The sequence below is a fragment of the Mandrillus leucophaeus genome, unplaced genomic scaffold (assembly GCF_000951045.1).
Source record: "Mandrillus leucophaeus isolate KB7577 unplaced genomic scaffold, Mleu.le_1.0 Scaffold273, whole genome shotgun sequence".
NCBI classification, from domain to species: domain Eukaryota; kingdom Metazoa; phylum Chordata; class Mammalia; order Primates; family Cercopithecidae; genus Mandrillus; species Mandrillus leucophaeus.
This window is the reverse complement of record NW_012102843.1, coordinates 2,164,025-2,307,952: the sequence shown is the minus strand read 5'-3', so window position 1 is coordinate 2,307,952 and position 143,928 is coordinate 2,164,025. Positions and strand designations below refer to the sequence as shown.

General features: G+C 35.8%; 1 protein-coding gene across 1 annotated transcript; it reads right to left on the bottom strand.

Moving 5' to 3' along the window:
* Nucleotides 1–24,090: 24,090 nt before the first annotated feature.
* On the bottom strand, nt 24,091–143,681 carry CWF19L2 (CWF19-like 2, cell cycle control (S. pombe)). Its single transcript, XM_011984756.1, has 18 exons — nt 143,534–143,681; nt 141,815–141,925; nt 140,612–140,731; nt 129,357–129,467; nt 127,977–128,096; nt 125,593–125,686; nt 119,752–119,867; nt 114,595–115,247; nt 102,975–103,068; nt 100,993–101,082; nt 80,568–80,684; nt 77,843–77,980; nt 52,063–52,275; nt 47,476–47,592; nt 35,320–35,475; nt 32,583–32,663; nt 27,659–27,760; nt 24,091–24,788 (listed from the first exon to the last, which is right to left on the bottom strand). Exons 1-18 carry the CDS (start codon nt 143,636–143,638, stop codon nt 24,645–24,647), a joined length of 2,682 nt encoding a protein of 893 aa, XP_011840146.1. The 5' UTR covers nt 143,639–143,681; the 3' UTR covers nt 24,091–24,644.
* Nucleotides 143,682–143,928: the final 247 nt, after the last annotated feature.

Here is a 143,928-nt window from a genome sequence, read left to right as displayed (position 1 = left end):
AAATACCTAATGTAAATGACGAGTTGATGGGTGCAGCAAACCAACATGGCACATGTATACATAGGTATCAAACCTGCACGTTGTGCACATGTACCCTAAAACTTAAAGTATACTTTAAAAAAAAAGAAAAAAAAGAAAATTAGAGACGATAGTACCTTCATATTGCATTTTTGTGACACCAGCTTCAATAATGATCAATATACGGCCAATCTTGCTTCATGGAACACCATCTACTTTCTTAACCTCAGATTATTTTGCAACGAATTCTAGACATCAAATTATTTTATCTGTCAAAGTTTAGTATATATCTCTGAAAGGGAAGGGCTATTTTTTAAAACATAGCCACAAAACCATTATCATGGCTTTAAAAACAACAATCATAATTTAATATCTTTAAATATAGCATCTGTGTTTGCATTTCTTTCACTGTCTTAATTTTGTAAAAATTTTCTTGAATCAGGACCCAGATAATGTTCATATGTTGTGATTAGTTATATATGTCAAGTTATTATTTGCATATTCCCTATATAGGTTTTTTTGTTTTGTTTTTGTTTTGTTTTTTTGCTCCTGTGTTGAATAAACTAGGTCATTTGCTCTGTAGAATCTACTCATTACAGATTTTTGGTCACATCTCCTTGGGGCTCATTGGCAAGTTCCTCCATCTCTTGTTATTTCCTTTAAATTAGTAGTTAGGACTATTGATTGATCAGTTTCAGGGTTTCCTTTTGTTTTTGCAAGACTACCTCATAGGTGATGTTTATTTTAATCAGGAACTGTTTACCCTTTGCTTGATCCTATTTTTTATGGTTTCAATCAATGATGATATTTGCTGAAATCTATCAGTTCATTAGGAGTTACAAAACGTTGATATTCTATCATTCTTTGTTTATTTCTTAGCTGAAATTCTTCTGTAAATAAAAACTTAAGCTTCATCAACTATTTGACTACTTTGAGATATAATTCACATGAGAAACACTTACTTTTATTTATTTACCAGTTTTCAAAATAACGATTCCATTATTTAGCATCCTCCAAAGGTGATGATAAAGTTATTGCTGGATATTTTTATACCTGTATGAACTCATGGATTTAAACATACAGTTATGTGTCACTTAATAATATTCTAAGAAATGTGTCACTAGACAATTTCATCATCATGAGAACTTCATAGAGTGTATTCACACAAATGTAGATGCTATATAGCCTTCTATACATCTAGATTATAAGGTATGGCCTATTTCTCCTTGCTACAAATCTGGACAGCTTGTTACCACACTGAATACATTACTCAACTGTGACACAATGGCAAGTATTTGTGTATCTAACACAGAGAAGGTACAGTAAAAATATGATATAAAAGGTTAAAAATGGTACACCCATATAGGGCACTTACCATGAAAGGAGCTTGCAGGACTGGAAGTCGTTCTGGGTGAGTCAATGAGTGAATGGTGAGAGAATGTAAAGACCTAGGATATTACTGTACACTACATAGATTTTAACTAGTACATTATATACTTAGGCTATACTAAGTTTATTTAAGAATATTTCTGGCTGGGCATGGTGGCTCACGCCTGTAATCCCAGCACTTTGGGAGGCCAAGACGGGTGGATCACAAGGTTTGGAGTTTGAGACCAGCCTGGCCAACATGGTGAAAACCTGTCTCTACTAAGAATACAAAAATTAGCCAGGCATGGTGGCACACGACTGTATTCCCAGCTGCTGGAGAGGCTGAGGCAGAAGAATCACTTGAACCCAGGAGGTAAAGATTGCAATGAGCCGAGATCACACCACTGCACTCCAGCCTGGGCAACAGAGCAAGACTCCATCTCAAAAAAAAAAAAAAAATCTTCAATAATAAATTAACCAAAACTGACTGTAACTTTTTTACTTTATAAACTTTTTAATCTTTTTAAATTTTTGACTCTTTTATAATAACAGCTTAAAATATAAATGCATTGTACAGCTGTACAAAAATATTTTCTTCCTTTACATCCTTATAAGCTTTTTCTATTTTTAATTTTTAATTTTTAAGTTTTTACACTTTTTTGTCAAAAAAACAAAGACGCACACACATTAATCTAGGCCTACAAAGGATTGGGACCATCGATATCACTGTCTTCCACCTCGACATCTTGTCTCACTAGAAGGCCTCAGAGCTGTCATCTTCTACAGTAACAATGCCTTCTTCTAGAATACTTCCTGAAGGACCTGCCTGAGACTGTTTACAGTTAACTTTTTAATATATAAGCAGAAGGAATACACTCTAAAATAACAAATAAATTTACAGTATGGCAAATGCTAGGCAATAAAAACATTCAGCTCCATTATAATCTTATGAAACCACCGACCAGTCGTTATGCAGTGCATGATTATATATGAAGTACTTAATTCCATAGTTGTTATTATTACTGATGCTCAAATTGTCCCAGATTTGTTTAGTGGGAACTTAATCAGGTCAGAGTCTGTGTTTTTTTGAAACAACTCTAAGTCTTTAATAGCACCCCTCCTTTCTGATAGGACAAACTCTTTTGGGCTCAACTTGTACATCTCCTGTCCTATGCCTTGCCCTGGGTATTTATCCAAAAAGCCAGTTCTAAATCCAGACGTTAGTCACAATATGGCAACTAAGGGCGTTCATTACTCCTAAGTAGCCATTTCTCCTATATCTTTTCAGTGGACAGACTAGGAATTATATGTATATACATGTACATATTTACTTAATTTGTTATTTCCTGTAAATTAGTAGTAGAGTATTGCTTGATCAGATTCAGGGTTTGGTTTTGTTACTGCAAAACTCCTCACAGATGGTATTTTTACCAGTAACTACATATATACAGTTTCCGTATTTCCTATATACTGTTGATTCTAATTATTCACAGTAGACATGTTCTATAAAGTTACAGAGTACAACTGAATTAGAGAATACTGAAACATTGCTCCTAGGAGAAATGCAGAATTAGATACCTGCAAGCCTCTGGTTACATTTTTTGTCAACCAATCATTATATAACCTGTTGTATGTGTGCTTCTGTATAAAGATACTTTATTTAATATACATTGTTGATTCATTAACATTGAACTTACAGGTAACACTATGACTCACGCTTGAGTCAAGCACAGACTGCAGAAAGGACACTTGCTTAAAGTATGACAGCTCGCTTAGTGCAGTAGCTCACACCTGTAGTCCCAGCACTTTGGGAGGTTGAGGCGGGCGGATCACTTGAGGCCAGGAGTTCAAGACCAGCCTGGACAAGATGGCAAAAACTTGTATCTACTAAAAATACAAAAATTATCTGGGCATGGTTGCATGTGCCTGTAGTTCCAGCTACTTGAGAGGCTAAGGTTGGAGGATCGCTTGAGCCCAGGAGGTGGAAGCTGCAGTGAGCAGTGATCATACCACTGTACTCCAACTTGGGTGACGGAATGAAACCCTGTCTCAATCAATCAACATGAGAGCTGGAACAAAAAAGGAAAGTGTTGCTTTATCGACCTCAAACTGGGAAGCTATGTGTCTGGTGACTCAAATATTTTGCCACTCTGAATACATCCATGGATGACCACAAAAGTGTCATGAATATTGATTTTTTTGAATTACAAATAAATTTTAGCAAGTAAGAGGATTCACAAATACAAATCATAAAGAGAATCAACTGTATATGTATGTAAATATATGTACATATATAGTGATAGTTACAGTGATATAGCTATCGTTATATATTTTTAAGATAAAAAGCATCAGAATTTATATTTTAAATTCAGGACAATGGAGTTTTTACTAAATCTTCTGAGTCTTACATCTGTATCTCCTTTCTCCCATGCTGAAAATCTTGGTTCTTAATGACACTAACATAATTCCAAGCCAGGATCAATGACAAACACAAAACCAATTTGAAACCACAACAGGATCTGCATTATTGACTTTTCCTTTTGCCTCAGGCTCCAATATGACACAGCATGGTACTGGCACTGCTCCTGCCTTTATCTAAAATTTTTATTTTTTTGCATTTTTATTTTTTAAAAAATATTGCTCTATATATGTGTGTGTGTGTGTGTGTGTGTGTGTGTATTTGAGATAGGTTTATACAACTGAATTAGAGAATACTGAAACATTGCTCCTAGGAGAAATGCATTATATATTAAATAAAGTATCTTTATACAGAAACACACATACAACAGGTTATATAATGATTGGTTGACAAAAAATATAACCAGAGGCTTGCAGGAATCTAATTCTGCATTTCTTCGAGGAGCAATGCTTCAGTATTCTCTAACTCAGTTGTATAACTCCGTCTCAAATATATGTGTATATATATACACACACAGAAACACATATATATATATATTTGAGACAGGGTCTAGCTCTGCTGCCCAAGTGGGAGTGCAGTGATGCAATCACAGCTCATTACTGTATTTGTTTTGAGTCCCTTATATTTTGTGTCTGAGGCAAATGACTTCTTCCCTCACTCTAGTCCTGGCCCTGAATAATTCCTCACTTAATTTATTCAGGAAGAACATTCACCAGTCTCAGAAAACAAAAACAAAAAAACTCCACAGCTATCAGTAATTACAGGAAACAGTTTAAGGTCTTGTTGTGGTTACTTTTATCCTTAGTATATATCACACCAAGATACACAAATTACTGGGTTTTAAAAAAACTTAAAACACTCTGCTTAGCTCAGTGGGGATGGGGGCACTTCTCAGGGCACTTAGGGTCTCAGAGCCACTTCTCTCAGGCTTGAGGCCTGACGTTCAATGTGAAAAGCAAGAAAAAGAAAAAAAAGACAAATAAATAAATAAATAGCTCTGAATGGTTTCTGAATACAGCAGTTAGGTTCATTTTTCATTTTATTCTGATTTTTAGAAAATTCATTTTAAAACTCAAAAGCAAAATAAATTAAGAGAACATGAAATTGTAAATAAGAACATCGATATAACACACTGTAAATGTATACACTTGGTCTCTCTTTTCTTAGCTTTTTTAAAAGATGTAATATTATATAATGTAATTATAATGATATTCTGTTGTATTTGTAACATATGATGTAATATGTGTAACAACAATAGCACAAAAACAGAAAGCAAAAATACGGCTATATAGAATAACATTTCTATATCTCACTAAACATAAGCATAATTCTGAAGTAGACTGTGATACATTAGTATGTGTTTGGGAAGTCCTACAGCAACCACTAGTAGAATAAATGTTTATAATACAGTGAAAAAGATGAGATAAATTAAAAAATCACACTAAAAATTATTCATTTTTCTATAAAAGACAGCTGAAAAGAAAGAATAAAAATGCATAATATAGAAAACAGATGTGAAATGGTAGACATAAATCCAACTATAATAATAGTATTAAATATGAATGAATTAATCCAATCAAAAAGCATAGATTACCAGGCTCGATTTAAAAAATAAATTCTAGCTATGTTCTGTCTGCAGGAGATACACTTTAGATTCAGATACAATTAGATTGAAAGTAAAAGAGTGACAAAAGATACATCATGCAAAAAGCGACTATGAGAAAGCTAAAGTGGCGATAGTAATATCAGACAAAGTAGACTTTACAACAAAAATGTTATTAGAGAATAAGAAATGTTTTATAATGATAAAAGGAATAATCCATCAGGAAGATAAAACATTTATAAAGATATATGAACTTAACAACTGAGCCATAAAACACGTCGAATAAAAACTAATAAAAATGAAAAAGGAAATAGACAATTGGACAATAATTGGAGACTCCAATACCCCACTTTCAATAATGACTCCATTACCCTACTTTCAATTAAAAAAACAACACTAGGCAGAATATCAAAAAGTAAACAGAAGATGTGAACAACACTACAAATCGCCTGAATCTAACAGAAATCTATAGAACACTCTATCCTACAGTAGCAGAATACACGTTTTTCTCAAGTGCTCATGGAACACACTCTAGGATAAAGTATATGCTAGACCACAAAACAAGCCTTAATAAATATACAGGTATTGGAATTAAATTCCAACCACAAAGGAATAGAATTTCAGATCAAAAATGGAAATAAATTTGGAAAGTTCATAAATATGTGGAAGTTAATCATATTCCTAAATTACTAAAGGGTAAAATCACAAGGGAAATTAAAAAAATATTTTGAGATGCATGAACCGAAGACTAATATACCAAAACTTATGAGATACAGATACAGCAGTGCTTAGAGGGAAATTATAGCTATAAATACCTATATTAAAAAAGAAGAAAGACTGCAAATCAATAACCTAAACTTCCACCTTAAGACAATGGAAGAGGAGCAAACGAAACCTAAAGCAAGCAGGGGAAGAAATAATAGAAATGAAAGTGGAGATAATTAATATAGATAATGGAAAAACAATAAAGAAAAACAAAATTGGCTGGACGTGGTGGCTCACGCCTGTAATCCCAGCACTTTGGGAGGCCAAGGCAGGTGGATCACGAAGTCAGGAGATCGAGACCATCCTGGCTAACACAGTGAAACCCTGTCTCCACTAAAAACACAAAAAACTTAGCGGGGCGTGGTGCGGGCGCCTGTAGTCCCAGCTACTCGGGAGGCTGAGGCAGGAGAATGGCGTGAACCTGGGACGTGGAGGTTGTAGTGAGCCGAGATCGTGCACCTGCACTCCAGCCTGGGTGAGACAGCAAGACTCCGTCTCAAAAAAAAAAAAAAAAAAATCAAAAATTGCTTCTTTGAAAAAAGATATAAAAGTTGATAAAACTTTTAATTAGACTAACCAAGAAAAAAGAGAGAAGACTCATATTATCAAGACCAGGAATGAAAGAAGATGAAAGAAGATATGTGAGATATATGTGAATTGTGGGGAGCTAGTGAACAGACTGTAGTGGTTGAATAGTACCCCCAATACCCCCAAAAGATGTCTGTGCCCTAATCCTCAGAACTGTGGATGGCACCTTATTTGGAAGAAAGGTCTTTGTAGATGTAATTAAGTAAAGAATCTTGAAATAAGATCAATCTGGAATATTCGGGTATGCCTTAAATCCAATGGCAGGTGTCCTTAAGAGAGACAGAAAAGGAGCAGACATAGAGAGAATAAGGCTATGTGAAGATGGAGGCAGAGATTAGATTTTGTTTTCACAAGCCAAGGAAGCACAGGAATTCTGATAGCCACCAGAAGATGGAAGAGGAAAGGAAGAATTCTTCCCTAGACCCTCCAGATGGAGTGTGGCCCTGCTAATTCCTTGATTTCAGACTTCTGGCCCCCAGAAATGAGACAATAATGTACTGTTTTATGCCACCAAATTTATAGCATTTTGTTATAGCATCCCTGGGAAATTACTAGAGAAGGAATGTTCCTCAACCTGATAAAAAGTATTTATGAAAACCATAGCTAACATCATACTTAATGGTGAGACACAATGCTTCTCTCTTACAATCAAGAAAATCAATGTCCAATTTTTCAGCTTCTAGTCAACACTGTACTGTGGATTCTAGAAAAGGAATTAGGCAAGAAAATTAAATAAAACGAATCCATATGGAAAAAGTAAAACAGTCTCTCTTCACAAATGACATGATTGTGTGTATGTAACCCCCTAAGGAATCCACAAAAGCAAATAATCAAGACTGTGTGATACTAATATAAGGACAGACATACATCAATGAAATATAATTGAGAGTCCAGAAACCCATCCTTAGACTTACGGTCAATTGATTTTTGGTAAGTTTGCCAAACAAATTCAATGACAGAAAACAATAGTCTTATCAAAATACAGTGCTGTGACTATTGTGTGTGTGAAGAAATGGGTATAATTCCTCTTTTATTGTCTTTCTAAACTGAAACAAGTTACAGCAAAATACTACATAATATGGAGCAGCAGCCTAGTGACCTAGTGTTCTAGCTAACATTGAGGTAATGTTATTCTAACTTTTCACTTCTCCTTCATATATATATACACATATATATGATGAATATATATACACACACACATATATATGATGATTTTTTTTAAGTCACCAATAATCCCACTTGAAAAAAGTTCTCTGTCTTTCCATCCACACTGATCTTTATATAATTCATTTTTAAAATTTATTTTTAGTTTTATATATTTACTTTTTGGAGACAGGGTCTTGCTCTGGTGCCCAGGCTGGGGTGCAGTGGTGCAATCATAGCTCACTGCAGCCTCAAACTCCTGGGCTCAAGCAATCCTCTCGCCTTAGTGTCCGGAGTAGCTAGTACTGCTGGTGTGTGCCGCCACGTCCAGCTAATTTATATTTTTATTTTTTGTAGAGACAGGTCTCATTATATCCCAGGCTGGTCTCTAATTCCTGGCCTCAAGCAATCCTTCTGCCTCAGCCTCCCAAAGTGCTAGGATTATAGGCATAAGCCACCGCACCTAGCCTATATAATTTTTTACACAAAACTCAGTGTTCTCTTTTTAAACTTAACACTATGATAACATGCAAAAAACTGTTTTCACAGTTGTCATTTTAATGACAGCATTTATTTTATTAAATTCTTTTAAGGAACAGTAAGTAGTTGTAACAATAGGCAACTCAATGGCCAAATATGAATTATCAAAGCTATACTATATAAATGAATGAACTGGTATCATATATGATCTCTACATATCTTACAAATAAAGATAATTCATGTCCAAAGCAGAGAATACAAGCAAATTCAGAAGCCGAGCTCTGTTTACCTTTACATTACAAGGGCTATCCACAGGTTAATCAAGGACCTGGCTATTAAAAACAAATGTCTGCACTTGAAAGCACAGATTGCTCCTCCTCTGTGTTATGAAGTGTGACAATATGAAACTTAAGCTTACCTGTAAAAACTAAAATACATCTTTATTATAATGGAACTAATTTTAACTTTTCTTCCCAACCACATACCTTAAAGATTTCTACCCAATGCTACATACCTTAAAGGTTTTTTGTTCAGAAACCTCCACTTTTCAAGGTACCAATTTCTATATAGGCTCAGGCAACATCAACTGCAATGAAAATTTAAAAATTAAATGTATAATGGCTCTAAAAGTAGAGTATTTTACTTATTGCTCTGACAAAGTCCAAAATATATTACTGATGGATTGGCAACATTCCTCCACCTGGTGATTCAGGAATCTAGGCTCTTTTCATCTTGCGGCTCCACCATCGTCAAAATGTGGCTTCCAAAGTCACCATACATGTTTGCACCATGGCACGGAAGGGGAAATGCAGAATTGTGTGTCTTTTCTGAGGTGAAAGGCTTCCATTCACATTCCACTAGCTAGAACCCAGTCACTCGGCCATTACAAGGAAGGCTTAAAACATCATTTACGAACCATCTGTCCTGGAAGAAGAGGAAATTCTGGCCAGTCTAGTCAGTCTCTGCTACACTTTGTCAGCAGCTGTTTTTGTTTAATAAGCTCTTTAATTCTCTTATTATTCAAATAAGAGAATTTTATCCTTTTAATTAGTCTAGAAAAAATTAGATTTTTAACTAATTAAAGTTGGTCTTGGATCAATACACATGAATGTACATTTGGTAATGTTCCATTAAAATGCCAGGAACATTATTTTTAATCTTTGCAAACAAAAGAACAAAAAAGCAAAGGAGCTAAAAGGAGTGAGAATGTAAATAATGTGAGATCTAATGCCTTTCAAGCTACAATCCATTTTTAATTACTTACATGTATGGCAAATTTTACTCCTCAGTTTTTTTTGTATATAACCAAGAGTTGATGGGAAGTTTTACTTCTCAGTTGTGTTTTATGTATATGAACAAGAGTTGATTTTATATACTTAAACTCTACACTTATCATGAAAGAAACTTCTCACACTAATCAATTCACATAATACTCCTGAGTTTAGACAATGCCATTTAAAATTCTTTATTTGAGACAAAATGGACAAGAAAATAAGGGTTTTATTCAAAGCCACAAAGGGAAGCAGCATGTGATTCCCAGTACTATACTCACAACAAATTTTCCTTCTAGAAAGGAACCAACTGAATTCTTTATGTTTTTTATATTGGTAGAAATGCAGTAGAAAATGGAAATTAAAATAAGTGAGGGAAATACACACAATAGTATCTTAAAATCAGTATACAAAATTATAAAACCGGAACACAATCAGTTTTAGACATGCATGATTTTCTTTCAAACAGTAATATTCTCATGTAAAATTACTGAATAATAAAGTATTCATGTGTGAACAGTCATTTTCATTTTCTAGTATCTTGCACAAGTATAACTATACATTTTAAAAATCTATATTGAAGTGTACAATCTAGGATGTTCACTAATACAAAGGTGTTAAACTCACATCATAAAATGTCATGTAATAAAACATTCTTCACAATATTTGTTCTAAAAAGTGGTTAAAGCCCATGTCCAAATACCTATATAGAGAGCTCTTAACTGAGTTAACTTTAGAAAATAAAGAGCAGAAATATAAATATACTGTGTGTTTTATAATTAATATTAAACTTGATGCTGTTTCATATTTTGATAAGAATACCAGTATGCTAAAGTGCATAAGAGAATGAACAATTTTTACTTTAAAAAAATTAAGGTAGCCATCTCAATCACACTTGCTTCAAAAGTACAAGAATACCAGCAGAAGTTTCTTTAAGATCATGTGAATGGTTCTCAGGACATTTCTGTGTCCTCTGGCACCTGAAGACATTGCCTGAATTTCATCAAATGTTTCTTGATTTCAATTTTCCTTTGGTAATTCATCTCTTAGTTCCATTATAACTTCTTTGACTGCTTGTTTGTGTTTCTAGATGCAGAATTATTTTGTCAGGGAAAAGTAAGTTGATGTGTAACTTGCAGAAACTTCCAGAAGACTCTGATCAATAATACTATTTGAAGTTCTTCCCGATGATGCCAATGGTAAAGCCCTGAATCAGGAGGCAAAAGCAAGCCTTGGAAAGCTATCTTATTTTTCAAAATGTCAGTAAGGTAAGCCTAGTATATTTCAGGTGCCAGTCCTACAAATTTACATGAGGGGAAACATGTAAACAAATTTTAAAATGTGTAATAGGTGCTACATTAGAATGCTGTACCTAGTACAATTGAGGAACAAGGAAGAATCTGACCAATTCTACCCATTGTGTCAATAATGATTCCATAAAGAAGGTTAACATCAGGGCTGAACAGTGTCTTCAAAATTAGTAGGTATCCCCCAAGTGCATGTTGTGGAATGGAGTGGGCTGAGTAAAAACAGCATGAACAAAGGTAAAGAGGCTTAACCAGCACAACATGTTAGTGGAATTAAAGTAGTTTAGTATGATTTTCATTGAATGGGGGGCTGAGATGGGCATGATATGAAAGAAACAATAGAAAGGCAGGATAAAGTCGTTACAAAAAACATTTCTCTCATGCTATGGAGTTTGGATTTCTTCCTATAGGCGATGAAGAACCACTGAGAAGGAGTGATTGGCATGATCTTCCTGAGAAATAATTCTGACAGTTATATGGAAGAAACAGCAAAACTGAAGGTGTTACAATTGTTAGGCTGTTACAGTGATCCAGAAGAGAGCTAAGGAAGCAGTCCGAAGAGAGGCCATACCAAAGAGGATAGAGAGGATAGCAGAGATGTTAAGAAAGTATATGGCTCAGGGCATGATTGCTTATTCAATGTGAGAGATGCAAAATGGGAGGTGTAAAAAAGATGACTCTCAAGTTTCTGGTTTGATTACTGGATTGTTTATGGCTTCATTCACCAGAACTTGAATTGCTGGAGAAAGAAAAGATTTGGAGATGAGTATAATATGTTTCCTTTTAGATATGTTGATTCTGAAGTGCCTTATGGGATATTTAGATAGAGAACTCATTTAATGAGTGTACAAAACAAACAAACAAACAGCAAGTATACCATAAGCAACAATTAGAGAGGCATAAGAAAACAGATAGGACCACCAAAAAAGTAAACAGAGTTTCACATAACGGGCAACAATGTTCTGTTCTGCAGGGAAGGTAATTAAGATGAAGACTGAAGAAAGTCTTTTTGGTTAATTTGATTTGGATTGGGCAATTTGATCAACAGTTTCATTATGACTTCCAACAATAAATAGTTACTGGAGGTTTCAATGAGGTAGATTTAAGAGTGAATAGGAGAGGACTTCACGGTAGTAAAATGAAATGGCAGCTACCTACATCCGTCATAAACAATACAGAACAACAAGAAGAACAAAAAAATCTACACAAAATACACCCTAAGCCTAACAAGAAAAATAATATAGCCAAATGTCAAATAATTATAAGTAAAAAAATTAAAAGCACCAAATCCAAGTGAGTGATCTTTCACATTTCTACCATAAGCCTTTGTAGCAAGCAAGGGCAGTCCAAAGAAGAACATACACAATAAAGAAAAACGGATCTAGTGGCAGGCCTAAAATTAGTCTAAAATCACAAGCAGAGATATAAATTCTATCCTAGGTGCAAAAATATAAAGTATCTCAGTATCACAACACTTATTACAGGATAGCTTCAGGCAGTGGAGAAAGGCAAAAAGAATAGGCAAGTTGCCTTTTGGCAACTGGATGGTGAAGGGGAAAAGAAGCAACAGGAGAAATTCAGGGTCCTGTAAGACAAAAACAAAACAAAAAGAACTGGAACACACATAATCCCTCCCTCTATTACGAAGTTAAAAAAAAACACTCACTAAAGAAACTGTACTTTTCTATGCTGACGGAGAGAGTGCTTGTGAACTAGCAATCTTATAACCCCTCAAATTCAAATAAACAAACGGAAGGAAATGGAATAAATCTATATAATGGTAGTATGAGAAATCAGCAAACAATAATTAACATGCACTGGCTGATGAAAATTCTCTACCAATAGCAACCATTAAAGCAGAAGAAAATTGTAACACAATATATCAAACTGAATAAAATCCTCAAATAAGCATTTGGGGATATGAAAAAGCACCATGAATTGGAAATTCAAAATATGAAAAACAGAAATAGATAAAAAAAAAAAAAAGGACTAAATTGAAAGACTATTGAATTCAAGAAAGAAATGGAAGGGGGGAATTATAAATGAAGACTAAATTACAAGGTGCCCAAAGGAAAAGAGACTAATGAAAACTTAGGCACTGGATAGATGCAAAATAAATAAATATGATACAGAAAAAAAGAAAAAAGGGTCAGAAAGAGAGTGAAAGTTGAACAAAAGATAAATAACTCACGTATAACTGGAGTCCCTGAAGAAGAAATAAAAATCAATGGAACAGAACTAATATTTAAAATTATAATCCATGAAAAATTATCAGAAATGAAAAGGATCTGAATCTACATTTTGAAATGAATTTCCAGTTAACTGGAAAAGTAAACTTTGAATGTTAACTCCAAGACATATCTCAGTAAAACTATTTAAACTTGAAAAAAATATTTTAATCCTTGAGGATTCAGGGATATGTGACCAAATAATTTACAAGGGCAAAATAATTAAACTGATATCAGATTTCTCAAAAAATTTATGCAAAGGAAGACAACAAATTTTCAAAAAACTGAAAGTGTGAACCAAGATTTTATATTCAGTCAAGTTGCCCTTCAGTACACAACACTGTAATAGAAAAACAGCTTCAAACATATAATTTAGATAATTATGTACCCATGAACCATTCATGAAGATCTACTAATGAATGAGCTTCACTCAACAAGAGATGACTGAAAAACTTCAGCAAAATAAAATTATGATATTTACTATATTTAATAGTAGCTTTCAGACTAAACCAACTGTAGAAACGAGAGTGCAAAACCAATACACAAACATTATATGTTGCAATCAGGTAGAAATAAAGCAACGAAAAAATGGGAGCAGAAGTTACATTAAAATAATTGATTGCTGTATAGACAATAAGCGTTAATTAAGGGCATTAAAACCTGACAAACTAGAGAGTAAATATTAATAAGAAAATGGAGAATAAAGTATAAATACAAAGGTAACAACTAGAATAAAAATTCTTAAGTATCAGCAAAAAATTTTCATAAAACTACAAATAGTACACATTGCACAGAAAATAAACATAGCAAATATAATAATAAAATTTTACATCAGGCTTCAAACCAAACATTCAGTCATATGAATGATGAGTGGGCTTGACTCACCTATTTAGCTTATTTCAACTTGGCTTACAAAGCTAGAACCAGCAGTATACTGTATACAAGAAACAGAGTGATGTAAGCAGACTAAAAATAACGGGATGGACAATGAAATATAGGGGAAATGAAAACAGTAAGAAAATAGGGGAGATGATCGTGATATTAGGCAAAGTAGAATCCAAGCCAACAAAATATAAATATGACCCCAAATCTCCTTTTTTTTTTTTTTGAGACAGAGTTTCGTTCTTGTTGTCCAGGCTGGAGTGCAATGGGGTGATCTCAGCTTACTGCAACCTCAGTCTCCCAGGTTCAAGTGATTCTCCTGCCTTAGCCTCCTGAGTAGCTGGGATTATGGCGCCCGCCACCACACTCAGTTAATTTTTTGTATTTTTTTTTTTTGGTAGAGACGGGGTTTCACCATGCTAGCCAGGCTGGTCTCAAACTCCTGACTTCAGGTGATCTGCCCACCTTGGCCTCCCGAAGTATTGGGATTACAGGCATGAGTCACTGTGCCCAGCCCAAATTTCCTTTTTAATTCTAAAATCTGTTATTCACAATAAAGACCTAACATGAATATGCATGGTACCAAATAACACTGCAAACATCGTTATGAAGCAAAAGCTGCAGGGGATGCAGGAAGACAAAGATAGAAATGCATCAATAATGGGAGATAATAACAAGCCACTCTCACTGTAAGACAAAATAAGTGGACCTTTTATTACCAATACATTCTCATTACTCGTTAATGGTCTGATCAAATTTTTCATTTCTTTAGTCATATGGAAGAAAGAGCAAAACTGAAGGAGATACAATTGTTAGGCTGTTATAGTGATCCAGAAGAGAGATAAGGAGGCAGTCTGAAGAGAGGCCATACCAAAGAGGATAGGGAAGATGGCAGAGATGTTAAGACAGTATGTGGCTCATACAGATTCTATGGTTTTAGGAATTCATCCATTTCTTCTAGGTTATCCAGTTTGTTAGCATATAATTGTTCATGGCAATCTCTTATGATCCTTGGTATACCTGTAGTATCATTTGTAACATCTCTACTTTATTTTCTAATTTTATTTTAGCCTTTCCTCATTTCTTAGTCTAGATCAAGGTCTGTTAATTTTATCTTAAAAACCGTTACTTTTGTGGTTCTTTTCTGTTGTTTTTCGTTTGTGTTTCATTTATTTCTGCTCTGATCTATATTGTTTCCTTCCTCCTACTAACTTTGGCCTTAATTTATTCTTCTTTTTCTAGTTCCCTAAGATGTAAAGTTAGATTGTTCACATTCTTTCTTCTTTTTCAATATAGGTGTTTATTGCTATTAACTTCCTCTTGGGACTGCTTTGGTTGCTACCCATAAGTTTTGGCATGTGGTGTTTCCATTTTCATTTGTCTCAAGACAATTTTTAATTTCCCTTTTACTTTCTTCTTTGACCCACTGGTTGTAAGGAGCATTTGGTTTAATTCTACATATTGTGAATTTTCTGACATTTATCCTATTATTAATTCCTAATTTCATACCACTGTGGTTGAAAAAGATACTGGATATGACTTTAATCTGCTTACATTTGTTAAGTTTTGTTTTGTGGCTTAATGTATGATCTATTCTGGAGAAAGTGTGTGCTTGAAAAGAATGTGTATTCTGTTGCTGTTGGATGAAATGTTCTGTGTATATATCTATTAGATCCATTTGTCTTAAGTGTGGCTAAACTCCAACATTTCCATATTGATTTTCTGTCTGCATGATCTGTACATTGTTGAAAGTGGGTATTGAAGTCCCCTACCATTATTGTATTGCAGTTTATCTCTTCAGATCTTTATATCTTTGCTTTATATATTTAGGTGCTCTGATGTTGAGTGCATATATAATTGTTATATCCTCTTGAATTGATCCCTTTATCATTATACAATGACCTTTGTTTCCTTGTATACTTTACTTAAAATCTGTTTTACCTAAGTATAGCTATCCCAGTTCTTTTGGTTTCCATTTGCATGGGATACATTTTCCATTCCTTTACCTTCGAACTGTGTCTTTTTTTTTTTTTTTTTTTTGAGATGGAGTCTCATTCTGTCACCAGGCTGGAGTGCACTGGTGCGATCTTGGCTCACTGCAACCTCCAGCTCCTCTGCCTCAGCCTCCTGAGTAGCTGGGACAACAGGCGTGTGCCAACACACCCAGCTAATTTTTGTATTTTTAGTAGAGATGAGGTTTCACCATGTTGGCCAGGATGGTCTCGATCTCTTGACCTCATGATCCACCCGCCTTGGCCTTCCAAAGTGCTGGGATTAAAGGCATGAGCCACCAAACCCGGCCCAATCTATGTGTCTTTAAAGGTGAAATGAGTGTCTTGTATTCAGCATAAAATCAGGTCCTTAAAAAATCCATTCAGTCCTTCAAAAGAATAGTGATGTCTTTAGTTTGGAGAATTTAATCCAATGATATTCAAGGTGATTGCTGATAGGTAAGAATTTACTACTGCCATTTTGTTGTTTACCAGTTGTTTTGATAAATCCTTCATTCCCTTCTCATCTCTTGCTGTTCTCCTTTGTGATTAGATTTTTTTTTTTTGAGTGATGTGCTTTGATTCCTTTTTTTTTTAAATCATTTGTGTATCTACTATAGGTTTTTGCTTTGTGGTTACCATGGGACTTACATAAAATTCCAGCAATGACAGGCTATATTTCAAGCTAATAACTAAACTTGATCATATAGAAACACAATTTTATGTAGTTTTATGTTTTTGATGTCACAATTTAAATCTCTTTATATTGTATATTACTTAGAAAGTATTGGGGCTATTATAATAAAAGTTTTGTCAGCCGGGCTCAGTGGCTCACGCCTGTAATCCCAGCACTTTGGGAGGCCGAGACAGGCAGATCACGAGGTTAGATCGAGACCATCCTGGCTAACACGGTGAAACCCCATCTCTACTAAAAATACAAAAAACTAGCTGGGTGTGGTGATGGGTGCCTGTAGTCACAGCTACTCGGGAGGCTGAGGCAGGAGAATGGCGTGAACCCGGGAGGCGGAGCTTGCAGTGAGCCGAGATCGTGCCACTGCACTGCACTCCATCCAGCCTGGGACTTCGTCTCAAAAAAAAAAAAAAAAAAAAAGTTTTGTCTTTTAATCTTCTTACTAAAGAGACGTGATTTACACACCACCATTACAATATCTGAGTATTCTGAATTTATCTATGTAATGCTTTTACCAGTGAGTTTTATACTTTCATATGTTTTCATGTACTAATTAGTGTAACTAGTGTACTAATTAGTGTAACTAATTAGTTACTTCAGCTTGAATAACTCCCTTTAGCATATATTAGTTTCAGGCAGGTCTAGTGGTAATAAACTCCCTCGGCTTTTGTTTGTCTGAGAAAATCTTTCTCTTTCATTTCTGAAAGACAGCTTTGCCAGGTGAAATATTCCTGTTTGGCAGTTGTTTTTCTTCAGCACGTTGAATATATCATCCCACTTTTCCCTGGTCTGTAAGGTCTATCCTGGGAAATCTGCTGATAGTCTTATTGATATTGTCCTTAATATAACATGCTTCTTTGCTCTTGCTGTTTCCAGAATCCTGTCTTTATTATAACATGCTTCTTTGCTCTTGCTGTTTCCAGAATCCTGTCTTTAAGTTTGATTATATGTCTTCATATAATCTTATTTAGATTGAATCTTACTGGAGACCTTTGACCTTCTCATAATAGTATGTATTTATATGTTTCCCCAGATTTGGGAGGCTTTCAGCTATTATTTTTTTCAAATCAGGTTTTGAAAAACCCTCATCCTTATTTCTATAATACATTTGTTAGCTCTTTTGATGATGTCTCATAAATCCTGTAGGCTTTCTTCATTCCTTTTCATTCTTTTTTTCCCTCCTTTGACCATATATTTTGAAATAATCTATCGAGTTCACACATTTTTTTCTCCCACTTGATCAGTTTTGCTATTTTCTTTATTGCATTTTTCATTTCATTCATTGTATTCTTTAGCTCCAAAATTTGTTTCTTTTAATGATTTCAACCTGTTAAATTTATCATTTTGTTGATTTATTGTTTTCCTGATTTCATATAATTGATTCTATTTTCTTGAAGTTCACTGAGATTCCTTAAAACAATTTAAATTATCTGTTAGGCAGTTTATAGTCTCTATTTGCAGCTTTTAGGAAATTATTGTTCTTTTAGTGGCGATGTCTCCTTGATTTTTCATGTTTCTTGCTGCCTTATGTTGATGTCTGTGCACTTGATGGGGGTAGTCATCTCTTTCAGATTTTATGCACTGGTTTCAGTGGGGAAAGCCTTTCCCCTATGAGAGGGTGCTAGGCCCCTGGCTGGGTGAGGTGCAGTGGTTCTGGTTCCAGACAGGACACAGCAGTATAGTCTCCATGGAGTTCTGTTAGCTGAGGTCAGTGTGACAAAGATTTCAGTGATCCTCAGCAGCTGGTACCATGAATGTCCACAACAGTGGTGAGGGCTCTTGGGATTGTCAGTGGCAATGGCTGCTAGTTTCTCCCAATCTCTTATTCTCCCACCAATGAATCTTTGGACAATGGGATCTCTTTTGGCACAAGGTCTGGCTTGTGTGCCTGCTCACAGTGGCAGTGGTACAGCTGTCTGATGAGTGGCATGTAAAGCAGCCATGGAGCCAAGTCTTGAAGTATGAGTATGCAGAGGGACTATGGCTCTGGGATCCAAGGCATTAATGGCACTAGTGCTGGGATGAAGGCACCCCCACTTCCATGTTGGTACTTATGAAGTAATGGGTAAGCCATGGAACCTGGGACAGGACTGTGGGCATGAATAGAGCTACAGTGGCTCCAGGGTTAGGGGTGCCAGCTAGCTCTCTACGGCAGCTAAGTTTGTGCCCAGAGCACAGGCATGCACAGAGACACCTTGGCTCTGGGGCCCACACATGATCTCGCTTGCTATGGTTCTGGTGTATGAGACATGCGTACACACAGTAAACCCTCAGAGTAGGGGTCAGCAATGTGGGCATCTGTGCAACAGCCACAGCTCAGAGGTTGGGGGCATGCACAGGGATGGGAAATGTGGTAGCTCCAGTCCCAGAACAGCACAAGAGCACTTGATTCTTAGGGGTTATGGGAGTGTGCAGCCACCTCTCCCTCTATGGGTTCCTGGACACGAATGGCTGTTGGTTACCTCTGTTGCAAAAGATGCCACTGTCCTCTGCAGAGCAGGCTGCTGGGAGCCACAGCAATTTACCTGTACAGCTTATACCAATATCCTCTGCATTTCTTCATTCCTAATCATCTCCTGGTGCCTCAAGTATGCCAATTTCAACAGCAATCCTTTCTGTGAATATTACTCTTCTTCTTTTTTTCCTCCAGTATGTTGCTGCAGATTCTTAAATAGATCCTTGAGCACTCTCAGGGCTATTCTGGTTTGTGAATGGCTATTTTTTTTTATGGGGAGATTAAGGCTTGTAGATCTACTACTCTGACATATTAGTGACATCACTCCCAGGACTTTCTTAAAATGCCAGTGAATAGATTCTTAAAGTGGCCTCCATTATGTTCTAATCTCAGTTTTCACATCTTTGTATGACTCCATCCCCTTAAGTGTGAGGAGGACCTGTGACTTGCTTCTAAGCAATACAGTAGTGCCCTCTTATGTCTGGGGGATATGTTCCAAGACCCCAGTGGATCCCTGAAACCACAGACAGTACTGAACCCAATTGCCATTAATTGGAACACATTTCTGTTCATGTCTTCCACCCACAAATTTAATGCTTTTCCAGTCTTAACCAAGCACTTGTGACTGTAACTTTTGCAGTTTGAGGTGTGACAGCAAAACTAGCACAAATTTCTTTTTCCTTCTTCACAATTTCACAAATGATTTGTTCTTATAGATCTTAGCAATCTCAGCATATAATTTATTTTCTTTCATTACTAAGCCAAGAACTTTCACCTTTTCACTTAAAGGGGACATTTTATAACTTCTCTTTGGCATATCTAAATTGCCAGCTCTTGTGCTTTGTGGCCATTATTAAAATAAGGGTTACTTGAACACAAGCACTGAAATAACACAATCGATCTGATAATGAAGATGACTACTGAGTGACTAATGGGCACATAGTGCAGACTACTGGATATATCTTTATTCCTATATACGTTTTTTAGCTTTGTTCTGGAATTCAGTCAAGTGGCTTGGAAACAGTTTGATCCTTTTGTCTGTTATATTTAAGATTTGTTTATTAAGACTACTAGATTAATACTCAGTCTCTGAAAAATTATTCTGTATTACTGTGACAATTATTCTATACTACTACTACCACTATGTGTACTCTATCCAATTCCCAATCATGACATTTTCCATTCTAGCTTGTGGAAAATGTCACCTCTAACTCTTTTAGCGTAGGTCAGTCTTGGCCTAGCCTCAAGTAGTTTCCTCAAGGCATGCACTAATCAGTGCACAGATGCTCAAAGGTGACCCTCTGCATACCTCTAGTGTTTTCTCTCTGTAAGGCAATCCTTCCTTCCTCTAGTAATCTGTTTTTCTGACTTGGTCTATCTGGGCTCACAGCTCCATTTCCTCAACTTGGATAGTCAACAAGCTGTTTCCCAATCTTGGACTACCGCTTGGAAACTCTCTCAAAGCATTAAGAGGGGACAACTGTAGGACTCATCTCATTTGTTTCCCATCTCACAGGGATCACTGTACCTTGTTGTATGATGTCCCATGTCTTGAAATCATTGTTTCATATGCAGTTTGTTGGTTGTTTGTTTTAGGCAGCAAGGTAATGGGGCCACTATCTTGTCTGGAAGCGTAATACTTGAGCTATTTCTTCTGAAAAAGAAAGGCTGACTCGGCGTTAAAACAAGAGCACAGAGGACAGAGCAAAGAGCCACAGAATTTTCTCTGAAGCAGGACAGATGACCTAATCAAGAAATTGTCAATATATGCTTAATTTTAAAATTTCTAGTGAACAGTGACTGCTATAGTCCTCCTATTTTCTTACTTTTCCATCAGTGTGCCTACTGCACTTAATGCATGCTTCTCTTACTATTGTGTTTGGTGAGTGAGTGTGTGGAGGGGGTGCAGATCTTATGTCTCTTAAGTTCACAAATCTTCAGACTGAGTGGAAGTACACCTGAGTAGTTTCATCTCCATCTGGGTCTGCTTCAGAAGAGACCTAAATCTCAAGCCTAAGCCTAATGACTGACTGGGATGAAATTTTCTTGAGAGGATCTGAATATATTTTCATGTGGGAGAAATATAAATTTGTGGCCAGAGGGTAAACTGGTGTTTACACTCCTTCTCTCAAGAGGTAGAATTATGACCTCACTTCTTGAAAATACATGGGCTCTGTGACAACTCTGACACACAGAAAAAAATGACACTGTGACACTATCTGGGCCCAGGCCCCAAGATGGCACCTTCTACCTCTTATGTCTTGGAACTGTCCTTTGGAATGGTTGTTCTGGCAGAAGCCAAAGCCATATAGCAAGTCCAACAGCCATGAAATTGCTCTATATGGAGAAAATCATACTAGCTAGTCCCTAGCTGCTCCAGTAATTCTAGCCCAGGCACCAGACATGTGAGTGAAGGAGCCATGTTGAATATTCTACACCAGCATATACCTTATGGAGAACAGAGGCCCTAGACATATAGCTTCAGTCATCTCCAGATGTTTAAACCACTCTAGCTGAGGCCCCAGACACCATGAAGCAGAGGCATATCATCCAGCTGAGCCCTTATCAAATGCCTCACCTATAAAACACTATATATAATAAAATGGCTATTACCATAAGCCACTAAGGCAGGGAATTTTTATTCACTAATGTATCCCTTACATGCAGAACAGTGACTGGCATATTAAAGACACTGAAGTATTTGTTGTAAGCCAACTTAAAAATGGTATTTCTAGATCACCTAGAAAGTGAGTGCAATGGATAAAAAAATAAGGTTTGAAAGTAGGCATTTCAACATTTAGAGGCTGAGGAGATGAAGAGGAACCAGCAAAGGAGACTGAGAGAATACAACTAGTAAGAAAGAAGAATAAATAAGAAAGTATTCTAGAATCAAAGTAAAGAAAGTGTTTCATAAAGGGGAAATGATCAAGTATGTCACGGATATGCTGATAGATAAAGACGAACACTGAGCATTAATTCTGGATTTGCTAGTGTGGAAAGTCACCAATGACCTTGACCTGAAGAGTTTAGTAGAATAATGAGGATGAAGTTCGACTTCATCCTCACTGCACTGAGAACAGAATTAGAATGGAGGAAGATAAAACAGACTTTTAAAAAATGAGTTTCCTGCCAACTGCAGAAAGGACTAGAGGGGAGATGCAATGCCAAGATTTGCTGTTGATATATTGTAAAAATATTTTTGCAAGCTAATAAGAATAATCCTGCAAAGAAGAGAAAAAAATAATAATACAGAGAGAAGAGGCAATTTAGTTGTTGAGAAGGGATAAAATCCAGCACATAAATGAGTGTATTGGTCCTAGATAAGAACAACAAAAAAAATTTATCTGGAATTAGGAAGAGAAAAAGTAGAGTTCATAGGTATGCATGCAGGTATACTGACAAGACGTGCTACAAATTTCCTTCTATTTGCTTCTATTTTCGCAGTAAAATAGGAAGCATGGTCATAATCTCAGAATGAAGAGAGGGGAGATGTGAAATAGTCCTTTAGCACTGCACTCAAATATACTTGGCACATATCTCACTTGAGAACTTATCACATTGTGCTGTAATTATTTACGTACATATCTCTTTTTCCACTACATTATAAAATAATTTAAGGTATAGGAAGTACTTTTCATTTTTGCATTACCAGCACACAACACAGTGCTCTACAAACAAATGTTTGTTAATTTGTTGATTGAATAAATTAGTGTTACTGATTCAAGATTTGGGAGCAAAGTCGAGTTCTAAAATAGCAATCAATAAAATACTGTCAAACATCTACTTGATATATATGCCTAAGTGTACGTTGCAAATATTCAAAAACTGAAAACATTAAACTTCAACTTATTTATGAAATTTAAAAAAAAAACTACAGACAGAACACAAACTTTTTTTTTTTAACATATTAAGGAAGTAATGAGATACTAACATAAAACGTAGAGACATGGATGAAGCCGGAAACCATCATTCTCAGCAAACTATCACAAGAACAGAATATCACACAACACATGTTCTCACTAATAAGGTGGAGCTGAACAAGGAGAACACATGGACACAGGGAAGGGAACATCACACACCGGGGCCCGTCAGGGGGTGGGGGGGCTAGGGGAGGCATAGCATTAGGCGAAATACCTCATGTAGATGACGGGTTGATGGGTGCAGCAAACGACCATGGCACGTGTACACCTATTTAACAAAACTGCACATTCTGCACATGTACCCCAGAACTTAAAATATAATTTTAAAAAGAGAAAAAACAATGTGTAGAGCTGTAAGTTACACTGGAGTATACCTCACACTGAATCTAGGTATCCAACATTTCATACAAAAAGGTTCAGCTTCCAAAAAGCCAATAGCTGAAAAAAAAGTTACTACAACAATAATTTCCATTAAAAAAAAAAAAAGTAGGAGCACTCAAAACATAAAAACCCTATACTTACAAAAAATGACTATGGTGTGAGTTGAGAACAAATAAAAATTACGTTCCTTGGATCAAGTAAGGGACAACAGAATGCCCCATACTCTCATCCAGGCATTTCACACCTGCAATCCCAGCACTTTGGGAAGCTGAAACAGGAGGATAGCTTGAGACTAGGAGTTCAAGGCTACAGTGAGCTATGATTGGGCCACTGCACTCCAGCATGGGTGACAAAGGCAGACTCTGTCTCAATAAATAAAAACAAAACAAAAAGATAAAAACTCTCATTACTTAAGATTTTAAGACAATCAGTACAACTCAAAACCAATGATTTAGCTACAAATTTTAACTTTCATGCAAACCCCAAACAACCCTAAAATGTGTTATTTGGAAGTTACTTTTAGAACCATCAAAATTCAAAGATACTATTTAAAAATCCAGAAATAAAAACAAATTTGAATCATACATATTTTCAGTATCATTTAATTCTTTAATACTTTGGGGACATTTCCTTTTCCTTTAACAAAAAGAATAGAAGTGATACTATATACTGCTAGTAGAAAATTAAGAGCTTTTCTATAAAATCCTATGAAATTAAAATTAAATCAAGTCTTATTTTTAAAAATGCAAAAGAAGCCAGATAATAGACTTAACGACCATGAAGCAGACCCACTTCCCTCTGAACCAAGGATTTCCTATGCTTTCTAGATATCCCTTCAGAAAAGGCCTTCTCTAAATTAACTGAACAATTTGGAATATCAAGAAGTAGGTAGAGAGCAGGAATGTGAGCAGATCATCGAATACATGTTTTTACTCCATGATGACTAAAATGAAGTCCACAGAAGCAGGTGAGGAAAAAAATAACACAATCTCCTGATGTGCAGCTGTCACAGACCCAGAGCAGTCTGCTGCTGTGACTCTCTGCCTGCGACCTGAGGGTCAGTTGCTTCATTAGATGCAGTGGAAATAAAACTGAACGGGATCTGCAGAGAAATTTTAAAATGGAAGGTACACCTCAACAGCTTTTACTTTTGGTGAAGTCATATGGCTTCCACCATTGAGCAAACTGCAGTGCTTTTTTCCTCTGATCCTCAAAGCTTTCTCGGATGCCTTTCCTCCAAAGTCTTGGTTCTATATCCAGCATCCCACCTATGATTTCCTTTTAAAGAAAGAGAAAAGCACAAACACAAGCATGTATAAATAATGAAAACATAAACTACTTCTGTTTATTCTGCTATAAAATATAACAAGTAGTTCTCCATGACAATGTTCAAGCATAAATACTAGTTGAAGTTAAAAAAAATGTTTTCAATTAATTCTAACTATGCAAACCGTGTGATTCTAAGAGTCCAAGATAGCCGCACCTCCTATCAAGCAATTTGTCCATTTTGTTGCTTATTAGCACATCTACTAGATGGTAACAAAGGGGAGGCAGAAAAAGTGAAATTTAATTAATTTGATCTCCATTAGAGGCTCCGGTAAACAATTCTGCAAAAATGTTAATCAACTTGTAGCAATTATTAACTTTATTGCTCAACTGCAGGTGAAACCCAGGCTAATGTTCTCTCTCTGCTACCAAGTATATTTATAAATTAGTTTCTTCCACTATTAGCAGGAAATCTTTTTTTCAGGAAACAAAATCCTATTGTAATACTAGTCTAAGTAAACCTATCAATAGAATTAAAAATTATATATTACTTTCATGTAAAAAATCACATTCTCAAGTCCTGTAATAAATGGCTTTTTGGTTATCTGCGTATAATTTTTGATTTCCTTCATGATCCTCTTCCTGTGCTGTTAGCTATAGAAATAAATCAAATTTAGTCATGTGAGTATCCATGTAAGAAAGACATGGGGGAGACTCCTAATGCTTACATGCTTAGAGGGAGGGCAGTATGGTAACAAAGAAAAAAAAAACACAAAAAACAAAACAACAACAACAAAAAACAGACTAAGGATCAAATTCTGCGTAGTCAGTCTAGCTCCACTGGACTGTGTGGTGAGATCCTGCACAAAGCACATAATCTTTCAGATGCAGGTTCTTCATCTTACTTGGGGACCTACTATGCAGAAGCAAATGGCATTTATGTTGTAGGGGATACAGAGATAACACACTGTTGTCTTCAGACAGAATAGAATCTGGAGCTGTGGTGGGAGCCGTAATAATCCAGCTTTGCAACAGACTGTCTCATAAAGTAGAAGGTAAGTGCCAAAGCAGACCATTTGGAGACTCAAAAACAAAACAAAACAAAACTCTAGTTGTTGGATAGACCAAGAGATGTTTCATGGAAAAGGGAATCTCCTATCATCAGGGAAGGGAAATAAAGGGGTCAACAGAGATAGTAGAAAAGAGAAATGGGGCAAATTTAGATTTAGTTCGAGAGCTTCTCAGCATTGGTCCAAATAAACAATGTAGTTTAAGAAAGCCTAGCTTATAAAAGTTTACCTAAAATTGTCTATAAAATACCAAGGTTTGTCTTATCTGTACCATATAAGCTTGACTCTTGTTCTGTTATCAAAGCAGCTGTTAATGGAAAGGCTGCCCCCCTAATCTCTTCCAGCTCTCTGAACAAGTGCTTCAGCAGCAGACAGCAGGGAGGTCTCGAGCCCACAGGCTATTTCTTAAAAAGCAAATTTTGAGGAAAATGGCTCAGTGACACAATGCTGACAGAGAAAATTTACTTTTAACTCCAAAACTGTATCATATAAACCAGAATGCATGAATAATATGTGAAGAGAGGGCAATCTCCCAGTTTAATATATACAACTTTTAAAAACTGGATATTTTAACTTTCTTGTTTCTTGGACCAAGTTTTTTTGTTTGTTTGTCTTGTTTTTGTTTTTAATAAATCCAGCCATAGAGTTTCTAGTTATAAAGCTCTATTGAGTAACAACAGGATTTTCCAGAACAGTGGGAAAACATTTCCTTCTAGTTAAAAAACAATTCTGAACACCTCTCAAACAACTTTCTGTAATACGTTGCAACAGTTCAAAGATGCATGTAACTTTGTTACGCTGGTTAAACCATTAAGATCAAGAGCATTAAAAAGTGTTGAGTCAAACCTCTGGAGTTGAGATTCCTCTTGAGACATTTCTACTCATTGCAGAAGATGGTCCGCTGCAGGAGATGAAAGTGGGGAGCAGGGTGGAACACAGGGAATCCCAAGCAGAGCTCATTAAGGCCCCTCTTTTTTAGAGGGCCTGACTACATAGGGATAAATACGAGTGGAAAGGCCTGATCTACACTAGATGAAAGGCTCACTTCTAAAACTATCATTGCCCAGATTACTTTTAACTGTTTCAGTTACTGCATTAACTTTACTCCACTTCCTGATAGCAAGTAATAAAATTCTGAGATACTTTGTATACTTTAATTTAAAGACTATACACCACAGAATATAAGAAGGCATCTGTGGCAGTGGATCAAAAGATCTGTATGCTAATATCTGCCCAGAAACTATCAGCATAAAATGAGTCATGTGTTCTTCTTGGACTACACCTTGCTTAATTATAAACAAAGACGAGAAAATTTGTTCTCTAGTTCAACCTTGACTATATGCACCCCTAGTTCTGTCACTTACGAGCGCATTACCCTGGGCAAGTTACCTAATCTCTCTGTAGCTCAGTTTCTTCATTTATAAAGTGAAATTTATAGTAATATCCACACAATAGGATTATTGTGAGCATTAAATGAACGCTTAGCTCAGTAGCTGGCACAGTGTAAGCCCTTAATAAGTTTTAGCAATTATCATCATTCTCAACACAAGCCTGGCTGCCTCCAAAAACAACCATTATAGTAATTGTTGACACTGTCAAGAAATGTTTGGTTCCAAAGTAACATTCCTGGCTCTGTTATATACATTCCGGGATATTTTTATTTATAGTTGCTAGGTATTCTCTCTCTAAAAACTGGGTGGAGCAGTACTCACCAACTTCTTTGTATACTGTGCCCAAAGTTTTTATTTCCCTTCAAAAGAAAAATGTTACCAAATTGCTAACTCTGGGATTTTATCAAATTTGTGAGCATACCTTTCCAAAGTAATGAGGGAATTTGTGCTGATCTTCAATGACATGGGCAAACCCTCCGTGAAGGCCAAAATCCACAGAGAAGTAAGGTAACCCTCTGGGTACCTAAATAAACAGACAAATCACAAATGGAATGTAGTATGAAACCAGAAAGTTATATTTAATCCCTCCCTTCTTTGGAAGGACAGTAATCTTAAGCATTCCTCAAAACAAATGTATAAAACGAATTTCCAATTCTAGAGATATTTAAACAATGACCTAACTTTCTGAGTAAAATATCTCATTTTGGTAGCCTTTCAGCCAGATAGTTCATCATTATCTATGAATTATAATCAAATCCAACTATTTTGCTGTACTTGGGGAAAACCAAGGGAGAAAACTACACTTTAAAAAAATGCAAATGCAGAATAACTTCCCTTAGACTACACAAATAGAGAAGAAGTATATGCCTTCTTGTATTCTACTCACAATGCAGAACAGCAAGAGGGACCTGGCCACATACTTATAGCTCTCCCTGAATCTTTACAGTTACATATTTATCAAAGATAAATTATATAAAAACAATCATAATTTTTTATGAGCTAGTGAAGTGGATACAGCAACACTTAGTTTACCAGTCTTATTTCAAAATATCTCCAGGATTAAATCCCTACTGTCTTTTTCTCTCCCTTCCTTACTCCTTCCTTCCCTCCCTCTCTTTCTCTCTCTCTCTACACACACACACACACACACACACACACACACATTTTAAACTATCTCATGACTAGGAAAAGCCATAAATTCTTGTTTTCTCTATCAAGTAAGTAAATTCCGTGTCCTTGCAAGTTTTGCTTCAAAGCCTAAACTTTGCCACTAGAAATTATCCAAGTAGGTCAATTTATAGGAACATTTCTCCTCTCTAATCCCCTCATATAGTCTGCACTTACTTATTTGAGCACTGAATCACACGGTCCTACTTAACTATACAAATTGCATATTGTGTCCTTTAAAAGGTACAACGTGGGAGGGCACAGTATGGTATAGTGGAGAGTGGTCACCTTGAAATCTAAGGCAACTAAAATTAGGGCTTATAAAGTTGTTCATGTTATTTAAAAAGCACAAGTAAAAATCTGTTCACGAAATAGTATATAACATTAAATACAGAGAAATGGGTTACCATTTGTGGCTTTAATTTTTCTATATTTCCACATATTTAAATATAATAATGATGTTATGACCTTGACTATTAGGAAAAAGCAAAATAAATGAGACAGACAAGGCTCCAATTGCAACTCTGATTCTTGTAAGTGTGTTATCCCAGACAAGTTAATTAACATCTCTGAGTCTCATGAAAAACATGAAGAAATGCCCTAGTCCCCAATTTGCCAAGAATATACTGCCTTAGGTGACAAAAGGGACTTTGCAGATATTATTAAGGATCTTGAAATGAGGGGATTTTCCTGGGTTTTCCAAATAGGCCCAATGTAATCATAAGGACACTAAAAAGAGAGAGATAGGAAGGTCAGAATCAGAGAAAGATGGAAGATACTACACTCTTGGCTTTGAAGAGGAAGGAAGGGGCCATAAGCCATGGAATGCATGTGGCTTCTAAGAGCTAGAAAAGGCAAATGAAAGGATTCTTTTCAGAGCCTCCAGAAGGAATGCAGGCCTGCTGACACCTTGATTTTAGCCCAAAGAAACCCACTTTGCACTTGGATTCACCAGATTTTTAAGATAAATCTGTGGTGTTTTAGGCCAATATGTTTGTGGTAATTTCTTACAGCAGCAATAGGAAACCAATATACATGCCAAAGCTCAACAACCTATGGCATATATGCCAAGATAGCACAATGAACACACTACTACTTTCACACAAAAGGCAACTGCTGCCACAAGGTTCTCTATTCTCTTCCTGCAGGCTGCAAAAGGTACAACGTGCTGCTTGCTAGAAGAGTTGTTAGCAGGCATTGCAAAGGCTCTAGTATCAAAGCGTATGTACATTTAGCACTTTTTCTGCACTGGCCAGTCAGAGGAAATGCATTTGGAACTCTGGCACCACTCTTTAAAGGCACTGACAGAATTAAAGCAAAACTTTTTATTTATGGTAGAAAAATAGAAGTATTTGGATTTTTCACTTTTATTCCAGATGTTACTCCTGACTTCTTATAAGTATCCTTGAGTTTGAAGGCCTCTGGTAAACCCACATTTTTGTGAGAAGTGCTTTCCTTAGTTTACAACATCAATTTCTAAATGTTGGATGTTTTTTCTATTGCTATAGTTATCGCAAAATTAAACTTAAAATACCATTTTTTAAAGTTCAGAAAGAATTCTCATGCAATCTCACTAAAACAGCCTTGTGAAAAATGACTGCTTTTCTTGACAGTTACTTATTATCATGCAATTCCTCTGCATTGAACACTCAGACCTGTTTTTCCTGTTTATTTCCATGAACTTCACATTAGACTGAAAAGAAAGCAAATGGGCCAGAGAAAATGAACAAAATGGGCAGATAAAGAGAAGCTTACCTTCATATAGCAAAGAAAAACATAAATTTGTAAAAATCAGAATGGATTACATATACATGAATCTCTATTATAAGCCAAGAATTTACACAGTGAAAAAAAATCACCCCACCCTCAAAGATGCAGGCAAAATATTTCATGAAATTATTAAGGACGTAAAGTTTTCAAAAAAAGTACAATAAGTTTCTTTCAGAAGTAATAATAATGTTAAAATAATTCAGTATTGTTCACTTCGTGTTCAAAAATATTTTCATTAATTTTTGAAAAGATAATGGAAAGTTTATTAACTAAAAAGTGACCTCCTTTGGAATAATTCTTATATACTCTTCTCATTCTCACTTCCATCCATATAATTATAAAATCTTAAAGCTAAAGGGGGCTGGGCACAGTGGCTCACACCTGTATTCCCGGCACTTTGGGAGGGGGAGGCGGGCAGATCACGAGGTCAGGAGTTCGAATTCAGCCTGACCAACATGGTGAAACCCCATCTCTACGAAAAATACAGAAATTAGCCAGGCGTGGTGGTGCACACCTGTACTCCCAGCTACTCGGGAGGCAGAGGCAAGAGAATCGTTTGAACCCAGGAGGTGGAGTGATCATCACTGGGCGACAGAGTGAGACTCCATCTAAAAAAAAAAAAGGTAAAAGGGCTCTCAAGAGGTTATCTGGTTCATCCTTCATTGACAGTGAACCTCAGCTAGTCTCAGATATAATACTAAGTGATGCCTTAATAAAGGCAATTGCTGCTATCTTTGAAATGCTTTAAAGTTGAATATACAACTGCCATTTTTACAGGATCTGTGTTTCCTATGTTTCATAATGTTAAGTTAAAATATTAAGACCTCCTGGCTACTTAATACAGGCACTCACTGAGCTTTTACAAAAGAAACAAGTAATAAGTTACTAGATAGTTCACCAGTAAGAAAATGTATATACAATATAGAAAATGAGGACTAATACATCAAATTTTTTCTCCTTTGAAATATTTTCAACCGTCATTAAAATTGTGTTGTGAAAGAATACTTAACAGCAAGAGAAATTATAACATGAGAAGTGAAAAACCTAGCACAAAAGATGTATGTACATTAAATGCCTTTTTCTATAGGCACATAAAGGAGGGAAGTAAACAGTACATTTAGAGTTTCTGTTTTGTTCTACGTTGTTTTTTAATATGTTGTCTGGCCCAATTCACCAGCAGAGAAGAGAAAATGATTATAGACAATGTTTTACCTCTAAAATAAAACCATGTATCTTGAATAATGTAATAAAATGGAATCTTTTGACTGGAATATAATAAGTGTAATAAGGAATCCTATTAGTTATGTGACATGTAACAGGAGTCTGGCTTTCCAAAAGAAGAAATGGGGGAGAAGTATTCCAGAGACACCTATTAGAATAGGGACTGGCAAACTTTTTCTGAAAAGGACCACATAATAAAATATTTTAGGCTTTGCAGGTCATACGTTCTTTGCAGGGACTACTCAAATCTGCCCTTGTACCATGAAAGCAGCCATAAGCAATACATAAGCAAATGAGTGTGGTTGTGTTCCAATAAAAGTGCATTTACACAAACAGGCAGAAGACTGGGTTTAGAGTGCAGGGCTTGAGTTGCCAACCCCAGGACTAGACTATAAGCTCCATTAAGTCTGGAATCTTTCTGTTTTGTTCCACTATGTACCAAAAGCATCTTGAACAGTGCCTGGTAAATATTAGGCACACAATAAATATTTGTAGAATAAACTACTTTTTGAACAGAAAAACAAAAAGGAACTACACTTCTATTAAATCTCTATTCCATTTAATTTGTATTTCTAGAAAAGAGAAAAAATCATTACCAGACATGCTCAACTTATGTGTAACTTATACATAAAAGTTGATCTACAAATAAAGATTAAACTATGAGGTATGATTAGGCAAGTCTCCAAAAGAACCCACAATCTAACTCAGCTACTATTTTATAGTTTTATAGGAACATAATAGTGAACCTTTGTATAAGAAAAAGAAAATGAGTTCCAAATTTAAAATGGAACCTCTAGGAAAATTTTTCTCTCAGTATAATTGCAGAACACTATATTCCAAGAAGGCCCTTCTCACCACTTGTCCCACAGGGGCTAGGAAGCTCATCACAGGAGTTCTCAATGGCAGATTCTAATAGCTGCCATAGCCAATTACAGGGACTACAGTGGCAGAAGGCCAAAGGAATGTTTCAGGAAGAAACATTCATGTGAACAAATAAAAACCCTCTACAAACAAATAAGCATTTTCTAGACCAGGTAGGATAAAAATAACTTCTTCATTTGTGGAATTAGTAATTTTGCCTTCAGTCACTCAACCAAATGGTCCCTTTCTCAACCAAGACATGGAAATTAATAAACATCCTGAGCACTAGGGTAATTTCTTTTACCAGGAAAAAAAATGATACTTACAGACTTTCTGATATCTTTGGAAGAGAGATCTATCAACTTCTTGTTCATGGACCACTCTTCATCAGATTCCATTATGGCTTTCTAAGAAATATCCATTTGTTAAGTGAAAAAAGAACATGTAAGTAAATAAAAAGAGACAGTTTATAACAAGTAATATAACAAATTAATTATGGGGTATATTATACATAGTAGGCCATTATTCTGAACTGATTAAGGCTTTAATTTTAGATATTTAAAATACGAACTTCTTAAATTTTTAAAATCCTACCGTTAGCCAAAGATAATACTCTTTTACTCATTAACTGTTGTACTAACGAGCTCAACTTTACATGACAATCCTTAATAAGACCAATCAATTTAATATGAAACATAATTTGTGACCATAAATTTCAATCTATAGCACTGCATTCATAAAGATTACTAAATAAATTCATTTAGTTTTACTGCTCTTCTTCCAAAAGGCAACAGAGTAATTTACATGCTTTCTGGCAACCAAGGACTTGAACTATTTCTGCTCATATAATGAAGAAGTAAAAATACAGGAAAAAATGTGCTCTAGAAAATAAAGCCAATTTTTTAAAAGTGCAGGAAGCATAAGTCTATTTCAAACAGATAGCAACTTAACTTTGATTGCATGCAACTCAACGCTTTTATTTACCCCTCACACATTTTAAGTTTTTGATGTCAGAATTTATATAACTACAATTTGTCAATTTGTAATTTAAAAAACAAGAATTTTTTTAAATGCAGGGAGAAAATACATATACATGGAATAAGACTTCCTATGCTAAGCAATGTAACTACTATTTATGGTAAATAAATATTTAAAAGAAAAGCCAGAGTGATAAATATAAAATAACCTCATGTTTTTACAGTACTGTTATTAACAAAGCAAATTTTAAAGATAAAATAATAATAAGTTCAATTTAAATAGAACAGATACAGTGTTATTCCCTATTTAAAAGGTACCAGTTGCTTGGCTTGACACTGTAATATATAGCACTTCAATATAAAAGTGTCTTCAATGATCACATAAAAGATTTAGTGTAGGCCAGGTGTGGTAGCTCATGCCTGTAATCCCAGCACTTTGGGAGGCTGAGGCGGGCAGATCACGAGATCAAGAGATCGAGATCATCCTGGCCAACACGGTGAAACCCCATCTCTACTAAAAATACAAAAATTAGTTGGGCGTAGTGGCGCATGCCTGTAGTCCCAGCTACCCAGGAGACTGAGGCAGGAGACTCGCTTGAACCCGGGAGGCAGAAGTTGCAGTGAGCAAAGACCGGCCACTGCACTCCATCCTGGAGACACAGCGAGACTCTGTCTCAAAAAAAAAAAAAAGGTTTAGTGTGGTAAAGTGATACACCATTCTAAGAGATGACATTTCTGTCATCCCATATGAGCAAAAGTGGCTGCTCTATGTTAGGTCACATTCCTCAAATGACTCTAGTCACAATCATCTAGGACTCTACTGAGGAAGTACAAAATTAAGCACTCTGAAAAAAAAAGTATAATAATCTCTTTTCAACTAAGTTTGGTCAACACAGGACTGGCATGGGTCTTTGGGATTATCTGGCTTATTCTCTTATACTTTAATAGCATAATTTTTCACATCAAATAATCAGGTTGTCTTTAAAGATTTCTAGAAAGAAAGTAGAATTTTACCAATTCATAAATCTTAACAGATTTTATAATTCTTTTTCTTGGAACTTACAGTTCATATTAATAAATTTTATCATTCCATGCTGTCTAAACATTTTATATGCAATCTTCTTATACCAGCTCACAAAACACTACTTTCCTTTATCTTTGGACATGTTGCTATTTCATATATGGTTCTACATTTACACATCTATATTAGTCTATAAATTACAATGTATTCAGGTCAGGATCAAACACATGCTATTTTATAAAAGCTCTCTGAATACCGTAAAGGACACTTCGTTGGTTATGAACTCTAGCCATTATCGTATGTCCAAAATTGCATATCATGGTTAGAAATTTTCCTTTTTACAAATAGCATGAAATATTAAATGCTAAAACTTACAGCAATAACTTGCCTCAGCATTGTAATGTGTACTATTTGTTGTTGTTATCTTTGGCTCTAGTGTATTTCAGTAATCAGTTTTCTAGAGTTGTGACTATAATTTTGACTTGAAAGTACCTCAAAGTAAAATAATGATTTCATCTGAGAAATGGGAAATTATTATAAGTTACCATTTGACAGTATATTCATACGCCTAAATAAGCATGCTTTTAAAAAGGTCAAAATCAAAAATTTCTTCTGAGAGAAATTTATACAGCAGAGTATTTTGTGCTTCCATTTCTTTCTTTCTTTCTTTTTTTTTTGAGACAGGGTCTCGCTCTGTCGCCCAGGTTGGAGCGCAGTGGTGCGATCACAGCTTACTGCAGACTCCGCCTCCCAGGTTGAAGTGATTCTCCTGCCTCGGCCTCCCGAGTAGCCGGGATTACAGGTGCCCACCACCATGCCCAGTTAATTTTTGTATTTTTAGTGGAGATGGGGTTTTACCATGTTGGCCAGGCTGGTCTTGAACTCCTGACCACAGGTGATCTGCCCACCTCGGCTTCCCAAGTGAGGCACTGTGCCTGGCCTTTTTCTTTATATAAATTTTGATGTAAGTATATAGGAGAAAAATACATTAATCAAGACAACAATATTTGTAAAATAGCACTGTAGCAAAAAATAAGCATATATGCAAAGACTACTTACAAATACCTTAAAATAGATGGGAGCCATGTCGCCCACTTCCTTGGGGAGAGGAATGCATTCATAAACCATGTGGTACTGTTTCTTCATGCCCATATTAGTTTCCAAAAAGATGCAGTCTAATCCTTTATCTTCAAACATCTTTACCAATGATTTTCTGAACATCTGAAACAAAAGAACTACGTAAAGAAAACACTCAAAGGTGATTCAAAATAACGCATTTTCAAGAGATTTGAAATATGAAAACTTTAATAAAAAAGTACAAATCCCTTTAAAATGAAAAATAAATAAATAGTAATATCTGAACTCTGCAATGTTATAGTTGCTTTACTTTCTATATCTACTATATAATTTCATATGTTTAAGCAAGATTCTTTTAAAAAACTGAAACCCACTATGTATATATTAGAAATAGTTTCAGTAAAATGAGAGAAAGAAGAGATAAAAATCAAATTTAGGTGGTAAAATATGAAGAACTGCCAGAACAATCATAGGAAAACATCCATAAGCCAAAAGAGGTACTCTGAGCAGATGGGCATCCTTAAACTCAGAAATACATGAGAATTCACTCCCAATTGTTTTCCTATGCTCATAGCATCTGCATTTGTTGGTTCCCTATTTCTGCTGACCCATCACTAATAACCTTGCATATTCAGGTAGTCCTCTATTTTCACATATAATGCAGTCCTATAAAGTATATGAAAGCCAAATACACTAAAGTTGAAACTAGGGTTTTCTCTTCCCAAGGAACTAACCATTATTATACAACTATATACAACTATACATACACATATAATCAGTTGTCTTTGTGTGTGTTGTGTGTGTGTGTATTTCACACTCCTAGGCCTAAGGGGCAGCTGTTTGTAGAGGGTGGCTGAACGGAGCTGAGTGGTCCAGGATGTCTGCATGCATTCACATGATACCCCTTATAATACAGGATGGAGCTAGGGATTGAAAGAAAGGGGAGCAGGCTGAAGGCTGGATGCCAGAGCCCAGTTCTGTCCACATCACCATGTCTTACTGTGAACCCCTCAAGGTGTCTAAGAATTCTGGATGGGCGCGGTGGGTAATCCCAGCACTTTGGGAGACCGAGGTGGGTAGGTCACCTGAGATCAGGAGTTCAAGATCAAGGTGTCTAAGAATTCTAAGCTAAAGTTGGCCTTGTAAGATGTTATGAAAGTATATTCAAGTAGGAAGACAAAATGTATTTTATTTAGATTCGTCAGCTTGATTTATAACTTTTTAATATTTTGTTTAAACATTTTGTTTCGAGGTAACTACAGATCACATGTAGTTAAAAGAAATAATACAGAGAGATTCCATGTACCCTTTACTCAGTTTCCCCAAAGGTAACATCTTATAAAACTGTACTATAATATCACAACCAGGATATTGGCACTGATACAGTCAACACTGAGAGCAATTCCAACACTGTCCATAAAGATCTTGCCTGTTACCCTTTTATTTCCTCTTCTTCTTTTATTTTTACAGATGTGGTTATGCTGTGTTGCCCAGGCTGAAGTACCAGTGCTATTCACAGGTGCAATCATAGCATACTACAACCTCATAATCAGGCTCAAGCAGTCGCCCCCCATTAGCCACCTGAGTAGCTGGGACTAAAGATGCGTGCCATCATGGCCAGCTCCTGTTACCCTTTTACAGTCACAGTCATTCCACACCCTACCCAGTCCCCATTCCCCCTTCTTCTGCCTTCACCCTTAATGTGTTCCTGGTTTCTTTAATTCTGACATTTCAAGAATGTTACATAAATAGAACCATGTAATCTTTTGAGGTAGGCTTTTTTTTTTCTTCAACTGTTAAATTTTAAGTTCAATGACACATGTGCAGGATGTGCATGTTTGTTACATAGGTAAACGTGTGCCATGGTGGTCTGCTGCACAGATCATCCCATTACCTAGGTATTAAGCCTAGTAACCATCAGCTATTCTTCCTAATGCTCTCCCTCCTCTCACCTCCCACCCACCGACAGGCTCCAGTGTGTGTTGTTCCTCATCACCATGTGTCCAGGTGTTCTCATCATTTAGCTCCCGTTTATAAGTGAGAACATGTGGTGTGTGGTTTTCTGTTCTGGCATAAGCTTGCTGAGGATAATGGCTTCCAACTCCATCCATGTCCCTGCAAAGGACATGATCTCATTCCTTTTTATGGCTGCATACTATTCCATGGTGTATATGTACCACATTTTTTTATCCAATCTATCATTTATGGGCATTTAGGTTGTTCCATGTGTTTGCTATTGTGAATAGTGCTGCAATGAACATACGTGTGCATGTATCTTTATAACAGAATGAATTATATTCCTCTGGGTATACACCCAGTAATGGAATTGCTGGGTCAAATGGTATTTCTGCCTCTTTGAGGAACTGTCACACTGTTTTCCACAATGGTTGAACAAATTTACACTCCCACAAATAGTGTATAAGCATTCCTTTTTCTCTACAACCTCACCAGCATCTGTTGTTTTTTGACTTTTTAATAGTAGCCATCAGGCTTTTTTCAATCAGCATATTCTCTGGAGATCTACCCAGGTTGTTTCATGTATCAATTCATTCTTTTTCATTGCTGAGTGTATTCCTGAAATGGATGTACCCAGTATGTTTAACCATTCACCTTTACAGAATATCTGGGATATTTCCAGTTTTTAGTTATTACAAATAAAGCTGCTATGAATATTTGTGCACAGGTTTTTGGGGAAATATAACTCCATTTCTCTGGAATAAATGCTAAGAAGTGCAAGAGTTCAGTCCTATGATAGTTGCATATTTCATATTTTAAAAAACTGCCAAACTGTTTTCCAAAGTGGTCAGACTATTTTACATTTTTACCAACAACAGAAGAGCAATTCTGTTTCTCCATATCCTGGCCAGCATCTGGGGTTGTCAATGTGTTTTATTTGACATTTTGATAGGTCTAATCTATCACTGTGATTTTAATTTGTATTTTCCTAACAGCATTTTTATATGCTTATTTGCCATCTATTAATATATATCCTCTTCGGCAAAATGTTTCTTCATGTCATTTATCCTTTTTTTTTTTCTGAGACGGAGTCTCGCTCTGTCACCCAGGTTGGAGTGCAGTGGTGCGATCTCAACTCACTGCAGACTTTGCCTCCCAGGTTCAGGTGATTCTCTCACCTTGGCCCCCCGAATAGCTGGGATTACAGGCGTGCACCACCACACCCGGCTAATTTTTGTACTTTCAGTAGAGTCGAGGTTTCGCCATGTTGGCCAGGCTGGTCTCCATCTGCTGACCTGAGGTGATCCACCCGCCTCGAATTCCCAAAGTGCTGGGACTACAGGTGTGAGGCACCGTGCTCGGCCAATTTTCTAACTGGACTGTTTGTTTTCACTGTTTTGACATTCTAGATATAAAAATATTCTTTACATATTCTATATACAAATCCATTATCAGGTATGTGGTTTGCAAATATTTTCTCCTAGTCTATAATTTGTCTTTTCATCTTCATATCAGAGTATTTTGCAGAACAAAAGTTTTTAATTTGACAAAGCTCAATTTATCAATTTTTGTTTCCATGGATTATACTTTTGGTGTCAAGTCAAAGAACTCTGTGTACCCAAGATCTTGACAATTTTATCTTGTTTTTTCCCCAAAAGTTTTATAGTTTTGCACTTTACACTGGAGTGCTGTGCTTCACTATACAACGGAGGGTTGTGTTCCGTTTTGAGTTAATATTTATATAAGGTATGAGGTTTAAGCTGATACTCAGTTTTTGCTATGCATGTCCAATTGCTCCAGCACCATTTACTGAAAAGGCTATCTCTTTTCCACTGAATTGCTTTTGCACCTTTGTCAAATTCAGTTAAGAATATTTGGTTGTGTCTATTTCTGGGTTCTCTATTTGGTTTAATTAATCTATATATGTCTATCCCTCCACCAGTATCACATAATCTTGATTACTGTAGATATGTAATAATCTTGCTTATTATATATCTCCAGTAATCAGGTAAGGCTGATTCTTGCAACTTTATTCTTCTTGTTCAAAATCGTTTTCACTATTTTGATTCCTTTGCCTTTCCATATAAAGTTTACAATAATTCTATCTATACCTACAAAAAATCTTGCTGAGATTTTGATAAAAATTGTGTTAAACTAATATATTAATTTGAGAAAGACTGTCATCTTTACTATGTTGACTCTCCTAATCCATAAACATGGTATATCTACATTTACTTTATTTTTGAAATTTCTCTTATCAGTGTTTTGTAGTTTGTAGCATACAAAACATGGACATGTTTTGTTAGATTTGTACCTTAGTCCATCCTCAGTACTTGCGGATTCCATATTTACAAATTTGCCTTCCAAATCAATTCTCATGTCATTTTTGAGATTTTTCACAGGCAACTGCAGAGTGGTGAAACAGTTGAGTCACCTGACATACACATTCCCAACCAAAGTTGAACAAAGCAATGGTCTGCCCTGTTTCAATTCTCAACGTAAACACATGTGCTCTTCAGGGTCTATTTAGTGCCATATTTCCACATATTTGTGCTTTTTGTTGTTGATTTCTCTATTCAAACTGGACCCTAAGCACATTACTGAAGTACCATTTGGTGTTCCTTAACACAACACTGTGATGTGATGCGCCTTATGGAGAGAATAAGCTTTAGATAAGCTTCCTTCAGGCAGTGTTTAATCTTTGATTCTGAGAGTTTTTATCATAAATGAGTAGGAATTTCATCAAATGCTGCTTCTTCTTCACTGATTGATATGAACATGGTGGATTATAATGATTTATTACCTAATATTGAACCAGTCTTGCATATGTGGTATAAGCCCCACTTGGACATAGTGTGTTATTGTTTTTATATATTGCCAAACTCTATTTGCTAATATTTTGTTAATAATTTTTACACCTCTATTCACAAAGGATATTGAGCTGTAGTTATTTTATTTAACTGTCTTGTGCTATGAGGATAACACTAACTCATGGTATCAGGATAATACAAACTCCCAATATGAATGAATTGGAAAGTGTTCTTTCCTCAAGAAATTATATAAAATTGGTGTCAATTCTTTAAAAGTTTCATAAAATTCTCCAATGAAACCATCTGGGTTTGGAGATCTAATTTTTTAGAAGTTTTACATTATGAAGTCCACTCTCTTATTAGTTAAAACATTGTTCAAATTGTCCATTTCATATTGAGTGTGTTGTAACCGTTTGCATTTCAAGGAAATGATCCATTACATCCAGAGTTGTTCATATTATTCCCTTATTATCTTTTTGATGAAAATCTATACTAATACTGTTTTATTTCTGATATTGGTAACTTGTTTTTTCTCAATTTTTTTTCTTTGTTGGTCTTGCTGGAAGTTTATTATCTTTTTTAAAACCCCAACTTTCATTTCATTGATTTTCTCTATGATTTTTCTATTTTCAATTTCATTGATTTCTGCTCTTATCTTTATTATTTCTGTCCTTTTGCTTGCTTTGGATATACTTTGCTCTCCTTTTTCCAGGTTCTTGAGGTGAAGGTTTTTCCTCTTTTCTATAAGTACTTAGTGCTATCAATTTCTATCTTGGCACTCACTTAGCTGTGCCTCATAAATCTTAACATGTTGTAATTTCACTGTAATTCAATTCGATTATTATTTTTTTAAATTTCTCCTGAAACTTCTTTTTAAGCTTTATTGAAATGTATTATTTAATTTCCAAGTGTTTGGAAAATTTTCTATTATCATTCTGTTATTAATTTCTAGTTTGATTCCACTGTGGTTAGAGAATGCACTCTGTATGATTTCAATTGTTTTAAATTTGTTGAGGTTAGTTTTGTGGCAAGATAAGAGTCTATGCTCTGAAAAAAATGTTTTCTAATATTGTTGAGTGGAGTGTTATACAAATATTGATTAAATCCTGCTGACTGATGGTTATAGTAGGCTGACTAATGGCCCCCAAAGATATCCAGGTCCTATTTCCAAGAACCTAACAACATTACCATATAAGGCATAAGAGATTTTTCAGATACAATTAAGAATCTTGAGACAGGAAGATTATCCTGGATTGCCTGGGTATATCTTAAATGTAATTAAAAGTTTCTTTATAAGAGGGAGGCAGAGCAAGTTGTGACTAAAGAAGAGGAGAAGGCAATATGATGACAGAAGCAGAGACTGAAATGATGCAGCCACAAGCCAAGAAATGCTGCCATCCCCTAGAAACTAGAAGAGGTAAGGAATAGATTCTCTTCCAGAGTCTCCAGAAGGAACCAGTCTAGTCGATACCTTGATTTTAGCCCCGTAAGACTCATTTGGAAACTGACCTCCAGAACCATAAGAAAATACACTTCTATAGTTTTAAGGCACTAACTCTGTGGTAATTTGTTACAGCAACAACAGGAAACTCATGCAATGGCATTTTTAAGTTCTTTTATATCCTTGATGATTTTCAGTCTGGTTGTTGCATCAATTGTTAAAATGGGGGGAGGTGCTGAAGTCTCTAACAATAATTATGAATTTGTCCATTTTTTCTTTCAGTTGATTCAGTTTTGTTTTACACATTTTGTGCCTCAGTGTTGGCGTATGCACATTTAGGACTGCTATGTCTTCTTGGTGGATTGACCCTTTCACCATTATGTAATGTCTCTCTCTTCTTTGGTAATTTCCTCTGCTCTAAAGTCTACTCTATCTGGCATAAATGCTTTGTTTTCATTAATGGCTGCATAATATATATATTTCCATTCTTTTATATTATTCTACTTGTGGTATTATTACATTTGAAACGAGTTCTTGCAGACAGCATATAGTTGAGCTATGAAATCCCCTCTACCAAACTATCTTTTAACTGATATACTGTTTATTGATATAGTAGAGATATTCTACTTTTATTTTTTTGTTTTCTGTTTGTTCTTTCTATTGTTTTTCTGGTTCCTTTCTCCTGCCTTCTGATGGTTACTTGAACATTTTTAGAATTCCATTTTGATTTATCAGTAGTGTTTCACAGTCTGTCAATTTGTACAGTTTTTAAAGTGGTTCTAAGAGTTGCTTTAAGGCATTACATATACATACATATATATTTAATTGCAGTCTACTGGGGCCACTTTACCAATGCAAATAAAATATAGACACCTTACTTCCCTTTATGTCCCTTTACTCTCCCTCAGTTAGAATTGTCTTAAATACTTTCTCTACATACATTTGAAAACACATGAGACACCAGGCGCCGTGGTTCACGCTTGTAATCCCAGCAGTTTGCGAGGCCGAGGCAGGCTTATCACCTGAGGTCAGGAGTTCAAGACCAGCCTGGACAACATGGTGAAACCCCGTCTCTACAAAAAATACAAAAATTAGCCAGGTGTGGTGATGCATGCCTGTAGTGCCAGCTACTCAGGAAGCTGAGGCACAAGAATCACTTGAACCCAGAAGGCAGAGGTTGCAGTGAGCCAAGATCATGCCACTGCCCTCCAGCTTGGGTGAGAGTAAGACTCCATCTCAAAAAAAGTTTCTGGGGGCTGCCAGCATTTCTTGGCTAGTGGCTGCAACATTTCAGTCTCTGCTTCTATCATATTAGCTTCTCCTCTTCTTTAGTCAAAACTTCTTTCCTCCTTCCTGATTTTCCAGCATTTTTTCTTTCATCATTTCCTCTCAGATTAAAGAACTTCCTTTAGCTATTCTTTTAGGATAGCTCTGCTGATGACAATTTCTCTTTCCATCACCTAACAATGTCTTGATTTTCTCCCATATTCCTGACGGATATTTTCACTAGAAACAGAATTCTTGCTTGACAGTTATTTTCTTTCAGCACTTGAGAAATGTGTTACTTCCTTCTGGCCTCCATGGTTTCTAGTGAGAAATATGCTGTCATTCAAATCGTATTTTCCTTATAGCGTTTGTTGTATTTTCCTAATTGCTTGTTGAAGCATTTTTATGAGGGCTGCTTTAAAATCTTTGTCAGATAATTAGGATGTCTCTGTTATCTTGGTGTTGGTGTCTACTGATTACCTTTTCCATCCTAGTTGAGATTGTCTCTATAAGTAATTTTCAATTGAAATCTGAACATTTTGAGAATTAAGAGACTGGATCTTGTTTAAATTTTCCATTTTATACGGCTTTTCCTAATACTGCTCCATCAGAAGAAAGAGAGATACTACCTCATTACTGCCATATGGGGATGGAAGTTCAGGTTCCCAACTTGGCCTCTGTTGACACTCAAAAATGGCAGAGGCGACTCATTACTGCTGGGTAGCAGATGTGAGTTCTAGGTTCCCATTGGGCTTCCACTGATACTATCCTGACTGGGAAGAGGAGGCATGCCTTGTGTCTCCTCCCCACATGGTTTCCACTCATCGAAACCTTCACATGCCTAGTGTTACTTGCACACAAAAAAACTAAAAAACAGAATCAAATAGGAAAAAATACAAATTTGGTATTATGACAGCTTTTCAGATTGTCTCTATTTTGTTACTTGTTACTATGCTTACAAACTTTTATTTATTAAAAAAACTTTATGGTTACTTATTTCAATATCTAGTCCTAGAGTGAGAAGATAACCTTATATACTAGAAAAAGGAAAATTGTTAACAGAGTGGAACTATATATTTGTAACCCAAACTTTTTCAAAGAAAAGATGTACATAGAAAGCAACAGCAATAATAATACATGTTTAAATAATCCAAAAATTACCTCACAAACATCCTTACTTCATGTTTGTTCATACTCCCTTTCTGGCTTAATTATTGGATGCCTGTTCTAGATTTATCTGGAGAACAGCGAAGAAGGCAGACTCAAAATGTCATGAATTATAAACAAATACTGAAAAAATACTAAATTAGCGTTGCAAGAATGGTTCTGTATTATAAAATATATAAACCTCATACGAATAGCTCCAAGGAGGATACACACACATTTAAGTACTTCTCCTCTCTCTCTCTCTCTATACACATACATATATATAGAACATTTTAATTTACAAATACGAGTTTAATGGAATAATTTGAGTTTGATCAACTCTACCAAAAGCATGATGTTCTCCATACTCAATAAGAAATACGCTATACAAAAATATTCATTTTTTAAAAAGTTATGTAACAACTAAACAATGGGGAATTTTTTGTAGTTCCATATCATAAGATAAATCAACTGTTTTATATTTAAGAGAGACATAGAGTTTCCATGTTATGGAGATGACATGAAACTCCCATATTCCTAGCAAAAAACACTTCATTCTTTGGGTAACCACTACTTTCCACATTTCTAACCTACCATTATTCATCTAATTGCCCATTCCTCATTTAGTCAATGCATCCAGACTACAATTTCTTATAATCAGTTTAAGGAAACTATACTGCAGAATGTTGCAGGTCCTTTTGTATCACCACAGTATAAAAAAAATCAAGTACGTATGAATACATACTTTTGACATTAAAATTAAAGTACTCCTTAAAACTATTAATGTTATGTAGGACTGATTTTGGAATATTAATGCTACAATTTAAAGTATAACATGTTTAAATATAAAGTTATCAAGTTATCCCAAGGTAAATGTTATCCGATAGAACAGAACTCATTTATTACTCTCTCCACAGAGTAATACCTCAAAAATGAATTTAAACAATTGTTTAAAAGGCATAAGCTACTTGAACAAAGGAAATGAGAGAAAACGCAATGACAAATCAGATCACTCCATAAGAACTGACTTAAATGCTAGAAAGTTGGCTCATATCTTGGGGAGGAGAAAGAAGGTTAGCAGGGACAGCAAAGAAGAAACCCATGCGACACTGCAGAACCTTCAACAGGCTCAGGAGTTGGCAGCACCAAGTACTTATGGAAGTGGAGGTGAAGGTATGGCTAAAAACAGATGACTTAGAGGAAAGCCTATTAAAAAAGCAATCAACATGCCAGATCCCCTCATCATCATCAGAATGCTACAGGATTATCCTCTGGAAAAAGTAAAACAAAGTAGCTGAGCTAGAAAACCAGACACAGCTGAGAGTTTACAGTCTGAAAACAAGGGTGTTATCAGAAAGATTACTTAATGTCCATACATGTTCAACACTGCCACCTCCAGTCTTCTTCCCCAATTCAGCTCCCAGAACACTGGCAAGCAGGCTTAGATGGCAGGAGATTGAGAGTCTTTTCTGAAGATCTGGCTATAGCCCCAAGAAAAAGATCTAAAGGTACTAACATTGGCTGTTTCCTAATGAAATGGCCCCACATATCACTCCACATTGAAGTTCACTGTATGTAAGCATCAGTGATCCTCCTTTATCCTCACCTACCAATTTGGGATATTTTTAAATGGGCTTACAGTGTTTGATTACAGCATATGTTCAAGAAAATTTGTAAAAATTGTAACAATAAATTTAGAGGGAACCAAGTTTCATTATATATTTAACAAAACCAGCAATTTGGATCTTATTTAAAATGTGTGATTAGCCAAGTACGCTACGCTGAAACATCTCTGCATTTTATATTAAATAGGAAGTCTAAAATTACATTTAAATATTACTAGATACTAGTGATTTTTAAAACCACTTGAAAGAAGTGGCTCCTGCATTACAACATTTGGCAACAACATTTTGTGCTAAGTCAAATTTTTTTTTAATATATCCAATAAAAGAGGTAAATAATCAAAGATATTCACTAGAGTAGAATTAATTTGAGTTGTACATATTTTGAAAGTAAAATAACAACAACAACAACAACAGCAAACTGTACTTCTTCAAGCTAGGATTCAAATATTTCATTAGTTCACTAGCCTACAATAATTTATAACTTCTAACAATTATTTTCCTTTCTCATACAAAAGGAGTTATGATACCATTATCTGCATAAAACAATTTGGCTTTTCCTCTTTCCCAGTTTTCCATAATATATTTGGCTTCCAAAATCTGCTAAACTATAATGTAAACTATACTAGAAACACACCATATATTTTGGCAGAATTAATGAACTACTTGATCTCTTCATTTCTTACAGCACCTAAAATATGATATTCATGTACTCAATATCTGTTAAATTGAATAAAAATCTTCATCCACTTAAATTATTTTCATCAAGCAGCTTGATTTCTTATAGAAATATAAAACATACACACTGTATTCCTAATTTCTTAAAATATTTTTGGTACTGCACTTTGCTCTAAGTTACATCAGTTTTATATGTATGCATTTTTAAAAGGCATCCTGGAAATGTTCTAAAATAATTCTAAGAACTGAATGCCCATACTTTCCACCTTAAATTACCTACTGGCACTGGCATCCACTGCTAGGAAAACCCAAACTTTCACATCAAAAATACTTATATTCCTACTTTGGCCTGGTTGCAGATGCAATAAAACAATCTACCCTTTTAACTTTCACAGCATAAACTTTAAAATTACAAGGTATACAAGACTAAATTTCATCAAATGCCATCAAAACATCTCTTCTTTTGACATACTTATCAGCATGCTGCAAAGACCAGTCAGTCGTCTCTTGTGCAGCGCTGACTTACAATTTTCACATTTTCTAATTAAGGCTCCCTGTAGCCCCTATTCAGTTGTCTGGCATTAAAAAAACAAAGTGTTTTCTTCCTTTCTTTCCTGGTCATTATCAGGTCTTGAAATAATTCAGCAACAATTTCACCCATGTTGTGCCTTTCACTCTCTTAAAGCATCAGCCACAAAAACAAATCCGTGAATCCAAAAGCTGGGCCAGATTATGAAGGAAAAAGAGCAGAAATTAAGGCTAGTAACAAAATTACCACAAAAACACAGCAGCAGAGAAGGCCAATTCTATCACAGGAAAATACGGCAACTGCTAAATATAAACCTCTGACTCCTCAAATTTATTTTCGTTATCTGAAAATGTCTTTCCTTTTAGCTGCAATTTATTGGCTTACTGTGGTAAGAATGACTCTTTCATGCTACAAAAGAGGTGTTGAAATCTTAGGCTGATTTTTTAAGTAAAAATAATTACTACTTTGTCCCAGTTTATTTCGAAGATAAAAGGTCTCAAAATCTGGAGCACGCAAGGAAATAAAATGATGGAAACACCATGATCCACAGATGGATACAACTATGAAAACACACGTGTTTAAGTTTAGAAACTAAAATCATTAAATGAAGGTATAAAACCTATTGGAATGTATCACAATAATTTACAAAAATTGCTCATGAGTTTTAAAATGATAATGAACATTTATCATGCTGACCTGGACCTCCTCCCAGATGTCTTCATCCAATAAAGTAGCTGCTCTATGGTGCTGCAAAGGGACTATCAGGCAGTGTCCCTCAGTAAGAGACCGTACGTTGGGTAAACATAAATAAACCTATGGGGGAGAAGTACAAAAGGCGAAATGTTACTGCTATTTATTCTCAGTTGTAACAGATGAACCCTCAGTAGAAAAAAAAAAGATGAATATTTAATGAAGAATACTTAAGAATTGCTTTTGTAAATGTTAATATTTTTTAAGATATTTAATATTTTTAAAGGCATCAGGATGGTTTTTAATAAACTGAAAATTTAGAGCACAGATCTTATACATCAGACAAGGATTAAGATTAGGCAAAGAAGAGCAGAATGAATGACACAATATCCTTAATCTGAAGGAGCTAGATACTTGAAAATCCTTGAAACAACACAATTTTCACAAAAACAAAGACACATGGCCTGGTAATGGTCTAACTGATGCCTGTTTATCATGCCTTCCTTCTCTGATTAGCTGAGAAAAGAGAATAAACTGAGCTAAAAGGAAGAGAATATGACCTTGGAATGACCTTACTGCTATTTATTTACAAACATCTATAACCTAAAAACTAGTGCTATTTTTCCATTATATACAAACTGTCTTTTTTTTTTAAAAAAAAAAAAAAAAAAAAAAGGTTAATCGGTATGTATACAGAGAACAAAAGCATTACAAAGGGCTTGATCTTATTCTTATTTCTGTTATATTTGGCTAGGTTTTAGCTAGAAATATTTTGCAAAGCAGACATTGTTTATTTAATAGAATAACTCAAATGTTTAAAACTTTGCTGAGAACAAAGTACGAGTGCACATGGACATCTACCTAAAATTACAGTAACCTCACAAACATGTTCATGAAAAAAAAAGAAAAAGAAATAAAGATTAAGGGCCATGGATATGTCTGTAGACAACTTACAAGATTTAGAAAATAAAATATTTAAAGAAATGACTGAATTTTCTACATAATCACTGAGATAAAGAGCCAGGTCCAAGTGTCAACGATAGGTCAAATGAGCTGTAATAAAATTCATTTTTAAATGCATTATACACATAAAAATCACCTAAATTGGTATCAAAATCAGTTTTTCAAAACAATAATAGAAACATAAAAGAGAAAATAAAATAACACCTAAATAAATTAGAACACACAAAAAGCAATACTTTTTTTATCTGACAGAGACAACAGAGCTACGATGGACTGATCAATAATTACTGAGGGCCAATTACATGCCAGGTAGTGTTCTACATGCTAGGGAATCAACAATGAGCAGGGACACAAATCCCTACCCATAAGGAGCTTATGGGGTGCTACAGATTGAATGTCTGTGTGCCTCCAAAATGTATACGTTAAACCTTAACACCCAAGGTGATAATATTTGGAGGTAGGGGACTTTGGAAGGTGATTAGGTCATGAGGACAGAGTCCTCATGAATGGGATTAATTCCCTTATAAAGAGGCCCCAGGGAACGTGCTTGCCACTTCCACCACATAATGATACAGCAATAAGATGGCTGTCTGTGAACCAGGATGTGGGACCTCACCAGACACTGAACCTGCTAGCACCTTGATCTTGGACTTCCCAGCCTCCAAAACTGGCTTCAATAAATTTCTGTTGCTGATAAGCCATCCAGTCTATGGAATTTTTTTATAGTAGCCCAAACTAAGACATGAAAGAAGAAAGACAAACAATGAAAATGTAAAGTAAAATGTGTAATATGTCAGATGGTGATAAGGGGTACTAAAAAAATAAAGCAGAAAAAGGTACAGATCGTGTCTAGGGAGAAGTTAGGAAGCCCCCCTTTAAAGTTACCTACTAGGGTAACATTTGAGAAGGTATGTGAAGGAAGGAAGAGTAGACACAGGAAGAAACCCCCAGTCAAAGGGAAAAGCATATGAGGAGGATGCATACCAAGTGTGTTCTCCAGATTGTCAGACAGCCAGTGTGGCTAAGCTGAGAGGATGAGAGGAAGGCTGACAGACAGTGAGGTGACACAAAGAATTGGGCCTGCAGGCCTCATAGGCGACAATAAGGATTCTGGCTTTGGTCTGAAAACCAGATCTGACTAATGTTGACTTAAAGTCAAAAAGACCACTTGCTACTGCATAGAGAAAGGGCAAAGGAAAGAGGCAAAAAGACCCATTAGGAAACTATTACAGGAGTCCAGTAATAAATGATGACGACTTTAGTCAGGGTGGTAGAAATAAAGATTATGAAATGTGGTCAGAACAGGAATGTATTTTGAAATACAGCCAACAGAATTTAGAAATGGACAGTAAGGAGTGAGGGAAAGTAAAGGACTCAGTATTACTTCAAGGTCTAATGCAAGCAACTGGAGGATGAAAGTGACATTTACTAAAAAGAGGAAGACTATGGGAAGGTTAGTGTTAGCTAAAGGTAAAGGTGGAGACAGGTATTAGAATTTCACCTAAGTTTGAGATGCTTATTAGATATCCAAGTGCAAAAGTAGGTTGGATACATGCACCTAGAATTGTAGGAGATATTTGGGTTAAAATGTGAATTTGCTAGTGGTCTAAAAACAGTAGTCATGAAATGAACAGAACATTTCAGACAAAGACATCTCTATTATAGCATTTTTAAGAGAGTGTAAGCAAAAATTCTGAAAGTCTTCTGTAGTAGATTGCACAAATGCATCCAGTTATTCACTACTTCATATAACCCTTCAGGATGTTACTCTGTAGCTCCTCCTATCAAGAGGTGGAGTTACAAACTGGCCTTATGACTCATGAAGGACATCACAGAACATGGTAGAAATGATGGTGGTCAGTTCCAAGTCTATGCCTCAAGAGGCCTTGTGTACTTCTGCTAATTCTGTTGGAACGAGCCTAGCTCCCATGTGAAGAAGCCTATGTTAGCCTACTGGAAGACGACAGACCATACAAAACAGAGTGATTTAAACGCTGTCTCAAGCCACTAAATTTTGGTGTAGTTTGTTTATGTATGAATGCTAGTATATCTCCTCTTCCCCCACTTAAAGGTATAAATGGAAGACTAGATAATTCTCAGGTCTGATGTACAAAGTCTTTACACTCCTGAGGTCTGAGATCCAGTAAGGGTAATACCCACTTCAGACAGCTTGCAGTTCCCAGAATGAACCATGTGGTTGTGCACCTCAGTGTCTTTGCTTGTGTTGTCCTGTATTTCCTAAATACTGCAATGTATCCTATTCCACCATTAAAACGTAGCACAAGACATACTTCTTCCAGAAAGTCTTCCTTGATAACTCTGCAGTAACTTAAATATTCCTCCTTCGTGTTCTCATGACACTCCTGCATTTATATCACTGCATTAAAATTGATCTGGTTATGTCTGCCTGCTCCCCATAAAGCTGTAAGCAACCTGAGGAGGTTGTAGGCATATTTATATTTCTAGTACCTAGTACTAGAGGCTGACAAACACTAGATACTCAGTAAATACCTGGTAAATGAATGAATTACCTAGCAGTTTTTTTGTTTCTTTTTCTAAATCAAATTAAAAGTAGATGACTAGAATCAGGCAAAAATATTAAAGAATGAACATAACTCTGATTTAAGTTATAACCATGTCTTTTACGTGAAAGTTGGGAAAGGAACTTAGAAAAATAAATATAAGTAATTAGTTAAGATGGATTTTTAAAAATTATTTAATTTTGAATGGGATTTTGACATTTATCTTTCTGTTAAGTATAAAGGAAAAGAGAAGAAAAAAAAGAAAATAAATCAAAAGCAGCCAGAATGGACACTGATTAATTAACCATCTCAACAACCTAAAGATATTAAAGACTAGGGGTATGTGTATATACGTGTATGTATACAGTAAACAACATAAATATGTATATGTATGTTTCCCAAACTATTCGTTCCAGAAACTAACATTCATTCATTCATTCACTGTCTTCTACTTTTCTCACTGACTCCACTCCTGCCTTCTTTCTGCTACATCAATGCCAAGCTCATTTTCTCCTCAGGGTTTTTCACTGACGGTCCTTCCTGAAACATTATCCATTCTTATCTTCATGTTACTTGTCCTTCCCATTTTATGCATCTTTACTAAAGTTCCTCAGAGAAGCCTTCCAGACTACCTTGTGAAAAAAATATCCCCATCATTTTCTCCCATTTCTTCACTTTACTTGCTTTATGACGATTAATTCTTTCAAATCACGGCAATTATTACTTTATTTACTGCCTTATTTCCCCAGGCATAAGGTCCAAAAGTCTATCCGATTCTCAACTTTTCCCCAGTGACTAATTAGGGTATGGCATATATTAGGTATACAAAAATTATTTTTTATAATATTAGATAAGAATTAAATTATAATAGAATAAAATCAGTAAGTGTTTATTGGAATGAATTACTATTATGTACTACCACCAGGGCTAGATGCTTGGTATACAATGGAGACCAAAATTACCTGTCTTTACGGAGCTTAAAAATTATTAGGGGAAAGACCCAATAAACAAGTAAAGCAAACAAAATAATAAACTTCTTCAAGTTACTCTATGAAGAAACAAAAAAGTTCTATGAGAATGTAAGCAAAGGATAATAAATACTTCTTACCTTAACACCTATTGCAACAATAAGATGCTTGGGAAATTGAGAGCTGTCAAAACAATACAGACACTTTTCCATTTGTGCAGCAAGACTCCGATGTTCAGCAATAGCCTTTTTCCGCTGGTTCTCTTCCTCTTCACCAAGACGTTCTCTCTCAGCTGCTTTGGAGACAAACATGTCATCCAGGGTGTAATAGTCTCCATCTGTTTTTCCCATAAACTGAAAAACCAAAATAACAGTAACAGAGAGTAGAAGGTCGTGATTAGGATTTTACTGTACTGTGGTATCCTAAATCAGTATCTGTAAGTTCTATGATAAAACTCTTACATTTAAAGGAAAAGAAAAAACACGACTGATATTTGTCTGATCTTCTAGAGTCAATCTATCATCATCATCACCACAGCTAAAATTTACTGAATACTTACTATATACAATTCTGTATGACTTGTTCATGTGGGGACCATTAGCATTTTCAACTAATAGATGAGGAAACTGAATCACAGAGGTTAAAACTGTAACTTTAAAAATTCACGTATACACTATATAGAATGTGAAACTTTTTTTTTTTTTTAAACCACATCTCCAGGTACCTTCTCCACACCTCCCCTAACATGAACTATGCACAGACTGAGGCTTTGAAAATACAAAAACACAAATACACAAATTTTATTTCCTTATTTTATGTACCTCCTTAGGTACTTAGAGAGTTCTACACTGTGTACAGAAGGAAGTTCAAACTCTTGAACTTGAAAGTCAACTAAATCATACATACAAAAAGTCATGATGGTTTAAAGCTTAGATTCCACAGTCAAAATGACCATGGTAAAGTTCTATCTCCTGTATGTATAATCTTGAACATATTATTTAATTTCTCTGTGCTCTCTCTGCGCCTTATTTCCTCATTTTACAATGGTTATAACAATACTGCCTGAGTATCCCTTATCCAAAATGCTTGGGACCAGAAGAGTTTTAGACTTCCAATTTTTTCTGATTTTGGGATATTTGCATATATATATAATAGGGTATCATGGGGATGGGACGTAAGTCTAAAATAAAGTTCATGTATGTTTCCTATGTACCTTAAATGCATAGCCCTAAGGTAACTGTATATAATATTTTTAATATTTTTGTGCATGAAACAAAGTTCATGTATATTGAACTACCAGAAAGCAAAGATGTCATTATCTCAGCCATCCATAAGGAATTACAGCACATTTACATTTATGTATACCTGCTACATTGGCACATGATTGCACAGTTATTCTGTCCTTGGCATCCTTATTTCCTGACAGGCTGTCTCATCAGTTGTAGTAAGTGTCTTCCTGCATCAACCCATGAGGTTTAATTCTACTAATTTTTCAATACTATTGTAAGAGTTAGCTGTCACTTCCATCAAATAAACTTCCTCCATCTTGCAAGCCCCTCCAATGTGTACTTGTACTGCCGTCCGTCTCAGGATGACTACACTGTATCATACTCATTAACTTGTCTTTTTTTTTTCCATTCCACTGTGTTCTACTAAGTGTAAGAGACGTACTAAAGTACTAAGTGTAATGTAAATTACTCAGTGTAATGGAAGTATTAAAGCGCTAAGTATTAAAAACAGAACAGGCCAGGCACGGTGGCTCACACCTGTAATCCCAGCACTTTGGGTGGCTGAAGTGGGTGGATCATGAAGTCCAGGAGTTCGAGACCAGCCTGACCAACAAGGTGAAACCCTGTCTTTACCAAAAATACAAAATTAGCTGGGTGTGGTGGTACACGCCTATAATTCCAGCTACTCGGGAGGCTGAGGCAGGAGAATCGCTTGAACCAGGGAGGAGGAGGCTGCAGTGAGCCAAGATCGCACCATTGCACTCTAGACTAGGCAACAAGAGTGAAACTCCATCTTAAAAAACAAACAAACAAAAACAACAACAACAAAAAAACAAAACTACGTGTTATCATCAAACATAAAGCAATAGCAAGATGCTTGGATGTTAGCATTTTAAATGATTTGAAGATGGAGCAGTTCTATACATGTCAAACAAAGTAGATTTCATAGCATATAGTATTATGAATGATAAAGGGTCACCTGATAAAGGAGCCATAACATCAAGAGGATACATTCTGTAGATTATATAAGTTGGAAAGAAAAATTTTAAGAGGACATAACAATCCAAAAGTTTATATACCTAATAACAGAGCTTCAAAATATGTAAGAACTTGACAGAACTGCCAAATAGATAAATTCCAACTGTAATCACAGATTTTAAATACCTCACTCTCTATAATTGGTAGCACAAACAGAAAAGCAATAGCTACGTAGAAGACTCGAACACACTATCAACCAACTTGACTTAATTGACATTAACAGAAATTACAGACAACAGCAGCAAAACATACGTTCTTCTCATGTGTACGTGGAACATCAACCAAGACAGATGACATTCTGGGTCATAACACAAGTCTCAATAAATTTAAAAAGATTCTAGTAACTTAAAGTATGTTCTCTGAACACAATGGAATAAAAATCAGTAACAGAAATATCTTTGGAAAACTGCCACATACTTGGTATTGTGCACTCCTAAATGACCCATGAATCAACAACAACAACAAAAAAGAAAATGAGAAATGACTTTAAACAGCAGTAAAACAAAAATACCACATATCAGAATTTGCTGCTGCTGCTAAAAGCAGAATTTAGAGGGAAAATTACAGCATTAAACATCTGTATTAAAAGACAAGAAAGGTCTCAAATCAATGATGCCAACTGCAACCTTAAGAAACTAGAAAAAGAAGAAAAAATAAAACCCAATGTAAATAGAAGAAAATTTCTTTAACACCATTACTGATAGAATCAGATAAAAAGATTACTACCAAGGCATTTCTTAGAGCACACTGACTTCCTTGTTTCTACTAGCAATTTATTTTTTTCTTCCACAATATTCTCCATATTAATCCTTGTATACTTCTTGACTTTTCCAGGTTTGTCTATTTATGTAAACTGCATTGCCTTACAAATTATTATTTTAAATTTATTTTAACTTTATATCTTCATCTAAACCATAATTCATTACATTCTAAAAAATATCAGAACTGGTCACTAGTCATTTTCATGAAATAGTGTCCTACTACATGCTAGATATTAATCCTAATACAAATATTTCTGCAACACAGAAATGTTTATTTTCACTTGACAGATTAAAAACTGAGGCTAGGCCAGGCACAGTGGCTCACGCCTATAATCCTAGCATTTTGGGAAGTGGAGGCGGGTGGATTACCCGAGGTCGGGAGTTCGAAACCAACCTGACCAACTTGGGGAAACCCCGTCTCTACTAAAAATACAAAAATTAGCCAGGCGTGGTGGCACATGCCTGTAATCCCAGCTACTCAGGAGGCTGAGGCAGGAGAATCATTTGAACCCGGGAGGCAGAGGTTGCCGTGGGCCGAGATCATGCTAGCCTGGGCAACAAGAGCGAAACTCCATCTCAAAAAAAAAAATAAACAAAAATAAACAAAAATAAAAACTAAAAACTGAGGCTAACAGAAACTAAGTAACCGCTATTAAAGGACAGAACCAGGAATTGAAACCAGTTGGTCTGACTACAAAACTGCAGAGTGTCTGGCATATAAGTGAGGCTTTCTCCCTTAAGAAATCAATGCTTGAAACACAGAAAGGGTATATTGTGAATACAGTCTATGAAGCAGAATAAAGAGCTACAAGAAAACTTATTTCATCTAGAATAAACATACCAAATCAAGTTAAGGTGCTTATCAGTGGGAACGCAGATATCTAGTAGTTATTTATCTTACCCAAAATATATTAACAGCAGCACATTTATACATACATAACTGTGCCTTCATATGATATAGCCCATTGTGTTTTTGGAAAGTTCATAAATGATCAGAGAACACATTCAAAACAAATAAGTCAAATGTTTTATACATGGAAGATGGTATTTCTACCCTTAAATCTAGTTTTCACGGATGTTGCCAAACCTCCTTGATTTATTTATAGTGTTTGAACTGAAAATGATAGTCTTGCCAATTAAGTCTGACTGATTCCTCAATACAACTGAAATATGGTCCCCACTGATCCAGGAACAATTAATTCCCTCCTCCTACAGCCTCAAATGATTTGCATTTTTATTCATTGCCTTTTCTTTGGGCTTTGATACAAAATATTTTAATTTATCGGTCATATATACCTCTTCTATGACCTCCAGCCTACTGTATTCTTGTTATTTGACAGTAACAATCAACATTTTTTAACAGACTGGTAAAAGATAGTGGAGAATGTACTAAGCGTAAGATGGAAAAAGTGAACAAAACTGCTGGATGAAAGGAGATAAAGAAAGAAAAGAGGAGCATGAAAATATGCCTCTTCATCATTCAGACGGAATCCTTTAAAAAGCTGATTATATTATACAAAATCAATTTGGCACACCATAAACGCAAACTAAATGACAGTGAGTTAGCCATTTCACACTCATTAGGATGGCTAGAATCAAATAGTCAGATAATAACAAGTATTGTGAAGGATGTGGTAAAATCAGAACCCTCATACACTGCTGATGGGAATGTAAGATAGTGTAGCTGCTTTGGAAAAGTCTGGTAGTTCGTCAAAAATTCAACATAGATTAATTAATAAAATATTAAACATACAGCTTACGACAGAGGTGCCCAATCTTTTGGTTTCTGTGGGCCGCACTGGAAGAAGAACCATCTTGGGCCCCACATAAAATACACTAACACTACCAATACCTGATGAGCTAGAAAAAAAAAAATCGCAAAAAGCTCATAATATTTTAAGAAAGTTTACAAATTTATGTTGGACTGCATTCAAAGTCGTCCTGGGCCACATGTGGCCCACAGGCCATGGATTGGACAAGGTTGAGTTACCACATGACAAAGAAACTCCACTGCTAGATATATACACCCAAGGAAAACGAAAATACATGCCCACACAAAAAACTGTACATGAATCTTCACAGCAGCATTATTCATAATACCCAAAAGGTGGAAACACTCTAAATGTCCATCAAGTGATGAATGGATAAACAAAATGTGGTACGCACAATGCAGTATTATTTGGCCATAAAAAGAAAGAAGTACTGATACTTGTTACAACACGGATGATCTATAAAAATATTATGCTAAGTGAAAAAAGTCAGTCATTTAAAAAAACACTATTCTATGATTCCATTCATATGAAACGTTGAGAACAGAAAAATCTATAGACAAAATAGATTAGTGGCTGCTTAGGGCTTAAGGAGGAAGAGTTGAAAGGATTCGCTAACTTTAATCTGCATTCTTTCACTGTAATCAACTTTAACCATGAGAGTAACAGCTTTTAGTCAATTCTGTGATTCCTTCCAGTAAAATATTGAACCCAAGAGTGGCCTTAGGGGCCTCTGAACTTGCAGTTGGTGTCAGGAGTAAAGGTGGTCTTGAGGACTCCCCAACATCATGTTTGGCTGGATGGTCAGGGACTTAGAACACAAATAGAGAACTGATGACAACGAGGTCTGGGGAAGAGGTATGCAAACCGATACAGAGTGCAAGGATACTTATATCCCACATGACAATACTTATGCCATTAGCTACTTCTACCATTGTCTCAAAGCTTGTGAACAAAACAGCCATGCACAGATAAAAGTTACACATGAGCTTACCACATGAGCTTCAACTCACCAAAGTCAACTGGGCTACATCAGCAATACCCAGTCTGCCAACAGAGACCAACACTGAGCCCCTGATATGATAACTGTCCCTCTGGCAGCAAGGTGAATACAACAGACCGCTTCCATCCTAGAAGAGGCAGTGCTTTCTTCTTACTGGAATAGATACTTTGGATATGGATTTGCCTTCCTGGCTTGTCATGCTTCTGCCAAAACCCCCATCATTCTTAAGTACTTGGCTGGACAAAACAGTGAACTGTCCTTTTGAAGGTGTATTTACAAGAACCAGCCAGGTGACCATCCCTTGTAGGGCTGGGTTATGTCTTCCAGGATACAGTATATGCTCTAAGTAGCATCCAAACAATGATGATCCACAACTAGGATCCACATGTCGGGAAATCTTAGGGAAAAAATAGGAGTGACTATTACCCTTTGGGATAAGCTAGCAAAATTTTTGCTTCCCATTCCTGTGACTTTAGACTCTACTGGTCTAGAGGTTTTAGTTTCAAACAGAGAAATACAGGGCCAGGCACAGTGGTTCACGCCTGTAATCCCAGCACTTTGGGAGGCCAAGGTAGGAGGTGGGAAGATTCCTTGAACCCAGGAGTTCAAGACCAGCCTGGGCAACATGGCAGAACCTCACCTACATTTTAAAAAGAAAAAAAAAAAAGGAGAAATGCTTCCACCAAGGGACACAACAACGACTCACTGAACTTGAAGTTGAGACTGCTACTTGGCTACTTTGACTCCTCACTCCATTGAATGAAAAGGCATCGTATTGGCTGAAGCGACTGATCCTTTCAACGGCAAATTGGATTGGACTACACAACGGAGGTAAGAGGAAATATGTCTGGAACGTAGGAGATCCTCAAGGGTGCCTCTTAGTATTCTCCTGTTGCATACAGAGATTGTGTATAGTGATGAAGTCAGGGCATTTAAAGTATCCATCACTCAAATAATGTACATTGTACCCATTAAGCAATTTCTCATCATGTCCTCCTCCCACCCCCTTATTCTTCTGAGTCTCTATTTCCTATTATTCCATACTCTACGTCCATGTGTATACATTATTTAGCTCCCACTTACAAGTGAGAACATGTGATATTTGTCTTTCTGTGCCTGACTTGTTTCACTTAAGATAATGGCTTCCAGATTCATTTATGTTGCAGCAAAAACAAAAAAACAAACAAACAAAAAAAAACACACAAAAAACATGATTTCATTCTCTCTTATGGCTGAATAGTATTCCATTGTGTATATATACCACACTTTCTTTATCCAATCGTCCACTGATAGACACAGGTTGATTCCATTCTCTTTGCTCTTGTGAACGCTGCTGCAATAGACATACAAGTGTGGGTTTTGTTTTTTTTTTTTTTTTTTTCCGAGACAGAGTCTCGCTCTGTTGCCCAGGCTGGAGTGCAGTGGCCGGATCTCAGCTCACTGCAAGCTCTGCCTCCCGGGTTTACGCCATTCTCCTGCCTCAGCCTCCTGAGTAGCTGGGACTACAGGCGCCCGCCACCACGCCCGGCTAGGTTTTTTTTTTTTTTTTTTTTTGGATTTTTTAGTAGAGATGGGGTTTCACCATGTTAGCCAGAATGGTCTCGATCTCCTGACCTCGGGATCCGCCCTTCTCGGCCTCCCAAAGTGCTGGGATTACAGGCTTGAGCCACCGCGCCCGGCCTAGTGTGGGTATTTTTTTTATAATGACTTATTTCCCTTTGAGTAGGTGCCTAGTAATGGGATTGCTGAGACAAATGATAGTTCTACTTTTAGTTCTTTGAGAAATCTCCATACCATCTTCCATAGAGGTTGTACCAATTTACATTCCCCTCAACAGGGCAGAAGAGTTCCCTTATCTCCACATCCTCACAAGCATCTGTTATTTTTTTATTTTATTTTTAATAGTAGCCATTCTGGCTGGGGTAAGAAAATATATCATTGTGGTTTTAATGTCCATTTTTCAGATGATTAGTGATGTTTAACATTTTTTCATTTACCTGTTGACCATTTGCACATCCTCTTTTGAAAGATATCTATTCATATCCTTTGCCCACTTTTTAATGGGATTATTTGTTGTTGCTGCTGAATTGAGTCCTTTGTATATTCTTGCATATTAGACCCTTGACAAATGCATATTTTGCAAATTCTCACACTGTACAGATTGTCTGTTTACTATGTTTATTATATCTTTTGCTGCACAGAAGCTTTTTAGTTTAATTTACTGCCATCTGTCTTTGTTTTTATTGCTCAGGCTTTTGAGGTCTTAGTAATGAACTCTTTGTCTAGATCAATGTCCAGAAGAGTTTTCCCTAGGTTTTCTTCTAGGGATTTTATAGTTTCAGGTCTTACATTTAAGTCTTTAATCCATCTTAAGTTGATTTTTGTGTATGTTGAGAGATATGGGTCTAGTTTCATACTTATTCTGCATAGGGCAAACCAATTTTCCCAGCACCAGTTACTGAAAAGGGTACCCTTTCCCCAGTGTATGTTCTTGTCAACTTTGTCAAAGATCAGTTGACTGTAAATATGTGGCTTTATTTCTGTATTTCCTGTTCTGTTCCATTGATCTGTATGTCTATTTTTTTATGTCAGTACCATGCTGTTTTGGCTACCATAGCCTTTTTAGTATAATTTGAAGTCACGTAATCAGATGCCTGCAGCTTTGCAGCTTTGGGTTTTTTGTTTGTTTTTGCTTAGGATTTCTTTGGCTATTAAGGCTCCTTTTTGGTTCCATATGAATTTTAAGACTGTTTGTTCTAATTCTGTAAAAAACTCTGTTGGTATGTTGATAGAGATTACAATCAACCTGTAGATTACTCTGCCCAGTACGGTAATTTTAGTGATATTAAGTCTTCTGATCCATGAGCATGGGATGTTTTTCCATTTATTTGTGTCATCAACAATTTCTTTCACAGGTGCTTTATAGTTTTCCTTGTAGAGCTCTTTCACCTCCTTGGTTAAATATATTCCTAGGTATTATTTTTTATAGCTATTGTAAATGAGATTGCCTTCTTGACTTCATTCTCAGCTACACTGTTATCAATGTATAGAAATACTACTGATTTTTGTCCATTGATTTTGTATCCTGAAAATTTAGTGAATTTTTTTAAACAAATGAAAATGCAAATACAGCATACCTAAACCTGTGAGATACAGCAAAAGCAATGCTAAGAGAGAATTTTATAGCATTAAATGCCTACGTCAACAAAGTAGAAAAATAACAAATGAATAATAACCTATACCTCAATAAACTAGAAAAGCAAGAAGAAACCAACCTGAAATTAGCAGAAGAAAAGAGAGATCAGGGCAGAATAAATTGAGATACCTCCCCCAAAAATACTAAAGATCAATAAAATAAAAAGTTGACTCTGAAAAGATAAACAAGATTGATAAACTGCTAGCTAAATTACCCAAGAGATAAGATCCAAACAAACAAAATCAGAAATGTAAAAGCAGACATTACAACTGATATCACAGAAATACAAAAGAGCATCAGAGACTACGATGATCAACTATATGCTCACAAACTAGAAAACCTAGAGGAAATGGATAAATTCCTAGAAACATAAAACCTTCCAAGATTGAACCACTGACCTTTCTTCCCTTTTTAACTCTTCTAAATCAGAATTTAAGTATTTAAGCATGCTAAAGATTCTTCTATTTTGAAAATTTGTCTGGCATACACATCTACTTCCCATCACAGTAACTACTAAACTTCATGAATAAATCACATACAGAAGAGAAGAAAGATATAAAGATATAATGATTTTATTAAACAGTAACTGACAACTGATAATGTTGAGGTGTCAAATTATGACTGATATTCAGGATACAACCTTGGTTAATGTAAACTGGCAGAATGTGTTTTTCTAATTAGCAAAATTTTCCAAATAGCTAAAAGTTTACCATTTAAGTATAAAAACATTTCTTTTGTAGTCATTTTGAAAGGAAATATTCCCAGTGTTACAAGCTTTCCTGCCTTTTAAAATACAATTAATGAAACTTTAATCTTTTCCTGATAATACACAATAATTACTGTGATAATAATGTGTTTTAATTTAGGAATGGTGCTTCAGAATGTCAGGTGCATTCAAAATCAGAAATATAAAAGAAGACATTACAACTGATATCACAGAAATACAAAAGAGCATCAGTGACTATGAAGATGAACTATATGCTCACAAACTGGAAAACCTAGGGAAAATGGATACATTCCTGGAAACATAACCTCCCGAGATTGAACCATTGGGCTTTCTTCCCTTTCCAGCAACTCCTCCAAATCAGAATTTAGCTTGGCCAGAATGTAACGCCAGTTACTTCTACGCTAACTATATCAGCAAGAGTTACATGGTTTTTAGTTACCCATTTTTTTTCTTCATTATTGGTGCTCTCTATAAAGTCTGTTGTCAGTTCTTACTGCCATAAGCTCCTTGTGGTAGTCTGTTTCTTCACTTATAATTTGATGCTTTTATCATGTTTCTTTTCTAAAACTGGATAACCAAGTACATTAGAATTATGTATAATATAAAAGTAGAGCTTCAGAGGCACCCTCTCTAGGTAATCAATAAATAATTGTTACATTTGGAACAAAAATAGAAAAGCTAGTCTACAATCCATAAACATTTGACTAGTATCGAGAAGAAACACAAAATGTCACACTTTTAAAACCATAATGACAAACCACAAAAAGAGACACATATGCTTGTCTTATTCTCTGGCTCACAGTGACATCCTAGCTAGAAGCAACTTTTTGAATACTGTCCCTTTTACTACTAATTCTCATTTGCATATTGCATTATTATGTCAAAACATTCACAATAACTTATTACTAGAAGAAAGTAAGGACACTGATTACATACATTTTCAAAATTAAGATTTAAAACCCAACCAAAGGAAATGATTCCAACAAGAAATTATTTTTCAGAGTGGAACTAGAGCCAACTGCTGACTTGATAAAGACACAGAAGAGCAAATAATGATGTATTAAGACAGCATAATTAAAACTGTGGTGTTAGTCTTCACCTTATGTATTTACACTACATGAAATATAATATTACCTAGCTCTTCTACAAATAATTAAAACTAACTTTCAAGTGTTAGCTTTTTTTTTAGAGACAGGATCTCACTCTGTAGCCCAGGCTGGAGTGCAGTGATGCAACTGTAAAACTAGCTTTTGGATATGGTTAGAAATACATCCACATGTTTCAATTATTGACATAACTATCAAATAAGCAGCCAACAAAGTCAACAGTCCTTTGATACTCAGCCTACTAATAATTAAATAACCATTAAGTTTAAGTTCTGGGAAAAATCGCAAGTAAAATACATCCTACTACAGGAACTCTCAGGTGACTGTATTTCTAAAAGTTGTTCTTCCATTAAGTCATGTACCACTGCAATGCTAAAAAGTCAGCAGCTAAACAGATATGCTCAATAAATCATGCTAACTAACCAAGCCTGTTTAAAAAAGAGGGGAGGGGAGTAAGACAAGATACACCAATGGAATTCCATTAAATCGTATTAAAATCTTGTGAGTTATCATGACATCAGAACCAAATTCTTTCACTTCCAGATTATCTGAGTCCCTTAAGTTGACTTCTTGTCTTCCTTGTTCCTCACAAAACATTTGAGAATTAAAACCAACATATTAGAGAGAGAAGTTTATGGCACAAGAATGAGTCATTCTTTCATAAGTGATTGTCTTCAAGGGGAAAAAAAAAAAAAAACCCATCAGCACGGCCTGGGAAAAGAGAAGAAATCACTGAGGTTGAGTCACGGAATTGAGAAAACCTGATCTTAAACACTGAAAATGGAAGTGGATATTTCAGATGCCATAAATAGCATGAGATCTGACCTGTTAGCGACCAAAATCTAGGACAGTTTTTAATTCTACACTCTCTTATCATCTAAGTAAATAAAAATAAACTTTAATGTTGGCTTTGACAAACAGGTAGCAATGTTTTTCATTAGAATATTTGTATGTCCAAAAGAATCGGGAGCATTATAAGTAAGTCCCGTCATCTTTGTTTTGTAATATAGATAATTTAACATTAAACTACTGCGAGACACAAGTACTTATTTTTTTTCATTTTAGTCTGTACAATACCTCTAATAAAACTATTTAACAAAAATTATTCTTTTTTGAGAAAATTGCTATTTCATGATTTTAAGATTTCTAGTTTCTCATTTTTTTTTCTTTTTTTTTTTTTTTTTGAGATGGGAGTCTTGCTCTGTCGCCCACGGTGGGGTGCAGTGTCGCAATCCTGGCTCACTGCAAGCTCCGCCTCCCGGGTTCACACCATTCTCCTGCCTCAGCCTCCCGAGTAGCTGGGACTACAGGCGCCCGCCACCATGCCCAGTTACTTTTATGGATTTTTAGTAGAGACAGGGTTTCACCAAGTTAGCCAGGATGGTCTTGATCTCCTAAGCTCATGATCCACCCGCTTCGGCCTCCCAAAGTGCTGGGATTACAGGCGTGAGCCCCCATGCCCGGCCTCTAGTTTCTAACTTTAGAGTTAATGGGTCATGCATACTATGCCAAGATGTATAAAAATCCTAATTCCTACCTGAATTCCTTGATAGAAAAGAGACAATGATAGGAATTAGAAGCAGGACTCAAGACTATTCTCCCATATGACATTGACTTATGTTTAATTTTATGTATTCAATGTTTAAAGTAAGGCATGAATTACAGACTGATTTTTTTAAAAGGTGCTATTAAAACCTTGCCAATTTTATTCAGGCAAGCTAATAATATGCTCATGCCATTTGTTAAGCATCTGAGGTTCTAGTTGTACACTAAAATATACTGAAAGAATAACATTATTTTTGAAATTTAAAAACGTTTATATTCAATTCTTGATTCTGTGCACTACAAATTAATCACATGTTCCAGGAAACCTGCCCCAGGATCTGACTGTCCCTGTGACCGCAGTTCTAGATGATAAAACCCGAAGATGACAATTTCTTCACAGCTCATTGTTGCCACCATTTTGAAATCCTTAAAAAGTGATCTCTACCCGAAAAAAGTGGAGAAAGTCAACAAAAAAGGACAACAAAAGTAAGAGATGAAAGACAGTCCCCCCACCTCCATGTCCAAGACAACATTTTATTCATCATCCTTTTTTTGTGCTTATTTGTGAATATTATTGCTGCAAAATCAAAACCACGGACATCAATGGGAACAACAGAATGTATCTAAATTTTCTAAGCAATTTTGTATAATAGTGAAAAGGGGGTTTCTGGAATTCCATGCACTTGACTTCAAGTCTCAAATATGAGATTCCAGAAAACAAATATTTATTGAATGCTATTATGTGTTAATCACTATACTAGATAGGATATATTGGTGAGCCAATCATATGAAACTTACAGAATAGTGGGAAAGACACCAACTAAAGCATTACTCAAAGAACTGTCAAGTTATAGCTGTGACGGCAATTTGAGATGCTAACAGAGGAAGTAAACGAGTCAGAGGAAAAGGCTTCCCTGAAAAAATTATGATGAAGATGAGATTTGTATGAATCTTCTGTTTAATCAACTAGATAAAAGGTGGCAAAAAAAATAGTGGAAACAGCATATGCAGTTTGTGGCAGGAGAAAGCAAATTAATTTGAAAAACTGAATGAAAGTCAACATGGATGGACCAGCAGAAGCAAAACAAAAGGGTGTGATTCAAGATGAGGCTACAGAGATAATGACCAGGCCATTCGAGGTCTTGTTAGGCCACATTTTAAAATGTGCTTTTTAGCCTAACGGCAACAAAATACTGTTCAAACTGTTTTAACCTAGGGACTAAAGGATGAGACATACATTTTGAACAAAAAATTATTCTGGTTTCAGGGAGATAAGAGTTAAGAAAGAAGTGGAAGAGGATAAGAAGGAATGCTAGAAAACTAGTTAGAAGGCTATTTCATAGACCAGATAAGAAACAAAGATAGCATGGATACAAAGAGAAGTAGATTGGGCGTAGGAAGACAAGACTGGTGACAGATTGGATGTGAAGAACAAAGGAGAGATCTTTCTCCCTCATCTGATAACTACTAGCTTTCTAATCTAGGTTAGATAGTGTACTACGCAATGATGTAGGAAATACTGAAAACAAGCCAGATTCGTTAAAGAGATACGTGATCATGGGCAAGTTACTGTATATCTCTGAGCATCAGTTTTTATTAAATATGGATAATTATACCACTGCTGAGAGACAATTATAAGTATTATGGTATGTAAAGGGTCTGGCACCTAGCAAGTCCTCAAAAATTTGTAGTTATTACTATTTTCTCCAGATTCTCCCAAGATTGTGTTTTCAAATGAAGCAATTTTGCTTCCTGGCCCTTATTTGGCACATCTGGCAAAATATCTGGAGACATTTTTGGCTGTCACAACTTAGGGTGAGAGGGGTTGCCACTGGTATTTACCGGCCAGAGGCCAGGGATGCTACTAAACCTTCTGTGGTTCACAGACAGTCATTCCACAACAAAGACTTAGCCAGCCCAAAATATCAATAGTGCTAAGGCTGTGAAGCCATGTTCCAGAAGGATTCTGATTCTGATAATTGCACATGAAAAGTTCTTTTGTATCCACTAAATGATACCAACCATCCACATGAGTTAGGGAGTTAAACTGATTTATTACTGATAATCTGTTCAGTTTCCAAATTCAAGCCTGGTTATAGAAGAAGTTACCAGAAGTGAATTCATAACCTAAATTCTAAACATACAAAAATACTAATGTCTTCTAATCATGAAAGCTAATTTGTTTTCCCATTTTGATGTCTGCATAAAGAAAAACCTGAAATACTACAAATTAATTGTCATTTTATTAAGAACCAGATATTCAGATCCTTGAAAAAAACTCTATGAAAACTAGAAGCTTTTTTAGTGTCATTCTGTAGAAAAAAAATGGTTTGCAATGAATCTATTTAATTAGTGCTGCATTATTACACAAGGATTACCAACAATGAAAAACAGACTGCAGTCTAATTCTTACAAAACCATTTCAAATTTTATGACAATGTTTATTAAGTCAAAATTTTAATCATAACTGTGAAACTATCCTTCAAGCTCCAAGACCTTAAATCCATTGGAAATAGTTGAATTCGTTGATTAAATATAAACTTCATATCATTTTGAACTCTATGGATAGTGAAGCTATTAAACCAGCATGCTCAACTATCAACAATTTAAACTTTAATTAAAATCTGTGAGAATTGTCCAACAGAACTCATAAAATCTCACCAGGGTCAAGAACTGGGACCTGATCACAACTGATACCACTTCTCACCAAGGATAGCTTTTACAAAAAACAAAACAAAATAAAAATAAGTGTGGGCAAAAATGTGGAGACACTGTTGGAACCTACGTGCATTGCTAGTGGGAGTGTAAAATTGTTCAAACTGTGGGAAATAGTTTGGTGGTTCCTCGAAAAGTTAAACATACGGTTACCATACGGTCTAGCAATTCCATGTCTAGATATTAATATATACCCAAACAAATTGAAAGCAGACATTTATACACCAATGTTCATAAGAGCATTATTCACATAGCCAAAAGATGGAAGCAACCCAAGTGTCCATGAACGGAGTCTTTAAATGTGTTATATACATATAATAGAGTTATTCAGCCTTAAAAAGCAACGAAATTCTGAAACATGCTAAATACTTAGAAAACTTGAAAACATTATGTTAACTGAAATAAATCAGATACAAAAGGACACGTATTATATGATTCTACTTATCATTAATTACCTAGAACAGGCAAATTCAGAGACAGAGGTGACCAGGAGGTTGGGGTAGATGGAAGTGAGCAAGACAGTGGGAAGGAGAACTACTGTTTAATGCGTACAGAGCTTCTGTTTGAGATAATGAAAAAATGTTCTGGAAATGGATAGTGGTGATGGTTGCAAAATATTGTCAATTTATTAATACTTAATACTTAATGCCACTGAATTGTATATTGTAAATGGTTAAAATGTTAAATTTTATGTTATGTATATTTTATCATAAAAACACCCAACTAGGACCTGAACTAAAAAACATTAAATAAATTCTTCTCGTGATCCCTCCTTCTTCCCACTCCCCTCACCCACAGGTGAGGTTCAGAAAAACAAATATTATTTTGTTCAGCAGCTTGAACTGGATTCAAGCTTACATCTTTTGGAAAATGAATCAACGAAGTCAATATTTATCTTATTCGGTTCTATAAAAGGCAAAATATCACATTTATTATTTTATGACATCCAAATTTCAAATTTCCTTTAGGGGATATCACAGGAACATACACATGATTTCACACTCTTGAACTGGTCTCCTCCAAAGATAATTTCACTGTGTATCTATTAAAGTCTGTGACAATGAAAATGACTACTATGAGAATTAAAATGACCAAGGGGTTGCTGCAATAAGATGGCAATTTCAATATTCCTTACCTTATTCTAATCATACATTTAAGAATGGTATATCACTTAATCTCTCAAAATTTGATATTATTACAGTTTACTGGGAATAAAAAAGTAGGGGATTTCAACTGTATATTATTAGAGAAACATGTAATATGTATCTTAAAGATTACTTCCAGGGGAAAATACATTAAGCCTTAAGTGTTACAAACACAGAGAAAATAAATCAGTAAAAATACAAACACTTTATTAGACAATAAAATCATCTTTTTTTATAAATTAAGGTAAAATCCTAATTATTAGAGTCTTTTTTCTCTCCCTTATCATTCCTCTCTTGTACCTTTCATTTTTCCTCCCCTCCAGCCCATGATTAATGCTCTATTAGTACAAAAAGGATAAAATTACTGCCCACAGTGCTAACAAAATTAATGAGGAAAGATGTATATAGATCTCTTGAAGATGTGCCTGAGTTTACGTTGCCAAGGTAACACTGACGTCTTAAATTTTAAATGGAAGAGTTTATATTTAAAGAATGTTAGAGTCAATAGAATGTATTTTAAGAATGAGCAAAGCATACACAGCTCATTATTCTCAAATACCAATAAACGATACATGGAAATTGGACAAAGACAATTAAATGTAGATAACAGTCAACAAATAGCCATTAATGTGAGTCATTTGAATGACAGTATTGTTTAATGTGGACTGAAAAGTAAAGTTGAAGCTTCTGGTGCTGGCTTTTGCAACTCATTAGCTGTAGAGACTAGGAAAGTTACTCAGCCTTGCATAAGTCATTTCATTCTCTCAAAGTCTCAGTTCCCTCAGCTGTGAAAGTGAAAAGTGAAACAAGATTAGTAAGGTCCCTGTCCAAATCTAAAATTCTTTGGTTCTATGATTTCAAAGGAAGAAATTTCTTTATCAAAAATAAGTTACTATATACCTATTAAGTTCTAGAACATAATAAAGTAACATAACATAGTAAACATACTAGCATATCTATGGTAAGAAAATTAGACCAACATACACTTCTGTGGTGTTATGAAATGCGTTGGTTTTCATTCACAGTTCCTGATTCATAACTCCCATAGCTATTGTTACAGTCTTGTATTATAATGTTGGGTATCTCAAGCCTCGGAGGCAGGCCTCAGGAAACAGAGTCTCTCTCCTGCCCTCCTTGGGGCAGGACTCTCATCTTCTCCTACCTTTTTTATTGTGGGTCTCAAGACCATCCCCAGAGAGGGTCACACCCTACGCAGTGGGGGAAGGAATACTGAAGCCATGAAGCCTTCACAAAAACCCAAGAGGACTGGGTTTAGAGAGTTTCTGGATACCTGAACATGTGGAGGTTCCTGGAGGGTAGCACTCCCAGGGATGACAAGGAAGCTCTGCACCCTCATACCTCGCCCTACACGTCTCTTCACCTATATCCTTTGTGATAACCTTTATAATAAACCAGTAAATGTAATTTAAGTGTTTCCCTGAATTCTGTGAGCTGCTCCAGCAAATTAATCAAACCCAAAGGGTGGCGGGGGGGCGGGTCATGCAAACCCCAACTTGAAGCCGGGTGGTCAGAAGTTCTGGAAGCCCAGGCTTGTGACTGGTACCAGTCTGGGCATCTGGGGGACAGACTTGGGGCCTGAGCCCCCAACCTGTGGAATCAGACACTATCTCCTGGTAGACAGTGTTGGAATTGAATGAGAGGACATCTTGCTGGTGTCCACTGCTCGGTGCGTGGAGAAAAACACCCCACACATTTGGTCACAGAAGTCTTCTGTGCTGATGATTGTGATGTAAGAATAAAGGAAAAACACAGTTTAAAAGAGAATTTTTCTCTACACATCTTTTTCAGGATTTTTTTATTCCCCTCTTTTCATTAATTATGTAGTACATACTCAAAAAACCTGGAAAATATAGAAAGGATAAAAAACCAAGAATCATAATTCCCCTATGAAAAAACACAATTAAGTTCATATTTGTCATGAGATACCTTTCTTGGTTTTGTTATAAGAAAGATATGCTATTAAAGTTTTAATGGTAAAACACACCTGGAAAGAACATAAATATAACCTGAATTTTGGAACTGCAAGAAAAGAATGGGCAGTAAAAATTAAATAAACAAATATAAGGTACTAATAAAAAATAAGGGGCGGGCACGGTGGCTCACGTCTGTAATCCCAGCACTTTGGGAGGTCGAGGCGGGCAGATCACGAGGTCAGGAGATCGAGACCATCCTGGCTAACATGGTGAAACCCCGTCTCTACTAAAAATACAAAAAATTGGCCGGGCGTGGTGGAGGGTGCCTGTAGTCCCAGCTACTCGGGAGGCTGAGGTAGGAGAATGCCATGAACCCGGGAGGCGGAACTTGCAGTGAGCCGAGATCACGCCACTGCACTGCAGCCTGGTGACAGAGCGAGACTCCACCTCAAAAAAAAAAAGTAAAATACACATCAACAGCAAAAACCAATAGGGCAGATCTGAATACTGAGCACGGGTAGTATCAGACTTCTGTTCAACAGGAAACCTTTCCTGTGCCCCTAGTTTAAATCAGGTCACCCAGGTGTTACTTCCAAAAGACTTTCACTTGTCTGTCACAGTTCTTTGTACGTCCAAAATTACTGAACTATTTTTCATAGCTATTTATTTAGTGCTTCCTTTTCCCCACTAGCCTAATAAGCTCCATAAAGTCAAGGATCATTTCTTCTTCATGTGCCAGTATGTCCCCAGTAGAACAAACACCTCATACACTGAATGAGTTCAATTAACATTTGTTGACTAAATAAATAAGCAGAGTCTTGTTTCATAAATTTATATCAACTATTCCTGACTAGCTACTTTTCCCAAGGCCTAAGATTCATTTTCAGGGGAATTACTAAGTAAGAGAAATACAGGTTGAATATCACTTATCCAAAATGCTTGGAACCAGAAGGGTTTCAGATGTTGAATTGCTTTGGATTTTAAAATGTTTACATACACATTCCATCTTGGGGATGGGACCTAAGTCTAAATTTGAAATTCATTTATGATTCATATATACCTAATACATATAGCCTGAAGGTAATTTTATACAATGTTTTAAATAGTACATGCAACCAAGTTTGTATATTCTGAACCATCAAAAAGCAAATGGGTCACTATTTTGGTGCCCCCAAAATTTTGAATTTTAATGCATTTCAGATTTCTAATTTTTGGATGAGCTATGTTCAACCTGTACCCAAATTCAAATACATTTGCATTGAAGATTTTATATCCTAGTCCAGGGACTAAAAATCAACAACTTCCAGTCCACATCAGGCCATCCACATATTTTTTGTTTTTTTGTGTTTTTTTTGAGATGGAGTTTCGCTCTGTTGCCCAGGCTGAAGCGCAGTGGCACAATCTCAGCTCACTGCAAGCTCTGCAGCCCGGGTTCACACCATTCTCCTGCCTCAGCCTCCCAAGCAGCTAGGACTACAGGTGCCTGCCACCACACCTGGCTAATTATTTTGTATTTTTAGTAGAGACGGGGGTTTCACCATGTGAGCAAGGATGGTCTTGATCTCCTGACCTCGTGATCCGCCCACCTTGGCCTCCCAAAGTGCTGGGATCACCACCGCACCCGGCCCATCCACGTGTTTTTGTAAATAAAGTTTTGTTGGAATATACTCAAACCCATTCATTTACATACTGTGTATGGCTGCTCTTGTGCTACAACAGCAGTGCTGGTAATTCCAACAGAAAGCTAAAAATATTTACTATCTGGCCCTTTACAAGAAATGTTTGCCAACCTCTATTTAATGACCTTAAACTAGACTAATGACTTTAAACTAATAACAAAAAGAAATGTAAAAAGTGTGCCAACCTCTGTCTAATGACTTTAAACTAGACAAATGACTTTAAACTAATAATAAAAAGAAACAAAGGATAATGAGCTTTTGTGGTCATTCATGAAAACATCTGACATAACTAAACTATATACCAGCAATATTACTATCAAAAATTCAATAACTTAGCTACTTTAGTTCATAAACTTATAAGAGTGAAAGGATTAAGCACAGTATTCTTAGAAATGGCCAACACTTCAAATACTTTCTTTTTTTATATGCTTTTAGTAACATTTCAAATTTTTAGCAGAGCTGATTTTAATTATTAAACATACAAAACAAATTGCTACTCTGCTGTAATTATTAGGCAGGATGAACTAAAAATCCCAATGCAAAATCAGCATTTCCATAGCAACCTGTACTTCCATTGGCCCCACTGCACATAGGTAGGAACTGGCATTGTTTTGTATATTTAGAAAAAACACCTCCATTAAATAATACAAAGAAAAATTGCTTGGACAAAAATAACACATTTGTCAACATATTAACAACACTGCTACAAATTCGATAATATACAAATTGGTCAATCAAAAAATTCTTTAAAAGTGTGGATTGAATGTGTACTATTAGCTGCACATTCAATAGTTTATCTAATTTGTAGGTTTACTAATGCTACCAGTTCTGGTTGATTCCTGCTGAAATTAACGGGTAATACCTAAATCATATAAAAAACAAAACAAGCATATATTTATAAATAATGTAAAAAATGAACAAAAGGTGAGGAAGAAACATTTGAGTGCCTACTGTCTATCCTAGTAAGACCTCTCATAAATACATTTTAATAGGAATGGTTTCATATAACTATTTAATCCAAAACAAGTCATCTTATAAAATTGGGACATTATTTTGTAAGTCAAAACTTTCTATTTCAGCTAATACAGACCAGAAATAGAAATTTAAGGGCCAGATGTCACTGGTAAGTTCTTATATTCTAGCTTCTATAATGTTCTAGCTTAGTAAACTTCAGTTAAAAAAAAAAAATCAAAGATGCAAAATGTTTAGGGAAGGTAATGAAGATGCAATTATTGCCAAATCAGCTAATATTAAATAAGCAATCCTATACAATACAGTAACCCCCCTTTATCTGTGGTTTCACTTCCTGAGGCTGCAGTTACCTGCAGTCAACTGTGGTTCGAAAATATTAAATGGAAAATTTCAGAAATAAACACTCCATAAGTTTTAGATTATGTGGTATTCTGAGTAGCGTGATGAAATATGCTATTCTACTCCATCCCCCAGAGGACATGAATCAGCCCTTTGTCCTGCACACCTATACTGTGTATGCTACCTGTCTGTCCATTTAGTTATTCAGTAGCTATCTCAGTTATGACTGACTGTTGTAGCATAAAAGAGTTTGTGTTCAAGTAACCCTTATTTTACTTAATAACAGCCTTAAATTCCAAGAGTAGCGATGCTGGCATATTGTTATACTTGTATTTTATGATTATTGTGGTTAATCTCTTACTATGTCTATCAATTATACTTTATAAGTTAAAATTTATCATAGGTATGTATGAATAGGAAAAAAACATAGCATACACATGGTTTGGTACCATCCACAGTTTCGGACATCCACCTAAACTCAAGTGATCGTCCCAACTCAGCTTTCTACAGAGCTGAAACTACAGATACGTACCACCACACCCAGCTGATTTTTTATTTTTTGTAGAGATGGGGGGTCTCACTTTGTTGCCCAGACAGGTCTCGAACTCCTGGCCTCAAGTGATCCTCCCACCTTGGCCTCCCAAAGTGCTGGGATTACAGGTGTGAGCCACCACACCTGGCCCTTGTTCATTTTTCTACTACCAAATTTAAGAAGCCACCTACATCTATATACTAATACTCTGCCTTTCCTCCTTATATAATTGATGGATGGTAATCAGCTCCCTTCTAAGGTCAATTCTTCTCAAATTCACTCTTGAACCCAACATAATCAGGCTTTTTTCCTTATTGGTCAAGAAAAAAACCCATACTTTAATTAAAGTCACCAGAAACCTCTACACTGCCAAATCCAGTGGCCATTTCCCATCTTCAAAGATTTTCCTCACCTCTTAGAAGCAGCTGACAGAGTCATTCATAACCTCCTCTGTGTCTTCTGGAACACCACACCCTTGGTTTTCCTTCTGCCTCATTGGCTGCACTTCTCAGTTTTATTTGCTGAATCCTTTCTGTCCTCTCCAGGACACAGTCTTCAGACTCTCCTCATTAATAATTTCTTCAATCCCACTGCTTTAAATACTATTTAAATGCTAACACAGGGCCAGGCGCAGTGGCTCATGCCTGTAATCCCAGCACTTTGGGAGGCTGAGGCTGACAGATCACGAGGTCAAGAGATGGAGGCCAGCCTGTCCAATGTGGTGAAACCCCATCTCTACTAAAAATACAAAAATTATCTGGGCATGGTGATGCGCACCTGTAGTCCCAGCTACTTGGGAGGCTGAGGCAGGAGAATCGCTTGAATCCGGAAGGCGGAGGTTGCACTGAGCCAGGATTCAGCCACTGCACTCCAGCCTGGTGACAGAGGGAGACTCTGTCTCCAAAAAAAAAAAAAAAAAAAAAGCCAACACATCCAAATCTATATGGGAGAACCAGCATCTACCCAGAACTCCAGGGGCAGTCACCCCACACTACCATGTGACTGGGCATTTCATACTTCACACATCCATAACAGTATCCTTGATTTCCCACCCCCTCAAAATGTGTCCCTCCTGCAATTTTTCCCATTTCAATATATGGCACCAGGAATGCCCCAAATCCAGACACTTTTCACCAGTTTTACCACTGTAATCCATCCATGGCTCTATCTGAACTAATATAACACTCTCCTCCTAAGTGATCTCCTGCTTCCACTAATGCCTCTCTACGCTGCCTTCTCAAAAGAGCAGCCAGAAAAATTCTGTCAAAAATATAAACCAAATCATGACACAGCCTTGCAAGAAAAAAAAAAAAAAAAAAAAACCTTCAAATGGCTCCCCATCATTAAAACAAACGTGAAAGTTATCCATGGCCTGTAAGACCCTACCTCAGCAGTCCCCAACCTTTTTGGCACCAAGGACCAGTTTCGTGGAAGACAATTTTTCCCCAGACAGGGCAGCAGGGGTGGGGGTGGGGGTGGGGCTGCTTTCAGGACGAAACTGTTACACCTCAGATCAACAGGCATTAGATTCTCATAAGGGGGTGTGTAACCTAGATCCCTCATATGTGTAATTCACAATAGGGTTCATGCTCCTATGAGAATCTTGCCACTGATCTGACAGGAGGTGGAAATTAGACAATAATGCTGGCTGGCCCGCTTCGCACACCTCTTGCTGTGCGGCCCAGTTCCTAACAGGCCACAGACCAGTACCCATCTGTGGTCCAGGGATATGGACTCCCTGCCTTACGTAATCTGACTTCTGTCTCCTATCTCATTTCTACTTCTCTTTCTCTTCCTCCCTCTACTACCAGTCACACTTGTCTTTTTGCAGTCTCTTGATGTTCTTCAAGCTTGTCTCTGCTTTGGATCCTTTGCTGTTTCTTCTACTTGAAATAATCTTCCCTCAGATATTCACAAGGACCCCTCGCTCACTTTTTTCAGTCTGAGGAAACATCACCTATACAGAAAGACTTTCCCTCAACACTCTGTTGAAAATATCATCCCAGTTCCTTCTACTTTGCTTCATTTTCTACAAAACTATTTTCAATTTTATAATATATTGCTATATAGTTTACATATTTGTTCACTTTCTCATCCACTAGAAATATAAGCACCTGAGGGCACAAATATTGACTTAATTGCTTCTATGTATCCCTCAACTAAAATGGCATCTGACACTAATTAAGTTCAATAATAACTGCTGAATTGATAAATGGCTATACAATTTTTTTTTTTTTTTTTGAGACAGAGTCTTGCTCTGTCGTCCAGGCTGGAGTGCAGTGGTGCGATCTCAGGTAAACACAAGCTCCACCTCCTGAGTTCAAGCGATTCTCCTGCCTCAGCCTCCCGAACAGCTGGGACTACAGGTGTGTGCCACCATGCCTGGCTAATTTTGTATTTTTAGTAGAGACAGGGTTTCACTATGTTGGCCAGGCTGGTCTTGAACTCCTGACCTCATGATCCGCCCACCTAGGCCTCCCAAATTGCTGGGATTACAGGGGTGAGCCACTGCGCCCAGTGTTATTACAATTTTTAAGAAGGATTTTTCTTTAACTTGAATGGTTTATGATTCATAAACTTGAATGGTTTATAAGATTACTAAAACTATTTAATTCAGACTTCATACACAGAGGTACCACTTTTGAAAAGGAAACTCTAATAAATATATGTCTTCCTTTTTTCTGCATTAAAATTCCAGACCCTAGGAAATTTCTGGCATTTTTTCCAAAATAAACAGAAGTAAAATTATCTTAATGGGCTAAATGTAAAATCTCATGTAACTCTTGGTGATAGGTACAAAAGCCATTTCCATTTAAACTCAATTTTACTTTACTGCCCTCTTCCCCAACACACACATACACATACAGATATCTTGGTTACTTTATTTTAGTTTTAAGTTTAATTTTTTACCAGGTAACATACTTACATAATAGTGTGAATCTAAAAGGTTAAAAAAATAAAAGATTGTAAGTCTGAAAAGAAATAGTGAAAAGTCTCCCCATCCCATGGCTGTATCTCAGTGAGTCAGTTCAAACTCCCACTACCAAAAAGTAACCATTGTTATTATAGGGTGGAAGTTGGCCATTTTTTTGTTTAAAAAGTCACACAGGAAATATCTGCAGCTTTATGGACTACCACTCTCTGTCAGAACTACTTAATTCAGCCATTATAGAGTGAAGGCAGCCTTAGATAATATGTAAACACATGTGTAGAGTAGTACTTCAATAAAACTTAATTTGCAAATATAGGCAGTAGGCTGAATTTTTCCCATGGGGGTCACAGTCTGCCAAAACCTGTTACAGAACAGTTTAAATACCAATGTCTCTTTTATAAAAAATGCTAATGGTAGTGTTTGGAAGAGACTTCAGTGGAAGAGACTGCAACAAATAATGCTATTTGAAACAAAAATTCATCCTACCCATAATGATGTACCAAAATAATATAATTTTCATATAAATAGATTTAAGATTATTCCCAGATGCCTCTCCATAATTCATTGTATATTAGTGCAAATAATTTCTTTCTTTCTTTTTTTTCTTTTCTTTTTTGAGACAAGAGTCTTGCTCCATCACCAGGCTGGAGGGCAGTGGCGTGATCTTGGCTCACTGCAACCTCCACCTCCTGGCTTCAAGCCATTCTCCTGTCTCAGCCTCCCAAGTAGCTGGGATTATAGGCGCCTGCCACCACATCCAGCTAATTTTTGTATTTTTAGTAGAGATGGGGTTTCACCATGTTGGCCAGGATGGTCTCATCTCCTGACCTCGTGATCTGCCCGCCTCAGCCTCCTAAAGTGCTGGGATTACAGGCGTGAGCCACCGCACCCGGCCCAGTGCAAATATTTTCTTCTACCTCTTCATGGCACAATTATGAAGAATTGGAGGAACGTTAAGACAAGACGGAGTGGTAACCTAACTATCAGCGCACTGTCAATCATTAACTCTGGCTTAAAATTTTCTCTTAAATGGTAGATCAAATGTATAATTAAAATCTCCACAGAATGCATTAAAGAAATAAACCATAGTCTATATTTAAAAACAAACAAAATTTCAAATGTCTATTTCTCAACCAGATCAATTCCAAAATGCATGTTTCTAATAAGTCTTACAAAGGATTTAATTTAATAAAATGAACCAAGATTAGAGAGAATCGGATCTCTCCAAAAAGCAGATCCCTGTTACATTGAATAACCAGCTTCTCAAAATTCAGAGGTATCCTAGGAATATATCTTACCTTAGATGCCATTCTCATAAAGAGCTTGTTTTGATTTTCTGCTGTTCCCATCTTTTCATTTTTGACCAAATCAGTTAGGCTTAGATTATCATCATCATGAAAGTATCTGACCCTTTCTTTTTCCTCATGGGTTGAAACCTATGACAAAATGAACATTATTAATTTAATGAAAACATGAGTCTCTGAAGCATTTAATGGATTACATAAAAATCTGATGTTAAATGTAAAAATTCCACTATGTAATCACAACCTTTCCTTCCAGTTTATCCCTAGTCTGCCAGCTTCCATGTGAAAAAACTTCCATTAGAATTACACTCCCTACTTCTGCCTCTTTACTCTCTTCTTCCCTGGGGATGGAAGCATGATATTAACTGCTTTATGAGTTTTGATGAAAGAGCAACACTGCTTTACCCCTTCTTCTCTCTTTTCTGCTCTTCTTCTCCTTATAGCTAAAATTCTTTACCACTGTGGTGGGAAGACTGAAGTTATCCAGAGATGGAGTAAGTATATCAAAAACAGAGGTGAAGTATTAGCAAATCCACTGCTATGAATTTAATGATGATGTTGCCCCAAAATTCACATGTTGAAATCTCAATAAGAAGGTATTAAGACGCAAGGTCTTTGGGAAGTAACTGGTCTTTGGGAAGTAACTGGGCTATGAGCATGAAGTACTCAGAAATGGGATCAGAACCTGTGATGGTTAATACTGAGTGTCAACTTGATTGGACTGAAGGATGCAAAGTATTGTTCCTGGGTGTGTCTGTGAGGGTGTTGCCAAAGGAGATTAACATTTGAGTTAGTGGACTGGCAGTTAGTGGAGAGGCAGACCCACCCTCAGCGTGGGTGACCATCTAATCAGCTGCCAGGGTGGCCAGAAGACGCTGAAAGAACTTGACTCGCTGAGTCTTCTGGCCTTCATCTTTCTCTCATGCTGGATGCTTCCTGCCCTCAAACATCAGACTCAAAGTTCTTCAGTTTTTGGACTCTTGGACTTACACCAATGGTTTGCCAGGGATTCTCGGGCCTTTGGCCACAGACTGAAGGCTGCACTGTTGGCTTCCCTACTTTTGAGGTTTTGGGACTTGGACTATCTTCTTTGCTCCTCAGCTTGCAGATGGCCTATGTAGGACTTTACCTTGTGATTATGTGAGTCAACACTCCTTAATAAACTCCCCTTCATATATGCATCTATCCTCTTAGTTCTGTCCCTCTAGGGAACCCTGACTAATACAGTACCTCTATTAAAAGACATGAGCGTTTGTTCTCTCTCTCTCTCTTTTCTGTCATTTGATTATACAAGAAGACTATCATCTACAAACCCAGAAGCATGCCCTAATCAGACAATGAAGCTGCCAGCACCCTAATCTTGGACTTCTCAGTCTCCAGAACTGTGAGAAACAAATTTCTGTTGTTTAAGTCATCCAGTTTATGTTATAGTAGCCCGAACTAAGACACCAACTTCTAATTATTAAACCCTTGTTCTGTAAACAGCTTTATCAAAAGCAAAGCTGATATTCTGGTCTCCATCTAATTCAGTCCCAGATGTTCCTATCAGTTGGTTCCATACCCTGGTGTAGAATAGAAAAATACTATTTATTTCCTCCCAAATCAAATCTTTCTAATGCTGCTCTCACATTCCCTTATCCAAATAAAACCTCATCTTTAACTTCTTTGAGATCTTTGGAACAGGGGTGCAACTACATTTCCCAACATTACTATACTTGTCTTTACTAGCTTAAACCTCATATCCCTTGACTTCAATCACCCCCTGGCTCCAGACACTTAATTTCTGGCCCTCTTGTCTTTTCATCATACTCAAAGAACAAACTTTACTTGTGAAAGTCTCTACCTTCTTTACTCCTATACCTAAATTGTTAAGTAATATGCAACTCAAAAAGGGCCCTCGATGCCTTCTGACAATGCATTTATGGATCCCTAGTCAGTTCCACCATTTCATATAATTCAAACCTTTACTATTCTCCTCCTGTACCTCCTCTCCAACCACCAAATTCCTCCCATTACATTAGAAGACATATCTATCCCACTTCTATCTGTTGAATGAATTAATTAGAATCTCTAGCAACACAGGCACTGAACAGGCAAAAAATAAACATTTGACAGAAATATTCTGAATGAACAGTTCTTTTGTATATGCAATTATCACTTGTCTGATCTTCCAAATTTAAAATAAAAAACCTAATTTGGGAAAGCTGAATATGTTGTTTTTGCCATCTCAAGAGCCTCAAGGTAGTGCTAAAAACTAATTACTAGAGTTGGAAAATGGAAAAGAAAATTAGCTTTATAAAGGATTATGGCACCTACATAATTAAGCCATTATTGTGTATGGATACCCCATCACCAGGTCTCAAGTTAGCTGTCTAATACTAGTAACAGCTCTGGGAGACCAAAGTTTTCCCTAAGAGCTATAGCAAGTATGCCAAAAGCAGCTGAAAACAACATCAAAGAAATGTAAACTAAAATTAAAATTGCCTTAAACATTTAATGTTAACAACTATTTGAAAAAACACAGTTGGATTACTTTCCATTCTGTAAAAGGCAAAAAGATATAACTAAGAATAAAAGTAAGAACAACATCATTTACTACCTTCCAATATTGGCATTTAAAAGTTACTTTTCAGAAAATATTTTGTAATCTGATATGAAGAAAGCCCCAAGGGAAAGAAGGAATTCTGAATTAATAAACAAAGACATATGTTAAACATACCATCTGTCTCTTTCTTCTTCCTCCTTGTGATTCCAGAGATTTTCCGGGTGTGTTCACAGGCCATACTCTTCCAGACTGATCTGTTCTGACAAGGATTACTTCTTGCTGGTCTTCATTCTATAAAAAGATTTAGAGATAACTATTGAAATTATTGTGAAGAATGCTGAACGTTTTTATTTAATAACAAAAAAAAGCATTAAAATGATTAACATTTTCACATAATACTGTGGATTGCCTTAAATCTCCCGGATTTTCATTCCTCTCTATACTATAAAATGAACATAATCGTTTGGGGAAAGAGTGAAAAATACCCAATGTTTATTTTAGAATTTTTTAAAAAGTAACCAAGAGAAGAAAATTTCAAATAAAGTTTTCATCTAGACAATGTTAAAAGATGACGAAGTATCAATAGTCCATGCAGCATTGTATGAGAATGCCCATCACTTATACAGCAGATGTAATGTTTTTTAAATTTAAAGATCCTATTAAAATTTGATTATAAGAATAAAGCAACTAAAGACAAACTTGCTAAATTAGCATATATAATGACACTACCCGTAACTTCTATTCTTTCTATTAACAGCCTTCAAATGCTATTCAGTTTTCTGACTCTTCAGAAGGAATTATATCCCACATACTTTCAAGCCATAATATTTTCCCTACAAACTTTTGGACAAATATAAGCCTTGCACAGTACAGAATAAGAGTAAATTTTATTCTCTGATGGAAATGGAATCTGATTGGAGGGATTCTAATAATCAATAAAGAATATTAGAGAATGACAAAGGTAAAGAAATTGTTATATCAAAAAGACACCTGCACTTGTATGTTTATCACAGCACTATTCACAATAGCCAAGTCATGGAATCAACTAAAGTGTCCATTAACGGATGATTGAATAGAGAAAATGTGGTGTATATATGCCATGGAATACTACACAATCACAAAAAAAAGAAACGTCTGGCACAGCAGCATGGATGGAGCTACAGGCAATTATCCTAAGTGATCAAATACTGTATGTTCTCACTTAAAAGTGGGAACTAAACAATGGGTACACATGGACATAAAGAGGGAAATAAGAGACACTGCAGTCTCCAAAAGCAGGGAGGATGGAAAGGGAGTAATGATAGAAAAAATTACTTATTGGGAACAATGTTTACTATTCAGGTGATGGGTAAAACAGAAGCCCAAACCTCACCATTATGCAATATATCCCTGCAACAAACCTGCATAGGCAACCCCTGAATCTATTTTTAAAAAATTAAAAACAAAAATAATATTAAGGAATGAATTCATTAAAAATCCATTGGAAACAAGACCAAGCAAACTATTCACATTTTAGTTTTCTTCTCAATCGGAATCAAATATAGAAAAAATCAAACCCAATTCCATTTAATAGATGTTAGTTTCCCTGCTGAAATAGAAGAAAAATAATATATACCTATTACTGATCTTACATTCACACACAATACTAAACTGATACAAAAGATTATCCTTACTTTTCTTCCTCAATAAATAAATGAACATTAATTAATGAAGTGCCATCTTTTAAAAGATCTTTCTACTCACTCCCTTACCAGATAGTAGAGATAGGTAACACATTATAATGTGGCTTCTAACTTTACCCCACTGATAAAGCTGGTCTCTTCCCTAAGGACTTTCAAATTACTAAGTCTAATACATAATTATTAAATTGTCATCTTCCCTGATTTGAAAGCATTTGGTTCTGTTTGTTACATTCTCTCTCCTGAAATTCCTCTTATTCCAGTTTTAAACACTCTGCTCCCTCCTGGTTCTGCCTTTACCTCTCGGACACATTCATTCATTTATTAATTCATCCATTTATCCATTCATTCATCAAATATTTCTGAAATGTCTATTTAATCTTAGGAGCTAAAAGAAATATAACCCCTGCCTTCTATAAGCTTATGGCCTAGTGGTGAAACTACTCCCCAGGTGAATTATTAATATAAACAAAGTCACCTTCACTGTCTCCTCCATTTCCAGCTATCCCTCAAATACTGATGATTCCAGGGTTCCTTGGTTTCCAGCCCTTCAGCCTGAAACCTGATCATCACCCATATTGCAAAATAATTCACCGTGTGAAAAACAAATACAATCATGCTATTCTTTGCTTAAAACTCTGCAGGGACCATTTATCACCGGAAGATCAACACCACTGCAAGTATGGCCCACAGGCCATCACAAGTCCAAGAGTTACTAGACATTAAATATTTGTTACTAATCCATGATGAGGTAACTACAGAAAGTGAGTGTTTTATAAAAACTGTATAGAAGTGATACGGTTTGTCTCCATGTCCCCACCCAAATCTCTTCTTGTAGCTCCCATTATTTCCACGTGTTGTACGAGGGGCCGGGTGGGAGATGATTGAATCATGGGGGCAAGTCTTTCCTGTGCTGTTCTTGTGATAGTGAATGGATCTCACGAGATCTGATGGTTTTAAAAACGGTAGTTTCTCTGCACAAGCTCTCTCTTTCCCTGCTGCCATCCACATAAGATGTGACTTGCTCCTCCTTGCCTTCAGCCATGATTGTGAGGCCTCCCCAGCCATGTGGAACTGTAAGTTCAATTAAACCTCTTTCTTTTGCAAATTGCCCAGTCTCAAGTATGTCTTTATCAGCAGCATGAAAACAGACAAATACAAGAATCGTAAGAATCATTTTATGTTGGTTCAATCTAAATAAAAACTTGGGACTTTATTTCATAGAAAATATTTCATTTTTCTATGATTACTTTTTATTGTATTTTATAAAACTATTAATCTATCATGGTCTGTAAAATTTTAAAATATATATAAACAACCCTGATCCTACATCACAGTCTAAATAGTGAAATAAAGGTAAAGCATTTTCACACAGTATACAAAGCCTTCAAATTCTGGCCCTAGACTTTTCTAGTTCCTTGTAATTTTTGTAAACATACTGTAAATTGTATTTCCTCTGCACAGAACAATTACCTCTTCTTGTTCAACTAGGAAATTAAGAATTTAATCACAGCCAATGCTCTGTTCCCAATAATTTTCGGCACATGTATGTTCCTAGACTGTAATATTTTCAGTAACTATTTGTCTACTTATATTTATCTCTCTTTGCAGGACAAAGACTAAGCTATACACTACTTGGTACCTATAGGACCTGTCACAGTGTCAAACAATAATGGGAATTCAATAAATGCTTGATAAATGTCACTAACAAGCTGGCGCCTCAGACAGATTAACTGCACCCCAAAACTAACCCACTCTCCCCTTCAGTGAGCTCCTTCTTTCCTCCCTTTGCAAACTTTCTGTTCCTTAGGACTGCCAATACGTAAGACCCCAAGTTGTTCTATTTTGGGTACCCAAGACAGAGTGCATCTAACCATCTACATGGCATTAAAATACAAGACAGAAATGAGAAGTTCACTCTACACAGAAAATATGCAAAAACATTTTCATCATCCATGTAATTTTGCAATTTATCTCAAAAGAAACCAGAAGCACTTCTTGATATAACTAAAAAGCATTTATAAACTCTTTCCATTTTCATAAGAATGCCAAATGCTCCAGGTTTTTAAATTATCCCCAACAATTACAGTTTGCTCTGGAGGACTTTATATTTTAAAAACATCAAAACTGATAATTTATTAAAGCATTTTATACGAACACTTTAATTAACAAATCCCAAAATGCTCTGGGATCATTTACTCATTAATCCATAAAAGAGCCTTCTGGCTGACAAAAATCATGGATTCTTATTTTAAAGGAAGAAAGGAGAAAACAAAACACTTCATATAAAGCTACAAAATCAATTTGCTAACATAACCAGAATAAACCTTCCCTGTTGGATCTATCATATTTGTGAGATCATAAATTTCTCCCACAAGTGCATATCATTTTTACAGTAATAAAAAATTGAGGATTCAGGAGATCGTGGCAGTCACAGGCAAGACTAGATTGTAGCTCTGGACAGAGCAGCATGTAGGGGCTTGCACTGTGAATTTTAGCTCCAGATCGACTGCAGAACAAACCAGCAATCCCAAGAGGACCCACAGACCCTCTGAAGGAAGCAGACTGCTCCTGCAGGACCTGAGAGACACCCCAAATACTGTGAGTGCTCCAACTGTGGAAGTGGGAACACACTTCCTCCTGAACACACACCCCACTGGAGAAGCTGAAGTTGTTTTCAGGATAAGTTTTCGACTTTACTTGGAGCTAAGTCAAGTCAGAGGCCAAGCAAAATACAGGGGTAGAGGAAGGAGCAGAAAGGCCCTGGGAGCTCGCTGGGTCCCCAAACAGCCCGTTCCTGCCTAGCACCACAGGCATCCAACAGGAGGGTGGCCAGAGGAGCAGGGGGTAAAACTCCACAGGGAAAAGGAAGTATCTAGCTGAACTGTGTAACCATTTGAACAGGGTGAGAAGCCTCCTGGCCAGAACTCGGGAGGGCACAAATCTTGTGTACAGACTTCACAGGCAGGGGAAGAACTAAAGCCCTTTTCTCTCGCAGCTGGGAGGCAGATATCCTCGGGTAAGTTTTCAAGACCATCTTGCCCTCAGCCTGGAAACAGACTCCGCGCTGTTGGTGGGAGCACAGTGCGGGTGGGAGCACAGTGCGGGTGAGACCGGCCCTTCAGTGTGCGTGGGAGCTGGGTGAGGCCTGTGACTGCCAGCTTTCCCCAACTTCGCTGACAACCTGCATGACTCAGCAGAGGCAGCCATAATCCTCCTAGGTAACACAGCTCCAGTGACCTGGGAATCTCATCCCATCCCCGACAGCAGTCCAGCAAGACGTGCCCACGGACAGTCTGAGCTCAGGCCTAGCCCCACCCCGACCTGATGGTCCTTCCCTATCCACTCTGGTAGTGGAAGACAAAGGGCATATTTTGGGAGTTCTAGGGCCTCAACCACCACTAGTCCCTCTCCACCCTACTACAGCTGATGCTCTCGGGAAAGTGCCACCTCCTGGTAGGAGGCCAACCAGCACAAAAATGGAGCATTAAACTACCAAAGCTAACAACACTCATGGAATTCACTGCACACTCCGTCACATTCACCAGAACAACCACTGGTACCCATGGCTGAGAGACCCATAGACAGTTCACATCACAGGACTCTGTGCAGAAAACCCCCTGTACCAGCCCCGAGCCTGGTAGACTTGCTGGGTGGCTAGACTCAGAAGACAGACAACAAACACTGCAGTCCGGGTCATAGGAAGCCACACCCACAGGAAAAGGTGGAGAGTACCACATCAAGGGAATACCCCATGGGACAAAAGAATCTGAACAATAGCCTTCAAATAGCCTTCAGCCCTAGACCTTCCCTTTGACACAGCCTACCCAAATGAGAAGGAACCAGAAAACCAACCCTGGCAATATGACAAAACAAGGCTCTTCAACGCCTCCCAAAAATCACACTAGTTCACCAGCAATGGATCCAAATCAAGAAGAAATCCCTGATTTCTAACCTCCTGGAAAAGAATTCAGGAGGTTAGTTATTAAGCTAATCAGGGAGGGACCTGAGAAAGGCGAAGCCCAATGCAAGAAAATTCGAAAAATGATACAAGAAGTGAAGGAAAAAATATTCAAGGAAATAGACAGCTTAAACAAAACACAATAAAAAATTCAGGAAACTTTGGACACACTTTTAGAAATGCGAAATGCTCTGGAAAGTCTCAACAATAAAACTGAACAAGTAAAGAAAGAAATCCAGAGCTCGAAGACAAGGTCTTCAAATTAACCCAATTCAACTAAGACAAAGACAAAAAAATTAGAAAATATGAACAAAGCCTCCAAAGTCTGGGATTATGTTAATCAACCAAACCTAAGAATAATCGGTATACCTGAGGAAGAAGAGAATTCTAAAAACCCGGAAAATATGTTTGGTGGAATAATCAAGGAAAACCTTCCCGGCCTTGTGAGAGACGAAGACAGTCAAATACAAGAAGCACAAGGAATACTGGGAAATTAATCACAAAAACATCTTTGCCTAGACACACTGTCATCGGGTTATCCCAAGTTAAGACGAAGGAAAGAATCTTAAGAGCTGTGAGACAGAAGCACCAGGTAACCTATAAAGGAAAACCCATCAGAACAACAGCAGATTTCTCAGCAGAAACCTTATAAGCTAGAAGGGATTTGAGACCTATCTTCAGTCTCCTGAAACAAAAAATTTATCAGCCAAGAATTTCATATCCAGCAAAACTAAGCAAGATATATGAAGGAAAGATAGAGCCGTTTTCAGACAAACAAATGCTGACAGAATACACCATTACCAAACTACCTTTTGCATGGTTTTGAAGGTTCCTTTTGCTAAAAAGAGCTCTAAATCCTGAAACAAATCTTTTACATCAAAACATAACCTCTTTAAAGCATAAATCACACAGGACCTATAAAAAAAATACAAGTTAAAAGGAAAAAACAAAAACAAAAGTACACAGGCAACAAAGAGCATGAGAAAAGCAATGGTACCTCACCTTTCAATGTTAACATCGAATGAATGTAAATGGCCTAAATGCTCCACTTAAAAGATACAGAAACACAGAATGGATAAGAACTCACCAACCAACTATCTACTGCCTTCAGGAAACTCACCTAACACATAAGGACTCACATACTCTTAAAAAAAAGGGGTGGGAAATGCAAATGACACCAAAAGTGAGGGGGGGTAGCTATTCTTACATCAGACAAAACAAAATTTAAAGCAACAGCAGTTAAAAGAGACAAACAGGGACAGTACATAATGGTAAAAGGCCTTGTCCAACAGGAAAATATCACAATCCCAGACATATATGTGCCCAACAGTGGCGCTCCCAAATTTATAAAACAATTACTAACAGACCTAAGAAATTAGACAGACAGCAACAAAGTAATAGTGGGGGACTTCAATACTCCACTGATAGCTCTAGATAGGTCATCAAGACAGAAAGTCAACAAAGAAACAACGAATTTAAACTATGGATTTAACAGATATACGCAGAATACACATTCTATTCAACAGCACATGGAACTTTCTCCAAGATAGAGCATTTGATAGGCCATAAAATGAGCCTAAATAAATTTAAGAAAATTGAAACGATATCAAGCACTCTTTCAGACCACAGGGGAATAAAACTGGAAATCAACTCCAAAAGGAACCTTCAAAACCATGCAAATATATGGAAATTAAATAACCTGCTCCTGAATGAGCATTGGGTCAAAAACAAAATCAAGATGGAAATTTAAAAATTCTCTGAACTGAAAGACAATAATGACACAACCTATCAAAATCTCTGGGATACAGCAAAGGCAGTGCTTAAGAGAAAAGTTCATAGCCCTGAACGCCTATATCAAAAGTCTGAAAGAGCACAAAGTGACTTTCTAAGGTCACACCTCAAGGAACTAGAGAAAAAAGAACAAACCAAACCCAAACCCAGCAGAAAAAAGGAAATAACCAAGATCAGAGCAGAACTAAATGAAATTGAAACAAACAAACCACAAAAGATAAATGAAACAAAAAGTTGGTTCTTTGAAAAGATAAATGAAATTGATACACTATTACAAGATTAACCAAGAAGAGAGAAAATCCAAATAACCTTGCTAAGAAACAAAAAAGGAGACATTACAACTGACACCACTGAAATACAAAAGATCATTCAAAGCTACTATGAACACTTTTACGTACATAGAAGAGATGGATAAATTCCTGGAAAAATACAACCCTCCTAGCTTTAATCAGGAAGAATTAGACACCCTGAACAGACCAGTAACAAGCAGAGATTGAAATGGTAATTTAAAAATTAACAACAAAAGAAAAGTCCAGGAACAGATGGATTCACAGATTAATTCTACCAGACATTCAAAGAAGAATTGGTACCAATCCTTTTGACACTATTCCACAAGACAGAGAAAGAAGGAACCCTCTCTAATTCATTCTGTGAAGCCAGCATCACCCTAATACCAAAACCAGGAAAGGACATAACCAAAAAAGAAAACTACAGACTGATATCCTTGATGAACACAAAAGTTAAAATCCTTAACATTCAAAATACTAGCTAACCGAATCCAATGACATATCAAAAAGATAATCCACCATGATCAAGTGGGTTTCATATCAGGGATGCAGGGATGGTTTAACATACGCAAGTCAATAAATGTGATTCACCAACAAATATCACATGATCATCTCAATAGATGCAGAAAAAGCATTTGACAAAATCCAGCATCCCTATATTATTAAAACTCTCAGCAAAATCGGCATACAAGGGACATACCTTAATGTAATAAAAGCCATCTATGACAAACCCACAGCCAACATAATACTGAAAGGCGAAAAGTTGAAATCATTCCCTCTGAGAACTGGAGCAAGACAAGGATGCCCACTCTCACAACTCCTCTTCAACACAGTACTGGAAGCCCTAGCCAGAGCAATCAGACAAGAGAAAGAAACAAAGGGCATCCAAATCGGTAAAGAGGAAGTCAAACTGTCACTGTTTGCTGACAATATGATTGTTTACCTTGAAAACCCTAAGGACTCCTCCAGAAAGCTCCTAGAACTGATAAATGAATTCAGCAAAGTTTCTGGATACAAGATTAATGTACACAAATTAGTAGCTCTTCTACACACCAACAGTGAACAAGCAGAGAATCAAATCAAGAACTCAACTCCTTTTACAATAGCTGCAAAAATTAAAATAAAAATACAATACTTACGAATACACCTAACAAAAGAGTCGAATGGCCTCTACAAGGAAAACTACAAAACACCGCTGAAAGAAATCACAGATGGCACAAAGAAATGGAATCACATTCCTCGCTCATGGGTGAGTAGAATCAATACTGTGAAAATGACCATACTGCCAAAAGCAATCTACAAATTCAACACAATCCCCATCAGAATACCACCATCAGTCTTCACAGAATTAGAAAAAATACAGAATATGAATACAGAATCTGTATCAATGTCAAAAAACTATGGGCCACAGGTCAACTCCAGTCTTGTGCTGGTTTTCTGTCAGCCCATAAGCTGAGGATGGTCTTTACATTATTAAATGACTGGGGGGAAATCAAAACAAGAGTATTTCATGACAAATTAAAATTCTATGCAATTCTAATTTTAGTGTCCATAAATAAGGTTTTATTGGAACACAACCATGCTCATTCATTTATGTGTTATCTGTGGCTGCCTTCATGATACAATAACAGTTGAATCGTTGCGGCACAGATTGTACAGCACATAAAATCTAAAACATTTACTATTTGATCTCTACAAAAGTCTGCCAGTCTTGGTTCTATATTATTATCTAGCTAACAAAACTAATTCAAAATCACTTTATTGATTTTTCCTACTACCTAATAACAAACAAGATTAAAACTTGCAATTACTTAATAGTATTACACAAGATCCATGTTGGTAACAATGAGGGGAAGAAAATAGGACCTGGTACTCTTATTTTGTTAAAATATCTATGCTTGACTTTCATTTCAGGCCATGATGGACTAACAAAAACAGTATAACTTGTTGCTGTTTAAAAAAACTAGACAACAGGACAAATACATGAAACAACCATTTTTAGACATTGACCTCTAGAGGAGTGTAATCCCTAAAAGAAGGGAAACAAATGAGATGAGCCCTAGGATGGCCACAGCTTTCTACTAAGAGGCAGTTTATAGACTGCAGTACAAAGGAATCTAATCAGACCTCAGCTTCCTTGCTGACTGAATTGGGATATATTTTAACAAGCTGCTGGAAGTAAGAGAAAAACTAGCAAAGAATATGAAGCAAACGAAGAAAAACAAGAAGAAAAAGAAGAAAGAAGAAAGAAGAAGAAGAAGAAGAAAACAATGCAAATTAAGAAATTTTATTTATTTACATAAAAGAAAGGCAATTATAAAATACTATTTGGCCTAACAGTATCTATTTACTGGATCAAGAGATAACTTAATTTAAAAATACAGAAGTAAAGCAAAGAAACAACTAAGAACCAAAGTGGCTTCCACCAGGATTGGAAGAAGGTCTGGAAAGAGCTCACGACATTGTTATTATTTGGTATAGGCAGGCCTAGCGCTACTTGTATGTAATACGTTGATTAAAAAGAAAAGGAAAAAGCATACACTGCTTTGATTCAAAGCTATTATTAAAAAGTGTAAATGTTTGAAAGCCTTTCTAGCATTGGGAAATAAAGCAAAACTCTCCTACTAAATCAGATTTTCCTATCAGTAGTCTACAAACTTCCAGAGTTCATGATGGTAGCCTGCAAGTTTGTTATCACTGAATGCCATAAAGCATGTTTCAACTTTTATCTTTTAAAATTTCCATAATCACTTATTACTATTCTTAGTATTTTCATGGCTTTTGAATAATTTCTATTTTATCTCTAATTATGTTCACAAGTTGTTCCCTACACACAAGTACCTGGCCAAGGCAGTGGGTGGACTGAACACCAAGCTACACTCTGATCACTGAGATGAATGTCCTAACCCAAGGCTACTATTTAATTTGTACAAAAGCATTAACAGGACTGCATCTGCCCGAAGGAGACATCTTTTTCTAACTCCACGAAGGCATCATACAGGCTCAATGCAGCCCTTTTAAAAATGTTTTTAAATTCTCAATTTTGTCCATACTGTCCCACTTTTAAAATTCTTAATATACTATTGTGCTTTCCCTTCTTTTTAGATTGGCCTTCCTAGAGGCTACCTATTAACTTTTTTCAAAGAATAAATTCTTGGGTTTTTTCTTAAATCATTTCTATTTATTTTTTATTTTCTATTTTAGTAATTTCAGTTTTTTTAATCTATCCTTTGTATACCGTATCTACTCTATGTTATGTTCTCTCTTATCTCTTTTGTGTTACTATTGGCTAATGCCACAGACATTACTAATTATTAATAAATAGCTATACTAATTATAACTTAATTTTCTGTTAAATCAAAGAATGACACACAGATTATTTACTATTTTGGAGTAGATAGGAACATAATAAATACTATAAGATTTTTCTATGATTCACTGTGATATAGCAAGTGTTTTTCTTTTCTTTCCTTTTTTTCAGTACTGTGGAGTTTCACTCAACTAATTTTATTTCTCTTCCTCATCAATCTTCATTAACAACTGTCTACTATAATTATTCTACTCAGAACCTCTTTGGTACCTGCATATTTACACACTATGAAATTGAAAACTGTATTTTCAGTTTTTCTAAAATCACATTAAATTTGATTTCTATCTTCAACAATTTGTTATGCATTCTACAATATGGTTAATTTTAAAATATGTACAAGGAGAAAATTTACTTTGGGTTTGTATTTTTTCCACTTAAAATGTTTTCCCTTTAAACTGAAAATATATAATTGTGTGATGTTGTCCCTCCATCTAACCCTTCCCCCTACAAAAAAAAAAAATCTGGAAACAGAACATGTATGAATCCATCCCTCCAAGACAAAACCTAAGTCTCAAATGCTACTGAACAGCATAAGGACTCAATATTTTTCATATGCAGTAATATTTCATTTTCCCCTTAAATTTAACAACAGAAAAGGGAATTAAATGCTAATAGTAGAGTTAGTGAGAAAAAAAAATAATGAGCATTTGAGGGAATAGAAGCAAACTGGGGAAGGAGAGAGGCTGCTGCTGGGTCATTCTTCCCTCTCTAAGGAAATCAATTAGTTGTGGCTTCAGTATCTGTTACAGAGCCCTGTTCAAAGTTTGAGATAGTCTATGACATAATTCTTCATCCCAAAATTAGATCATTAATAAATATACAATCATAACTATCCAAAACAACTTTACAATTTCTCTAAATTATTATACTTGAGAAAATACTGTTCATAAAACAATAAAAAAAATTTTTAACTACCCCAGAAAGCATTGAGAATTAAACACATCCTATAGTCATACGAGTGGGTGTTTCCTATTCCATGACTGAAGCCTACAGGTCAACACTCCTAGCTAGGATAATACCATGCTAAAGATTATTTTTGTGGTAAACAAATAAGGCTTACAGATAGTAGTCATAAATAGTATAGCTTTTTCTTTGGCAAAGTTACAAATGGTAATAGGATCCCAAAATAATGGCTATAGCCTCAGAACGTTCTCTGGATGCCTAGATTGCACTAGGCCCTATTCAATACCTCCATATTTCTATACTTTTCCTTTGAAGCACCGTCAAAGGACTGTAATTATATATTTGTATAATTAATCTTATTTGTATGTTCTCTTTCCTGACAGAAAGCTTTTATAAGGAGTATATGATGTCTGAATTAAGATCTCAAGGATATACAGAAGGTAACTACAAGAAAAATATTCTAGGCAAAGAAAGACTGTGTAAAGGCACTGAGGCAGGAGGGAAAACAGCTACTTAGGACGTCAAGACAAGAGATGATGGTCATCTTAGTGTGGTAGATACAAAAAACAAAGAGCAGAGTTAAGAAATATTTAGCAGGTAAAATTGACACCATCTCACGATGAATTTTATGTGAGGTATGAGACTAGAGAACAGATAGATTCTGTATGCTAATACTAGTTTTTATTTATACATCATTTGCTTTCATTCATTTTTGCTTAAAATATTTGCTCCTATAGTAATACTCTATTTCAAGAAATAAGCCCTCTAGTAACGCCTAAGATGATATTTCTAACTGCACAGCACAGAAATGAGCGATACTTTAAGGAGGGTTAAAAAATACAAGCTGAACTGTATAGAAAAGAGGTACATCTATTGACCACATTTACGTGGCTGGGGAAAAACTAGCTAAATGACTAAAAGGAAATAATACTTTTGTACACCTACTCTGTGTCAAGCAAGACTATACCTCAAGTAAAGTGTGCCTACAGTAACACGGCAAGGTAAATAGAATAAATGCAAAGCTACAATAATGTTTACTTCAGATTTAAAATATTTGACCTAGAAAATTGAGAGTGCAAAGGCCTTCTACAAAGAAGGAACTGCAAAGTATTCGTTGAGTAAAGGTCAAATCTCACTGTTTAAATATTAAAAGTAAACCACAAGCAAGTTTTTTATAGTCTTGTAACTTTTTTTCTGTTGTACTATGCTTACGGGATCGACTGCAGAGATTGGAAAGCTAAAACATTTTTTAAAAGACACAGTCTAAGAGTTCACATATTCTGGGAATCACAGCAATGACAAGTGAACTTGTGAACACAGTGAATGATGCACCCAAGAATCAGATCTAAAAGACAGTGTTAAAGCAGTAATTGAATATGGTCAAACTACTACTAGAAATACTTCAAATAACTAGTCAAGTACCTGATTTATATACAAAATGAACGTATCTATTTATTAATGTTTCTCTATGGCCCTTAGTTAACTCTTCAATTTCTTTAAAGAGAATGTCCGTAAATCCTCTCTACGTACATGAACAGGGATCAAAATGCATTTTCCTTCCTTACCAGCAGTGTAGACAAAATTTTAAAGCTACTACACCATTAGGCAAAGATTATTTCATTCTTTGTTACAAATGTTGAGCTTAATTTCCTGCATTATCTTTTCTTATAAAGTACAGAGCTAAATTCCTTTAGATTAAATGTATACATAATGTGACTCTGTTGAAGAATTATTAACAGGCCCAAGTTATGGAAGGGAAGATTAGGACTAACATATTAAAGAATTAGGATTAGATTTTTCCTGATATAAAACTAGCAATATCCAAAACTCAGTGAGACCTCATACCTCAGTGTTCAAGCACAAGTTAGATGGAGAAGCTATGTGGTTGGCTTAATGTTAAAATAAAGAAGCTGCACTTGTGTGATGGCCAGACTAGATGATGTCAAAGATCATGGATCATTTTTAAGATTTACAATAAAATATTATAGAGAATAAAATAAAGACATTGATGAAACAGGTATTTCAGTATGTCTTGGTTGTCTACAAGATGCCAAATATTACTCTACGTACTAGATATGAACTGAAAGAATAACTCTCGTCCTAAATACTAAACAGTTCACCCTCTAAAGGAGAAGAGGGATAAGCAAACTAATAATTAAAAGTGCTGATGGTTTTTCACTAAAGCCAAAATTATATTCATAGATATACGAATGAAGAGATTTACCTTATTCCTGTAACCTAATACTTCCAACAAACGAGCTAAGCAATGAAAGAATTCTTCCCTGTTCAAGCATTCTATGCATGGGGTTTTCTTTTCTCTCAAAGAGCAAAATTTCCATCAGAAGTATTACATGATTTTCCTCTAGAACACCAACAAATCTCCAAAGTAGTAAACAACTTTGTATTCCATTCTAATTTCTAAAAAAACCACTTCGAAAGGTAATCAAGGCCCTGGATCTGATGGAATAAATTACTTTAGTTGCAGTAGAGAATTCTTTCAGAATTGTTGGCAAAGATTTGTTTTTTATATATATATATACTTAGTAAAGCTTGAACCAGATGTGCAAATGTGCTTGAACCTTCTCTGCAGAGAAGATGAAAACATACCTTTCTGGTCAAAGAATCCTTAGGAAAAAAAAACTTTCTATTTGAAGTCTCAAAGGGCTAAACAGTTCCCCAAAGAGACTAACAAACAGAAATTATATTTTGTATGATACTTCAAATACTAATCTACTGAGTACTGAAGTCCACTGCTCAAAGACAGGAGGAGCTAGAAATTTTAAAAACATGAGTAATATCAGAGTCATGTGCACAAGAGATGAGATATAGCCTGTCAATTATTGTGTCATATCCTCAAAACCGTAGGAGAAATGTTATTTAACAGAATATCGGCTTCAAATTTTTTCCTTCTGTTCCAAGCCGCAAACCAGCTCAAACATTTCAAGGAAGGTTTCCCTATGTGGCTCCTTTTGCTTGCCTGAGATACTTTGAAAACTGATTTTACATTAAACAACTGCACAGGATAATGGAAAAAGCACTTCACGTTAGGAGGTGTATGGAATAAAATCTTGTGGGACATGGCCAACCTTAGTCAAAAGATAAGAAGAAAATGGTCATTTCATTTCATAGGGTCAGCAAAGCTTGACTACAAGAAGTAACACAAAAATCTCAGGCTTAGGTCTATTCTTTTACAAGAGTGTGGTGTGTGTGTGTGTGCACGCATGTGTGCGCGCACACACACACACATATATACTATCATATAACAGCAAGGTATATTCTTACTGGTTAGGGTCCCACACTTTCTGATCCATTATTCTGTTAATTGTACAAAGATCCCTCCTGCTATGGAGGGACCTTAACCTGCCTAAAACAGTTAATTTCCCTTAGATGGTTAAGTAACTTTGCAACTCTGAGATTAAGAAATAAATCAAACTTAACCTTATAATGCGTTTAGGTAAAAGTATAGTAATAGCTCTACAACCTTTTTTGATATAAAATTTATTTCACTTTAACACAGGAAACACATTTTTAATGGCACTCACATTCATTTATGACTTGTTCATTATAACTTTTTAAGAATGTGTGTTTGTCTTTTTGAAGGTATTTGAAACCTTAAGTGAACAAGCTATACAAAGCTAGTAACAGCTTAAAATTTTATAATTTAATTAAGCTAACCATGAAAATGGTAAAGAATTTTAGTCTGATATATTTATTAAAATAATTGAGTAATTTGCTAAATTTACCAAGAGTATTTAATGCTTAAGGAAGGGCAGGTTATTTAAGCTAATAAATTTAATAAATATGCTAATTAAAATTAAGTATTCCTTCCTATACTCACACATATTTAATGCCCTTCAGATATTTTAAAAATCTGATTATCAAAAAATACTGTTTTTTCTATTCTAGAATATATGATAATCAAAGTAAAATAGAAGAGTATTTATGATTCATATTTTCTTCAATAGGCCTAATATTTAAAGAGAGGGACAAAGGCAGAGATGGACTGTCAAAAGATCAAAATGGCACAATGGTCTCTTAGTCCCATCAACTGGAAGTCATTCTAGCGGCCTCAGCACTGCTCCCATGAAGCTTGTGCTACCAGGCTGTGGAACAGTCACGTCACTACAGTTGTCTGAAACGAACAGCATTTGATATAAAGAAATTTTTCCTACAAAGATAATTTTTCAACCAACCAAATCAAAGGGAAAAAAAAATGCCTGTTCAGGAATCCCCTGAAGTCCAGCCACAGCTTTAGAACCTTTAATAAAACTGACAAGTGCCAGGAAAGAAACAGAAATAAATGAGAAGGTGGTAACAAGTGTACACACATATATATAATTTGAAAAGATACATGCCATAGAGGATACTTTAAGATTCTTCGAGGTTTCTGACAAACATACTCTTACCAAATGATCCAGCAACTGCATTCCTTGATATTTACGCAAAGGAGTTTTTTGTCTTCTTGTTTTTTTGTTTTTTGAGACAGAGTCCCTCACTGCTGCCCAGGCTAGAGTGCAGTGGCATAATTGCAGCTCACTGCAACCTCCGCCTCCCAGGTTCAAGGAATTCTCCTGCCTCAGCCTCCCCAGTAGTTGGGATTACAGGTGCCTACCACCATGCCCAGCTAATTTTTGTATTTTTAGTAGAGACAAGGTTTCACCATGTTGGCCAGGCTGGTCTCGAACTCCTGACCTCAAGCAATCTGCCCATCTCAGCCTCCCAAAGTGCTGGGATTACAGGCATGAGCCAGCGCGCCCAGCCTACCCAAAGGAGTTGAAAACGTCTATCCACACAAAAAAACTGCACACAGATGTTTATAGCAGTTTTATTTATAACTGCAAAAACTTGGATGCACCAAGATGTCCTCCAACAGGTGAATGAAAAAGTAAAATGTGCCACCTACAGACCACGAAATATTATTCAGCACTAAAAAGAAAAGAGCTATCAAACCGTGGAATGACAGAGAGGAATCTTAAATATATATTAGAAACCAATCTGAAAATGCTACATACTGTATGATTTCAATTACGTGACATTCTGGAAAAGGCAAAACTATGGAGAATAAAAAGATCCGAGGTTGCCAGGGGTTAAGGGATAGGAAGGCATGAACAGGTGGAACACAGAGGATTTAGTACAGTGAAACTACTCTGTATGATACTACAATGGTGGATACATGTCATTACACATTTATTCAAACCCAGAGAATGTACAATACCAAGAGAGGACCTTAATGTTAACTATAGACTTTGGGTGATATAATGTGTCAATGCAGGTTCATCAATTGTAACAAATGTACTCCTCCGTTAGGGGCTATTGATAATGGGGGAGGCTGTGCTTATGTAGGAGCAGGAAGTATATGGGAAATCTGTGTACCTTCCTCTCAATTTTGCTGTGAACCTAGCACTGCTCTAAAAAATAAAATCTTAAAAATAAAAATGTCTTTGAGGTTTCAAAAATGGAAAATGTTGCAACTACATGAGAGGATTAGAAAGCAGCCATAATGAAGAAGGGTGATGTCTGGCACAAATAATAAATAGCACAGGTAAATGTGAAAGAGACACTGGTTATGTGTAAGACAGTCTTGGAGGTAGGACTGGAAAATGGGGCCATACTGTGGAAGGCTATGCTGCAGGAAGACCTGGTACTCACGGTTAGCACCAATAAACCACTTAAAGTTTCAGAGTACAAAATTAGTTAACCACAAGGACACCTGAAAACAATAATTTGGCAAAAGCATGTAAGATCAGCTTCACAGTATACCTAGTTCTAGCTATTCTCCCAGTCCCTACTTTTTAATCCTACCAGTAATTTCTCACTCTCCATTTAATCTGTGTGAGAAACTTTTTAGGTACCACAACTCAGTGTAAACAGCCATTTTCATAAACATACTCTGTATAATGTTATCTAAGTCATGAATGACTTCAGCCTGAAGAAAATTCTAGGAAAGTTGACTTGATACATTCTCATCTCCTCCCACACTGACAGTAAATTATGTAAATTAATCTTTGAGAACAGACCTTTAAAATCATTTACAAACTTCATTATATCCCAAACCTGATTCTCAAAAGAGCTGCTGACTTTGTCCTTAACCATCAAAAAGAGGTATCATGTAAACAGAAGTATTTTCGTGGGTTTAAATCCTTGCCCTGCACTTATTAGTTGTATACCTGGACAAGTTACTTAACCTTCTGTGTCTCAGTTTCTTGATCTATAAATCTATAATAATGACATGGACTATCTCAAAGGATACTGTGAAAATTGCATGAGTTATTTTGGGGGAAGGGGGAGGATTTTGTTTTTAGTGTTTTTATTTTTATTTATTTATTCATTCATTCATTTTTTAGAGACAGGGTCTCACTCTGTCATCTAGACTGGAGTGCAGTGGTGCAATCATGGCTCACTGCAGCCTGGACCTCCTGGTCTCAAACAATCCTCCACCTCAGCCTCCCAAGTAACTGGGACTACAGGAGCACATCACCACACCCAGCTAGAGTTATTCATATACATCCAAATCTGTCATGCAGAAGCTGAACTCAGCTGTTCAACTTCTATCTACATTTATGCCTGTGATTATTTCATGCGGTATCATAGATTTAAATATCACCTATATGTTAATAACTCCCAAATTTCTATCTCCAGTACAAAGGACTTTTCCCCAACTACCCAATTCTATCTTCTCCCTACTCCCAACCATCCAACTGCCTACTTGACATCTCTACTTGTTCCATATCTAACAGGCATCCAAACTCATATCCAAAACAGAACCTCTGATTTGTCCCAAAACCTATTCTTCCTCTTTCTTCCACGACTCAAATAACGGCTATTTCAGCTGCTCAAGCGAAAAACCTTGGAGTCCTCTTTGCCTCCTCTCTTTATCCCATTACCCACCCCCCACCTAAACCACCATAAAAATCCTGTCAGCTTTTCTTTCAAAATATATACGGCAAGTATTTATAAAATACAAAATGCAATCACTTCTAACCATCTCCATAGCTACTATCTATCTTGGTCAAAGCCACTATCATTTCTTATCTGCATTATTACAAAAGCCCACCTCTACTTCAGATTCTGCAAACCGTTCTTAATAGAGAATCCAGAACGGTCCTGTCAAAATATGTTTTCTGCTTAAAACCATTTCATAGTTTCTCACCATCTCAGTCAGAAAAAAAAAAAAAAAAAAAAAGCCCACCTCCTTACTATGACTTTCAAAGCTTAACATGATCTGGCCACGTATAGTCTCTCTAACCTGTATCTCCTACTTAACCTCTCTCATTTACTCCACTCCAGCAACACTGGTCTCCTTGCTATTCTTCCTACACATCAGACATATTTCCATCTTTGGGCCTTTAAATCTGTTCCCTATGACTACAGCACTCTTCACTCAACTACACAGAAATTCACTCTTCCACTAACTACAAGTCCTTACATAAAGTCCTTACACTTTTTCAAGAGAATTGGCCTGTGCATCCCAAGCCACCAACCCACCTGTCACTCAAAATTGCCACTACCTTGCCATAGAGTAACTTTCTGATATACTGTATTATTTTTTAACTTGCTTATCATTTTTATAATTTGTTTCCCTCCCTACCCAAATGAAAGTTCCATGCAGGTAGGTGTTTTTATTTGTTTTGTTCACTAACAGATAGATGAATTAATCATAGACCAAAGTAATTTTTTTTTTTTTTTTTTTTTGAGACAGAGTCTCGCTCTGTCGCCCAGGCTGGACTGCAGTGGCTCAATCTCAGCTCACTGCAAGCCCCGCCTCCCAGGTTCATGCCATTCTCCTGCCTCAGCCTCCTGAGTAGCTGGGACTACTGACGCCCGCCACCACACCCAGCTAATTATTTTTTATTTTTAGTAGAGACGAGGTTTCACCATGTTAGCCAGGATGGTCTCGATCTCCTGACCTCATGATCCACCTACCTCAGCCTCCCAAAGAGCTGAGATTACAGGCTTGAGCCACCACACCCAGCCAGTAATTTGTTTTATATGAAATGAGTATCTAATTCAAGTTCCTCATTCTGAAGGAGACAAGTTAAGGAGCAGTCTGACTCATACAGAAGCAATCAGTAAGCAGCACAGTCCAGAATAAAAGCAGGTCCCCTTGGTCTCAGCCTGAGGCTTTTTTCCACTAGGGCACACTGATAGAATGTAAGAGAATACATAGAAAACTAAATTTTTTTAAACAAGCATGCATACACAGAAACACACAGACACATCTCACATTAAAATATTACCACTGCCAGCTGGGCACAGTGACTCACATCTATAATCCCAGCACTTTTGGAGGCCGAGGGGGGTAGATCATTTGAAGTCAGGAGTTCAAGACCAGCCTGACCAACATGGTGAAATCCGTCTCTACTAAAAATACAAAAATTAGCCAGGCATGGTGGCATACACCTGTAGTACCAGCTACTCAGGAGGCTGAGGCACAAAAATTGCTTGAACCCGGGAGGCAGAGGTTGCATTGAGCCAAGATCACGCCACTGTACTCCAGCCTGGGCAACAGAGCAAGACATTGTCTCAAAAAAATAAATAAAACAAAATATTACCACTGCCCAGTAGGAGTGTTATACAAGGTAATTTTCTCCAAACTTTTATTACTTACCTCTACCCCAGATTTTTTTGGTGTCTGTGTTACAGTTTCTTTGAATTTATTTGCCTTTTCAAGTTGAGCTTTAAGTTGTTCAGCTAATTCCTTCAAAAAGAAAAACAAGTAAAATATGTGCAATATGTAGTTTAATTCTTTACAACAAAATGTTCAAATTTATACAACAGAAGGAAAGACAGTATAACCAACACTCATGTAGCCACCATCTAATTTCAACTACCAACCCACAGCCTAGTGTATTACTTTTTAATGAACTTATCTCAGTTACAAACTCCTTGAATGCCTGTGATGTGTTTATGCTTCAAAGATAAATAATTACAAGGACATATATTTTGGAGGACACAGATGAAGGAAATACATAACCTTAATGACATTTTAATAATTACTAAATATTATAAAAGTTCAATACTTTCAACTTCAGTTATTGGTAACAAAAAAGCTATCACAAGATTTAAAATGTTACCTTCTTTATTGCTGATAATTTGGACAAAAATTCTGAATATATTTCATTTTTACTCTAGGAAACTTACAGAAATTTATATAAAACAACTGTCATATAAAGCAATAAACCATGAAGTAATAAATTAAATAAGTAGATTTATGTGACATGCAAAGAACAGCAAGCGCCACCACAGTGCTCTTCTTGAACACAAGAACACATATTTTACCCTTTTACCTAGATGACCTCTCTTTCACTATTTTAACTAATTCCTCCGTACTTTCAAAGCTCAAACTTTATTTTCTTGCTATCGTTATTGTTGTTTATTTTCCTTATCAATTTCTAGGATGAGTGGAAATTCAGTGTTTCCAAGGATCAGATTCAAAGAGAGCAGCATATGCAAGATATGCCCTTTATTAGACATAACACAGAAATATCTTGCTTGGTTACCATTTGTTCTACTACAGTACTGTACTAATAGTTTGCCAAAACATAAGATTACCTAAAGATCCCTTATATTTGGGTTTGAGATGAGTGCATACATATGACCATGACCGAATCTATTCTATCAAGATGTGGAATATCTGGCTGTGCTATTCTGCTATGTGCACTTTAATATATACATCTCACTGTATATTATTTTAATATGCATGTGACAATAAATGAATGGACGAATGGATAAATGCAGCTCTTACCAAATCATCCCTATTTCTTACAATTCTGAGGTAAATTAGTCGTAAATCAAACATTACTACAGGAATTAAATGAGTTAGCCTACACAAAGCATCTAACACAGTATCAGGCTATCAGGCACAGCACATTTACTGAAAACTTGAATGACTTAATCCTCCTTTTTTAGGTTCCTAAGTAATTTGGAAAAGTAAAAAACATTCTTAAAAATACATGACAAAAATGAGGTGGAAAAAGTGACATCTTTAATCTCCCTTAAATATGCTCAATGAGTTAGAAATGCAGGAAGAAAGCAAATAACAAAGTAAAAAAAGAAATTTAAAAGCATGAAGTTCCTTAGGATCTTAAATTTCAGAGATCTGACAGAGAAAGTAGATCATTTATTTACAAGTAGGCAGATAGTACTGTTCATAGAAAGGTTCCAGAATTTTTTTTTTGTTTTTTTTGAGACACAGTCTCACTTCGTCGCCTAGGCTGGAGTGCAATGGCATGATCTTGGCTCACTGCAATCTCCATCTCCCAGGTTCAAGCGATTCTCCTGCCTCAGCCACCCCAGTGGCTGGGATTACAGGCACACGCCACCACATCAGGCTAATTTTTGTATTTTTAGTAGAGATGGGGTTTCACCATTTTGGCCAGGCTAGTCTCAAACTCTTGACCTCAAGTGATTCTCCTGACTCGGCCTCCCAAAGTGCTGGGATTACAGGCCTGAGAATTTCTTTAAGGAATCAATAATCAACAGTTACTTTCACAGTGTGCTATATCCACACTACTAAGGAACTTCTAAAATTACTCATAAGAAGTTAAATATTTGATCACTATTCTCCAAAACAACATCTAAAAGTCTTACCATATTCCCCATCATCTCTGCTTTGATAATCTTGGCTCCCAACTTGTTCTTCTCATCAACACTCAGGATATGAATGGACTCATGCTCTGGACTTCTATTGGAACAGGACAGATTAACAGCATATGAAATATAGGTGTAATGCAAGCAATAACATCAAAACTCAAATGTTATTTTAACTGACCTCAACAAAGCATTCAGCACCAATAGGAGATCATGATTGTAATACATGTAAATTAAACTAAATGTTCTTCCAAAAATTGATAGTTTAAAATTCTCTGTTACAATGCCACAATCAACTATGGCAGTTATAACAACTGATCAAAATCTCAATAACAATGGGATAAATAGCATTTATCAACTCTTCTTATTTAATATCCCCATGCTCGTTATTTCAAAAAGGAAACAAACAAAAAACTAAAACCAGGCCATAATTCTATACATCTTTGGAAACTTTTCTCATTTGACATGATAAGTTGTTAATAATCTAAGAAACTATATTTAACTGCATTCAAAGAATAAAAGCAATGATCATGTGCTTTTTTGTAAAGTCAGTCCAGAAAATAACATATAGTCAAATAATATAAACTAGTTTAAAACTGATACCATGTGCCAAACCTATACTATGGAAGTCTCACACAAAAAAAGAAACCGCCAGCCAAGGTCAGATTTCCCTAGCTAACTGCCTTAAGAAATAATTCAAGGCTACAGAGCAGGACAGTGACCTCAGTAAAGAGCCTGAAGGACTTCTGAGTAAAGGAGACATAGCCAGGAGTCCAAGAATTCCAAGGCAGCTAGAATTCACAGAACAGAGTACCAAAGAAGAGAAAGCTGCACCCTAAGAAAATCCCAGAGAACTGCACAGGGTTCCCCTTGAGTACTCAGCAAGAAACTACCTGCAGTCAGGGAAAGAACCAGCTGAAAGGATTGGAGGGAGAGTACTTGGCACTCCTGGGAACTGCATGTTCAGTCGCACTAGCCAGACTAGGAAACCATGTAACTCAAAAAGCACTAGACACAGTATTAACAGTCTTGCTTCATTAGTGGGAAACCGCATGCCCTAGACTAAATGCTGCTCTGGGCCCACCTAAAAAAATGTTAAAACGAAAGTTAAAAGGATCAAATGGTTTCCAATTAACCATATTCCAGAACAGAGTTCAGGAGTATTTATAGAAATTCAGAAATGTCTAGCACTCAACAAGGTAGTCTGTAAAACTTAGTATCTAATCAACGATGATCAGACAGGCAAATAAGTAGAAAAACACCCATAATTAGAACACAATGCTATCAGTCAAAATCAACCCAGAATTGACACAGATGTAAAAAACAGCAGACAAGGATACTAAAAGTGATTATTATAACTGTGTTCCATATGTTCAAAAAGTCAGACACAACAAAGATATAAAAAAGATCCAAAATAAACTTTTACAGATGAAAACGACAATGTGTGAGATAAAAAATATACTGCATAAGATTAATGGAAAATTAAACTGCAGAAGTAGAGTTTGGTGAACTTGAAGCAATTTTCTCCATGAAAAATGGAACACAGAAAAGAATCTGTAAAAATGAAAACAGCATCAGAGGGCTGTGGGGCAATCTTAAGTATCCCACCATACATGTAACTGAAGATAACTATTTTAAAAATATATTTGAGGTTTATAAAAAGTATAAGTAAAATGTATGACAACACTAACAGGAAAGAAAGAGAGAAATGTAAATAAACAATGATAAAGTTCTCACACCATTCAGGAACGGCATATCACTTGAAGATAGACTATGGTAAGTTAAAGGTGTAGTACACCATCAAAGACAAAGCAACCACTATGCTTTTTTAAAAAAATTACAGCAACCAAAGAAATGAAAAGGAATCATAAAAATAATCCAAAACAAGTGACAAAAAGAGGACGAAGCGAACAAAGAACAGATGGGAAAAGTAGAGAACGAACAGCAAAGTTACATATTTGAACCTAATTATATCAATAACATTACATATAAATGGTCCAAATACCTAAATTAAAAGGCAGAAATTATCAGATTGATATAAAAGCAAAACTCAACTACAAGAAATGTTCTATAAACACACAGACATAAGTATGTTAAACATAAAAGGATGGAAAAAGATATACCATGTTAATGCTAGTCAAAAGAAACTTGAAATGGCTACATTAATATCAAACAAACAAGATTATGGAGAAAAAGTATTACCAGGGACAAAGGTCATTTCATATGAAAAAGGAGTCAATCCAGCAAGAGCGTTTGAATACATGAGCAAAAACTGAAAGAAGAGAAATAAACAAATCCACAATTACAGCTATAAATTTCAATACCTCTCTATCAATATTTGATAGGATAAATATAACAGTCCTCCCTTATCTGCAGGAGTTATGTTCCAAGACCCTCAGTGGAAGCCTGAAATCTTGGATAGTACCAAACCCTATCTATAGCATTTTTTTTCCTATATATACATACCTATGTTAAAGTTTGACTTATAAATAAGACACAGTAAGACACTAACAACAACAACTAATAGCAAAATAGTACAATTACAACATTATACTGTAATAAAAGTTATATGAAGGTGGTGCCTCTTGCAAAATACTGTAATATTTTCAAAGCATGGTTGACCATGGGTAACTGAAACCTCAGACAGCAAAATCATGGATAAAAGGGGACTACTATAAACAGAATCGGCAAGCACATGGAAGACTTGAATAATACCATCAACTAACACGCCCAAATGGACATTCATAGAACACACCACCCAACAAGAGTAGAAAACACATTCTTTCCAAGTACATACAAAATATTTCCAATATACACCATGTTCTAAGCTATAAAGACAGTCTCAATAAATTTAAAGGAATTCAAGTTATATAAACTATATTCTTTTATCACAATGAAATTAATTAGAAATCATTAACAAAAGTCTCTGGAAAATTCTCAACTACAATATTTGGAAACTAACACACCCGTAAATAACCCATCGGTCAAAAATAAGACCAAAGGAAAACTATACAACACATGTCCGAACTGGTGGAATGCTGCTAATTTAGGGGGAAATTCATAGCACTAAATATTTATATTAGAAAAGATCTCAAATCAATGACCTCATCTTACACCTTAAGAAAGCAGAAAAAGAGCAAATTAAAACAAAGTACAAATAAATTCAAAAAACAATAAAAATCAGAGTAAAATAAATAGAAAATAGAAAAACAATAAATTCAATGAAACCAAAAGCTGATATTTAAGGCAATAAAATTGATAAACCTACAGCCTGACTGATCATAAAACAAAGACACCTAAATTACTAATAGAGAGGTAACAGCACTACACGTTGTAAGCACTTTACAAAAAGATATCCAGATGGCAAATAAGCACATAAGAGATGTTTGGCATCAGTAGTCATTAGCCATTAGGGGAATAAAAATTAAAACCACAATGAGCTACCACCACACGTCCACTAGAAGAGCCAAAATTTAAAAGACTGACCATTTCAAGTTCTTACAAGGATCTGGAGAAACTGCAACTCTTATACACTGTTGCTGATCATGTAAAATGGTACAATCACTTTGGAAAACAGTTTAGCAGTTTCTTAGTATTTAAACATACAGTTACCATATGATCTAGCTGCTGCTCTCCTAGGTATATTTGTCCAAGAGAAAGGAAAGCATATGTCAATACAAAGACTCGTACATGAAAGTTCAGAATTGTACATAATTTATAATAGCCAAAACCTGGAAACAATCTCAATATTCACCAACGGGAGAATGGAAAAACAAATTGTGATGTACCCACCAATAGTATATTACCCATCAACAAAAAGGAATGGACTACTGACATATGCAACATAAATGAAGCTCACAATAATTATGCTGAGTGAAAGAAGACAGACCAAAATAAGAGTGCATAACGTATGATCCCATTTACATCAAACTCTAGAAAATGCAAACTACAGCTGACCCTTGAACAACACAGGGGTGAACTGCCCTGGTCCACTTATACACAGATTTTTTTCAGGCAAACGTTAATCAAAAATACAGCATTCATGTGATGCAAAAACTACAGAGTGACATTTTCATACGTGTGGGTTCCAACTTGAGTATGTACGACTTTGGTATACTTGAGTGGTCCTAGAACCAACTCCCACGAATTCCAAGGGACAAATGTAGTCTATAATAAAAGAAAGCAGATGTGGTTGCCTAGGAGTGGAGAGCAGGGGTGTGGGAAAGCAGGAGAGAGAGATGATAAAAGGGCACAAAGGCTTTTGGGGGGGTGATGGTTTAATGAGAATACATGCATTTCAAAATATACCAAAATGTACACTTTTGTATATTTGCAGTTTACTATATGTCAATCATACTTCAAAGTTTTTTAACCCTCAAAGGGAGTAATACATTTTAAAACTAGAGTATAACTAATTTGTCATAATCTTAAATATAAAGGATATATCTGACATTATTAGTTTTCCTGAATTCCCAGATTCCATAATACTCTATGAAAATTAACCTTAATCATATTTTCTACAAATTTGGTTTTCCAAATCAAAACATGATCTACTAACAATATATGGAAATTATTTTTAAATAATTAATTCCTCTGGGAGGGGAATCTTTTAACAGATAGACAGCATTGGAATAAAAAAAAACAATCTCTACAGAAAATCTATAGTAGCCATTTCTTCCCATATTGTTGAAAGGAAAGACAATACTCTGGTGTTTAAAAAATCTAAAATATGTGAGGTAAAACAACACTAGAAAGTAACATATTTTCATTCCCCTCATATTCTTTCAGTCTACATTTTAAAAAACAATTAAAATGAACAGTAGGGACACTGCATTCATGTAAGCAGGAGAACATTATTGCTTTTTATAAGCATCCGTGGGCTGAGTTATTGCTTCTTTTATTAGTTGTACTTTTTTGTATGGAAAATATTTTTCAGTACTTTTTCAAATTAAATGCTAAGGTACATGTCATTTTCATTGTATTGCAAATGTAATTTACCAGAATTTCTGGCAATCTAATCATATCTCTCTTTTACTTACTAATCAAAACAACTTTTCTCAATTTGCATTCTTTCCCATTCAACTTTCCAACATTCCCTGCTTTAAAAACTTATGTTTATTATGTGGAATTATAGATATTATATTTTTACATGTATGTATAATGCAAATTAAATAACCACAGTTCGTGCCCTTTCTAAAGAGCACCAGTGCAATTATTCCCCTATGAAGTCGCTTTCTCCAGGGTCCGTCTCTCAAATTCTTGTTTCCTAAGTGAGAAACTTCTTGGCTTCTTTTTCTTCTGCTATTTGTACCTAACCAGGTTTTTCTTTCCAACTAAAGTTATGTCTAGTTCCTCCATTTCTCATCTCAATATCAGCCAACTGAGAAACCAAAGAATCGAAGAAAGGTTCTTTAGGATAAGGAAGCGATTTACCCAGTATTTCTACAATCTTTTCTGTTATTCCAGTAGATGCTTACTATAATCCAGATGTAGAACAAGTTCACACATAATCTTCTATTGAGCTCCATATCCAGAAATAAGTCACCTTGCAAGCAACCTTAAGTCTGATAGGATCAGAAGAATCAAAGACCAAGACATCCATCAATCCATCTCCTTCTCTCAAGGAGAAATGTTTCAGGACTATCAACACAAACTACTATATCAAATGTCAATATGGCAATAGATTCACGCCTACTAATAGATATGACCAAAAATAAAAGTATAAATACCTAAAAACAGGGTACTAATCAAATTCTCAGTTTCTAATGCAAGCTTCTCATGAAGACCTAAAAGTTGTTTCTTTATAATACCAACACCAATCATAACTGACACTCCATATATAGCTCAAGAGGATCACAGATATTCTGGGAATCATGTGTCAAAAAAAAAAAAAAACACTGGCATTAAGTCATTAAGAAAGAATTCCTAAATTTTCTCCCTTGCCACCTACAATCTGTAGCCACACTTTTCCTTTTGTTTTAACTATTTCCACCCAAAGCTAATCCTTCTACTTTTATAAGTAAACTGGACCCCACATTCACCCGCATTAACCTCAGGGATCTTGCTCAGTTGCCCCATCTATCATCTGCCTATCTGTCTTGCTTCTTCTAAAATGGATACTGACTCTTTTCCATTAAACATGTTCTAGTATAAATACACTTTCCATCTCTGCCATTCCATAACTCTTAATAATTTAGTCTACTAAAATCTGGCTTCTATACCCTCTTTTATGTAAAAAAAAAAAAAAAAAAAAAAAAAAAAAATCCCAGATTAAGTAGCCAAAGAAGTTTGTTATTATCCATCCAAGGGGCACATCTTTGTCATTTTACTTTCCTCTTCCCCTCACTTCCCAGGATGCAAGTTTAGAGATTCAATCAAGGAAGGCCAATGAAGGTAGCTGAAGTCCATTTAAAGCCCACACATTTCCAGACGATAACGAGAATCTCAATGGATCTTTAAAAGTGGTGATTTCCATTGTCATGAAATGGAATACTCCACACAAGTTTTTTTAGTATTTTCTAACAAGAATTAAATTGTTTATTAGCAGATGAGGATAAATGACAAAAAATATACAAGAATTCTGAACATCTTTTATACTAGTAATTTTAACATTAACAGTTACTTCTACACAATATAACAGTAATAGTTGTCAAGTAAAGACATTTAAATGAATGTTGTTGAGCACAAAGTAACTGAAGAAAATATTATTCTATTTTATTTTGTGAACACCACAGCAAAGACACGGTTCTACAGCAAAAATCAGGGAATGGGCTCTTCCTTTCTTTCCCTAAGCATTTATAATGATGAGCAAATGCTTTGAAAGAAATATCACCATGACACCTGCAATTATCCTGCAAAAAGAAAGAAAAAAAAAAAAAAGCCCAAACATGTCTCAATTTCGAGAATTACTGCTATATTTCTGAAGTCCTTTTTATAATTAATTTCCAAAAAGCAAACCCTATTTTCACATTAAAATGTACTCTTTGAAACACACACAGAGACAGAGGTTGAAAACCTTTGAGAAATAAGTAATTAAAAGAGCTCTAGCCCAGTAACATTTTTAAAACCTGCAATTAGTCATGCATAGTATAACGACATTTCAGTCAATGACAGACCACATACGACAGTGATCCCATAAGATTATAATGCTGTATTATTACTGTACCTATTCTATGTCATGTTTAGACACACAAATACTTATCATTGTGTTACAACTGCCAACAGTGCTCAGTACAGTAACCTGCTCTACTTTGTAGCCTAGAGGCAATAGGCTGTACTATATAGTGAAGGTATGTACTAAGCTATACCATCTAGGTTTGTGTAAGTACACACTATGCTGTCCACACAATGACAAAATCACGTAATAATGAATCTGCCTAACAACAATTTCTCAGAATATATCCCCACTGTTAAGCCACATATGATTTTATTATTCTTGTGCCGGCAGTGTTCACAGATCCCCCTTATTATTTTCTTACCAATTGCCCTCATATTTGCTTCCTTGCTTAAAGATCTCACAACTATACTCAAAGTCTTCAGAATCTAGCGTCCTTTGCTTGCCCTTCTGGGCTACAGTAACAAATTGCCAAGAATGACATCCAAAGGTTAAAATATTATATAAAAAGGGTTAGTTTCTGATATTAAACTTGTAAAATCAAAATTAAAGACTTCTCATTAATTTTTGTTCACATTACATACTACTCTAAGTTTGAAATTCCTCGAAATACTTAGCCAATATATTTTCTAACAAAAGAAAAATATATGCAAAAGCACATTTCATTTCTAATAAAAAGTTTAAGGTTCTTAATTGCATAGGCCACTACAGTGGATGTTTTTCTGCTAGTTAACATAATCGCAGGGCCTAAAATGAATAAAGGAAAGAGTGACAAATTTGAACATATTTAAGAAAGAATGAATGAATGAAAAAAGAAAAATAGGAAATTACAAATGATGAAAAATCTATTTGCATTACATGACAAATATAAAGAGCTCTCACAAACAAACAATAACTCAAAAAGAGGGCGAAACATATGACTAGTTAACAAAAAAACTACAAATAAACAACACATGAAAGTATGGCAAACTTTACTCATATTTAAAGAAATAAAAATCAAAGAAATAGTCTGTTTCTCAATTACACATATGGCAAACATTTTAAAAGTTCAATAATGCTATCAGCAGGAAGTAGGAGAAAAGTCATTCCCATATATGACTATAAGAGTTTAAATTGGTTAATACTGCAAAATATGTAAAAAGTAAAATGCATGTACTCTTTGACCTGACAGTTCCACTCCTTGGAATGTATGTTACAGCTATATTTAAATAGCATGCAAAGATACACACAAAAAATTAAATGCGGAATTGTTTCTTAGAGCAACAAACTGGAAACAACCTAAAATTCCATCAATAGGAAACTGGTGAAAAATATTAGGTTATGCCTAAGTTTTACAATGGAGTATTAAAGAGCCTTTAAAATAAAAAATGTAGGTACATATGGGCTAAAGTAAAAAGATCTTTAAGATATTGGAAAAAAAACCCAAGATTTTTGAATGGTATATGCATTGTATAGCTATTTAACACATATACTAAATACATCATATGTAAGTTTTTATATGTTTTTTATAAAATTTTATACATTAAGTTAAATATATATATTACACATTTTCAAATACACTAAAAAATTTAGAAAGACACTACTAACACTGTTAACCTGGCAAATGGGATTAGGGTTAGAAGTGACATGAAAGGTAGATTTACATTTTCATTTTATACTCATCTATGTTTTATATTCTTGTTTTATACTCTTCTGTCTACATTGTTTAAATTTTATACATATATATTTATTAAGATTACAAACGGCATGTTCTAAAAAATAATACTGGTGTATATAGCAAGAAAGTTAAAGATATATAAACAATACATATAAGTAAGTAAAAACCAATTCAACTAATTTTTCCAATCATGACCATTCATGTAAGATAAAGATGATTTGTAACAACTTACAGTCTGGTAGACTGACCCATGATATATGGTAATATCCATTTTACAAGACACAAAGTTGTTTTCTAGTCCCTCACTGAAAATTCTTCCTTCTTGCAGCTTATCTTTTTTCCTCTCTCCTATGCCTCTAAACTGATCAACTTTTCTTGTATTCTAACAAAATTACTCTCATGGAGCGTATCAGTAACTTTTCCATAATCAATGTATAAAAGAAAAAGATTTTTCTTTTCAAGCAAATTCAAGGTTCTCCATTTTTAACCTTATCTGAAAGCAAGCTAAATAGACATCAGAATACAGAGCCTAAGTTCTGCAAATAACTAATTACATAATAATATCAATAGTAACAATAACAGCTAAAATTTATGGAGCCCTTACTAAGTGCCAGATATTATGCTAAGTTTTTCATACACATTAACTCACACGACAACCCCATGAAATAGATCCCGTTGGTATCCTGGTTTAAGATAAGGAAACTGAAGCACAGCAAGGTCAAGTGTCAACTCTTACGAAAGGTGATAGACCAGGAAATGCTTAAGTGTTACACACAGGATTGCTAGATAAAATATATGACACTTGGCTAAATTTGAATTTCAGGTAAATAATTTTTTTTTGCATACATATATCCAAATATTACAAGGAATTTATTTTTTATTTTAAAAAAATCTGGAAACCCTAGTTACATAAACACTGTGTAAGTCATAACCTGAGTTCCCCTCAGTTTCTGCATCTGCAAAATACAGGGGCTCAGTCTATTTCTTCTAGTTCTTAATCATTTCTATGATTTTTTTTCTAGTTCTAAAACTCATTAGTCCTAAAACTCTCTAGAATTCTAGCATTTTATTAAAAATGCAACATATTCCCAGGATAATGTTCAGACAAATGAATAACTTCTACCAATCTTTCACTGGATCTTTCTAGGCATTCTTCAAGGTCCTGTCGTCTTGGTCTCCTACTTTACAACCACTCTACATTCTCAGGAATCTTTTTTTTTTTTTTTTTTGGATGATTCCTAGACTTTTTTCCCCTCTCTAGCCCATCGCAGAATTCATAGAAAGCTTCAAACCCTCTGTACTATCAAATCAACACAGCGAACAGAAAATACTGTCTTCAAAGGAAAAATTACATATATACATACATATATACACATACATATATAGCTTTTCATGAGTGCTGTCTTCAAACCAAAAAATTATATATATATACACACACACGTACATACACAGCTTTCAGTGAGTGCCTATATTATAGTGTATCTATCAGAAGCTTACAACTTAAATAAGACATACAAATATGCAGCAATCAGACAACCAGTTGGAATACTAATTGTGTGGTATTACTTTGCAGACATGTTGCTTAGCTAGAATCACAGAAGGCAGCCTTCAGATCATCCAAACTCTAATCCAATCCTAATGGTATCAGGAAATAACAGCCTCATTCCCGTAGCGACTGGGAACTGGAAACAGTCTACCACCCAGGGTACCTGGAGTGAAGACTGGACAATTATATATGCACACAGCCTTAGACACTAATCCCTGCCATGTTTGTTTAGTCAATACAATTGGATTTCTCCTTCCATTTCCTGGGAGGAAAGCCCTGACGTGAACCAGAGTCCATTTGACTGGGGCTTAATCACCCAGTTCAGATTTTGCCAGCTTCCTCCCACTGAAAATTACACACTGAGTTTTCTAATCCACTGCTTCAGATGGAGTCATTAACAAAAGTGATTTATCAGACTCACAACCCCAAACCACAGTGCTTTTATCTACTACAACCACGGGTTTCTATTATTTCCTAAAACCTCTTCCTTTAGTGTCCCACTCATTTGGTGCTATTTTAAAACATATTTTAATGATCATTCAAGTGTAAGTTATTACCCTTTGGACACTTGTTTTTATTTTTGTTTTGTTTTGTTTTGTTTTTTCTGGCTATCTCCAACAGGACCAGCAAATTTCTAAAGCAAATTCTCTAAGGTTTAGTCCCGTTCAACCTGGGTTTCCCCATCTTCTGACCCAGCCCTACGTAAGTGCAACATATATTTTACATTTAAAACTCTAACATTATCTTTAAAATCTGTCAATTGCCCAAAGTGGATTATTTCTTTCTCTGTGCAAAATAACAACCATAATTCATGCTCCCCTCTGCAAGATCTCTGGCATGTATGTGTCACTTTATATGTGGGCTGTGGCAGCATGTTTTCCTTTTGTCTCCTAGACTTCCTGTAGATATGCAGTATTTACGATCATGATTATACTCAACAAGAAGATAATTTCCTTAGAAAGTAATAGCATTGGCAACAAAATCTACCAAAATATCTCCAGCAGCACATACATTTAAAACATTAACTCATTCAGTTTTTTAAATCGCAAAGAAGCAACATATTTTGAACAAATATAGCTACTGAATTGTTTCAGCTCTTTAAAAAAAAAAAAAACCTATGAAATAAAATGCAATCCATAACACAATACTGCATTGTTAAATCTGCATATCTTACCCCTTCTATCAATTTTAAGAAATGTGAGACCATAGTCATAGCTAATAACTGATGTTCTAAAAATATAGCTCTGTTCTTTGAACTCTGGATCTTAATATTCACTTATTAGGTTAAAAAATGATAAAATACCCAGCAAATGTAGACTTTGTGTCCTGTAGATGTTCTTTTTTTGGAGGGTCACCTCTCAAGTCTTCATCTTGTGATTTTTCTCTTGTATCTTCTGGAACATGCTGGTATTCATCAGTACTGGTTTCCAGTGGCTTTTGATTTGAATGTTTCTTGCCTCCTCTCCCATCAGAGCGACTCCATGATGTTAATCTTTCTTCACTGTTCTCGGTGGGTTTTCTAAAACCACTACGCAAAGAGCCCTGAGCTACCAATGCTGAAGATGAACTAGGTGGTTCAAATGTTCTGCCCTTGCTGTGAAATGACAGCTCTTCATCATCACAGGGTCTTAAGAATTTAGCTCTCAAATTGCCAAAAGAAAACTCTTGATTTTGCCTTGGGTTAGATTCTCTTCCACATGTTTCTAAAGACCCAGGTCTCTTATCCTTTTCATCACCAATAAATTTATCATTATTGCTATTTTTTGCAGTATCTGTTGTAGCGTATCTATCCCTTGAACTGTTATCATATTTTACTAAGTCTGATTTTCTACTTTCCTGACAATTTTGTGCTTTATCTGAGTATGTGGGTTTCCTCCACCGCTCCCGTCTATAATCTTCTTTCGTGGATGCAGCTTTTTCAGCGTCTTCTAATTTCGACTGAAATACTTCCATTGACTACAAAGGAGAAAAATTAAACAAGATATCTAAAATTAGGAACAGCTCAGTGACTTGCACCCCACGTACCGCACGACTCACTGCCAAGTGGCACACTGAAAAGCCCACTAAGGGGGTGAAAGAAGACCCATACAATCAACCTACACTGAAACGAATACTTTTAAAAACCTTGTGTAAACAATTAAAAATTATTAAATAACAAAAAAGATTCCAAAAGGATGGCCAGTTAGACCAAATGCTCTGCACTAACACAAAGTATAACACAGAAAACAGTAGAAACAAACTTTTCAAAAAATAATTAATTCCTACTGGTTGTGAGATTCAAGAGGTTAAACTGCTAAAACACTCTCTCACAGAAAAAAAAAAAGAATAGTTCAAGAACAAGAAAGACTTGGAAATAAAAAATCATGTGTCCCAAAAAGCTGTACAGATACACCAAAAGGAAGAAAAGAAAGTGCTGAAAACTAAATTAACCTGGAAATTCTTTACATTTTAGGAAAAGGTAGTAAATAAATGTAAGTTATAAGAAAAAAAGACACATGAACAATTGATTCTAGAAAATCTAATATGCATTTATTAGTACTTCCAGAAAGATAGAGCAAAGATGATGGGAGAAAAAGCATTAATTTTAAAAATATATAAGAAAATTTCCCCAGCCAATTTCTCAGAAGGACTCATCCAATAGCCTTGGGTGGGGGAGAGAAAGAAGAAAAACACAGAAAAAAACCCTAACACCAGAATCTCAAAACTCAAGGGGAAAAAAAAAAAAAAAACCTTTACAAGGACTACAAGGACTAGATTGGAGAAGGAGTGAATAAGTGTGAACCTGTATATGGATAGGGGTAGATAAACAACAAATTATCTACAAAGGAAAGACAGACTTACAGCTGTTCATCTATAATAATAAATATTAGAATGAAGATTAAATTTTGAAAACAAAATTAAGCTATAATTCTATATAGAGAATTCAATTCACAGTCAAATTATCCTTCTTTGGTATGGGCAAAAGAAAATCATCTTCAAAAATGCAGGGAATCAGGGGGCATATCACTAGCAATTCTGAGGGAAAAAATTACTCAAGATGATTAAGTCACACCATAAATGAATTAGCGCAAAGATCTCTGAAAAAAAGAACAGATGCTAAAAACCAAATGGCAAATGCACTGGTCAAGTTTAAATAATTGTTCTTGTAGTTGCAAACTTTAAAACAATTTTCAAGGAAAAGATGCATCATACATAGAAACAGAAAGTAGGAAGGTAGTTACTGGAAGGAGAGGGGATGGGAAGATGGAGGTCAAAGAGTGAGAAGTTTCCATTATTTAGGATAACTAAGTCCAGAGATATGATGTACACCATGAGGACTACAGTTAATAATATCACATTATATACTAAAAATTTGCTAAAAGAGTAGATTTTAGGTACTTTTACCACACACAAAAAAGGAGAATAACTATGTGAGATAAATGATACACCAATTTGCTTAATTCTAGTAATTATTTCCCTACGTATATCAAAACATCATGGAATACATACCTTAAACATATACAACATAAATTAAAACAATAAAAATTAAAAAAACAAGCACCTTTTACTCAACTTTGAATACAAGGATACTTAAACATGATACTCTTAATCTTAAATGCAAAAGTCATTATTTAAAGACAAAAAGACAAGAATACTGGCTTCCAATCCTGTTACCAAAGTTCTAAAATTATAACTATTTCAAGAAAAGAAAGTTTAAATATTAACAGAGAGGAAAAAAGCAAAATAATTATTTGCATATAACTACCTTCCCACATAACCCAAAATTTTAAAAATTAGAATAATAAAAGTTTAAAAGAAGGGCTGAACAGCACCAACACCAAGTCAGAAAACGTTTTTAAAATTCAATTAACCTCAATGGCATATGCATAATAAATGCACAGAGAAAAATACTGAAGAGCATAAATAAATACTCAGTGTTTTGGGATGAGATGACTCTATATTATAAAGATACTAGTTGTCCTTAATTTATCTATACATTTAGTTAAATTTAAATCAAAATTCCAAAAAGTTGTAAATTTGTAACAAATTTTGGAAAAATGTTAATTTCTGTAGAGCTTAAACTAAATTTACTAAGAAAAATAAACACATAGGAAAGCAAAGCTAATATTTTAGTGACTAATAAGAGACTTATTAGTCACATAGTGACTACCACATAGTAGGTGTATATTATTTGCTATCTGAATAATTTACTGAAAACCACAATAATTAGAACAGTATGATACAAATTCCAGGAAAAGATAGAAAAATCAATGAAACAGACTTGAGAGTAAAGGAACAGACCCATGTATATAAGAAAATTTAATGTATAACAAATGTGTCATTTCAAATTAGTGAGAAAAAAATTCATTCAATATATAGTAAACAACTATATAAGACTTATAAAAAGTTTGATGCCTATTTCATATCATACACAAATACATATTTCAGAAAAATTAAAGATAAAACATAAAAAATAAAACTGAACAAGTACTCAAGTAAGTACAGCTGCACATTTTTACGATTGTAGAGTGGGGAAGGCCTGTCAATGAATTATACCAAGAGTATTAATTCATGAAAAAATAATATGAGGGATTTTGATAGGTAAAAATATTCAAAATTTATCCATAGCAAATTACCAATAAAGTAAAAAACAAACATGAAATTGAGGGGGAGAAATCTGAACAGATTTATTAAAAAGTCTTAAATCATTATCCCAAAAGAAAAATGGGCAAATAATATCAATAGTCAATTCACTAAAAAGTACAAATGGCCAAAATAAATGTAAAAAAAAATTCCAATTCGACCGGGAGCAATGGCTCATGCCTGTAATCCCAGAACTGTGGGAGGCCGAGGCGGGCAGATCTCGAGGTCAGGAGTTCAAGACCAACCTGACCAATATGGTGAAACACAACCTCTACTAAAAGCTAAAAATACAAAAATTAGCCAGTCATGGTGGCATGCTCCTGTAGTCCCAGTTACTTGGGAGGCTGAGGCAGGAGAATCGCTTGAACCGAGGAGGTGGAGGTTGCAGTGAGCTGAGATCGTGCCACTGCACTCCAGCCTGGGCAATAGAGTGAGACTCCATCTCAAAAAAAAAAAAAAAAAGAAAGAAAAGGAAAAAAAATTCCAATTCACCAGTAAACAAATGTATAAAAACAAAAGCAAAACTTAAAACTTTGCCAATCACAACAGCATAAACTAAAAGGAAGCATCTTACTGTTGAAAATTATGTGATAAACAGATATTTATAAGTATAATTTGTTCATTCTTTCTGTAGAGAAATCTGGGAATATGTACCTTGGTTTAAATGTCTATATCCTTTAAACAGGCAATGTCATTTTTGGTAATTCACCAAGAAAAATATGCAAAATGCATTGGGCATAGCACAGCGCTATTTAACAGGGGAAAGGGAAAGCATATAAATGTCCATCTACTGACAAACTGATAGATAAAGGAAAAGCCTGTAAATATATAAGAAAATATTAAGAGGTCATTAAAATGTCTGTATTTACTGGCAACCAACTATGTGTACATTATTAAGTTTAAAAAGCCAGAGCATATTCCATGAGTCTACTTTAAAATTCGGGGAGGCCGGGCGTGGTGGCTCAAGCCCGTAATCCCAGCACTTCGGGAGGCCCAGACGGGCAGATCACGAGGTCAGGAGATCGAGACCATCCTGGCTAACACAGTGAAACACTGTCTCTACTAAAAAATACAAAAAAACTAGCTAGGCGAGGTGGCGGGCGCCTGTAGTCCCAGCTACTCGGGAGGCTGAGGCAGGAGAATGGCGTGAACCCGGGAGGCGGAGCTTGCAGTGAACTGAGATCCGGCCACTGCACTCCAGCCTGGGCGACAGAGCGAGACTCCCTCTCAAAAAAAATAAATAAATAAAATAAAAAAAATAAATAAAACTCTGGGGAAAATATCTGGAAAAATATATTCCAGAAATCTTACTACTTTCTAAACCTGCTTTCCTCCAGCAATTGAAGAGAAAAAAAGAAAGAACATCAATAATTATTGCAATAGAAAGATTGTCCAGAAAAATGGGGAAACTGTTTCTAAAATATATACTGTTGCACAGTTTCACTAAGAGTATATATACACTCTTTAAAAAAATTCCATAAAGTACCCAAACTGTAGAATACACCTAACTCTGGAATATACAAACCTTTCAATGGTGGTTACCTCCAGAAGTGTACCATGCAGATTTCCAGCATTGTTTAAATTTTCTCACAATGAGAAAATGTTATTTTTACATTAAATACACCCACATTTAAGTTTTATATACTTAAGTTTTACATTCATTATGTCAATAAAAATATGACACATGTTTAATAACGAAAAACAGAAAATTACTTTAGTATAAAGACATGAAATTTAATATTAATTCAATTCTTCATGGCACAAAACAAAGTTAAAGGCACTTAATTTTTCACCTAAGTCTGAAAATAAGAGGCATCTCCTTAATACAGATACTCACCCCATATCTTTCGGCTACAATGTCCTCAAAGTTTCTATTTTGTTTCTCAGCTTGTTCCTTCATTCTTAGATAAGACTTCCTTAGCCAGCTTAATCCACCATCTTCTACCACTGAAACTAAATTCCAATACTAAATATTAGTTACACTTTTAATGTGGTTATCATACAATTAATATGTATCGCTTCTATAACGACTTCTAAAATACAAAAATAAATATTTTTCTTTAAATATATAAGTGCATTTGGAACTCAACATATATATATTTGAGTGCCTATATATGTAAGTCACAGAGTTTTGCCACTAGGAAGAAGGAACAGATAAATAAAACTATCTATAAGAAAACTGCAATCTAAGAGAATAAGAATAAAAGGACATAATTAATTACAATAAAAATAATGTGACCGCTATTATAAAAAGATATAACGGGTTTTAGAAAATGAAAAAAGTAAAGGTTTATTTCTAAGTGGAGGTCAGGGAAAATTTCACAAACCGGGCTCAAAAAAATGAGTTGGGTTTCTATTTCAAAAAGGTAAGAGTAGAGAGAACATTCCAAGAAATAATTAAGGAATAAAAGGACACACAGAGGGACAGGGCGTGGTGGTTCACGTCTGTAATCCCAGCACTTTGGGAGGCCGAGGCAGGCGGATCACGAGGTCAGGAGATTGAGACCATCCTGCCTAACACGCTGAAACCCCGTCTCTACTAAAAATACAAAAAAAATTAGCCAGGCATGGTGGCGGGCGCCTGTAGTCCCAGCTACTCGAGAGGCTGAGATGGGAGAATGGCATGAACACGGGAGGCAGAGCTTGCAGTGAGCCAAGATCGTGCAACTGCACTCCAGCCTGGGTGATAGAGCTAGACTCCATCTCAAAAAACAAAGGACACACAGAGAAAGGGAGAAGAAAAAAAGCTACCTCAGCTGCAGAACAAAGAACAAATAAGGAAGCTATGGAAGATAATGCCAAAGTGGATGTTAAAACAAATTATTTTACTTTAGTCATAATTACCAACCATGAACATCTGAAGGCCTTCAACAAATTTATTAAGCTGGCTTTATTTTCTTCTTTACACATCACACTTTGGATAGTGTAAAGAGGAAATCAAATCAATTACTTAAATAAAAATTCTGTTGCTGATTTTCCTTGCCCCAGAACACGACTGCTTTTAAGATCACCCCAGCTCTATAACCAACAAAAATGCACACACATTAACCCCAAGACATATACAAGAATATTCATAGCAGAACATTGCAATAATCCCAGCCTGGAAACAACCCAGGAAATATCTACCATCAGTACACAGGACACCCACATTGTGACATATTTCTAAAATATACTATTTAATATTATACAGCAAAAATAATGGAAAAACTACAACTATATACAACAATATGGATGAATCTCAAAATGTGGGCAAAAGGTGCTGGAAACAAAGGAGGACAAACTGATTTCTGGTGCTAGAAAACAGAATAATGGTTACCCTTCTGGTGGCAAGGTAGTGACCAGAAGAGTCACAAAGGGGGTTTCTGGGATGCTAACAAGATTTTTCAAACTGTGTGCTGAGTACACAAATGTTTTCATTTTATGAAAATAATCAGTCTGCTGCTATACACTTATGGTTTGTATATATTATGTACACATATAATATATATGTAATATATTACATATAATTGTAGGATGGTTTTTACATATATTGTAGGAAGGTTTTTCAATTCATAGTAAATATTCACTAAATATTTTTGAATGTTTTTATATACGTGTCACATTTCAATAAATGTTTACTTAAAGAAAAGACAGATTTTTCAAGACTCAAATTAATTGCATTCAAATTAATTCCATTCCCCCATTCAGATCTCAAAAGTTTATCTTTACTAAGCAATCTCTCCTAATATGACTTTTCTTTATAGGCCTAAAATATTTTGTACTTCAAAACCTAGATCTCTAACTAATGCAACGATTTTCACTTTTTATTCAAAAGCTTATTTTACTCTTGCTTTTTTGTTGCTATTTATAGTTGATGAGTTCAAAAATAACTATGTAACCACTTGAAGAAGTTAGTCTAAATCTGCAATCTACACAGTGATAAGTAAAAGAAATCCACAGTAATAAATACCTATATGAATGTCTCAGCTACATAACTAAATTGTTTATTCCATAGAATTATATGTGAAACTGATAAAATGCTGATGGACATAGTAAAAATTTCCTGAACAATCACCAAAATATAATAGTACAGAGAAAAAAAAAATCAGAGAAAAAAGTAAGACTGTTTTTATTCCTCTATGTTGACATTTATGAAGGAAATCCAATGGCAGTACAAATTTTCAGCCAATTCCTTCACTAGTTAAAGCCATACAATTTTAGAAATATTTATATAATAACTTCACCTTCAGTTGACAATATGTTCTATTTCAATAGTCCTATCAATCTTATAATCAGAGATGGCAATAATGAAGTCTTTTGGTAAGAAAAAAATCACCAAATTTAATATTTAAAAAGGGAACAAAAAATACCAACTTGCAGTACCATCCCGAAATTCAATTAAAAAAATTTAGTGAATATTTATTATGAATATAAAAACCCTCCTACAATAGGAAGCACAAACAAGAATGTACAAGGCCGGGTGCAGTGGCTCACACCTGTAATCCCAGCACTTTGGGAGGCCAAGGTGGGTGGATCAGGTCAAGAGATCGAGGCCAGCCTGGTCAACATGGTGAAACCGCGTCTCTACTAAAAATACAAAAATGAGCTGGGCGTGGTGGCGTGTGCCTGTAATCCCCACTACTCGGGAGGCTGAGGCAGGAGAATCGCTTGTACCTAGGAGGCGGAGGTTGCAGTGAGCCGAGATCACGCCACTGCACTCCAGCCTGGTGAGACAGCGAGACTCCACATGCCCCCCTCCCGAAACAAGAAAAAAAACACACACATGAATGTATAATAGGAAGTACAAACATGAATGTAACATGGTTCAGGTCCTCTATGCTGAGAAAAAGATATATCAAATAATTATATAAATTCACTGATATGTGGCACTTTACACCTAGATTTCAAATCTGTTATTTATAAGTAAAAAAAAATTAAGAAACTTCCATCATATGCTTCCATCATAACTCAAAGTTATACTGTTACAGACAAAATATTAATACAACCAAATGAATCTGGGCTATATTCCCCAATTCTCTCAGAAACCAGATTAACATAAAAATAGTGATAAACTAACTAACAGGAAACCTAGATTTTAGTCTTGCTGCTACTATTAAATATTTGTAAAATCTTATGTATGTCATTAACTTCTCTGGACCTTTGCTCCCTCATCTCTAAGATAAGGCAGCCGATTTAAACCACCTTTCAAAGTCTTTTCAACTCAGATTCTAGCAGAAAAAGCCAAAAAATAAAGAGGGGGAAGAAATCAATAGGAAGAACAAAATCACATCGAAGGAGTCTGTAAGCAAGAATTCCTACTAACTACATGGTAATAAAAACAGTCTTCCACTAAAGAATCTAGAGTAACCAATGCTAGACTAGCAATCAGAAGACCTAGGTTCTAGTACTAACATGACTACAGGAAAAATTACCTAGTCACTCTAAGCCTTGGTTTATTGAGCTATAATATTAAAATAACATCTACACTGCTCTCCTTTACATGGCTGCCAAGAAAAAAGCTGATATATAACTGTGCCATATAAACTCTAAAATTGTACAAATATTCCCATTACTAAAATATGACTTAAAATAATTTTGTATGGGCTCTGAAAATGATTAACCTACTTTTCCACTGAATTCTAAGAAAAAAAATCAAGATTAACACATTAATTATTGAAAATATGTCACTTCAATCATTACAAAAACCTGTTGATAAAGCCTTCCCAAAAGATTTAATCATAAAAGTATTTGACATTATCATCATTATTGAGTAGTCACCATATTCCAGACACTGTGCCAAAACATTTTCTAATTTAATCTTCACATTAACTATATAAGATAGGTAATATCATTATTCCCTATTACATATTAATAAATCGGGCTCTGAGAGGCCAGAAAATGTCGCCAAAATTATGAAGCTAATTAGTGGAAATGCCAGCATTCTAATCCCAAGTACACTGACTCCAAAGTCTAGTCCTTTAACAATAACCCTATGTCACCTCCACCTTCTTAATACAGATATTGTAATACTTTTAGATGCCTAACAGTTCCACTCCTACCATTGGTCTACATAGAATGACGACACTATCTACACATGCAGTAAAACCTGTCAATCCTTTTTTAAAACTTAATTTCAACTCTGGGATCTTAGCCTCTGACAGAGAGAAGCTTTCTGTCATTTTTTCTCCTTCTGAATAAACATAAGATGGGAAAGAGAAGTGGTAAAAGCATGATATGAAGAGGAAGGGAGAAGGGCTCTCTAAAAGCTTTATGTAAGGTCATTTTCTCCTAGAATCTTTGATTCTGCTGTTTCAGTCTGCTAAAAGATACCATCTAAAGTAAAATTCCGGATCTTCTCCACTCAGTAAAGAACCTGTCAACTGGCAAGATCCAAAGATTGGGTTTGTCAATTCTAGGTTTTCCTCAAAGAAATTTATTGACTGTCCTCTGACATTAGGGATGGTAAAAGCCTAGATCATAAAAACAGCCCTACATAGTCATGGTTGAGTGAGCTAACTTATCACTCCCCAAACTTTTAGGTTTCTATGAAACAGTATTTCAAAGAGAACCTTGTATGACTACAGTTACTATCACATAACTCAGCAGGGACACTTCTGTCTGAAGTTGAAAGACAAAAAAACTGTTAACTATTACCAATAACGTTAGTAAAATTGCTAAATTAAGAAGGGACGTGTGAGGTGACTCTACTTGTCATCTCTACATAAAATACAGAAGAATTTTAACAAATAACCAAAATAAAAATCCACTATGTATAAAAAGCAGGAAAACATCCTACTGATAAATCATTAAGACAAAAAGAGAACATCATAATTTATAATACTACCATCTGTATGCTGGATTAATTGTAATAAACTTTTGAAGTGTCAACACAACACTTAATGGGAATATAAGTATTTTTAAAATTTTGTTATCAAGTATGCTTATGTGACATTTAAATATTTTGTCTCCATCTGCTGGAAAATAATAGCACTCTCCTAAGGTCAATACAAATTTTAAGAATTCTAGAAAAGTAGGAAATTCTGAATATATAAACCACATCTTTAGTTTTTATACATTATTTTCATGAAATTTCAGACAATACTTTTACATTTTGTTATAGAATATAACAAACCAAATGCATTATTATGTACTCACAGAATCATACTTTATATTAATCCATTTTAAGTAGAAACTCATATATGAGAATATTTTCAAGCACAAAACTATGTATTTAATTAACTTGCTCCCAAATACATAATTAAGACAATCTTCCAAAGTACGAATAATTTAAACTAGGCTTCCAAAGACTGCAAATTTTTATCAACGCTTTCTCATATGTAAACTCATTATAATATCAAAGAAATGCCTGAGGCCGGGTGCGGTAGCTCACGCCTGTAATCCTTGCACTTTGGGAGGCCAAGGCAGTTAGGTCAACGCTTAAGTCCAGGAGTTCAAGACTAGTCTGGGCAACATGGTGAAACCCCATCTCTACAAAAAATACAAAAAATTATCTGGGAGTGGTGACGTGCACCTGTAGTCCCAGCTACTTGGGAGGCTGAGGTGGGAGGATCACTTGAGTGGGAGGTGGAGGCTGCAGTGAGCCGTGACTGTGCCACTGTATTCCCTGGGTGACAGAGCGAGATTCTGTCTCAAAAAAAAAAAAAAACCCTGTGTGTCTATAATCAAAATGTAGAAATACCTTTAGTAATCGACGACACACTACAGTCTTCGGGTGGAAGACCTGTCCCACCATCCTTCCAGTACGGATTCAATTCTCTTTCCATCAGTTTGGACTAGAACAAATTATTTTCAGAGGTGAAATTTCAAAAAATTAAAAAATTATTAAAAATTAACAAATAATGAATCTGAGACCCAGTTAATAGTCATAACCCTGGACAAATCATTTAAAACATTTAAAACATTTAAGACATGCTATTCTGTAATTTACAGGAAATGTCTAAATTCACATTCATTCAATGTTTTCATTTACTGCCTACTGTATCTCAAAATTGTGCTAGTTGTAGAAGATTTAACTGTCAAAAATCCTGGTCAGCCCTTGCTAGCTTTTACTATAGTATGGAATACAGGCAATAAAAACAGACATGTGCTTTGAAGACAGAAATATACAGTACTGAGGATGCACAAAGAATTCAAATCCCTCTCACACTGAAGGATCAAAAATTTCCTATAGGAAGTAATATGTGCAGTCTTAGGCCTAAGGATGAGCAGAAATTAACTGCATTTTCTTTTTTTGTGGGGGGAGGGAACATAAAGATGTTTCAGGTAGAAAGAATAGCAGCATGTTCTTAAAACAACAGAGAAAGTGCAGCACTTTCAGCAAACTTAAAGTAATTCTAACTGGCTAAAACTTAGAACTGTGACTAATCACAAGAGATTACGTTGCAGAACAATCAGGGACTGGGCCATGTGAGCCATTCTGAACTGCTGTGAGGGTTTCATGCTGGGGCCAAAAGAGACTCATGAACGTGAAAAGCTTTATATCAAAAAGAGCAAACTGGGCTCTCAGCATGCAGGAAAGTCTGGAGAACAAGATTAGAGGCACAAGTCCAGTCAGAAGGTTGTGGCAGTAATCCAGGCAAGAGATGATAGTAGCCTAATCACAATGCAAGTGCCTCCTGTGTTCTAAGCACAATGCCAGGCACTGGGACTGTAATGTGTAAGGTGGCCATGGTCCTTGCCATTAAATAAATTATGGTCTAGAGAAGGGGGAAAGACAATCAAGCTACATAAATATAGGTAAGTGAGATCAACGTAAAGGGTGCTAAAGAACTACATACTAATGATACCTAAGTTGACCCTGGGGAGTAGGGGGTTAGAAAATCCTTCCTACAAGAAGTAATAATGGCAAGAGGATGGCAAGAAATGGAGCGAGCTAAATGTCAGGAACTTTAGCTTCCAGGAATACAATATACTACTGAAAATTAAAATGCTGTGTAAAATTTGTTTTTAAAAGGGCTTTTTTAAATGTATCCATGAGCTGACGAAAAAGTAAAGAAGCTTCAAAGGACAAAATTTAAGTTAAAGTTTAACCTAAAGGGATATGCAAAACCATAAGGATTTGATTTCTTAGTCTGTATCAAAAAGGGTTCTGTCACCTCCCTTGTTAGTTTACCACAAAATCTTTCAATCTATAGTCAAGGATTCTTCCAATGGTCTTAGACTCTCAAAAACATACACATAAGATACTCAACAGGACAAAAAAGGCTAGAATTGCATACTGAGGAGGACAATTGACAAGAGGCTAAACAAATTATGAGATACTATCTGAAAATGTACAAAAGATAAAGGATTTAAAACATAAAGAACTTCTATAAATCAGTTAGAAAAAGACAAACAACCCTAGTTGAAAAGTAAGCAAAAAACATAAATGAGCAGCTCATAGTATAAGAAATCTGAATGACCAAAAAACATGAAAAGACCTCTCTGATAGCAATCAGATAAATGCATTCAAAAACAATGAAATACCATTTCTTGCCCATTTATTAGGCTGATAAAAAAATAAAGTTTGACAATTACAGATATTGAGTATCGGAAAAGAAACATATGCTCCTGCTACAGTATAAACTGGATTCCAGATTACCAGGATTGTGTGATGCACCTGGGAAAGTCATCAGCTACGGCACTTCCTTACTTCTCTGGATTCATGCTTTTGCCTCATTTTTTGGTCTCTACAGATTTCCTATTGCTTCCTTACAAGCAAGGTGACAACCAAACTTCTAGATGTCTTGAAATGGAAGTATTTTTATGGTATCTAATTCAGTATGTACACTGAAACAAAAGTTGAGTAAGTTCACTTTCAATTTAATGATATTAACCTAAATTCAATGTTCACTCAACTTTATATATGCCCTAGATGTATAAATCTAGTAAACCTTGAAACTCACTTCCTATAGGAAATTTATTTTTCTTAAACTGATATATTTCATAGTTCTTCTCACTAATTGTATTAAATAGTATAAAAAATAAAATATTATTTTACAAGTTAAACTGCATTTATATAAATGTCTTATAAGTTTATTAAAGGGAAATTAGATAGTTAAAGCATTTCAAATATTCTCTTACCTGTTTAAGTGCTTGGGTTTTCTCTTGCTCTATTTTCCTCATAGTTTCCTTTTCAGCTTTGAGTGATGATGACGACACAGTTTTAACACACATAAAATCAACAGTCATCCACTCATCCCTCTGTTTAAAAAAAAAAGGCAGCCATTTCAATCCAAACTGATTAGAATTTAATAAACACTTGGTAATAAGGGCAGGGATTTTGGAGGCAATCAAATCTGAATCAAGTCCTACATGCCTATATAACTTGAAGCAAGTTTCTTAATCTCTCTATACTTTAGTCTCGCCTCTATAAAAAGGTATAAAATCCCTACCTTTCAGGATTGTTTTAAAGAGTAAACCAGATAACAGATCTAAAGCATCCAACCAAGGCCTGGCACACAGCAATCAAACTTAGTTCCTGTTCACCTTTCTTCCTTCACCTGTAGCTAACAGTGGACAAATTACATTCTTCCTTAGGCAGATGAACTACAACCCAAAATTTGTGAACTATTCAACTGTTAAGTATTGTTAAGAAAATTAAGGCATGAGGTGAAGGGAAAGAAAAACTGTGATGGAACTCTACTCACTATGGAAGGGTCAGACAGAGATAACAGTATAAGGCTTCAGAGATATAAGGGGAAAGTGCCACTTCTTATCAACAATCAAAAGCATGAAAGACTCTAAAGTACAAGAATAGAGAGAAGCACTGACTTTCTCACAGCAGAAGGGAAAGGGGGTTCTAAACATTCAGCAAACAGCATTACTGCCAAAATTATTCATAAAGTATATTGTTTTCAAAATCTAATTGTTCTCCTGAAGAAATTTTAATCATCTTTCATTTTCATATTCATTTATTCTCAAAAGTTGATACTTCTTTCTTTAAAATCAAGTGGTATGCTAGGTGTGGTGGCTCACATCTCTAATGCTAGCACTTTGGGAGGCTGAGGTGGGAGGACTGCTTGAGCTCAGGAGTTCGTGACCAGTCTAGGAACAAAGGGAGACCCCATCTCTACACAAAATAAAAAATTAGCCAGGGGTGGTGGCACACACTTGTGGACCCAGCTACCAGGGAGGTCAACGTGGGAGGATTACTTGAGCCTGGGAGGTTGAGGTTGCAGAGAGCTCTGATTGTGCCACTGCAGCCCAGCCTGGGCAACAGAGTGAGACCCTGTCTCTAAAATAGGAAGGGAGAGAGGGAGACAGGGAAACAGGGAGACAGGGAAAGAGGGAGAGAGGGAGAGAGGGAGAGGGAAGGAAAGTTAAGGAAAGAGGAAAGTTAAGGAAAGGGGAAAGTTAAGAAAAGAGGAAAGGAAAAAGGAAAGGAAAGGAAAGGAAAGCAAAGCAAAGCGGAAAAGGGAAAGGGAAAAGGAAAAGGGAAAGGGAATCAAGTGGCTTGCTTACCTTGATAATTTGGGTGTCATCTTTTTCTGACTTTTCATCTTTCACTTTCCAGGCCCTTTCCTTGTCAGGAGTCTGGGATGGAACAGCCTCAACCCACTCATCTTCAGAGCTCTAAGAACATTTAGCATGTAAGTGAAAATCTCAAATTTGCATACTTTGATATAAAAATTCTGTGCTGTTAAGTGGTAGAAATTCAACATCCTAGAAAAAAATTCTTACACTGTATTTCCCCTTTACAAAATGACATTGAAAGTTTAAAGAGCCAGGTGCGGTGGCTCACACCTGTTATCTCAGCACTTTGAAAGGCTGAGGCAGGCGTATTACTTGAGGTCAGGAGTACAAGACCAGCCTGGCCAACATGGTGAAACCCATCTCTACTAAAAATACAAAAAAGTTAGCCAAGCATGGTGGCGCACGCCTGTAATCCCAGATACTCAGGAGGCTGAGGCAGGAGAATCACCTGAACCCAGGAGGCGGAGGTTGCAGTGAGCTGAGATCGTGCCACTGCACTCCAGCCTGGGCCACAGAGACTCCGTCTCAAAAAAAAAAAAAAAGAAATTTTAAAGGAAAAAAGCATATAAACCCACTAGTTTGAGTTAAACCCACAAAACACAACCAAATTATTTTTATTTTCTTATCCATTTATTATCAAGACAAGAGAAGGCAAAAAAAAAAAAACAAAAAAACAAAAACCAAAGATGGGAACCGCCAAGTAGAGAACACACTTCAGCACAGAGCTTCAGAGACTACCAACATCAAATAGTTACTCACATCTCTGCTTCACTAGAACAGGGGAAACAACACCCAGGTAAATGAGTTTGCTGTTTGCCCCTAAGTTTCACATTTTGAGATTTCCCTTGATCTAAAACTGCAGATAACATTATCTTCTTCAACACCCTCCTGGAGCTTTATACCAATTCCTATATTCTCAGCAAATGATGTCTTCTCTTACCTCATCAAGAAAACTGGGGCCACCTTATCTTCCTACCCACCCCCAACACATTTATGGCTGTGCCTATCCTTATTTCCAGTTAACTCCTCCCGTTTAAGGCAGATCCTGCTCTAAAGATTTTGATATCAACTCTTTCTGTTCCTCCAGGACCTTGCTCCATCCATTATCTTCTCCTCTCACAGCATCAACCAAAGATCCCTAATGGTCTAGAAATATGCTCAAGCATTTCCCATCCTTTTTTTTTTTTTTTAAGGAGGGAAAAGGGACCTTCCTTGACCATATATATTCCTCCTCTAGCAGGAATTAATCTTCCAGCTTCCATTCTAAGATGAATTTCTTGAAAGAGTGGCCTACATGCACTGCCTTCACACTCTCACTGTCATACATTTTCTCAAAACCGTACAATATATCTACTGTCCCCATTAATCTACTGAAACATCTCCAAACTCACCAATGGCTTCCACTGTGCCAAATTCAACAAAACATTTCAGTCTTCAGCTCTCTAGACCTCTCTGCTCAATACAACTCTGTTGATGACTCACTTTCCTGGCTTCCATGACACCTCTCAGCTCTCCCACTCTTTGTTTCTTCTCCATTTCCTTCATGAACTCTTCCTCCTTTGCTCAGCCCTTAAATATCCATGTTATTTGGGGTTCCATTCTTTGCCCATGAGATTTTTTAATCTCTAAATATTCCCTTTGGGTCGTTAAATCCATTCTGATGGCCTGAACTACAATCAGTTGTGCTGATATCTTTCAAATTTGTCTAATCAAAGTTTCACTGACTATCTACTGTAGTTGGAAGGCATGCTAAACTCAGTAAGAATAGAAAATAAAGCCATCATCTTCCTCTACAAAATCTACTCCTCCTTGTATATTATTGAACTGAGTTATCTGGAACAACCACCCACTTAACCAAGTCAGAAACTCAGGATCATGTTACCTCACACATTCAAGCCTACCATTTTCATTTCTAAAATATTTATCGAATATACCATACAGTGAATACATGATTACCACAGAAGCCTACCTCTATCCCCGGCCACTACTGATTAGTTCAAAGGTAGGCAACCGACCCGATTCATATCAACCCGAGCCATTCCTCAGGAATCTGAAATCAGGTCTGAATGGGCTTATCTAAAACTAAGAACTGGAAAGGCACTGGAAGATGCCATTTCTGTCATGAGAAATAGAAATCAGCAAAAAAATTTTTTTAAACTAGAACTCAGTGTAGGGGAAATGAAAAATGGCAAGAAAATTGCAAAAACCATTCACAATTCTAATTCCAGCTATTCTCGAAGCCTAGCTGCATTCCTGCATCTATATGTCCTATGAGAATTTTGTACTCTAATAATAAACCCTCCTTTTTGCAAAAGCCAGTTTAAATTTAGTTTCTGTTACCTGCAACCAAAATACCAACCAATATTCTCTTCTTTGATCCTTAAAGTAGCAGCCCTAGATCAGATCTTATCTCTCACCTAGACAACTGATTCCAGGAGACCAAATTAGTCGTCTGGACTCCAGTCTTTCCTGCTCCCCTTCGTTCTCCAACCCCTCACTCCAAATACATTTGGAGTAATATAAAGGGAACACCTGACCACTGTACTTCTCTTCTAGGGTTTCCCAGCACAAAGACTGCTAGTTATTCCTCTTCTTTCCTACCAACAGAATCTCATTTTATTTGGAGAAGTAATATACTTCCCATGCTAGAAAGTGAGGCCTTATGATCAAGTGTCCATTTAGATGTAAACAAAAGTATTTTATGGGACTTTCTGGAAGTCAAGTTAAGAAAAAAAGAGCATCCTCTTTCCTGTTATCTGAACTAAGATGCAACATTGTAAGGATGATGGAAAAGCAAGACAACAGAAGCCTGGGTTCCAGAAGACCATACTAGCCCTAGACTTTCTACCTGACTTATTTCATACGAGAGAAAAATGAACTTCTATATTGTATAATCAATGGCTATTCTGAGATTTTCTAATAAATGCAGCTGAACCTAATTAGATGATACATTCCCTACTGAATAAAGTCAAAGCTCTTGTTTTACAAGGCCCTATCAATTCTTACAGTTTCATCTCCATTCACCCCCTCCTCTTGTTTTATAATTTAGTACTATCAAATTGCTTATAGTTATATTTACATACATACACACATACTCACTTTCATATTATTTCATACTTCCATGTCTCTGCTCTCACAATTCCTTATGCATGAAATGCCAAGCACACCTTTATTTGCCTAATGCTTACTAATCTATCTAGTCTCAATTCAAGCATCATTTTGTCAACAAGTTAGCAAATGAAATCCCTCTTAATACCCTGTACTACCATGGCATCATGTTGGATGGCATGCTAAACTCAGTAACAATAGAAAATAAAGCCATCATCATCTTCTACAAAATCTACTACAAAATCACATTATTAACATTATGTATCTATTTATTCAATTAGGAAATGAGTTTCCCAAAGGTTTTAAAAAAATGTTTTTATATTCCCCATGTCTAGAACAGTGTCTGGCAAATAAAAAGCATTTGATAAATGCAAGCTGAAATTAAATGAAATGCCTTTTTCTACTCTTTCAATAGCACTAGTCAGAAACTTTAAGCAGTAACCTACACTCATTTTCATAATTATGCACTCACTCACCTTACCACTTCAGCAAAATTAATGCTCCCCATGCTACGACTTTAGTTCTCTTGCTAATTTTAGCTTCTATCTCCATTTTACCTTGAACTCATTAACGATCAAGTTTAATATGCCTCCTGACCTAACACAGCCTTCAGGGCTCTCCTTCTCTTGTGCAGCCTTCAGAATTAACCACACCCCTAATTCTATCTAGTGGTCAAAACCTAGAAGGTGGAACTAAGACAGAAAAGTGCTACCAGCAAAAATCAAGGGACCCTGAGGACTTCTGCTTCTGTCCATGACAAAGTGAATGGCATCAGACTAGAAATAGATACAAATTGGAATAAAAATGAACACTACAATCTCTACAGCTGTTTGTCTAAAGGCACATTCCAGACTGTGGCATAGTGGGGTAACCCAAGCAGAACATGAAAACATCACTGAGCCAAGGAAACAGAATTCGAACTCTGTGAAGGCTGAGACAAAGTACAGTTGGGAAGCTACACAGAGAAAGAGTGCCAGAAATCTACTTGAAGGACGCGTGGAGTCTTTAAAGAAAGGCCAAGCTGAACATGCTGAGGATGAGAGTCCACAAGGTCAGGCAAAGAAAAATTACCATGGAGAAAACAATTACCAAAGAGCTGTAAGCAGAACAATCCCCAGAGCTTACAAAGGGCTTGAAGACATTCTAGTTCCTACCATCCAGAATAAAGAAACCTCGCTGAATATCCATGACAATCAGCAGAGAACCCACAAGAGTCATGCCTTAGTAGAAAGGTTAAACCAGCCCTACAGTAAAGCTATTCTAGATGCACATGAACAAAACTTAAAAACAAGCCTTGAAAAGGATTAAGCTAATTCACAAGTCATTAACTGTCTGCCAAAAGAAAACTCAATACCCTCTAAAGAGGTCAACAAAATCCAGCAGTCACAATATAACTTTCATAAGGTTCAGCATCCAATTAAAAGTTACTAGACATTCAAAGAAGCAAGCAAATGTGACCCATATTCAAGAGAAAAATCATTCTCTTGAAATGATTGAAGAGATAATTGAAACAGAACAGGAAAAAACAAGAGAGAATAAAATAGCAAACCAAGACTATAACACAGCTATCATAAATATGTTCAGGAAAGGGAAAATGTAAACATAATGAGGAGATAAACCGAAAAACATTAAAAAGATCCAAACGAAACTCCTAATGACAAAAAAAGATAAAATAAAATAACAGTGCCTGAAATGAAAATGTCACTGGATAGCGATAACAGTAAGCTAGACACAGCAAAAGAAAAGGCCAGTGGGCCAGGCACAGTGGCTCACGCCTGTAATCCCAGCACTCTGGGAGGCTGAGGCAGGCAGATCACGAGATCAGAAGATGGAGACCATCCTGGTCAACATGGTGAAACCCCGTCTCTACCAAAAATACAAAAAATTAGCTGGGCATTGTGGCGGGCACCTGTAATCCCAGCTACTTGGGAAGCTGAGGGATGAGAATCGCTTCAACCCAGGACGTGGAGGTTGCAGTGAGCTGAGATCGTGCCACTATACTCCAGCCTGGCAACAGAGTGAGACTCCATCTCAAAAAAAAAAAAAAGAAAAGAAAAGAAAAGAAAAAAAAGCCCAGTGAACCTGAAGCTCATGACATAGCAATAAAATATACCCAACCCAAAGCACAGAAAGGAAAAAGGCTAAAAAGAAAGTGAACACAGGCTCATCAACCTGTGAGACATTATTTTAAGGAGACTACCTAAATCAGAAGGAACAGAAAAAAATACTTCGAAAAAAATACCCTGAAAATTTCATATTTGATGGAAACTGTAAACTCACAAATCAAAGCAGCACAATGAACCTAAGGCAGATGCTACACTCTGAATGTTTGTGTCCCCCACCAAATTCTTATGTTGAGATCCTGACCCCCAAGACGATGACAGTAGGAGGTAAGGCCTTTGGGAGATGACTGGGAATGGGATTAGTGCCCTTATAAAACATAGCCCAAGAGCACTCTGCCACATGAGGTTAGACTGAGAAGACAGCCATCTATGGGGAACTGAACCCTCAACAGACACATCTGCCAGCACCTTGATTTTAGACTTTCTAGCCTCCCAAACTGTGAGACGTAAGTTTCTGTCACTTATAATCCACCCAGTTTGTTTTGGAATAGCAGCGCAAATGAACTAAGACAGCAGAATAAACACAAAGAAATCAACACCAAGACATATCACAATTGAGTCACTGAAAAATAATGATGAAAAAAAAGCCCTAAAAGCATCCAGAATAAAAAGGCACATTATATACACAGAAAAAAAGATTAAAATGACTACAGAATTCTCAATATGTACAATGCAAACCAGAAGACAATGGGATGACATTTTACAGTGCAAAAAAAAAAAAAAAAAAGACAACACTATAAACTTAAAATTCTGTGTCTAGCAAAGTATCTGAAAAAATGAAGATTGCTAGTAAGAACTTCTGAGTTTGTGGTAAAAGAAAAAAATAAAGAATGAAGATGAAATAAAAGAAATCTTCAAACAAAAGCTGAGAGAATTCAATGTCTGCAAATCTATATTATAATACACATTAATGGAAGTTCTACAGACAAAAGGAAAATGGTATTAGACAGAAATTCAGACCTACATAAAATAATAAAGAATATCAGAGATGATAAATCTGTGGGTAAATATAAAAGACTTTTTTCACGTGTGTAACTTATTTAAAAGATAACTGACTAAAGTAAAAATAAGAAGAATGACATTAAAAATTATAAACAATGTGAGTTTATAACAAATGTGGAAGTAAAATATATGACAACAATAGCAAAAAATATAGTAGGAGAAAATGGAATATATTTTGGAGAAGGTCTAATTATAAAAGTAAAATTATATATTATTTGAAAGTTGAGTATGGTAAGTTAAAATATGCATAAGACTTAAAGCAGTCATTAAAAATAAATAAGGTATATCTAATAAGCCTATAGCAGAGATGAAATGGAATGCTAAAAGACACTCCAAAAGAAGGCAGGAAAAGGAAGGAACAAAGGAAAAAAGAACAAACAAAAAATAGATATGGAATAACAAGATGGTAGACTTAAACTCATCCATATCAATTATTACATTAAACATAAATAATCCAAACCAGTACTATTCAACAGAATTTTTCTATACCTATACTGTCCAATATAGTAGCCACATAAATTTGGCTGATATAATTTTAATGAATTTTAATTAAAAATTTAAAAGCCATATACAGCTACCAGATTAGAGAGCACAAAAAACACCTAATTGAAAAGTAAGAGCTGTGAGCCGAGACTGCACCACTGCACTTCAGCCTGGGTGATAATGTGAGACACCATCTCAAAAAAAAAAAAAAAAAGAGGCCAGGTGCAGTGGCTCACATTTGTAATCCCAGCACTTTGGGAGCCCAAGGTGGGAGGATTGCTTAAGGCCAAGAATTTGAGACCAGCCTGGGCAACATGGCAAAACCATCTCTCTACAAAATATATATAGATCATAGGCTAAAATATAAAATGTCTCAAAAACGTTTTAAAAACTGAAATTATACAGAGTATAACAAAATAATAATGAAATCCAAAGTCAATAACCAAAAAAACCTAATAAAATCCACAAATATCTGGAAATGTTAAAACTCATATATACTTAAAACTCATATTCCGGACGTGGTAGTGCACCCCTGTAGTCCCAGCTTTCACCAGGCTGAGGTGGGAGGGTCACTTCAGCCTGAGGGGTTGAAGCTGCAGTGATCTACTGCACTCCAGCCTGGGCAACAAAGCAAGACTCTGTTAATCAACCAATAAAATAAAAAAGAAGAAATTGATAGGCTAGCTAAAAAAAGCAAGACCCAATTACACACTGCTTACAAGAAATACACTTTCAATATATAAAAAACATACATTAAAACTAAAAAAATTTTGAAAAGACGATGAAAACACACAAAGAAAGAAAACTGAAGAGGCTTTATTAATATGAGACACAACAGACTTCAGACAAGAGTATTACCAAAGATAGAGGAAAACTTCATCACAATAGTCAATTCGTCAAGGAGCCGTCTATGTACCTAACAAAGCTTCAAAATACGTAAGGCAAAAACTGACAAAACTGAAAGCAGAAGTAGGTAAAACCCACAAAACAATTAAGAGATTTCAATACTATTTTCTCAGTAACTGACTGAACAGGTGCACAGAAAATCATTAACACTAAACTTACTAGTATAAATCAACTTTCCCTAATTGACATTTATAAAACACTATACCTAACAACGGCAGAATACATACTCATTTCAAATACATACGGAATTTTCACCAAGAAAGATAATAGGCTAGAAAATAAAATGTCTCAAAAAACTTTTTAAAAACTGAAATTATACAGAGTATAATAAAATAATTAAATTCAAAGTCAATAACCCAAAAGAAGACTAGTAAAATCAAATAGTTGGAAGTTTAAAAACTCAAATATATCCATGAGTAAGAAAAAGTGAAGTAAAAAATATTCTGGATGGGACAGCAATGAAAATATAACATCAAAGTTTCATAGAGATACAACAATGCTAAGAGAAAAATTCATAAAATAAACACACATTAGAAAAGAAGATTTCGAATCAATGGCGATGCATTCATCTTAGAAAGTTAGAAAAAAAAGAGCAAATTAAACACAAAATGAGTATCCACAAAGAATAAATATAGTTTAAATCAATGAAATAGAAAACACAACCAGAGAAAATTCAAGGAAACTAAAAGGCAATAAATAAAGATTAATAGAACTGATAAGCCTCAAGATAGACTGATGGAGGAAACAAAGAGAAAATAGAAATTACCAAAATCAGTAATGAAACAGGGGATGTCACTGTGGATTCCGTAAACATTAAAAGAACAAAGGAAATACTACAAACAACTTTATGACAATAAATTCGACAATTTCTATGGAATAAATTCCCAGAAAAACTGAAATTACTAAAACTAACTCAAGAATAAATAGAAAACATTTAACACACCTATTAAAGGAATTAACTCTGTGGTTAAACCCATTCCACAAAGAAACTCCAGGACCAGTTTCACTGGCGAATTTTAACACTTACAGATGCGAAAAAAGCACTTACTGAATTCAACACTCATTCAAGATACAAACTCTCAGAAAACTAGAAATAGAATGGCATTTCCTTAATCTGAAAGGGCATGCATGAAAGTCCCACAGCAGACATCACGCTTAAATGTAAAAACCTGAATGCTTTCCACCTAAGATAAGGAACAAGGCAATCATGTCCACTCTCACCACTTCCATTCAACACTATTTTTAAGTCCTAGCTACTGAAATAAGGCAACAAAAATTAACAAAACAGGCACAGAGATTGAAAAGAAAAAAGTAAAAGTCTTCTTCACACATGACATACCATTTACCTAGAAATCCTAAGAAATCTAAAAAAGCTGCTAACACTAGTATTAGTAATATTAACAAGGTGACAAGACGCAAGGTAAATACATCAAAAGCAGTTTTTTTCATTTTTCTTTTTTTTCTGACCCTAATGTTTCAAAATCACTTCTATAATTATATACTAGCTGTAAACACATTTATTTTAAAATTCCATTTACAATAGCACTTCCAGAAAACAAAATAGAAAGAAATACAACAAACGAAATTAAGACCTCTACACTAAAAACTTCAGAATATTTTGAGAAAAATCAAAGAAGACATAAATGGATAGAGAGATGTACCAATGTGCATAATGGATTGAAAGAATATTTTAACATATCTATCTCCCAAAATTCCTTCCAAAAGGGAAAATTCAGCCTTTTCAACAAATGATGCTAGTAAAACTGGAAATCCATGTGGGAAAAAAATAAACTGACACTACATAACATAAATTAACAATATTAATGGATTCTAAATAAGCAAAAAAGCCAAAGCTATAAAACTTTGAGGGAAAAAAAATAGGAGGCCAAGCAGGGTGGTTCACACCTGTAATCCCAGCACTTTGGAAGACTGAGGCAGGAGATCACTAGAGCCCAGGGGTTCGAGACCAGCCTTGGCAACATCATAAGACTCTATGTCTACAAAAACAACTTTTTGTACTACATCTGTAGTCTTAGCTAATTGGGCTGCTAAGGCAGCAGGACTGCTTGAGCCCACGAGTTTGAGGCTGCAGTGAGCCATGATGGTGCCACTGCACTCCAATGTGTGCAACACAGTGAGGCTCTATCTCTAAAATAAAAAAAAATTTTTTTTTTAAATTTAGTAATAGCATAAACACAGGAGAAATCACAATCTTCAGGTGTGTAAAAATTAGGATACCAGAAGCACTAAGAAAAAATGATGAAAAACAAAAAAGAAAATATTTAATAAATCAGATTTCATAAAGGAAGACACAGAATGCCCCATGGGGACTTAAAATGATGCTCTACATCCTTTTTCTTCAGGGAAATACCACACGATGTAACACACAGTAGAACAGCTAAAAATTACTAAGACTGACAATACCAAGTACTAGCAAGGATGTGGAATTCCTCGGTGACTCCTAGTGCTACAACGGCCTCAGAGCAAATGGACAGGCGGTGGGGAGGGGCAACTGGGGTAGCTAAGGGAGTGTTTGCACCACCTCTCCCCCAACCCCAGGCTGCACAAAGTGCAGCTCCAAAAGAGACCCTGTCCTTCTGCTTGAGGAGAGGAGACAGAAGAGTAAATAGAGGACTCCGTCTTGCATCTTAGATACTAGCTCAGCCATAGCTGGCATCCACTAAAGAGACCTTAGGTCCTGAATAACCAGCACCAATAACCAAGTACTACATTGTGGCCTTCACTGTGAACATGAGACTTGCTGGATTCAGGTGAGACTCAGCACATTCCCAGCGGTGAAGGCTATGGGGAGAGCCTCCTTCTGCTTGAGAAAAGTAAAGCGGGCTTTGTCTTGCACCTTAGGTACCAGCTCAGCCATAGGGTGGTAGAACACCAAGAGGGATCTTGGGGTCCCCAGCCCGAGTCCTTGGTTCTTGGATGGCATTTCTGGATCTGCCCAGGGGCGACCCACTGCCCTAAAGGCTGAGTCCCAGGCCAGGCAGCTGACTGAAGAGTTCTCGGGCCTTACGGGAACATCAGTGGTAGCCAGCCAGTACTACCTGTGGGTCTATGGCGATGGCTACCCCCTCTGCCTGTGAAAAGGGGAGGGAAGAGTGGGAAGAACTGCCATTCATGGGTTGAATGTCAGCTCAGCCACAGTTCAACGGAACACCAGGCACACTTCTAAGGTTTTTGACACCAGTACCTGGGTCCCTGATGGCACCTCTGTACCCACCTCAGGCCTGGGGGAACTTGCCACCCTGAAGGAAAAGACACAGGCCTGGCTGGCTTCACCACCTGCTCATTGCAGAGCCCCAGGGCCTTCAGTGAACACAGGCTGTAGCCAGGTAATTGTTATAGCAGGCCTTGGGCAAGATCCAGTGCTGTGCTTAGCAATAATTCCCAAATCACATCCCTATCCTCTTAAGCTTTCTCTGAAATTCAAGATCAGTATTTCCAATATTTCCTGGACATCTCCAAGTAGATGTCTCCCAGATATTTTCATATCATAACTAGTAATTATCTTTTTTAAGTTTTCTTGTATTTTAAGTTCCCATAAGTTATACATTCAAATACAATGTTCTCAAATAACTGCTTTGATTAATTTTAGTACATACTTACTGATGAGCTATCAGATGACTCATTGTTTTTTTCATACTTCTGTTTCTTGCTCTTTTTTTTCTTCTCTTTCTTTGCTTTTTTTAAATGCTTGTTTTTCTTCTTTTTCTTCACAGAGTGTTCCTACAATCATTTTGAACAGGCAAGAAAAGAATTTAATTTCATCTTAATTTAAAAGGATGTATTTTGAGAGAAAAAAATCCACATTCTAAAAAACTTTAAATCTTTGATGAAATAAGACCAAGAATATGTCTAAATAAATAAAATATTTCAGGAAATCTTAACACACCTTCTATAATATATGCACTATCAATAAATCATATAACTGAGCCTTCTTACCAGAAAAATACTGGGAAAATTTTGGCTTTATTTGTAGATTTATGTGACAAATATAATCAAATAAACACATATATACACAAACATGTATACATATGCATCTATATACACACAAACACATATACATATAATATCCCTCTATGGTCCCCCCAAAATTTTACACAAGACTATTAGGTCATAAAAAATATAACAAGATAGCACAAACTAAAATTATAGTAAGAGGCAAGGGGAAGGAGCAGGGATAGGGAAAGGGAAGATGTTGATCAAAGGATACAAAGTTTTCATGACACTAGAAATAAGTTTTAGTGATCTATTACTGATGACCAGTTAATAATAATGTATTGTCTACTTCAAAACCATTGCAGAATAGACTTTTAATGTTCTCACCACAAAAAAATAAGTTGATGAGGTGATGGATGTGTTCATTAGCTTGACTGAATCTTTCTATAATGTATACATAGATCAAACCATCACATGTACCCCATAAATTTACACAATTATTTGTCAATTAAAAATAATTTTTTAAAAAATTATAGGAAAACAGACTTGAGACCTAAAAAAATAAGATACAATAAATACATAAAGCTTAAAATGCATAAATTTTTAGGCCTATAAGCTTGCTATAGTGGGCCAGAAATTTGAAGCTAAGTCTTCTACTAGCCAACTCAAACAAATTTTGAGTCATAATGTCCAAAATATTACAATATCTTCCTTCTGCCAAAGAAATGAAACTATTCAGCAATGCCAACTATGTGATTGATATTCTGTAACTCATGAAAACATTCTATAAAATTATTCCTCCAATATTAACTTGAATAAGTGCAAAAAAGGACAGATACCCTTACATCAAGTAAACCTGTTAGTATTCACCTGTGAGAACTGTTCGAGTCGCTCATTCACATCAGGTAGCATCCATGTATCCTCACCCCGAAGTCGCTTAAGTTCTTTACGCCTTTCTTCTTTTTCAAAATTGGCTTTGGCCTACAACCAAAAAAAAAAAAAAGACAAACTAGCAATTGATCCAACTGCCTTTCACAAAAAAAGGAAAACAAAAACCTCTGGCATTTTTATATAAAAACATTAACTCATGAATGAATGTCTATTCCTTGCCAGGAATTTGCTTCTCCAGTGTGAAAAAAAAAATTAAAAAACAAAACAAAGCAAAAATCTCTCCTTCTGCATTTCCAATCTCCAGTGATTTGAGTTACCAAGCAGAGAGAATCGAGGGACTGAGTTCATGTCCTCCCCTCTCTCTAAGCTCCCTACCTCAATATGACTTGGAATCCCTTTTTCCTTCACCATTCCCATGCCTTACACTTGCACTTTTGCAACAGTTAGACCTCCATGCCTTCAATATGCAATGCCTGTACCCCAATACTCAGCCCCCAAAATGCTTCAGGAAGAATCATCTTTGTAGAAAAAAAAGATCATACTGGTAATTTTTATTCATTCTTCAATGACAGTCAAACAAAGCAAGTTTTTCCTAGGAAATCATTCCTACCCTCTCTTTCTTTCCCTGTAATTCCAAAGCTGAATTTGATCCTTTTCAAATTATACGCATACCTCTACTATAAGATTTATCTCAGCTTACGAACCTTACTCCCTCCAAAAACTGCTTGAAATACCAAAAAGGATGACTTATAAATATATATGTGTGTGTGTATATATATGTGTGTGTGTGTGTATATATACACACATTACATATGTTGAAATTAGGAAACAATACCAACATTTTACCTATCCAAGATTAATCGCCCATTCTTCCGCTTTAAAATCTGGCTGTAGTCATTTTCTCTTTAGAGTCTCCTCTCCCTCCTCTCTGCTGGCTCCTACTCATTTGCATTTAAGCTGGTTTAAAACTCTTCCAACTTAAATTTGAAAAAAAAAAACCCTCACTGAACTCTCTCTTGATCTCCAACTACAACTTTTCTCTTTCATTGCCACATTTCTTACATACTGAATAGATTGTCAGATAATTCAGTAGTTTACTTTCTCCATTCTTTGTATGTTACCTCTATGTATCTGAAGTTTAGAGAGAAATACAATGTTTCGCGATCTTTTGTGAGAGGCTAAATATACTGAGATTCGTATTAACTTTTGTTTGGATTGGTAAGAGCTTACAGTAAGTCTGGAATTGATACTAATAGAGACAGGAGAAGCAAATGTCAAACTGAGTCTATTTAAGTGTGCCTTGTATGTGTTCCTGAAAAAGGAAAATTTCATTTCAGATACGGTAGCAGCAATGGCTGAGGCTGCGAGACATGCTGGCAGAGTCCTTAAAAGCCGCAGGGGACCTATAAAGTGTGCAGTCCGAGTGATAGAAATATAAAGAATGGATAACTTAAAAGGTAAAGAAACTTGGGGAAAAAAAGATCTCCCTGAAAAGAGAATGAGCATCTAGCACCTGCCAGAACATCTAAAAAACCGGTAGCTACAAAAGGGTTTACCGGAATTGCAAAGGGAGACCTCACCCAAATTAAGGTGAGATTCCGTACTGACGAGGTGAGGGAAGGGATGGGTGGGCTAGCTTAAGGGAACCCTCAACTCCCACAACGCTAAATAACTACAAAGGCCTCAAAACAGAGGTACCTGGCGCAACACCTCGGCCCTGGCATTTCGGGTCTGTTCCTTCCGCTCTTCGATACTCTTCGCACTTTCAAATCTACCACTAGCAGCCGCCATACTTGTTGCCATCGTAAAGCTAAGAAGCCGTAGGGAAATTCCAGTTTACGACGGTCGTAATTTAATAAACAAACCGGGACTTCCGGACCCGAGGAAGGAGGAGCACTGCTCCACCGACGGGGCATGCGCACATCTGAGGGCTTTTAGGGTTAGGATTACTGCCCCCCGGGTTTTAAAGACCCCAAGAATCGTGGAGGGTTTAATTCTTTCGGGTGCTGGGTTCGACTGTGAGCAGGATTAATACCCGAATACATTTATTATGTACTTTGCACTATATTAACAGCTTTCTCACCGATTTCGTC

What these genes read in the sequence shown, in the direction of transcription:
- CWF19L2 (XM_011984756.1), bottom strand. Translation starts at nt 143,638, where the DNA reads ATGGCAACAAGTATGGCGGCTGCTAGTGGTAGATTTGAAAGTGCGAAG. An exon ending in AAACCCAAGCACTTAAACAG is followed by an intron (nt 125,687 to 127,976) that starts GTAAGAGAATAT and finishes AATTTGTTCTAG; the next exon opens with TCCAAACTGATGGAAAGAGA. An exon ending in ACAAAGTCTACATTTGCTGG is followed by an intron (nt 103,069 to 114,594) that starts GTATTTTATCAT and finishes CTGTTCCAATAG; the next exon opens with AAGTCCAGAGCATGAGTCCA.